Here is a 144179-nt window from a genome sequence, read left to right as displayed (position 1 = left end):
CCCGTGCTACTGTGCAATTTCTATGGTATATGCCTGTCAGGCTTCTCTGGTACCAAATTCTGCTATTGTCTGCAAGGTTTGCTAGGAATTCAGCATAGAAAGCTTGGAGAAAGGTTTTCTTGTGAACATATTTAAAGGAAGGTTTAATAAGAGTGCACCTCATATTCAAAGGAATGGATACTGAGATTAAAAGATTGGAACTGAGAACTGCATAGCAAAAAATATGCATCCATGTTTCTCCTCAGCAATGAGATGCTTTCCAGAACCACAGAATTCCATCCTCACATGCTCTTGGCGAGGCATTACATGAAGCTTTCATCTGAAATGTTGAAGACTCCAGCCCAATGCCTTATTGTATCTGATGGGGAAAGAGAAATTGATATCAAATAAAAATTATGTAGGTTCTATGAAAACCAACTGGGCCATGTCATGTGAGGTCTGAATGAATCCAGCCTGAAGATCAGTTCAGAAGCAGGAGGAGACCTAGCTCATGAAACACACTCAACAGCAACACATGGCTACGTTAAGATTTGAGATCAAATACATTCACACCTATGCCCGGATCTCGTTAGTGATGGGTGGGAGAGCAGAGAATACCTGCAACTCTGCTCTTAGCATCCCAGGAAGCAGCTGTGCCTTTTCAAGGCTCATTTTTCACCTTGGGCACTCCACGAAGATCTACCTACTGAAATAATGGCTATTCACCCTAAACGCTGTAATATGCAGCTCCTGTTGGAAGGCACACAAGTTCGGGTTGACTTTGCAGAAAATATACACATAATAGTAAACACAACAGCAATAAAAGACTAGAGATTGCATCGATGCTGGGCAGAATGGAAAAGTGTAAATGACACTGGCCTCTCACTTCAGGTATTGATCAAATAGTACAAATAATAAACTGTACAGTAAGAATTGCACAAGTAAGTAGTGTATTATTGTACATCATATTAATGATGTGCAAGGTCCCCAGTAATCTATGAACTAGGGTGTCAGTGAAGATGTGAGTTTTGTTTTTTTTCTGGATCAGTGAATTTCAGCAAGAATGCATTTACATGGATAGCCAAAAGGAGTCTTCTATGGGTATTACTTGTAATCCTTTGTCATGAATGACCACATACCAGAATTTAGCCCATTTGCCTCAATTCATCTGTCACTAATATTCAGAGAGTCCTGTTGACATGCATTGTATGGACGGTACATGCACAGGATGAATTTGGAGATGCTTTTATATGACTTACCATGCCTTCGGAGATGATGATTTTACAGGTGATGGAGAGTCAGTCTCATCTGGCGCACCCAGATTTCAAACTGCCTTCTGAACAAAGGGGAAAACCATCTCTAAAGTCTCTGAATGTGCATGCCAGCTAGATTAGATTTGTACCGATAGCTTTCGTTTTCGTTCTTTTCCCTCTCGCCTAGCTTAATATGCATGGCTATATATGGAGAAAATGTGTCTTTGTGCTGGCATAGCAAAGATAACCTTGAAGAGTATAAATGAAAGTACGTATTGATGGAGCAATTTGTGTTTTTATTGATTTCTTGCTGTGTCTCACTGAATTCCTAGTATGTAGAACAGGCTGTAACTATTTCATTATGAAGAATGCTACAGAATATATTTTCCCACACCAATTCTTAAGGGACAAGGGCAATTTATACACGAGAATACAAGAGAAAGCATATGGTATGTATTGATTATTATTATTTATCACTGGAAGAAAGATTTAGGGCTCTGGCAGGAGATACAAGACTTGAGATCAAGAAAGGGTGGCATGTTTTCTGTCTAGAAAGGTGGAGCTGCCAAGATGAAATATCTTGTTTTTAAAGTCTAATACATGGACACAGGAGTCCAATCTGTACATATCAAATCAGAGATTCCCTGCTTGTAACTTAAGAACCCAGTTTGAATCGGTGATACAATGACTTGTGATATTCAATTGAAGACATGCAGACAACTCTATGGGTAACTTGGCTGGACTTTCTTCTGCTAGTTTGCTGTCCTCCTTCTACACAGTAATCACAGAATCAGAATCACAGAATCACAGAAATAATCAGAAAAATACATTGAGTGCTGGACACTGTGCAGTCTTGCTCTGTTCCCAAGATTCCATTTAGAGACAAGGGCACAAAACTGCACCTTTCTTGCCTGGTTGCTCATGAACAAGGAGATGAGCAGGGTGTCCATCTTCCCACACAGACACTGGTAACATCAGGGACACCATGCTGGGCATAATGTACTTGCATTTAGCCCAATATTTGTTCTCCATAGATGCCTGGAAGAGGATGTCTAAGAAATCACATAAACTGTAGTGCACATGTAGCTTTTGGCATTTGTAACATTCTCTAGTAATAAACATCATAATCTAATGATTGTTGTGTAGATCTGAACCTCTTAATTGCAAATGAGCAGACATGTCAATTAATAACTTTTTTACAGTGGAGAAGGAGAGTCACAAAGCTGATCGTATAGATCTGGTGCATGAGGATGGACACTAAATTGTGGCAGTGGACAATGTCAAAAGGCTAAGCAATGAAACTGAATAGTAGAACTTTACAGATGTAGCTAGATTTACACTTCTCCAGAAAACAGAATAATTATGTGAAAACATAAGAATATGTCGGAACAATGATTGTGTGATGTGCATTACCAGTGCAGTGGTGAATCATCACACAGGTATTGGTGTCTGATGAATGCCTGTAAATGAAGACAGCTCTAGCATGTTTTTCCTCTCCATTCAGTGTCCTTGCCAACACTTGAACTGCACATTTTTCTGCATATACTATGAGTTTCTACCATCATACATTGGTATCATATTTTCCTCTTTGTTCTCATTCTTTTGTTATTGTTTCTTAAATACTACATTCTCAACAAAGAGATACAAGTCTTCATTATTGAAGAATGACAATCTAAACATCGGACAGACTACAGAAAGATGCAGATTTAACAACAGTGACTTAAAACTGCAATTTCTATGCACAAGCAAGAAACAAAGCTCCAGATACGTCAAAGCAGCTCATACCTGAAGGTAGCAGACAAACCCAGTGACCCTTACAGCAGCAAGGAGAGCAAAGTGTTGCAGCTCTCAAAATCTGTGTATCCTCACCTGCTTCTGACCATGCTGTGGAGCACATCTCTGTACTCTGAGTGCTTTAGAACCGTGAGTTTTTCCTCACAGTACTCTTGCAGACACAAATTGTAGCATTTATTCCACAGTAGTGGGACCAAGATGCACATAATGAATGATTTCTCTAAGGGTGAGCAGACCCAGGATAAAACTCACACCTCTCCCTTGTGAATCCAGCATCTTAATTTAGGATTTTGTGCAGGGACAGCCGTCTTCTACACATTAATGTTCACCTCCTTTCCTTTTAAATAAGACCCTAACCCAGACAACATCAATCTTCTTTTTCTCTGCATATGTGATAGATGACTTGTGCAGTAGCACCGCATTAGACAGGAGGAGACAAAGGGGCCCACAGCTCATTTGTTTGTCATGGAAAATTCTCAGCTTTAGTATTTTTGTTGTGGGAAAGAACTCCTGGCTCTCAGTCCAGAGGAGTTGCACCCCCCTGGCATAACATGAGAATGGGCTTTCTGGAAGCTGATGTCCAAAGATGTTTTACTTAATCAAACTCTGTGTGAAGTGCAGGAGCCATCCTACCCCTGGACTAATCTGATCCTGAAACTGTGAAACCCGGTACCCCAGAGTTAAACCATACTTTCACAAAATGGAGCATTAAGGCCTTTTTTTTTTTTTGCATTTAAGACACCATTTCTTTGTCAACCGTGCCACTGAAGAGAGATGATGCTAGTGAGGTGTCATCTGAGTGATGCCAGCTCCCTGTCCACCAGGAGCCCAACAGAGTGGGACCCATAGATGCCCTGTAGTCTTGTCCCCCACTGGAGCTCCTCTTAGAGGGAAATTTGGATCAGTGCTATTTGGGAAATATCACATCTCATGGACTGTTTGCACCATTTGCTTTTAAGAAGAAAGTTTCCTGGAGGAAAGTGGTTTGATGACAAAAGAGCACTCAAAATACATCCACAGAGCCAAGGCAGAATTATGAAGTGGTAATTTGTGGATCTTGAAGGCACTGTGCAGACTATTAAACTAATGGAACAGCTGTTCATGAAAGAGTTTCAAGCTTTGGGAAACTCTTTTAATTACTTGTTAGGTTTGGAGCATTGTTGCAGTTTTTGGAAATACAGACACTATCTGTTCAGCAACTAGATGCAATATAATCTTTTCCACAAAAGCAACTAAAGATTAGAAGGGAAAGTATTATCCAGCAGGATGGCACCAAAAGTCATTTAATGATCACTCTGAAAATGATGCCGCTTTCTCCCAGACTGCTAGAGAGCCATCTCAGTCATTGCTTTTGCTAAGAATATGCAACCATTGCTCAAGAAGGTGGAGACAGCTGCTTGTCTTTGGAGGTTTCATGGCCCTTAGATCACAAAAGCCAGTCAGGGGATCCTTAGAAATGGTCTCTGGTTGTAGCGACGACATAAGAAGTAGGAGATCTGGGCTGAGCCCTATTCAGTTTAAACACAGCTCTTGCCTAGCAAAAGTGATTTAATCCTGCAGCTGTTGCGTACAAACTCCTCTTTTCTACCATAATGTAAAAAAAGTTGCTCTGTGGCCAAATTTTCATGATGTCAACATCCAAGAGAGTTGCATTTCACTAGACTCTGAGACCACTGGGTGGGATTTGCTTAGTTTTTAGCAGACTTCTGGTACTTAAGTTCGCTTTTGGATGGAATAGCAGATCTGGAATGGCTTAGGAAAATGGTCACTCAGAGTATCCTACTTTCGATCATCGGTGTTTCAAGGCAATTGTCAAACTGGATAAAGAAAGCAAAAGGTTTATGCCTTTTGAGTTTGTAACCACTGTCATCACGTCTCTGAGAAAGGTTGGTCAGTCCTGTACATAAATTTCCTTCTGTTCTGAAATACTTGTTTTCTAGTACCTCTGGCCAGAATCCCATCAGTTTGGATCTTGTGTGAATCCACAGAATTCAGACAGAATGAAGCTCCAGAAACAAAATTCTGATCTTCACATCTAATACCTCACTTACCAAACTTATCAGAAATTTCCAGAAACAATTGGGCATCAATTTATTTTCCTTTTTATTTTAATGACAACAAAGAACTTCTTACAAAAATGCACGCATCAAAAGCAAATGCTCTAAGGAGTTTAGAAGCAGAAAATTAAGAACTGAAGGAGTACACTTATATTGATTCTGGATTTTTATTTTTATTTTTTGCTAATAATTATATGGTAACAAAATGCTAAACTAGTAGTACCAAATATAAAAGAAAAAAAAGTCAATACTTATTATATTCAGCCTCAGAATGGTTAGATAGATATGACCACTTTCGACACATTTGCCAATATTTCCTTCTATCCTCCTGTTAGTAACTGTCTGGTGAAACCTGATGAGTGGACATAAAGGGACAAATCTATCCAGAGTCTAACTTCAGAGGAATTACTCAGGGGACATGATCAGTCCATTACGGTGGGCAGGGAATGCATGCTGATTGGAAGCCCGCCAGCATTATAAGGTTGTATTTAAAGCTGGAAAAATTACACATAGCACACGTTATTTGCTCCCCCTGAATGTATGCACAGCAGCTCACACTGCATTCTCAGGAATCAGGTTGCCTTTGAAAGGTAAGCTGCTGGGATATATTTTTTACTCTTCTGATTTATTTATGGAGTGGTTTCCCTTTGCAGTGGGTGGAAGTTTTTTTTTTACTTTGTTTGGGTCTCTTGTAGGAAGTAGCCCATCTATTTCTAATAAGGACAGAATCTGTAGGGGTTCGATTAACCTAAAGTAACATCTCAAAGTTGGATCAGGAAGATATCTGGGCTGCACTTTTTTGCCTTAGAAACACCAGTAGGTCTGTTTTGATGACACTGCTGAGATCAAACCTAGAAGAAATCTTCTAATTTGGAATCAAACAAACTTATTTACACATGAACTTCCCAAGGATTATAAACTTTAATACTTCTAAACTGGCACTCTGGAAGGCCAAGGAGCCATCCCATTGCTCTGTGGATGTGCAGTGACTTGTCCAAAAGGCTTTGATTGTGACCAGGCCACCAAAGATTGCGGCAATAAAAAGGACTTCCCTGTGTCCTGCTGAAACCTGCGCTTTGCTTTCCTTCCTTTCTTGAAATTGGCTTCTCCAGATAACAGCTATAGGGGTTTGAAGGGACCTACACAGCAAACTTTGCCAAACACAAGGCAGAATTTGTAAAACAGGAAAGGCTGCCAGATCTAAGAGGGTGTATCTTCACGCCTTTCAAAAGCACAGTTGGAGTGAGCTTCAGCATGGAGGAGAACCAGGCCAGTGTTCTGCTGAGGGATGGCGGTTGTTCGTATCCCTGTTTTTCACAGGACACTTCCATGTGTTCTGCTCTTCAGAGGGACAAAGATATGTGAAAGTCACAAATGACCACAGTGTCAGAGCCTTCATGCTCACGCATAGTTTTTCTGAGGAGTTAAGTGGCAGATAATGCTAATGAAAATATAACCAGATGCTCAAAATTCAGTTTTACCAAGGCAATCTGTGTTGTATCATGTCTCTGAGAACTGAGGATATTGCAAGAAAATGTCTTTGGCAAGCTCAATAAGGTATTTTTAAAAGTCTTACTTCTAAGATAAGTGTTGCTGGATTACATCTGGATTTTGTTAGCACTCCATTTTAGGAGTGTGCTTTATCCCCTGTCTACACGCCAGGACCACCTGCAGGAGGCTGCTAGCAGCGTTACAGCCTTTCCTGCCATCACACTGCAGATGTGGAACTTCCTTGAAGCAAGAGGAGTTATCAACATTCACAGAATCATAGAACAGTGTGAATTGAAAGGGACTCTGTAAGGCCATCTAGTCCAATTCCCCTGCAATGAACAGGGACACCTATAGCTAGATCAGGGTACCCAGAGCCCTGTCCAACCTGACCTTGGATGTCTCCAGGGATGGGGCACCCACACCTCCGGGCAATCTGTCCCAGTGCTTCATTACTCTTATCATATAATACAATTTTCTTATATCCAATCAAAATCTCTCCTCTTTACCCTTCTTGTGGTATCTGAAGTTCACATGTTACTGTCCAGAAATACTTTGTATTATTCCTAAAGGCCATTGACTCCCACTGGCTGTCTCCCAGTGCCGGTCTGACAGCGCGTAGGCAACTCCCACATCGCTCCCAACTTCTCCAGCACTTCGCTTTGCAGGCACAACGAGGGTCAGCATTCTTTAGTTCACAGGGAGCTTTCGCAGGCCAGGCTGCTGAGCGCGGGGAGTTTCGATCCTGAGTTGCTGGATTTACAGGAAGGGCATTTCGGCCTGTCCGAACCCCAACGCACCCCTAGAGGGCACTGCCGGACTCTTTTTGGAGCGGGTCGACTCCGCCGAGCGACAAGAGATCGCGTCTCTTCCCAGCAAACTGGGAGGGCAGCCGGGGCCCGTGCTTAAAGACACTGACTTGAACAGCACTCACATGTGCCTACGCAACGTGCCGGCACCCAGCCCACACCTCCTATTGTGAAATCCACTTGAAAGCGCAAGTTTCTGAATTAATAAGTCAGATGAGATAAATTCAGTCTGGATTTTTTTCCATGCATCTGTATGCTAGGGAGTTTGGACAACGGGGATACAGGTAGTGTGACCTATATGTTCCAGTCTCAATATCTTCCCATGCATCAATATCATGAGGATAGATCTCACTGAGAAGTTCTCCTGTCCTTCAGCAGGCTGTTTGATTGGCCTCAGAAAAATACAGATGCTCTTGTCCTGATGTCAAATACAAAGCCTGCCAAAGTAATAATCAGGCTGTCTGAACACAAAGGCATACCAAGAAACAGTCCACGGCTTCAGTTTACTCAGACTGCAAACAATGCAGTGTAACGCTGTGGCCACGATGTGTCACAGTGCTGCAGCTGCCAGCCCAGGTTCTACAGGCACAGCCCACATCTGTGTGCACACAGTGGAAGCAAGCTCTGTCGAGGCACAGCAGCTTTAGCAGATTCCAGGGATTTGCTATTGCTATTTGTTCCAAAAATGAGCACATTTCCTCCTAATAAATGTCATATGCAAATACAGCTCAGTCATTTCTATGTGAGATTTTAATTCATTCGTTTAAAGATGCTCATTTTGTAGTGTATGCAAATTTGCATAAGTAATTCAGCAAAGGCAGGAGCAATCTTTTATTCTTATCACTTCTGACATTTTAATCAATGATTTACATCTTACGTTTATTAGCCCTCTCTCAGAATGCTAAGGCAGATTATTACACATGATATTTCCATACATATACAAAGCTCATTAAGACTCTATGATAGAGGGATGACCAAAGTGCAGGAATGGAGGCAGGTGTTTGAGGTGTGTGCCTTCCTTTCTCTATAGGCTGGTTGCACTTGTTTGACTAACAGCTTCACTGTGCCACGGCCATCCCAGCTGTATGATAGAGATAGCATTACCCTAATGCAGGGGTGAGGCTAACAGGAGTGTTTCAAGCTTTTTGAGCTCCCCAGATGGTAGCTCCTGTATAAACATTCCTCTGGTCACAAAGGGAATTAATGAGGTACAGTCCTTTGTAACAGATATTATCTGTTATTTCTAGTTTTTCTGGCTCTTAAAGGCAGCTGAGAAATGGCACCCTCTTATTCCAGAGATTACCCCTTGTAAGTATTCACCATCACACACAGGTTTTTGTTTTTAGTTCCCCCCCTCTCCCCCCCCCCCCCCAAAATAAGGCTTTCACCACTGTTTCTTTCCTCTAACTGCTAGCTTTGCAAATCTGAAAGACTAAACTAAATTTTATTACCTCTTGGGCACCATGAGCAGAATAATTTATCTAGTCTCAGTGCTGAGTGGTCAATGCTCTGTGATTCTTTGGAGAGCAGTTGATGATGATTCTTTGGAGAACAGGGATGAGTGGGAACAATTTGACTGTGACAAAGAATGAAAGAATGACTGAGGAATAATGTAAAGGCCTGGTTTAACCTCCAAGACCTTTACATCTGAGAGGAATTAGTGACTAAGAAATAAACAGCTCCCATTTTGTGCCTGAACAAGGTTTCAGTTACTTGCAGTGAGAGAAAACAATAAGAGATTTTAAAAAAAGTATAATTTCAACTTGAAGTGTGTAGTGGTAGGGTGAGAAGGTGGTGTTTAACAAAAAAAGAGGGGAGATTTAGGTTAGTTATGTAGAATTCTTTACTTGGACAGTGGCAAGACACTGTCCCAAACTGCCAGGGGAAGCTGTGGATGCCCTATAGAGTCATAGAAACCTTGGAAGGCTGGAAGGGTCCTCTGAGGGCCACCTAGTCCAATTCTCCTGTAGCGACCAGGGATACCTCAGCTAGATCAGGTTGCCCAGGGCCTTATCCAGTCTCACCTTGAAAGTCTCCAGGGACATGGCATCAACCACAACACTAGATAGTGTATTCCAGTGCCTCACTACCCCCCATATAAAATATTTTTTCCTTATATCTAATCTAAATCTATCCTCCACCCCCAGAGCTGTTCAAGGCCAGGTTGGAAGGGGCCCTAGGCAGCCTGATCTAGTGAGGGACAGCCCTGCCCACAGCAGGGGGGTGGAACTGGGTGGATTGTAAAATCCCTTCCAATCCAAACCACTCATACTATGAATCTATAAATCTGGCCCTGCAATTATTTCAGAGTTAGAGCTTTGCTCATGTGATTTTTGGAAGCACATTTGTTTTCATATGTGCAATAAAGGCAGCCCTAGTGGAATCCAGTTCCAACTTCCAGAAGTGTAAATCTGTTGATGATACTTGTGAAAAGCAATACTCCAAGCATGTTTATAATTAAAAATGAATACTGTAATCTTGTACTTTGGTCATTAATTTGTGCATCTGATAAATGTACCATCAGGTTCTCAAAGAATGCATACCTATTTGAGAAATGTTATTTGTTACAAATGCTGTCATGTCCATTGCACACTCTATAAAGAGTAAATTTCTGGAGCAACCTTTCATAGAACCATAGAATGACTTATGTTGGAAGGGACCTCAAGAATCATCAAGCTCCAACATGCAGGGCCACCAGCCTCCATATCTACTAATACTAGACCAGGCTGCTCAGGGACCCATCCAACCTGGCCTCGAACACCTACAGGGATGGGGCATCCACAACTTCTCCACCCAGCCTGTTCCAGCTTTGAAACCTCTGTTCAAACTCTTCAACAAAGTAATGTATGAATTGCCCATAGTCATACTCAATCCTACATCCCCTGTAGGAGTAAATCCATGTGAGTACAATTACCACCACAGCTAGCTAGCTGTCCCAAAGTAAGGATGATTGCCATAAAAGACCCAGAATATACACCTGGATATCTTCACTGCAAGAAAGTCCAGACTGATGAATAATTCACTCAACTCTTTTTGTGGGTCTGATGACTGTCAAATATACACAGCAATTGTTGATGCCATTCTGTCAAGCCCAGGTTAAGGGGATAAACAAGGATAAACAACTGGCATAGCAACTTTCTAAGAACAAGTAATTACAGTGATACTGCTGGCAAGCAGTGTAACGCTGCAAAAGGGCCACTGCTGAATGACTCTCCTGAGTATAGAGAGTGCTTGGTTTCTACTCTGCAATTTCTCTCATCTGAGATTTTTAGCCCTGAACCTAACATTATTCACAGCGCTCTCACTTCGGGATTTGTTTCTCAAGAGCCAGGAACATCCTACAGAGTGAACACCAAACTTTTCCTCAATGGGAAAAAGCAAAACAAAAGATTTGGACTATGAAAAATGAAGTGCAATACGATTTTGACTTCTGGGTCAGACACCAGCAGACATTTTCAGATAAGTATGCATGTTCTGAGCTTTTAATTTAACATGAAGTCTCTGAGCAACACACATGAGCAGCATGTTCTGTGCTGCTCCCTCAGCTGCTAATTCACAGAAACCACCAGTCACACTCCAGCATCTTATAAAAACTGGATTTTTCAGGTTAGATATGTTTGCCAGCACCCCCACGAGTCCAGGCAATTTCTTTTCTGGTCATAAGTGCTATTTACCCACTGAACTTCAGGGTTTTTTTTTTGTGGTTTCAGAAATAATTCCACTAGAGTCTGGGGCTGCAGACCCCATAAGACTGTAGCCAGCATTTGTTTCACTTAAGTCATAGCTTTAGGTTACATTTTCTTCAGAATGGACAGCTAATTAGTATAGTTATATTTGTCTGAGAGCATCAGATTTGGTCACATTGTCACTGGTAACAAAGGAAGCTCACAGGCTGTTCTAAACATCAGTAATCACACAAATAGCTTTCAGACATCTTGTTCTTTATATACTGACTTTGCCCCAAAACAGTTATAACAAATGAAGTGCCACTCTGTTGCAGTGTGTTTACATCTAGGGCATTACTCTATGCACAAGCAAACCTACATACTGGGTAGGAGAGACAATACAGGCTACAGTCTCAAATATAGTGGAAAGTCATAGATCAGACAAACCTTGACTGCAGTCACCCCCTCTGAGGTCTGGCAAGCTTGAAACAATCAAATTGCTTACAGTACTCTTGGTAGTTTGGCTTTGACACACATCAAGCCTTACTGTTTCATCACATTGAGTCGTGTTTTTTTTTTTTTCCCCCCCTACAGAATTTTCTAGTAGGTTTACTTTTGCTTTACAAGTTTCCTTTCAGCAGTTGAGATTTCTCAAAGTGTGAGAGTCCGCTGACTTTACAGCTACCACCTACTGTTGGAAGATCCAATGACCAACTGCTCTCTATTCACTTTCTCTGTGCTACTCATAGTTTGACTATATCCTCACTACGGTGTTCCTGTTCTATGCCGCAGAACTCTGGTCTGTCATTACTTCTTATAATGGAAGTACTCAATCTGTTTGCCCATTCTTAGTCGATGCTCTTTGCTCTTCTAGTTGTCCTGTTGTCTTTCTGAGCACCACTTCCAGCGCACTGCTATTTATGCGTCTACACATCATAGTTTGCTAAACTGCTTTGCATGCTTCACTCTGTAGAAATCTCTCTCCTAACAGCTATCTTAGTATTCAAGAAATATTACTTCTACACCATCTAATACCCAGATGTCAGAAATGGACAAACCAGCAAACATAGCAATAATACCCCAAGGAGATCTCAGTATGCAAGTCTCTCTCTCTATGTATTTTAAGTTCACTGGTCTGTATACAGAGAAATTAAACCTGTTTCTTCAAGAAAGTCTAGTACGTAAAGTATAATTTCAGCTACTACACAAGGATGTGAGCAGACAAGAGATGTGAGGTTTTATTGCCTTTTTCATTCAAAGCTGAGGTACAGACTACTAAAAAAAAAAAAAAAAAAAAGGGACAAAATATTAGACTTCTGGCCTGCTAAACTTTTCTGCCCTCTTACACATAAAAGAAAACAGGTATTATGACATCAGCGAATTACTCATCTGTGCTTAATAGCTCTATTTTTATTATTATTGATTAAAAATTAGTCTGAGGGCTGTTGAAATGCATTTGCATGACAAATTTTGCACTAGGAATGCCAATACTTTAGTTGTGCCTTCAGCTTATTTAGTACATCATCCATTAACAAAGAGGCTCCTTTGTGTTGCACTCCTGTGAAGCAAAGAAATGCACCTTGGCAGCAGGCATGTCTCAGTGTCACACGGATAAGTGAAATTAGAGGAAATGCTAACTTTAAATTAAGGACCAACGATCCAAGAAGGTACATGTTTACAGACTACTTGATAGGAATATTGTGCTTTGCACATCAGTGCTGTATCATGGTGTTTGTGTTGGTGCACATCATGAAAGACTTCAAGAACGATCTGATATGGAGGTCTTCAGAAAAGCCTGTAAAATTGATTGATCGCTTTTATCTCTAGAGTTGTTAGAGCTTTAGTATTGTGGGGGAAAAAAAAAAAAAAAAAAAAAAAGCAATAGTAACATAGAAATTCTTTGCTCATTGGGCAGATGAGTTGCATCTCATGACATCTTTTGGAAGCCAGATTCTAGCTAGTGAAAATAAGGTTCCTTTGCTCACCTAAGGCTATGAAGAGGTCTTTCACAGCCTTCCCATATCAGCAGCCTCCAATCTGCAGACTATCAGCCACACTTAAAAATCCAGCCTCCACTGCAGCTGGAGAAAAAGTGTGGCCACAGACCTGACAGAGAAGGAGTTGTTATGTAGATTAGGTGATGGAGTGATCAGAGAAGAGGCACAAGGAGGAAGGGACCCATGATCCTCAGGATTAGATCACTGTCAGGATGGCAATGTAGCAGCAGCTCCCAGCAAAGGTGAGGGTTGGTGCTATCTCCTTGGTAGCTAGCACAGGGACCACCACAATCCAACCTCTAACAAGCAGAAATAAGTCCACTAATGTGATGTTTCTTGGAATCACCGCTTCTTTATGCTTCATAGAACATTGGTAAGTGTCTGCCTTTTTACTTATGAATGCACCAGGGACAAGTAAGTTCTGGTTTCAGACCCGTATCCTCTGAAGTCACAGAACTGATTAGACTCTAAAGGCTTGCTGCAGTTTAAGACACTCAGGTATTTTTTTGTATTTTTTTTTTTTGTATTTTTTTGCAGTCAGCAAAAGATTAACCAAAAATAATCATGGGTATATACCACACATGCCCTGAAAAAGTTTCAGTCCCAAAAGGTATTCACTAAAAAATAAAGAACTAATTGGGGCTTTAGCAGTCTTGGCTACATGAAAATGTGCAGTCTTTAAGTACTGTTTCCATCATTAATAAAGATACCAGGACATGCTCTGTATTTGTGTAACAATTATCTCCCAGGTTCCATTTTGCTCCTCTAGATCAACTTGCTTCAAGTATTCTGCCTCCATGATTTATAGCTAGACCTGCTCTGTCACCATCTGCTCTGCTGTTGCTCGAGAAAGAACAAATTCCCAGAAGACATTACTGTCCAGACTAAGAGTCATAGAAGCATCCACTGCACATTCAGCCAAACATTGACTAATGGACAGCTAAGCTATAATAAAAAAAATCCCTTCTTTCCCATTCACTACAGTTCAAATCCATATAAAAAAAACTTGGTGGAATTCAACTATCCTCCTTGGGGATATAGGTTACCATCTGTCTGATTTCCAGTGGTACATTTAAAAAACATTTGTCCCATTTTCACAGAACATCCTGCTGCACAGCAACCTCTTTAATATCTAATTACACAGCATTATGTATCACATATGTCACAACCAGAATAATTTGGCCTAAGTTTCTACTATGTAGTCTAGTCTGCTTTGCTATTTTAAATTAAGTTATCCAAACACCTACAAATCCAAAATTATGCCTCTAGCTAATGTAATTAGAAGAAAAAAGTAAACACTGAACTTCCCAAGGAATGTTTTCAATTTAATTCGTATAGGATTTTCATTTCAAAGACAAGCCAAAATATAATTTAAAGTTTAATGTACTTACTGCATAAAAAAAGAATAAACTCAAGTTTGTAAAGGCAAGCAAGAGAGCAAAAATCTTCACACACAAAACCATGACACTACCCATAAAACAGCATGCAAATGCCAGAAACATACCATGAAATCTTCCCAGCTGGCCCCAGAGGGCAGGCAGTCAAAGAAGAACACCTTCCCAAAACACACCTGCTTGGGGTCCCCAGTGTGGAGCCCACCCAGCTCTGCAGGGACCTTCTCATTAAATTCACCAAACCCAGGCACTGCTGAGAGAACTCAAAGAAGGTCTGGAGAAGTAAACAGACTGTACTGCAGCTCTGACCAGCCTATTGGCCATGTCTCAGCACCTTTATAATGATGATCGGAGTACAGATTCAATGGAAGCATGATGACTGCAAGTGCACACAGAACAACCTGATAGCAAAATCCCAGACCAGTAGATTGCACCACTTTGCCCAGTTGTGCTGTACTTCTGCCCAGCTCATGCATGGACTACGCTCCAGCAGTGAAGCCTCTTCTACAAAGAGATGTCTGTGTTGCTGGAGAACAGTTTAGGTGGCTAAATTATATATTAACTTGAGAGACCAACTCTAATGCCTTGAGCATGAATGGCCTTTACATACAATGTATGACAGAGCAAAGAAAGCTTGCAAGCCCTGGTTGCACATTACAAGAATAATTTTCACATTAGAAACAACCATAACAATGTGGGCTTTGTCTATCCCAAGTCTCAGAGGAGAGTGCAGGGCTGGAGGTGCACAGGTAGTTGGAACTGCCCAATTTGAATCACTTTGTAAATGACTCTCTTTTAATGTTACTGATGTTAAACTGGGATTGGGTTGAGAAATTACAGCAGTAAGTGTCAGGTTTCACATAGAGAATGATGCTATTTACAAAATGGACACTAAATTCCCAAGAAGAACTACAACAAAAGGGAAGTTTATAAATCACTTAAATCTTAGATAACTTGTTTTGTTCTGCAGAAATCTCCATAGGGCAGCAAATGCTCTTTGTAGGAAAAAACTGCACAGCCATCACATAACATTTCATTGTACTGCTGAGCTAGTCAATGAGATTTAGGAAATATTCAGACATTGATACCAAAGCCTATCCCCAATGGTAATATTACAGTATCACGAGAAGTTAGCCAGGAGAAAAATCATCTGACACCCATGAAAGTTTATCTTCTGTTTGAGGACAGATTATCCGAACAAGATCAGTCTGACTCCAAAGTTGCCTTGGAGTATGGATCCTGAACTCTACAACATTCAAGTCAACATCTGAATGAGTAAAAGAAAAGCAAGTATCATGACTAAGGAGACTTTTCATTTTAAATCTATCATCAGTGGACATTCTACCTCTCCAATTGGAAATAATACAAAAGGAAAGTGATCTCTATGTCTTCCTTCCTGTAACTTTTCACTTTTTGCCAAGTCAGAACTTGCAACTTCATGATCTTCATGTAAACATCCACATTTGAGCACATTTGTTCATATTACATTTGTAATTTCCAGAGCAATCATGGTTGTATCCAACAGACAAAACAATCCTCTATTTATGGCTTGTCTACGCATGGGGGTGTAAGTACTTCAGTAAAGACAAGATTTAGCAGTTCATCCCCCTTCTCATCATGAAGTTAGCCAGGACAACTGGTGGCAATGCAGACTTCCCATATAATAACAAGATAATAGCCTTAAGTTTTACACACAAAGACTGTTTTTGGTGTCCCAGACCTATAGGGGGAGAGAGAATCATCTGCAAAAGAAAACTGAATGTACCTAATTTCATCCCTGAGCAATGGGAATACACTGCAACATTCTTGGCTTAAACCTGAAATGTTTACTAAGATATTAACTCTATTTTATGACTGCTGATCAATGTACAACAGCAAATCCACATATATAATCCCAGAAAAGAAATAATAATATCAACAATAATATCAATAATAACAAAAATAACAGCTGCAGTAAATTGAGTGTAGGAATCTGAGATACCATAAAAAACTGCAAAATCCGAAGGCTTTTAAAATTATTTTTAAGACAGATAATTGTTTAAATGTCTTAGTTTTAACAGAACTTTTAAAATGTCCCTGCTGATACCACTGATAAAATCTGCTTGGTTTGTTTATAAGAGGGCACTGGGCTGAGTCTGCAAAACTCAAATGCACTTTGATTACAAACTGGCAGGATAAAATGAGCTGCATTACTAAAAATGAAGCTGAGTATTTCCATTTTAACTATGCCAGACTGTGATCACCCAAAACACAACTGTAACCCCCAGAGCACATTTGTTGGAGGGTGTGGGAACAAGCTTATGAAGTCTGAACATGTGGCTCAGAGTGCACTGCTGAGAGCACCTGGTGACTGGCTGGTGACAAGAGAACTGCCCATATTTAGTGTAACAGACAGCTCTTCAGGGCAAAGACCTCACAATTCACTAGCAGAGAGTTTTGCAGAAAAGTTTCTTGATGCTTAGTCTGAACTCTTAAGCACTTGGTGTAACAGTGATTAACCATACTGCATATTAAAGAATGAAGCAGTTTCAGAGCAATTAGCTTTTCACAGAAACAGGACTTTATAACTCTTACCTAAGTTAACCTACATGTTGTACAGCTTTTTCACTCCTTGGTACCCTAACTAGTAGGATTTGCAATAGCTCTATTAATCAAAGTGATGGAAGAATGAAATCATTACACTATGCCAGGAAGACGTCAAGTCAGTATCAAAATCATAACATTTTTAGTTAAAGCAGTTTATCTGGACCTTGGAAATGTTTAGACTACACAGCTGAAAGTTAGAAACCAGACAATTGAATTAAGCCGATTACAAATGATCATTGAGACTGACATCAACAATCTTGTACTGAAGAAATTTCTAGGACACTGAGCCAAAAAGTCTAAAGATAGCCAAAGGAAGTTCCTCATAATTCATCATTAATCCCAACCAAGATAAGGTCACTGGAAGGAGCCAAAGGTGGGAAATACAAGGGACTGTAGGCTGCCTATGTGGTAACACTTACTTCACTTCTAAGAGAACGGTTAGCAGGACTCATTTAGGACATTCAGCTCATTTAGGACTGACTTCTGTGACCAGATGAACAATGCTTTAAGGCTGAGGCTACTATTTATCATTGGTGCTGTTAAATATTAGATACTAGTAAACTACCAAAACCTGCTGCTGGATTTGGCTGTGCTAGGCTGCATCTTAGCACATACTGATGCCAATCCTTGTTCCACCTAGCTTTTAGTCTAAAGCCCAACTTCTTAGTGCAGGAAAAGAACAATCAGTCTGAAAAGAAGTAAATAAGAAAATAAAGTACCAAACAGTGCAACGTGCTCAGTTCTTCACCATCCAGTAGCAAACACCTCAGCAGCTAAATCCTGAGAAGATGCTCTGCTGAGCACTGTGGATTGCCAAAGGACAACTCCAGTTCTAAAGGCACAAGCAGAAGCTGTAGTTGTCACCCTGTCTACTTTTGCTTTCTGCAACTGTTACCAGTTTATTTCATCACGGTGTCTCATGCAGTACTCTCAGCCCATACTGTGGATGGCAGAGCACAGTTCTTTTCTTGGCATCTTTCTTTGACATTTGCTGGAAAACTACTCAGTGAACAGCAAAGACAACATCCGAGACTATATTTGAACATTATTAGTTTTGTATCTGAAATAGGAGTATGTGTTAAGTGCTTGCTGTAAACTGCAAAGTATCATAAATCCTGTTGATTTTTGTAGGTCAGATCCCAGAAGAAATCTGAGCAAAGAGACTGAAATGCAGATAAGGAGAAAAAATTTCCTCAGGCTGTTATATGTAAGAATAACAAGTAATACTTAGAAGTAAAGCTAGTTATTCCCCAAACACGACTGCATTCAGCCTATGCAAATATTTCAAGTGAAATTCAAAAGCTAAATATTTTAAGTCAATATTACTGCTCTCCAAAATAAGTAATGTGCTCACTGAAATATTTCATGAATCTACGCACAGTTCTTCACAGATTTAGTCCTTTAGGCCTCCTATATGCAGTCTATACTCGTTCCACACACTCAAAGACATCCTCCTACTCAAGGTCAATAAGAAACAAAGAGACCTTAAATTAAGCAAGTGTGCAACAGAGGCAATGAAGTGCAGTGCCCATCAATACAGTGCAGTTTGGTTTAGAAAGGCAAACCTAGGCTTCAGCTTAGTCACTCTCCAGGACCTTTAGTTGACTGTATTATTTCAGGAAGAGGGCATTTCGACTGAGACATCTGCTCAGTGTTTGGCTGCTGTCAAAAAAAAAAAATCTACCAGCAAAGTATTTTGGATAGAGTATTAGTGTGCCTGCTCTCAGACTTGAGTTAAAGCTAGTCCTCAGTTATTACTGAGCCACAGCTTAGAACTCTGACATATCGGACTCCCTAAGACTCCTTTCCTGCACATCAATTTTGTTTGGGTAAAGCTCAGTGCTACACACGTCAGATCAGAAACCACAAATATTCCTTCTGCATGCCTCTCTTACAGCTAGAATAATGAATTTAGTTCTCAGCCTGTTAGCTCACCTCCATTCACTGCCTGGATTATCATAAACACAGATCTAACACATCACATCCTAGTATTTTCAGACACGGGCTATTTTATGTATTCAGGTAAAACCACTGTATATAAGAAGTGTTAAGAAGCCATACTAAAGACAGAACGAATACAATGAATGAACAAATCCTAACCATCTTGTACAGACATGCATTTATATAAATAGAAAACTGAAGAAGCAGCCTCCAGATGGTGAAATGTAGCCCGATGGAACAGATTTGGAGCCAGTGGGACCAAGGGAACACATCCACACTTTAAGCTGCAAGACTCATCCCTGCTTTCTAGCAGTGGGAAGTGGCTTTATAATGCTCAGAATACAATTTTTAACACCAATAAAAGATTCATTTTTAATTTTCTGTTATTACTATTAAAATACTTAATAAAATCACGTAATTGGTGTCTGACCAAATGGTCAGGGAGAAGTTTAATGCTACAGGAATTACTCTTTAAGGTAAAAAGAATTTGTCACAAGTGGGCTGTAAGTGAGCAGCTTGTGTAGAACTTCTACACGTTAAAAATAAACTACTGGAGAAAGGTGTTTGCATCTTACAGAATTGTTCTCCCATATTTCTGTGAAGGGTAAATCTTACTTTATGGCTTAGGGTACTCTTATTACATAAGAGTGATATATAACAATATTATTACACTACGTAATTTAAGTAGTAAGGCAGAAGAACTTCCTTCTGATATAAAATATATTTCATGAAGCTTAATTGTAAATTAGACAGTGATTTAACAAGATTTATAATGGTTGAATATACTTATTATCTACTGTATAGAAGGCAGAGTTGGACATATTCATTCAGCACCCTCCCATTTGATCATAAGTCTCAGAGAGGACACCCTTCTTTTCTCAACTTGAACCATAGAGGTAAGGAGCTTGAATATGGCTGGATCCACCCCAAGTCCCATATTTGCTCCATAGCTCATATCTAATCACATGCACACAATCAGTTCAAGACATAAACTTAACAAAACTAAGAAAGCTTAAAACGAACAATTAGTCACCTACCAAAGTTCTGTATCAGCAAGGTATCTTGATATCAAGGTGTAAGAGATCTCTGAATCTGTATAATCTTGACAGGTGCCCCCACTCGAGGGAGACTGTCACACAGACAGGTGCTATGCAGGAGCACACAGAGGGCTCCCAGGCCCCTGGACCACCACTAATTATGGGGTAAGAAGACTGACTCACAGCTGGTTTGTAGGCACATGCTCAGTTATAATCAGCTGTTGAACCAGGTGTTTGCTATCGGTTCTTCCAGCCACGCAGTCTGAGGAAGATGTGTGGTCATAAATCTCCCTTAACAAGGGATACAGTTAGCTGTACAGTTACTTCTCTACCTGAGTGAGGTCCTGTGAATGAGGCCTGGCCCAAGGAGAGATATGCTGGGAAGAAGCGTTCATGGAGGGAGTGTGATGTCACAACTCTTTACCCAATCCACTGGGAGATTTATTTACACTTATTATCTACTCTGATACTTTAGTTTTGTAATAATCATAACAATTTAAGATTAAAACTCTGCTCTCCTGTTTAACGCTATGTATTTTGGGAAAAAAAATTGCATTGGTAGTTTCTTGCTCTTGTCTTCTTGGATGTACAAATGTAATACTTAGCTGATGAAAATGAAGGAAGCGTTATTGCATCTCCTTTAAGATCACCATTCTTATCTCTTGTAGACATCTGTCCTTGCTGCTCTCCTCCCAGCAACTCTGTCTGCATATGGATGCTGAAGCAGAAAGCAGACGCTGCTCTTGCTTCCATGGGGAGAAAGAATAATGATTTCTGAGGTCTGAATCCAGCTCGTCTACCAGCTGTGCTGCCAACTTTACTGCTATGTGCTCATACGCATACCTGTACACCCCTAACCCAACAACCTGCTCCTGAAGTGAGCCATGTGGCATTGGTGTCATGGTTCATCTTATTTATTTGGTCTGCCATTGGGCTAAACTAGCTCAAGTTTCATTTTTTCTCCCTCAGATCTGTAACTACCTGATTCAAAAGGTTCATTCAGTACGATTGTAAGTGGCCACATCCTGCTCTAGAGTACTTACAGCCCAGTTATAAAGCATAAAAAATGCCAAGCGCCAGGGCCTGCAGCTGCAGCCAATGGCTGCATAATAGTGAAAACAGAAAAAAGACCAAACAACAAAACCAGAACCCCAAGAATGGTGAGATCATTGGTAGGAGCTGTGAATCTGTGTAAGGAGTTTTTTACAGCTTTTTACAAGCTGTTAGTTTGGTGGAAGCGGACTAATTACTGCAGATATGGCTGCAATGCTTGCAGAAGTAATTTAAGTTTGATCTCGCACTGAAATAGTGCTGTAATGAGCTCTCCCTGTGAGTTAGCTGTGGGGACAGTGAGAGAAGCTTGCTAGGTAATTTCAGGTAGTTTAAGATATTATTATCTTTTCTGCCTTTTATAGGCAGATCTCTCCTGATCTCTCCTTCATTAGTTTTAATACTAAGCCTTATAAACAACAACAGCAATGAGAGCGATAGTCACACGGGCTGTTAAAGTCAGCACTTTTCACCCAGAATTGGTGGCGGTACATTACCTGCGAGCTGCGAGGCTTCAGCTCGAAATAAACAGCACGCAAAGCACCGTGGGTACCTCGCAGGGACATCACCCAGCCCCACGCGTCTAAATGAGGCACTTGTAGCATCGCCATGACCCTGAACTGTAGCTGAGGATGCTCACCAGCCGCCTGGAAGACTTTGCTCCCAGTGCGGTCGGTCGTTGGTCCCGCCAGGGGGAGCAGGGAGCGGGGAACACCGGCTCCGCGTGTTAAACGGACAAGGAAAATTTTGCCTTACACGATTTTTAATCTGTATTTGTTCCTCCTACCCGGTAATATTTAGAGAAATCAAAATGAGAGGGAAAAAAAAAAAAAAAGTCAGAGGGAGAGGAACCCGAGAGAACGGCCCGGTTAAGGGAAAACAGGCTGAAATATTTTCCTTGAGGGCTGAGTCCGGGGTGGTCAGAAGGCACAGCCCCGAGGGACGCAAAACCGAACCCTGTGCTCCAGCGCTCCGATGTCGGAGGCGCATCTCTGTGGATGGCACACCGAGGATGCACCACTCGGAGAGATGTTTCCCTGCTCAAACCAAAAGCCCCAAATCTGCTCGGTCCATTTCGAAGATTATTTCCCCCAGAATAAACTGATAAGCAGCTCCTTCTGTGGTTTTCGTGATGCTGGCCGACTCGCTGTTATGCTGTCGGCGGAGAAAGGCTCAGACAGCCACGAAACGGCCGCGTCCTTCTGCCCAGCCCCACTCTCCCAGAGGTGCGGTACATCTCCTGCGGGTCCGTGTGCGCGTACCACGTATCCGGGAGAGGAAGCAAGTTAAAAAACAGATACCTAGCGCAAAATCTCACGCTCGCTCGTTCTCCGAGTCCCTCAAGGCGCTGCCGCCAAGCCTCCTGCCTTGGGAGGAGTGCCGCCGGTTCGCTCAGAGCCGAGCGAGCCTCGGCCGACACCTCAGAGCCCCCCCGAGAGCGCGGGGCCGTGCGGGGCCGTGCGGGACGGCAGGTGAGCGCGGGGCCGTGCGGCGGGGGCGGCTCCTCCCGCGGGGCGGCGGCGCGGCGGGGTCGGGCGGAGGGGGCAGCCCCCGAACGCGGCTCCGCACCCGGGGCCGCCCCCTGCGTGCCCCGCCGGGGCGGGCGGGCAGCGCGGGGCGATGGCGGGGCGGCGGCGGCTGCTGCTGCTGCGCTGCCTCCTGCTGGGGCTGCTGGGCGGCGGCGGCGGGCAGCGCAGCGGCGGAGAGTACTGCCACGGCTGGGTGGACGGGCAGGGCGGCTACCACGACGGCTTCCAGTGCCCAGAGGGCTTCGACACTGCGGCCGCCACCATCTGCTGCGGCTCCTGCGCGCTGCGTTACTGTTGCGCGGCCGCCGAGGCGCGGTTGGAGCAGGGCGGCTGCACCAACCACCGGGAGCCTCCGGAGCCGGCGGTCAGCGCCCGTGAGTGTCGCGGCACGCGGGGCGGCGCAGCCGCGGGCTCCGGAGGGGTGAGGGGGAAAGAGGAGAGCGAGACTGGGGGAGCCCGCACGAAGCGTGCGGTGGCGATGTGGTGATGCGGACGCGGTGTACGCTCCGTTCTGTCGTGCGTTGGTGAGAGAGCTGTCAGCAGTATGGAGCTTTGACCCATAACTGTGGGGAACAGACTTTCAATTTAGCTCCGATGAGAGAGGTCAGAGGTTCCATCTCCTGCGATACTCAGTGCCCACCAGGATGAAAACAGCGGCGTGGGGCTTTGGGAACTCTGTGGGGTTAATTTCTAAGCCAGAGAATGGGTATTTCCCCTGACTAACATAGCTTTTCCTTTTCTTTCCTTGCCAGAACCCATCTATGTGCCGTTCCTCATCGTCGGATCAATATTTATCGCCTTCATCATCGTGGGCTCCCTGGTGGCTGTTTACTGCTGCACATGCCTCAGGCCCAAGCAGCCATCCCAGCCCATCCGCTTCTCCCTCCGGAGCTACCAGACCGAGACTCTGCCCATGATCCTGCCCTCGTCCAGCTGCCGGGCCCCATCCCGACCATCTAGCACGGCCACCAGCTCCAGCTCAGTGAGCGGCTCTCTGCGCCGCTTTTCCCTGGCCCGCACAGAGCCGGGCTGCTTGGTGCCGTCGCCACCACCCCCATACTCGGCTGGCTGCTTTCCCGCAGCCCACAGCGCACACCTGGGGTCACCGCCGGGCTTCCTGCAGTCACCGCCGTACCTGGGTTACCCCGAGCCGGCCCTGGGTGGGAAGGGCTGTGCCGACCTTGCGCAGAGCTGAGCGGAGCGTCACGGTCTTTGGGAGCGTGAGGACTGACTGCGGTGCTTGGTGCTCTGCTCTGGTGGAGGCAGACCTGTGGGTGAGTTGCCATTGAGAAGCGCAAGGCCTCGGAACAGTCCTGAGTGCTTCCCCCAACCTGGATTACAGCTACAGATGTTTTGTGAAGTATTCCGATCTTAGCTGCCTTAATAACCAACTGCTCCGATGGTTTGATCTGATTTGTGCAGAGCACATTGAGATACAACTAGAAAACCATTTTTGGGACAAGGTTACCCAGCTCAAGGCGCTGTAAGTGATGTTTTAACCATAAATGATATTAACTTTGCTAACAAGCAGTGGCCACGCTCCAGGGCTCCAATAACCAGCATAGTTTTATCCAGCAGCAATAAGTAACAGAGAGGTAACAGTACTAAACTAGAGCTCTGTGGACCCTAACTCAGCTGCCTGCTCCCACGGGCAATGTGAGAAGGTATGTATTAAGATATTGAAGGCCCTAGTTTCTAAACATACAGAAAATGTACCTGAACTTACATTGCATATTTATACTGGTGAACTTAACTAAAATAAATAAAATAGCACGATTTAGGCTAGCTGAAAACATACTGGTCCCGAGCAGCCAAATAATCCTATGCTAGAAGAACAGAACGTGTTTGCTAATATTTCCACATAACTCCTTGGCATGCAATCCCAGAGCTGGTGCTGCACTGAGGCGTTTTTTAGAGGGAAATATTTATTGGTGGCCTTTTGCTCAGCGCCATGCATACATTGGATGAACTGATCCCGAAGTTCTATTTGTAAAATTAGCCATGTATAAATGTAAAGCTTGTAATTTAAGATGTATTTACAGCATTGACAGCACTAATTATTTAGTAGTCACACCAACAGTTTATCAATAAACAGTGGTGGAAATCTGGTGTCAACTGTGTCTCTGCGCATACACTACTCCATGAACGCATCTTCACTTTGGCAGTGAAACTATTCTGCTTATTTTCCTGTCAAAAACACTATTCTGCATTTGTAAATGCTTTACATCTTTAGCTGCGCACCTGTTGTGCAGACTTGATATGATGTAAGATTTTCTCCAGCTAATAGACTAATTGATATCTTGTATATGCACCTCAAAATGTAATGTGGTTGAAAACGACACTGATTAGTTGGGTATTTTAATCTGAAACAGCCACAGGAACATGTTTTGTTTGCCCCCTACATTCCTTCATCCAAGTAAATCAACAAACCAAATGGAAGAAGAACAAAAAGGCATCTAAATCAAACACACGCAGCAAGCCAAGAGAAGAGCATGAGAAAAATGGGCAGTTATTGAAGGGCCTCCTTTATAGTTCATTTTGTGACAAACGCAGTCATATCACACAGAAGATTCTGCAGTGTCAGAGGCTGAATTTCCCTTTTCATTAAGTCCCAAACTCAATGTGCGGGATCAGATTAGGGTGGTGCAGCTGGCCTGTACAACAGCCATCAGCATATCAGTGTTTATGAGATTCACAGCACCTCTGGTCTGAACTGTGGCAAATCTTTGTTTTTGAAGAGATACCAAGAGTTAATTGTTCTTTCTCAAGAACTGAATAGTAGGCTTTTTTCTTAGCAGAGATCTAACAATGTTTCTTTGCATTTATAAAGAAAAATAGTTCTGAAAATATCACCTTTAATAATGATTTTTGTTGCATAATCAACATTACAATCCATGAAATTTCTAAGGAAAAGACAACTCATGTTCCATAGAGCAATGCTTTACGTAGTAGGATTTGATTTGACTGTTGGAACCAAGACATAACAGTGTATGTGCTCTACAGCATATAGCAACATATAGCAGAAATAAATACTGAACTGTATCAACTTCAATGTGGTTTGCTAATATGTAATACATCTTCAGGTGGTAGAAATATTTCTCTTGCAGTAAATTCTAGCAAAAGAGATCTCGCAGGCAGAAACATTAATGTGATCCATTTTGGCTAGAAAAGAACAATTTTATTTCCTTCAAACATTGAGTAGGCATCATAACCACTGACAAAGGTGACAGCAAGCTGAAATTTGGCATTTCCCTCAAAGATGTGCCATGCGTGAGTGACTGGGAGTTTGGCGCAGTTATCGCCTATTAGCATTTATCAGTGTACATGAAAGGACAGGCTCCAGAACAGCTGCAGCAGGCTCTGAAGTAACATCTCCTCATGTATTAACACAGGGGCTGATTTTTGCTATGCTTGATGACAGTCTTTCAGATAGGGAGGTTTATTCAGCCTAGGTAGAGGCTGTAAGGTTTGACGTGTATGTGAAATTCAGACTCATCGGGAAATGCTGCCTGAGCTTATTCGCTTCCTCCTCTGATTCTGAGCTTGGCCTCATAAAATGCTGGAAAAGTAATACACAGGAACAGCTTCATTGAATCGGGCCTCAAAGCGTGTGGTGTGCCAAGCTCCTCAAGGAGTTTTGGGAACGATGACACCAGGTGTGGTGGGGATGGCATCGTGCAAACAGGCTGACCAAGAACGGTGAGTAACTGTTAAAGTAAGGATACTGATAGTGAGGCATATAGTGCAAAAGAGAGGAAGAGATGTTGACAGAACACAAACCCAAGGGTTGAAGCAGTCATTGCCTATGCTGGTCATTTCCGGCACAATTGGATTTGGGCTCTGAGTTAGAGTGCTGAATTTTCTTCTGATCAAGAAGGACCCAATGGCAGAGATACTGCTGTGATTTACAGAAAGTATCCATTCTTTTAAAACCTGCAGACAGAACACAAATGGCATTTTGGTCGACAATTTTAATGACTAATGAAGCAGTTTGAAGGGCAAGATGTTGGCCTGAACAAAATATTTAGGCAGTACTTGCTTACCATCACCACTTATTTTGAATGAATTAGACCAGCCCTTTGTTTTATTTTCCTGTATGAAGGGTTTCTTCCACACACGTCTCCAAAACATATCAGACCTCCAGTGTGCAAAGGAAAGCACTACGTGTGCTCGCAGGAATTTCCGAAGGATTTTATTTGTAGCGAGGTATGCAGTATAGCAAATGGCTAGGTATGCTGATGGGCTAATGCTCCTGGAGTATAATAAAATGATGTACAACAATTTCAAAATTATTTTGCTGCTACTATTAGCATAAGGGTTGACAGTAGCATTAAAGAATTAGAGCCAGCCCTTGGTGCAGCTTTTCTGCATGCAGCCATGTGGGCTGTGCAGGCTGCTCTGAACAGAACTGCTTCTGAACGGTCTGCTGTTCTGCAACATCCAGGCAAAGTTCTTCATTTGCAATTATGCTGAGGCTGCAATTCCATGATATGCTGTCTTTACTAGCAGAGCTGGGAAGAAATGCCTCTCTTCTTTCTCTTCACCTGACTTATGACGGATTCAGGTCTGTAATACGTCAGCTGAGTGAAATGATTTTGCTTATGACTAACATTTCCCATAAAAGAAGAGAGTTAGGACTTGAAAAGGAACCTGTATTGCTATGACCTAGATTGTAACCTGAGTAATTTCAATGCTGTTATAACTGTCAGCATAACAGAGGACATGGAATTGCTTTAAAGCAGCTTTACCATTTGGGAGGGCATCATGAAGAAGCATAGAAGGTGTATCCGCTATCGATCCTAACAGAATACAAAATCTACAAGACAAATCAATTGCCTAACATCAAAAAAGAATCAGTCACCTATTTTCACCCAAAACACAATCAGGTGTGGCTGTACTGATTTTTATTCAGTGGGTGGACACTGTTAGAGTGAAGAAGCATCTGCCACTATTGAGGTCAAAGGATGCGGTACTTACCACTGTTACCTGAAAAATGAAGCAAGATTCCCTTATTCCTGCTTTGCCATTTCTGTTCTGCATACTTCTCTTTCCAAATAGGGCAGCACCACCAGAACTACCTTAGGGCTCGGCTGCAAATCATTACATTGCTGACTCATATATTCTTTTTGTTTGTTCAAAACTCTTTCTGGACTTCACATGAGAGCCAAGTAAGACAGTTGAAAGTAACTCCTTAAAAAAGAAACTACGTTTTTATATTTTTTCAACTTCTTACAGTAACATAAGTGATCTCTGATGCTTGTGAAATGCCATTTCTGATATGTCCCATTTCAGAAGAATAAAAAAACGAGACTGATGGAGATAGTTTTTTTCTCTTTGAAAATAACCCCTTACATTTGCAACCATTCATTTCAATAAAACATCTTCATTAATGGCAAAGTTTATTATTTTTTAACAATTAAAAGACAAAACATTTAAAATTTGCAGTTCAAAACATGCACATTCACCAAATGCTAAATGACATGTAACACTGCATAGAACCAAATGTGTTACTAAAAGAGAATAACTATAAAACACAGTGCATTTAACATCCAGTTAAAACGAAACCTGAGAAACTACCATAAACACCGATTCAAGAAGTCTTCGTTCATGCAGCTTCATAGTTTCCACAACAGTTTCAGCAGTAATAGCTCAGTGGGGCTGTAAAACCTCACTTTGCCTCGAATGCAGATTTTGCTTGTACACAGCGACCGCTTTCTGCAGCAGTTCATACATATCAAACACTGAAAATCTTAATGGAAAATTAAGTTGAAGTATTAAAAATCAATATCAGTGCATTTATGGCTTCAGTTCTACAGTGAAGAAACACAATAAAACATAACTTAAAAAAAAACCCCAAAACTTATTCTGGTCACAGCTTTGCAATTACAAATCACTATTTAGGGAAATGCTTTCATTTAAGCAATCCTCCAAAAGTACCAACCCTCCTACGTGCCCAACTCTGCAAGCCGTTACTCAGCTGAGCAGCCCTCATACTTACGAGCAGCCCAATTGAAGCTTATGTGAGTAACGGCTTGCATAAGCAGGAACCAGGTTTGGAATGCTAAAATATTCCTTTGTTTAATGAAGATCTATTGGTTAACAGCGAACAAACTGGGGGAGCGAGGGTGGGGGGCAAAGGAGCCACTCATTTGTTGAGTTTGCTACCAGTGAAAACATTCAGTACCAAGAAAATGGAAACGACAAACTCATTTGCTTACACAGCGCTAGCTTCTGGCTATACTATGAGGAGACTTTTAACGAAGGCAGTAAAAATGAGGGCAGAGCAACCACCATGCATTGCCTCAGAACACTGAAAAAATATCACTTCATGCAGACAAAATGACAAATTCATCAGAACTACAAGTGCTTTTACACAACACAGAAGAAAACAGGAAAATAACTTCTCTCCTTAAATTTAACACATGTTCCAAATCACTACTCATTCAAGATGGGTTTAAATGTAATGAAAAGCCCTAAGACACTTTATACGCATCTCTGTGATACAGGGGATTTTATGAATGGATGTGGGCATATAGGAATTTTCATCTCTTATTGTTTCAAAATATTTTATCTTTTTTATACAAATAGAATGATGATCAAGTATAAATCTGTTGAAACTGCCTTGCAAAAATAAGTGTAAAATTAGGAACTGGCAAGAAAAGTTTCCAAATACAAGTTAGCAATAAGTTTGTTAAAATTGTTTCCAGTTACTCTTTTGAATCACTTATATATCTATATATATATATATTAAAAAATAATTAAGCAACAGTTTTTATATAAGATATCTGATTTTGAAGTGGCACTGCTCCAACTTTCCAATGTAAATGTATAATACTAACTTGTAATTACGCAGCACACATGAAGCAGATGGAAAATTCCACATGAATTCTGTATTTAATACAAATTTGAATTGTTAAACAGTGAGAACAAGTGCACTGTTACAACCATTTTTACCCACACTCTTTTTTCTTCAAACAAACATCTGCACAATCCCCTTACATTAACAAAGACAGGATGAACAAATCAGACGATAACAGACTACATTACTGTGTACTTAACAGGAAAATAAAGTGCATCTTGTATTCTTGATCTGATTTTAAAAGTGGGCACACATAGGTAGGTTGATCTCATATTTTAGAATGCAGTTGTACACAAATGTAAAAAAAAAAAAAAACATGGTTAGAATTGTCACATTTTCTTTTTACTGCCTCCATGAAGCAGAATCTTCCTACCACTAATTTCAGACAATACATAAGATGCAGCACGTGGGAAAAGTATAGAGAAAAAAAGAAAAACACTACAATAAAGTGAAAAACATACTTTGTGAAATTTGAATTCTGTAAAGATGTAAATATGAAACAGTGACGAGACTCTTAAAAAATTTAAATTACAGTCTAATTTAGAGCTGTTTCAGTTACTTTTTAAATACAGATAAATGGGGGATATGCTGTGTGTCATTTTCAACAAGCTTCTACACTGGGGCAACACTTTATTTTAACTATGAAGAATAACTATCACAATATATCACAACAAATTTATAGTGCTCATGTAATTTCTGCAAAACCCGTAAATAAACCACCCAGAGCAGAAAAATCATAAAAGTTAGAATGAAAGAATGGATGGATTGGGACATTTTATAAAAGAAAAACAGTATCATGGTTAATTTCAGAAATGTTTTCAAGTTGGCCATTGTCCATTTGGTGACAGAAAAGAGGGATCCCCGTTTCAGGAAAGGGCCATGCCCCCAAATTTTTTCTTCCTGCCTCAGGTCAAGTGATTTGCCCCTCCCATATTGATCCATCTATTTATCTCTGCCTGAAATGGCTTTTCTGAAGGCAGTTCTTGTCTGCATGACTGACTGGCAGTACTGTTTCTAGTAGGATACGTCCCCTTTGTCCCTGTGTCTTGTTTTCTCTTCTGTTTAGAGATCACTCTGAGAAAATGGGAGGAAGACACTGCATAACATGCATATGAAATGCAGACTGCCTTCCACTGATACGCCTTCTGAAATATGTACTTTCGTATCGTTTTTGTTATTGGGGTTCTCTTTTGTATTTGTAAGCTTCTTTTAGAACGGAGCACAAGGAAACTGAACAGTGCAATGAAGTTACATGTTAAGTGTCAGGTGAAAGGCAGGCAGATGAAATCACCTCCAGTAAGTGATATTATAAGATTTTCTAAAACTTACTGAAGACAGGAGAGAAGAGATGCAAATATATGGTCTGTTGCTTGTAAGTTGAAACTGGCTGAACTGGAGAGCAAGAGGAAATTCTTAATCTAGCAGATCATTAAGGATGTCATTGTTCTGCTTTTCCTTTCAGCTGATCTCCATTCAAGGGAAAAAAGTATCAGTTCTGTACAATGCACTGAAATTTAATTAAAAACAAAAGTGCCTGTCTCTACGGAAAAATGTATACTAGATGTAATTATGATGTCATTTAAAATCAGAAAAGCTACAAGATTTAACTAAACTCTGAAGTTAAAAAAGCTTTTTATTGTTTGAATCCTGATGGCCACTGAGAGGCAGGCTGAGAAATACCAACTACAACTACCTAAAAACACTATTATCACCATATTCTTACTACGAGACTTTTAATTTAGCTCCCCTTCCCTTCCATCTCTTTTAAAATTTTTTATTATCCTTTTTTTAAATAAAAACCATAAGTGTATCTTTCAGTCACTTCCTCTCTGCTTTTAATTAAAGGTGCACGTATAGGTATTTTGCATGATCAATGTTTTTGAAAGAGACTGCTGAAATGTTATTTCAGATCTTTATAGGAAGTAGCTTCAGCACAAATAAAACAGTACATGCCACACACTACTGCAGGGCATGCTTTGCTCTGTATTTCAATGTATGCATTATTTTAGTATAAAAAGATTGAAAATGTGACTAATTTTTAAAAATAAATTAACAAACTTGCCACTGAACCTACTGTATAAGCAGATACGACTATCAAATGAAATCGCAAAAATAATTAAGGTTTGATAGGGGAAGTAAGGCAGTGCAATTCTTTACAGTTTGAACAAAATGTGTACTCAATTTTACAAGGTGGCAGCCATTTTCAACATATGCACTACTAAATGAAAATAAGGGAAAAAATTCTATAAGGCCATGGGTGCAATACTTGCACTTTTGAAAGCAAATGCCATCAAGGCCACTCACATTAGATGCGCTGCACTGTAAATCCTTCTCTGCAAGTGCAAAGACTCAAGCATGCAGTTCTGAGATCAGGACTGGAGCTCATTTCCTTTCAAAGTATTTCTGACAACAGAAAAAAATTGTGGAACTTCTTTGGCAAGCGTTTTTAGGCTAGTTTGACACAAACAACTATAAACATCTTTGACTCAAAATCTTTCTTAAAGAAGGTGAGTGAACACCATTAAGATACTATTTTTTCAGCACTTGTTGAAATCGAAGGCTTGTTATCAACTGTATTTAAATACATTGCCACTTAAAAACCTTCACAGGTGCTAATGGTCTGTCAATGTAAAGTATGTTTAGCAATCTGACCATTACCTTCTAAGTATATAACCAGTATTGATTCAATTTCATTGTAAAATAAGCAAGCTGGCAAGATATAAGGTAAATTCCAATCTGTTTACAAAGGCTAAGCGAATACCCGGTAAAAAAATTTAGAGATGTCGTGTTTACAGTATAGTTGCACAGTGCTTATGTCTACTGAATACACAAATCCAAACTGTATGGAATAAGACCATCACAGATCTTAAAATTGCTGATAATTGGGCTATGGTCGCAGCTCCCAGCAAAAATCTAGTAGTCTGTCTCACAAAAGCAATTTATAAGGCCTGAATATTGAAGTGTGTTCTTTCACCACTCCTCAGGCCTTTGTTTTGTGGTATCATAAGCTCGTATTACTTCAGATTGGGAAACAATTCCATTTTCATCTTGAGAGAAAGCGTAGCCGTCTGCAGATACAAAACAAAACAGGAACCAATTAAGTTTTTAATCACATTTTGCATATTCCTCAGTATTTTAAAGCTTTAACGAAAGCAACTTATTAAAGGCCAATGAAGGTGCAGAGTGTAGGGAGAAAACCTACACCATCCTTAGATAATTTTGCAGTCATATGGAAGCGAAGAGCTCTGTGTAAAATCTTAGGAATGAATAGTATCCTAACCACAGGCAATGTATATGGTGTACTGAGTTTACATTTAAACATGAATATGGTCACATACGTTGTCAGTTCTTACAAACACAGTATCTGATAATTACATTCTGTATGTCTTCCTTTTTTTTAGACAGACTGAATTAAAGCAGTGTAAAGATGCTTAAAGTTAAAAAAATTAACATTTCCTTGTAATTCAAGAACACATATTAACTAATTCATTTATTAAAGATAATGATGAGATGTTAAAAATGAGTTTTATCCAGTCTGTAATACAAAATAGAGGCACAAATTTTAAAGATGCATGCTAGATGTAATAAAGGCAGCTGCAACAAGTATTAGGACACTGCATCTACATCTTTACTACATAAAAAAGCAACAAAAGGTGGAGTTCTACTTCTATGCTATAATGGATATTAGGTTCTTTTTTTTTTTTTTTTTTTTTTTTTGACACTTACGAAGCAAGTTTTGCTGCAGAGAATCAGAGCGATACAGGTTCACATGGTTCTTCTTAAAAACATTCTTCAGTAGTTGGGCTCTTTCAGTTAAGCTAGGAAGAAAGCAGAAAAAGTTTACTTCCTAGTTACTGTATCTCCTTCATCCTTTGAGTCTGTTAAAGAGGAATTAATTATTAAAAGAAAAATGTTCATTTTTTGTTTACTATTTGTGTCTGAATCAATCGTTAAACAGATGATTAAGAGCCTGTGCAAGGGCAGATTATGAAGTCTAGATCCTTGGTATTATTTCTTATTTCTTGCAGTACATGCAAAACATCTGTCTCGAAGCACTGACAATACAAATAAATGAACAACATTGTAAATATTTGAATGTGTGACTCCTTTAGAAACATGTGGTGTAAAGGGAAGGCACTGGCTTTCTAGAGGCAGCATGGGTTGGTTAGTGCCAGCCAACATTTCTTACAGAAAGAAGGGTTCAGTTTCTACTCAAACAGTATCCTAGAGGGGATATGATATGAAAGAAGATGGAGGGAGAGTTACACCAGTTACACGTTATTTTTGATAGCATATTGAAGATGCACAGACTATATTAAAAAAAAATCGTAATAAAAACACTAATTTCTTGCTCTAAATTTGATATTCACTGTGAATTAGATCTTACGTTTTACATTTCCAGTGCTTGAAAATCCAGAACCTCCCATTGTGAGCTGGTCTAAAAATGAATTATTTTGCTTAAATCTATTCCAAGTACATAGCAATACAATTTCGTTAATTCTGCTAGATTATCAAAGTTTTCTCTCTGCTAGAATGTAGTAAACATGAAGGATTTACACAGACCTAAATCTAGTGAGCTCTGACTAGTCAAATTACTCCTTACCACTACTTGTCAACAAGCTGAGCAGACTACTTTCTTAGACTACCTACCAGACTAAATGGTAGGAATGCAACTATATTCCTTCCCTTATTGGAGTAGCATTCAAACCTGTAAATTAGAAATGCTTATTTTTTCTTCATTAAGCACTCAATTTTTTTTGTATATGAAGCTGAATCACTGGCATAAACTGGAGAGACTTGAGGTCTGCCTCCCTCTTCTGTTTCCCTCCGATCTGGTGGTTAAAGCATATGCCAGGAGATCAGAGCTTGGCAAGAGGAAAAGAGAAATAAACCTACATCCCCACATCCACAGAGTAAAGCTAACCACAAAATCTACAGGGTAAGTGGATGGGTGGGCTAAACTGCTTCTGTGGCCATGCTTTGGATGGAATGAGTCTTCTTTATAAAAAAGGAATTAGGTACCAGCTACAGGAAAGCAGTCAGCATCTGCTGGCTGAGCTAAAATCCCAAGAAAGGAGAATTTGGAGCACTGAGATACACCTTTCCTTTCATGTTTTCTTGAGATAGCTCTTTTGGAAAAAAAAACAAAAAAAAACAAAAAAAAATTTCCTCGCTACTGCTCCACCAGGCAGAGTAGGTGCCTTGATTTTCAGTTCAGAGCTACAAAATATTGATAAAGTAATGGAATTCTGAAAAATTGGAGACTGAGGATTAAATCACAAGGTGATACGCAGGGTGAATAAATGAACACTTTCACATACAACGGGAAAGCAGAGAGGTGAAAGACCATACAAATATTCTGATAGGGGCATAACCTGCATCTCCTTTGCAGTACATCTGAGAAACCTTTCTTAATATTAGCTGAAAATAGAAAATTTCAATGATTTTTTGGATAGGTGTTATTTTCTAATACAAAACTATTTCATTAAAAGAACAGTAGGCCTATTCTAGTATTTTAGTACTGTCATTATCACTTGCTCATGTTCCAGAATGAAACATTCAAACTGCCTAAGTGCTAAGCACTGAAAATACTGCCTTAAGTTTTACATGAGGTACACACATCTGTTAGTTTACATATAATGAAGTTTCCACTGCATAGATCTGATTGCTGGTATAGAAAATACAAATAAAGTAGGAAGTAATTTTGGAGAACAAAAGTGCTTCCAGCTATTCAGGTATTAAATTCCGCTCTATTTTATACTTGATGAAAGAGCACAGGCTCTTTTTTATGAATCATCCTGCTGCCATCCAAACACATATATTTAAAAATCTACATGTAAAGTCAGTAAAACATAGTTTCATAATTAACCAGTCATAGCAAGTAAGTGACTATGCTTATCATGTACACCTGTATGGAAAAGTGAATATTAACTGCATTTGAACTTGCTATATACATATACACGAAAACTGTGAGTACTTCATATATTCCTAACCAATCATGTCTGGTTTAAAAATAAAAACTTTACAAGGTGCTTGAATGGAAAACAACTATTATATGAAGCAGCATTTGTGGCAAATATCTCTAAAGACATTTGCAAAAGTTAGGGCTGTTATTTATGCTACTGTTAGCCTATGCAATAGAAATATTTTTATGGTAAGTAATATTATTGCTGTTTCTGGTTACTTGGCATTTTATGAGAAAAAAAATCTCTTTTTCTACTGTAACATAGAAAGGTACTTCCAGAGTTTTTTTGCACACTAGGAAAGAATATTAGTTGGTGCTAAAGAATATACACTAAGTTTGTAAAAAATAACTTGATGCTCTCCTAAAAAAAGTACTATAAATCTAGAATATAGGAGTCAGGCATGCATATTTAGAACAGATGCTGAGGACATTCCTTGCCAATTTAACTATGTACTCTGCACTGGTATCTAGTCCAGGCTTCTGCGACTTAGAGACTCAAAAACCATCACAACTGTTCAGCCAAGCTGCTGAAGATCACAGAATCACTAAGATTGAAGAAGACCATTCAGATGATCTAGTCCAATCATTTACCCGTTCCCACCATGCCCATGGTCAGGATCACTGCACAGGTAGCCTTGGAAAAAGGCTGTTGATCCATTCTGGTGCCACAGCTCAGGTGCTGTGTCCCTAGTGTGTGCAGGCAGAAGGAGATGGAGCCCCATGTCCTGGGACACCACTGGGATGCTTTGGGATTAATGGGATGTGGTGAGAGATGCAATGCTTCATCAAAGCATTTCCTTAACAAAGAATACTTTATCCACGAAGGGTGAAGTTTTGTCTCTGTTACCTGAATTAAGAACACCCCCAAAAAAAATCACTGAGGAAATAAATCCTTAAAAAACACTAAGATGTCAAATATCCATGGATTTGTATGTGAGGCAGATGCTTTTCTACACTTCAAAGAATATAGGCCCAAAAATGACTTTGTGGAGAATAAAGAAAAATATTCTAGCCAGGTAACTGAACAATCTCAGTGAAGCCTTCCTATTTATTTAATTGTGACAAAAAGAGATGTCTGTAAAACCACTGGTGAAAACACCAAGTTCCTCTGATCTAAATAAGAATGGATGTGGGAAAAATTCTGGAGGTTGAAGGAAGAGCATACTGAAAGAGCTGAATTTCGGAATATGTGAGCAACCTTGGTTATGAAAGTGCAAAACTCTTACCAGATACATCACCTTACTTTCTTCTGCAGCTACAAGATGTACCTCTTTCAGCACTTCCTAGTACTAACACCTGCTTTCCTTTCTGTAATTTATTCTTCTACCACTCCTTGAGAAATAGCATTCAGCAAAAACTGCTCCTGGCTCACAGGTAAACACACTGATAAATGAGTTAACTTGGAGGAAGATCCTGCCCTGATGCTAAGATATGCAGCTAGAGAGAGGCATCCAAAGCAATCAGCATAGATATTCAACACATTAGAAATGTTGGTCATCATCTTGGTATCCAATACCATTTAGTCTCAACTAGGTAAATTCTAGTAAGTTGATTCCCACAGGATTGGAGGAAGGATACTATAGCATTAAAACAGACATGAAAACTAATTATCTTCATGAACAGAAGGTGCTTCCTGAAATTGGAACTATGATAAAAGAAATGTCTCCTTGCATTTTTATGGTCTCCTTACATGCATGCCTTTCTTCCTATAAAGCTTCTTAGTTTAGCCCTTTACCATGAAGATATCAGAGAAAACAGCAGTCTAAAGTTGAAAAAGAAGAGGAAAAATCAAATATCAACAGCTTCAGCTTTTGTAAAACTTCACAGAAGTCATGAAAATGAAGACAAGGAAAGAAAGTCCCAGTTCAGCCAAATGGCACTAATGAAATAGAATTGGGTAGTGGGAGGAGCATACTTTGCCATCTCTCAGTCCTTTTCAAGGTTACAAGTTATTCATGAGTTAAAAAGATGCAAGTATTTCACTAAGCACTAAGTTTACATATGAAAATTGTTCAGTTTCTCAATTTTACCTCCTCCCTTTTCAAATTACCTGCCTGACACATAATGGAGGATGTAATAAGAGAATTGTGGAGTGTCAAGTTCAAGTTATTTCTTACCTCACAAAATCTGGTCAAATTTGTTTGCTCTTGACTAGCATTAGATACAGTCCCAGTTTGCTCTATTTAATTTCAACAGGTCCCTGACAGATTTTGCTGTTTTTTCCTATGTTATCAAGGATGCTTTTATTTATTTTTTACATGCTTAAGCCCAATTTGTAACCGTACTACTGAACAATGCAGATTTAAACTGCCTTTGCTTTGACTGTTAACAGAAAGTGACAGGATTAAAGTTTCATCATCATCAGGCTGAGTAGACCCCAAACCTTTCTAGAGACACCTACACAAAATGTTTTTCACTCTATTTAGTTTCATGGTTTTGGAAAGTAATATTTTGCCTTTGATACACGTATGAAGCTGAAGCATCATTATTATTACTAATTTTATTATCATATAGAAGACATTGATATGTAGATTTTTTACAGTACCTCTTGCCATGTACAACTGCCCCAGGATCCTCAGACTTTGCTTCTAATTCCTGAACTTCATCTACCAGTGTCTTAAAAGTAGCTCTTTTTACTCTGAAAGTAATACAAAATACTGTCAGATTTATGATTTTTGAAAGCAAAAGATCAGGTTATTTTAACACTTACATATGCACATTCAATGTACAAATCCATTTTACCCGCTAACTTAAAATCTAGTCTTAAATGAATAAATATGGTAAAGCAAGTCTGAATAATATATTTCATCATCTGTTCTTGCAAAATAGAAACAAAAAACAGGCATTAAATTATTGAAGCGTTTAAAATACTAATAAAACTTATAACCAGGGGTCTGAGACTGAACAAGACACCAGGTTTGTCAAAAACAAGCTGAAAAATAATTTCATAAAATTAGAGCTGATCTCTATTTGCTTTTCTTACTGTTGTAATTAGAACATGCTATTGATGTAATTAAGAACATGCATGAAATTCAGTACTTTTCCCATGAACATCAGTGTTTTTGTACTCACACTTTGTATACTACATCAAAAAGCAAAGCTGTCATGGGAATACATAAAAGTCCCATCCAAAACACTCCAGAGCTGAACATCATAGCTGCCTGGAAGAAGAAAGCACAACATATAATTATGTTACAAAGAGAACTAGAAAAAAAACAACACAAAAAACAATGTAGAAACATCAATGACTTGGTTGAGACAATGAAAATCAAGTTTAAATGAACTGTTCTAGAACATCTAATGTAAGCACTAATTCACGTTAAGATGCTGGTAAAAAGATGCTGCTTAGCTCTTTTAGAGAAGGGGAATCTACCCCTCCACATCCCTGCTCTATATTACTACACTGACTAATTTCCATTAAAATCAGATTTAGTGACCCCCCTCAAGCCCATCTCCCAAACTTTGTCAATACATCTCTCATTTGCAATCAACCCTAGCAGCTGCAATGATTACTGACACTTGCTATGGATACTGGATGCTGCTACATTTTGCACTGTAACTCAGACTGAAGTTGAGCTGTCTCCAATAGAACTCCCTCTACCACTACTCCCACACTGCTACAGACTCCTGTGCACAAACTGTTAAAAGATGAGAACTAACAACTAATTACATAATTATGTAAGTATGTAACATAGCCTTAAATGAACATGCTAATACATAGTGGAATACTTGCAAAATATGTTAATGCTCTCTGCTGCGTTTCCATTCTTATCCACCTTCCTCTATTAATACACAGGATTTTCTTTTTGTAACTTATTAGCATACTAAAATTAAATTCAAAACAAGTACCAAAACATAGGGACTTCACAAGAAAATCTTTATTCTACTCTTGCAAGTACATGATCAAGTATTTAGATTAGCAATATTATGAATGCAGAGAATTAAAAAAGCATAATACTGGAAGATTATTTTGCAGCCAGTATTAAGATACCTCTGAAATGAAATTAGATTATTTCATAAATTACACAGAGATTGGAAATAACATTGTTACACAAGGATACTCTTTGAAATCCTTGTATCACTATTTGGAGACTAATTCCTCTGAAAAGCTAAACTTTAGTGCCCAACATAAAAATGTTAAAACTCTACTAGTATCAATAAGCAGAACAATGTAAGTATCTTGCAGTAGCTGAAGCCCAACTTTTGAATGCACATCTCTGAATATTTTAGAGTTATACTTGGTATGTTATGTGTAAAGCCTAAAATGAATTATTTTTCAGAAAAAAATCTCATTTTCATACAGGCAAAAACTCCTATTCACCACATTTTTGTATCCAAATTCCAACCGACTCTCTTAAAAGTGTAAGACTGTATTTGAACTGAAAGCCTGGTAAACTTTTGACAGCTATGTTGAAAGGACATAGATACTGCCCTGAGATTTTAGTAATAATTTTTGCCAGTGGTTGTTGGCAAACATGTAAGTACTGAGCAATGACAGGTTCAAAAAACCCAAACCAATTCACAGCTTCAATGGGAAGAAAAAAAAAACAACACTGATTTTCTTTTCTATCAGAATGTGAAGAAAAATGTATTTGTGCAGTCCATTTATAAGCAAAACATGACTTTTAACATAGGTGATTAAATACTAATTTCCTAAGAAAACAGCCAGCAGGAAATGTCTATCATAACTACATTTTACAAGATCTTTAATAATTAAATATAAATTAGACAGAATAATGGTTTCCTAAACAAAAACAAAAAGCAGAAAAACTTGAAGTAATTACAACTGTTACTTCCTATTTATTAATAATATTTTTTAATTTATAGGACACAACTAAGAGCTACCCTTGCATTAGCCGTCCTGTATTAAATGTTTGCTGGTGAAACAGCAAAAGTGATAATGTAGGTCTTAGGATGTTAATTCTGACCATTGTAATGCTAACTATGAATGAAGGAACAACTGGCGCCTACTATTCAGTCCATCCAGCCTTTGGCTTTACAAATGAACAACATGAATTGAGGCAAAAAAAAAAAAGTTTTTCTGCGTCATATTTGAAAGCCTGTCAGATTTTTTTTCTTTTACAGAGTTAATCCAAACCTAAAAGATTTAAAGCCGACATTCGTGTTAAAGACAGAGGGCCTCTTTGTATTTTTTGGATGAAGAGGGGAAAAATAAAATCCCACAGAGGTATTTCCTTCCTTTCTGTACAAGAAAGCTCCCCCCTCACTCTGTAGAAAACATTTTTGTCTCTAACTTTTCACATCTCTCTACACATAGGCAGGTCATCTGGGAAATGGCAAACCAATCCTTTCCAGACAATGGCACTAACAGGAGCAGCCTGTTCTGGGGCCGGACTCTGGCTGCCTCTGTTCGTGGTTTACAAATTGTTCCTAATGTGAGAGATTTGTGGTCTATGCCAAGTTTTCCCCCTTTAGGCCTTGTGAAACCAAATGGAATCTGCCACAAAAGTGGCTCCCAGGGGAATTCAGAAGTAATCCAAAACGAGAGCTGGAAAGCCTAGTTTATTGTAGAACTAACAAATCCTGCAGAGAAGATAAATAATTTGTCATCTGCACAGCTCACGCTCAATATTAGGACTTTCTAAAATGAATTAACATTGCTTACTAAGTGCTACACACAGACATATTTTTAAAGAAAAAGATGGACTGAAAATCATTCCTGGATTAGAAATCCTGGAGGCAAAGTGTTTGAAAGGATGTGTAATATTAGGAAATTACGTGCCAAAATGAACAAAAATATTTCCTTTTTCTTCACTATGAAATGTTCTTCTGAAACAGCTATTAAAGATTTTAAAAAACAATAGCCTTCTAAAAGTAAAAAGAGAAAGACGAAGATTCTTGCTTTAGTTTACTTCATCTGCCATCTATGTACATATCCTCTCCCCATAAACCACCGAATTATTAAAATAACATCTTTTCAACACCAACAACAGTTGGTTAAAGCAGTTCAATTCAACAACAGTTTTTCTTCTCAGTTACCTTCAGAGACAACTTCATTAGTTTTAGTTACGTATTTCTCTTCATACATGTCTAAGTACTTAGCATTGTAACACTAAAACAGATCTGCAATTAATTCCCAGTGCAGCAGTCTCCACAAGGAGCTGTAGTCATGCCTGCAGTGCTTCTTTGCTCTTTGCAGTTAAAAAAGAAATAAAAATCCCATAGATCCTATTAAGTAGGAACTTTGCTTATTAGGTGAATTAAAAAGGCCGTCCCCCCACTTTTTGAAAATCCACTCAAAGTAAAAACAGGAAGTAGTAATTAAGAAGCAGATAAAGGGATATTTGCAGACAGAATTCAGAAGTTCTTACTTGAATGAATCCCCTGTGAGACAAGAAAAATGGCTACGAGACCCGCTGTCACTTTTTCCCCCAGTTTCTCTGATTTTCTTCAGCTAAGAATACTACTAGGTCATTGCAGGGCCATGAATTTTCCTCACAGCAGATAGGTACAAAAGAGAAAAGGTATCCCTCAGGGGGATGAAATATGGCTCCAGTAACATCAACACAAATAATAAATAACATTTTAAGTAATAAATACACACAGCTCACTATAAATCCTAAAGCTCCAAGAAGCATTACCGTGATGACAGAATATAAACCTTAATGAAGTCAATAGAGCAATACAGGTTTGTAATCATCAGATTAGCATTTATCTCTGACCACAGTAAGACACTTGAGTCCAGAAAAGGATGAAATGCAAGGATGAACCTTACTACATATTCGCTGGACTGGCTTAGGAGTGTTTGTTCATTCTTCCTTTCTGAACTACATTTATAGATACTCAATTCTCTCCTTGCATTTTATAAAAATCCAGATTATTTCAAAAGTTATGTAAAAAAAAAAAAAAAAAAAAAAAAAAAAAAGCATCAACAACAAGCAGCCACCAAAGAAGTCCACAGTGGTAAGACAAAATAAATATAGGAACAGCAAGAACTGACTAAAAAATATCTAGTACTAGAGACCAAGTACAACTAAATTGTATGGTATTAACACTCAAAACAGAGACCAACCAAACGGAATTAAATGGAGACATTATTGATAAATTGGAAAAGAAAAATCGCTTATGAAAATTCCTTGCTTTTGGATTTCAACAGTGAGAAATTAAAAGCAAACCTCTTGTTTAAAGAACTTAATAAGATAAAATGTGTAAAGTATTAGGACTGTGAGATAATATTAAAAAGGAAATATGAGATTAATTTTGATTCACTTAAAAAAAATCCTCAATAAATCGTCAAATTCTTTTATGAAGCAATATTGTTCTCCATAAAAATATACACGCAAAACAAATTTTATTTCCTCCCTATACGTATAGGTATAGGAAGACAGACACAGATCAATGATTACTGTTTCGGGGTTCTGGAGAACTTTACAGTGCACATTTAGAGCACAAAAATAAATTAAACAGTTCTGCAGATACTGAGCTTTTAATCTTAATACCATATTTCTTATTTCCAGTAAATTTTATAATTTTTAGCTACTTCATTAATCAGGTGTATAAAAAAACAACACCCCCCTAGAAACTCAAAGCATAAAATAGTATCATGAGAGTCAGGATTTGTATGAGTGTAAAATAGACATTAAGTTGTTCATGCTTCCCTCCCAGTTATATCCCTTCAACTTGACCCACACTCGTACTTGTTTCAGAAAAATAATTAATACTAGCATAGAAATTCAGCATTTTTATCGATTTAATGGAAAGGTTCTACGAGCATTAGATTCTACTGACACCCATTCGAATAGTTACTCTGATCAGATGATGTAAGTTACAGAAACTTCATTAGTTAACAATAGTTACTGCAAGAAGATTACACAGACAAAAAGGCAGAACTAATTGCAGCATCATTTCTTTCATTCAGGTGCTATATTGCACTGTATGGCAAAATAGGAGAACAAAATTTCTCCTGCTAATCTGTTCGATGACAGATTGGAGATGTGTTATGTTCAGCATCACACAACAGCTTTCTGCATATGGAAGAGTTTGTACAAAGTAAATATTGAATAAGAAGAGATTCGTAATTTACTTTTAGTTACTTATGCAAACTACATGTGGCTTTAAAATGAGAAAATACTGTAGGTGTGCTTGAAAACATATTAAGAGTATACTCCACTTATTCTCTTTGTGAATGTTGTATGTAAAAGAAAAGTCAGTTAGTGTAGAAGAGATTCACACAGTTGGCTTTCTTCAGATCTACAATGAAAATATTCTTTTTGTAGTCTGCAGTGGCATCTTTTTCCAAATGAAATGGCTTTCCAGTTTCTGACCAAAGTCACAGCACTGTGAAATTAAAGAATGAATTTGGACACAGGTTGCTGTCAGCAGTTTTGGCCACTGAGTTAGTACTGGAAAAAATAAGCAGTTCCCAAATCTAACCCCCTAACATTTGTACAAAACCTGTTTATAAAAAAACCAAAAAACAAAAGAGCAACAACAACAAAAAAAATTCAGACAGTCCCTTCTGCACATTTTGTCTGACCAGGCTAAGGCAAAACAGACAAAAAGCTACTGAAACACAGGTCAGCTTGTTTCTTTAAGTTCTGACAAACATACCTGGATAGTGCAAATCTTCAAGTGTGACTTATACATTTGAAGGAATCAGACAAGCATCATTTGCATAGAAAAGTAGAGATGTCCATATGCATTTCTTTCTACCATACCACAGTATGTTTCACAGCTGTGAATCTTTTAGTTTGAATACTTAGGAGACAGGACTTATTTCAGCAAAACCCAGCAAATCTGCCCTGGAGGCTTCCAGGATAGCATACAAAAACCCCAGCTCCCACCTGAGGCACTGTATTTATCAACAGGACTGTCTTTGTCCAAAAAGAATGTACCTCAAAAAGCTAGATGAGCTTTTAAAATGAGCACTTAAGGTCTATAAGAAGTTTAAGAGAGATCATTCCAATGTTAGAGGCCTCTGGCTCTATTCTTAGGAAAAAAAAAAAAAAACAGAAGAAAAAAGCAACTTCTCCAACAACTGTGTGCATCTAGTGCTACTATATATACATAAGCAAACCACAAATTCCTAATGACAAAATAACTAGATACATTTCAATTACAGATACATTTTTCCCAAATTCATTTATTTAACTTAGTAAGTCGTATTACTTTGGTGTCACGTGAAATCCAAATTGCAAGAGGATTTACTTTTAATTGGCAGAAACCTCACTTTACAAGCAAATATTTTGCAAAGTTTGTAGGAAATGCATTCCTTTCAGTGACATCTTTTGTTTACAACTTCAGACTGAACATACATTCAATATTCAGCTACTTCCACTATAAAGTAGCCAACTCCATGCCTTACCAAGTGCAACACATCCTGCTGCCCACATTATTCTTACTGCTATAGCCATTCTTCTGTCTTGAGCAACAAGACAGTGTAAAAACACAAAAAAACCCAAGCAAATCAAAACCACACATGACCGATTTCAGATATATTCTGAAATTTCTTCTAAAAATATAGTGAATATGAAGGAAAACGCTTTAATCAATTTAGAATAATGTACTTTTTTTTTTATTTTTATTTTATGAGTAATGGAGGCAACAAGTTAACATAAAATCTACCTACATATAGGAAAGTTAGAGGTCATAGTACAGAGGAAAAACAGCAGGAAATTATATAAATTTCATCCTCTTTCTTTGGTGCCCAAGTACTTAAGTCAACTCCTTGTGTTTTCCATTGCAATTTAGTACTTACATAAACGGCTATATATTTGAGAATATATATAATATATGAGAAAACATACTATTGTTTTCTCATAACAGCTTATATGAGAGGTGAGATTTGTGGGTCTGACTTAACTCCAAGCAAAGGAGGGATATTCACTACATTTCCCCCACTGTGCAGGTGTTTTTAAATTGTTGAATTACATGACAGAAGCAAAGTTAAAAGTACCTACTCTCCTATTTGTGTGTGGCTTGGTCTTGTTGATGTGATTTGAGAACAATCAGAGGAGCATCTTTTTGAAACAAACAGGTATTCTCACCTGCTTATTCCCAACAGCCATGCCCAGAAACAGATATTAGTGTCTGTAGAATAAATACTAAGCTTCAGATGTTTTTAGAAGTGAATAGTTTTGAGAATTTGGGACTGAAGTTCCATTAAATAAGGACAAGCAGCAATTGTGTATCTTTTGTAGATTTAGTACTATTTGCAATACTTACAATAGGTTAACACAAATAGGATAATAATAAAAGAAAAACCAAAATTTAAACACTGAAAGATAAAAGAAATGGTACAATAAAACATTCCAAGCACAACACTAATTGAAAAGTAAATGCGCGATGGTGATCAGCTGCTCACACAACGTTGCGGCAACTCAAATTTCTGACCTATACTGGAGTTTCGAAGACAGCTTTACTCAATGTGCTACGTGTGCTATTTAGGTATAAAAAAATCTCCAGTCAAGTCAGTGCTGTAAATTTGAGTGCTGAATTTGGTTAAGACATCTCTTTAGAAAATGTCTTAATCAAATTCAGCACTCTGTGATGTGATGCAGCTTATTTGTCAGCTCTTCCTTGGTAGACCATATAATCACAGCACGTTAGGCGAGCTTCTTTTTTCAGAAGAGTAAAATTTCATCCTGTTTTCAATAAACATGACTTCCACATTGAAGACATAATAAGAAGCAAACATCTTATGTACCTCTAGCTAAGAGAAGGATCCAATACAGATTAGGTCTGAACTAAAACCTGAAGTATTCTTTGTGCCCACGCGGAGATCGGTTAAAATATACTTTACCTCTCCTGACATATCGGGTGCCATAGGAATGACTGGCCACAAAGAAGAGTAGATTCCAAAAAACACTATCCAGAGTGCTATGCTGCCCCAGATAGCTATATGGCTGAACTGTTAAAACAAAGAAAAACAAAACAATCATCGTAGATGTATTATGACATAAAAAAGACCTTTGCTACTTACTGTTTATGATGCATTTCTGATAAACATTCCAATGCCTGGTATTAACTGCTATAGTTTCTTAAAGCAAGCTTATATTTTCAGCAGCAATGTCATTTACATTTTAAACCAATTTAAGCTTAATTACAAACAATTCAGTCATTTGATTTTTCTAGGATGATTTTAAGCCTTACTCCAAATTCCTCCTTTTTACTATTCACCATTTTTTTAATGTATGTATTTTCTGTCTTATGAGTTACCACAATTTAATTTGATATCATAGCAAAAGCCAAACATAATAAGAAAAACAAAATATTAATCTACCATACTTTATAGTGCACTTGAGAATGTGATAAAGACATTTGCTTACCAAAGTCCAATACGAGGTCTCTAATCCAGCCTTCAAACATACAGTTAGAACCACAAACTTTAAAAAAAGAGAAAGAGAGAGAGGGGGATTCTTATTTAAGATAAAAAACTTACTGAACACATTCAGAGTTAATTATTTGATTGATCTTCCAGGAGAACATAGAATAAGAGGTTAAACTATTTCTGTAATTTACATCACGTTTACTTGCACAAATAAGAGAAACGATAATCAATCTCTTCAATTTAAATGAGATTTCTTTAATAATATTCAACAAAGTACTGTCTGTGTGTCAATGCACACGCAGGTCAATGCAACAGGTTCCAATGTACCAATGCAATAGAACTTAGTAAAACAAAATGCAGTCATTTCTATAGAGCTACAGGGAGTGGACCATCTGATTTAAAATAACGCGTTCCAAAAATGTGGAATTCTCAGCAACTCCAAAATAATACTATTTTAGACTGTGCTAGCTGCATTTTACCTGTTTCTCTGTAAGTATGCGAGTTTAGATCTGAAGTTTAAGTTTCCATTTGAAATGACCAAGTAAAATGAGACTACAAGCTTTAAAAGTAAATGCGATTAATGAGCAAGTAATAAAGTATTAAGGATTATTAGTTTGAAGTAATAATCTTAATTTGTTCTGTCTGGAATACTCTTGTTTTACATTAGGAATCTATTTTACATTAGGAACCATTTCCCTTGCCTCCTAGAATACTGGAAGCTTGCCTGTAACCAAGTAGCGAGTTTCTCTTTCTACGTCATTTTGGTTAACAGAGAGGTGTGTGAAAAGTATTCCAACTGTAGTTCACTGCAGTCAGTAAAAGATCATTCATGGTCTTTAGCCATCCTCTTTAGAGAGGATGACTTCCGCTTTCTACATAAAGAGAGATTCTGAAGATACAGATGCTTGGCTGAAAACCTGCAATTGTTAAAAGTTAAGTTTAGTCTAAATTTAAGCAGTTGCTTCAATTCAGCAATATTTCGTTCAAGAGTCACCTTCACCAAACTCAGAAAAGCCAGAGCCAATACTGACAGTCCAAAACCTATGTTCTGTGTACAAAACACATACAATCTGTTCTATGTTATTTTCCTTCTTCTCAGTTTTTATCTTTTCTTATTTTGACTCTTTTTTATGGAGCAATCCCTGAACACATCATGTTATTCTCAAATATGACATGTTCTATTTTAATTTAGAGATGAGTAGTAACTGAAAATCTACAATCCAACAGAAATGAGTAGTCAATAAAACTGTTTATCTCTTTCCTTCGAAATTTACAAAAATGAGTTTTATATTCACTAAAGAAATGCTGGATATAAATTTAGTACATGTGCAAACAGGCATTACAAGTTTTGCTTTATCTACACTTCGAAATACATGAGGCCAAAAGCTGAGCCACAAAGACCAAACTCTAACAGCTACACTTTAGTTTCAAACATGTATGATTAAAACTCTGGTTTATCGGCCACGTTGGCAGCAATCATTTAAGTGGTGACTTCATCAGTAGCTGAACTTCAACGAGGCTCAAAAACTCAGAAGTAATTTCGTTTTATCAGAAGCTGAAAATCACTAGTTAAATATATTTGACAAGTCTTGCATTGTGTGTGGAGCACAGAAGGATACAAAATCTGACTAGAAAGCTTTCACCCTACCTACAAGTTTATGCTTTTAATCTGGAGTCTGGAGTATCTTGTTTCAACTACTGCATTAATAAGGATTAAAAAAAAGCAAAACAAAACAAAAACAAAACCCAAACCACTGCCACAATTTCATTATTTAAAAATGGTGTGAAATCTCATTAGAAGAAAATTAAGGACCATGATGAGTGTTATAATTTACTTAATCTATCCAGTCATGGTGCTATATTTGGATGCATGATAAAATGAATTATAGAGAAAAATACTTCTCACTGTTACGTGTGCTTGTTATTTTTGAATCTGACATGAGAGAAGAAATTATCCTTTAGGATCAGTTTAAGAAGTCGTGTTGCATAGACCATGCACACAAAACAAAAACAGTGAAGGCTGCTGTCAAAGAAGATATTGACTGTGTGAATAAATTCCCTCTTCACATTACACTGTTCCACACCCCCAAACTGAAAGCCTCTCATAACTTCAAGAATACTCAAGAACTCCTTGAATTCCTGTACAAGGATAGAAATACAGCAATTGCAACACTCAGCCCTCCCAAGATTTTCAATGTGAAGGGAAGGGAAGCAAAAGGAAGAGCAGGTTGTCTGGACTTAAAATGGTGAAGTAATAGTTTATTTGGAATTCTTGACTATTTTGTAAGGTAGTAACAATCAATTAAGACTCTCAAGACAGTGAGGTTTCAGCTCTCTAAGTAGAAAACCAGTTGCAGAAAGTGACAGAAGAATTGCACTGTCTATTGTGGCCTCTAAACATTTATGGATGCAGCCTGACAAACAGTAGCAACCAGCTCCACATTACAACACTGAAAGTATGAGAAACGAAATAATTTCCCAAGGCAGTGGAAAATTCTACTGCAGATTTATAAAAGCAGGCTTTGATGTTTGTGAGCCACCTGATATAACAGATGACACTCAGATGTGCTAAGATTTCAAGACTGCCATCAGTTGATGGATGACAGTCCAAATAATGTAAGTAAACCCTAACCCACTAGCCTCTCAGTATAGCATATGTAACTTGTTTTCATCTGCTGTCAAGCTTGGCTTTCAAAAGGAGATATAGAGCAGAACCTCTACCAGGATGAAGTTCTGAGACCATTTCAGGACAGAACTTCAGCTGTGATTACAGCAGTATGTTGAATAATTGGGTTTAACAATGTGTACAGTGCTAACCTGCTCAGTTGAATGATGGCCACTGTAAAGGATGCTTTAAGATACCCACCTAATAGTATGATAGCCATTATTAAGGATGCTTTAAGAGCAGAAGTGGATGCTGGCTGTCAGAAAACCTGACTCAGATCTTGGGATAAGCGAAGTTACACGAGTCATGTATACATTTTATAAAATTCACAGCAACAGCTGAACTGAGCCAGGTTGCAACTTACAAGTAAACAGTAGAGTCTGAACCTGATGCAGAGAACCTCCTTCCCTCAGAAGAATCTGTTTCACCTCAAATGTCAGGTGGTTCTGGTAGACACATTTAACTTTGAAGAGAAGAGTGAGCAGGTCTAATTCTGCTTCTAAGAGTTCTTAGAAGAACTCTTCTACGGGGGAAAACCCATACCTGGTCGATATTCTCAGTAAGTGAGAAACAGGTATTTAGCTTTGTTTTATGAGATATAAAGATTAAAAGAAAAAGCAAGAATGATTAGTAAGTACAAGAGTAACATAAGATTACCATTAGTTGTGGTCATATTTAACCAAGAAGTCTTAGTTGCATGTGGCTATGCCTTTATTTCAAGTTCCTATTACTAATTAAGAGAGGGAGTAGAGACTTATACTTTCTCAAGTCAACAAACCAGTTTCACACACAATAACTCATGATGTCTCCAATGTAGAAACTTACCTTAAATTATGGTAATTGTTAATTAGGGAATTACAGTTCCCACTACTTTAAAAATAGACTGTTTCCAGTAAAGGACAGATGAATCTTCTGCATCATTACTTTATTAAACTATTTGGTTTTAAAAAACAGAGTTAAATACAAAACAAACTTTAAGGTTTCTCAGAGTCATCCAAGTACCATTTCACACCAAGTCTTCAATACAGAGAATTATAAATAAGAATAAAAACCATCTCTGTAGGAGTTAAAAATAGAGGCAGTACACACAACAGTTGATAAAGCATTAGATAGCTGTAGCAAGACTTACAGTATAAACGGTGTTTCCCAAGAGCAGATAATCTGAAGTTTTACCATTACCAAATACAGTGCCTGTGGAAGGAAGCAAACACTTAAATATACTCAATAGTACCATACTCTATTTACACTTTATTTTTGGATAGAACAGGACACCACAAGGAACAGCAAGAGCTCTGGAAGCCTGAGAACAAAGCTGAGAACACTGCTTATTTTGAAGTTTATACAAGAGAGGTGGCAGTTGTTAGGCTTACTTGTACATACAAATTTGATTTCTGCCATTTACTGCTGTATTGATGAACTTCCAGAAAAATTTTCTGTCAAGATCTATGTCCAAAAAAGACAAGGATCTCTTGGAAAGAGTCCAGCGGAGGGCCACGAAGATGGTGAAGGGCCTGGAGCATCTCTCCTATGAGGAAAGGCTGAGTGAACTGGGTCTGCTCAGCCTTGAGAAAAGAAGACTGAGAGGGGACCTGATCCAGGTCTATAAATATCTAAGGTGTGTGGGGCAGAATGGTGAGGCCAGACTGTTTTCAGTGGTGAGTGGAGACAGGACAAGGGGAAACGGCTGGAAACTGCAGCATAGGAAGTTCCGCACAAACATGCGCAAGAACTTCTTTACAGTGAGGTGACGGAGCACTGGAACAGGCTGCCCAGGGAGGTGGTGGAGTCTCCTTCTCTGGAGATGTTCAAGACCTGCCTGGATGCCTACCTGTGCGACCTGGTGTAGGAAACCTGCTTTGGCAGGGGGGTTGGACTCGATGATCTCTGGAGGCCCCTTCCAACCCCTACAATTCTGTGATTCTGTGATTACTTCTTATATCCAGATAACAAATAGAGTGTAGACTAGTTTTGCGTACTGCCCAGCGCCTAGGTTCTATGAAACAAATCCTGAAAATTCTTAAAAATTCATAGGTATTCTCAGCTATTTCTTGTAGATGCTACTACAATGCAGGCAGTTTGAAATTTTCCACTTAACCTTATTTGTCCACACATTTATTGTCTCTAAAGAGTAAATACAAAAAAGCACTCAAAGAAAAGGCTGTGAGCTCTCAGTGACTTCCATAATCTTCAAAATTTTCAACGTACTAATAAATATCTGTTCAAATTTGCATTCTGTTGCTTAACAATATATATATCTAGCAATAAAGAACTCAATGAAATAAAACACAGGAATAAGCACACAGCTATGACAGTTCCCAACTGTTGGACTAAGACTCAGCCCTTTTAAAGTTGCGCTATTTATCATTCTTGCTCCATTACTCCATTCATTTCTCTCAGAATTCTCTTGCACTGTCTCTTTCATAAGAAATAGGTGGAGACAGAGACCAGTTCACAGTAGTTCTCTCTGACTTAAGCATCTCTCCTGGGAAAAAAACAGCATTATTTCTTCTTCTTTATACACACTTAGCGGCTTCTACCCTGCATTCTTCTCCCCTTGCAGAAGCTCTGCACCAGCTGGACCTACAGGAAGCTGTTGTACTACACACCAAGCACACAAACCCCTGGTCTTATTTCTGCTCCCCTTACTCACCCAGCCCTTCGTTAGGAAGGGAGAGAATGACAGAAAGCATTTTTTTTTTCAGACTTGATGGCAGTAAACAGGTCAGCTCTAGCTCCTCTACTGTGAGCTGGAGAGATCCACTCTGGAATGCTCTTGCAGGAACCCAGTAGTCTTACCCAGATATCACAGATTTACTGTTCACATGACCTCTATTCTGTGCTATGCAATGCATCAGTCTCTTACACAGATTGACTACAACTTCGAATTTGGATTTTATTATGAATTTGAAGCTGCAGTGTTAGCATATGAAATAACATTTTGGGATCTCCTTCCTCCTGGGCTGTCTACAACCTTTTTCAAGGCAGTAAGCTGCCACTGAACTTGCATCCAGTGGCTTTTCAGAGAAAACAGGCTGCTTCCTACTTTCCAGTATCCATTCAGAAGTCACTCAGCATGGAATATTGCAAGTTTTTCCCTTAACCTTCCCACAAGCAGCTGTGACTGTCTCACTCTGTTATGTCAAGTACCAGAATATTCCTACAGTCCCATGTAAATGACTGATTTACATGGGTAGATAGTGATAGAACAAGGAGGAATAGTTTTAAACTAAGACAGGAAAGATTTAGGTTAGATATTAGGAGGAAGTTTTTCACACAGAGAGTGGTGACACACTGGTACAGGTTGCCCAAGGAGGTTGTGGATCCCCATCCCTGGAGGCACTCAAGGACAGGCTGCATGTGGCTCTGGGCAGCCTGGTCTAGTGGCTGGCGTCCCTGCACACGGCAAACTAGATGATCATTGTGGTTCTTTTCAACCCAGGCCATTTTACGATTCTACAATTCAGCTCTTTGAAAGGGTAGATAACAGCAGAACACGGGAAAATGGTTTTAAGTTGAGGGAGGGGAGATTTAGGTTGGATGTCAGGGGAAGTTCTTTACTATGAGAGCGATGAGGTGCTGGAACAGGCTGCCCAGAGAGGTTGTGGATGTCCTGCCCCTGGAGGTATTCAAGGCCAGGTTGGATGGGGCCCTAGGCAGCCTGGTCTAGTATTAAACAGGGAGGTTGGTGGCTACCAATTGTGCTAGAGCGAATTGTTTGGCTGCTATCAAGAAAGCTGAGATGACTACTAATTTAACAGAGAAAGTATAAGGCACAAACTATTACATTTATATTTTCACAATGTGAAGGCAAAACATCCCAGGCCTATTAGAGCTGCCATAAACACAAATATTCCCACAGCCTGGAAATAACGCTTTCCGTCTTTGACAATTAATACGGTGTGCCTCCCAACCACCCTGTTTCCTTCTACATCTCAGGTGCACATATGACAGCTAAGCTAGAACAGTGACAGGACTGAGCTGTCCAGGATGACCTGCTTTGATCTGTCACAAATCTGCTGATACAGATGTAAGCTACTGGGTTGATATACCCCTGATGCAACAGGAAAGACTATATCCAAAGCCAATAGAGACTTACAAAATAAGAGTCAATGCAAAGGACTCTAGTGATTTATGATCTTTTAAGTATTTTACACAGTAGATTATTATACAAAGATAACAATTAAATTGTAATTTTCTCCACAGTTTAAATTTACTTCAAGCATATTTGTAGTTTTATGTGGACAGTATTGCTTCTGCTTTTAAACACATTTTAAACAAAACATTTTAAATAGACCGCATCTGTTTCAGTTCTAGAAGTGACACTACCTCATAGAGCTAGCAGTATTAATAAAGCATCACTACATTAAAAAGTTACTTCAAAATTCAGTACCTTTTGACATTTATTTTTTTATTTTTCATAACACTTACCATGCTGGAGGGCTTTTAGTGGAAACCAAAACAGAATGAATGAGTGGAAGAGGCCATTTAAACAATGTACCCAGAAAACCTAAAGGAAAAGAGAAATCCATGAGAACCATTTGCAACAAACTAGCCCTGTGAACCCTGACCTTTCTTTTCATCTGTGTGTTAGATTCACAAAATGTGTTTCTGTCAGGCCACCACTGTGAAGTAACATAACTGACAGGCACTTTCTGCCTCTTAGCTCTTCATGGGTCATTTGTTTATTTTTATGTTTTGAAAAAAAAGTATGTATTATCTCCTCCTTTTAATTTCAAACCAGAGGGGCAATTAAAACTTATACATATGGGAGTATCATCAGAAGAAAATAAACTAAACCAGACAAGTGGAACAATTGCTACATTCTAAGGAAGGGAACTAAAAAAGGACTTCAGTTTTTATAATTTACTTTTTGCATAATGATTTTTAAGGCAGAACAACAAATCACGAGTTTACATAGACTTACCTACACATTTCCACACACAAATAAATTAAAAAAGGACAAATAATATCTTCCAAAGACTTTTCCTTACACGCACACCTTCATCACACAGACCTCTCTTTAATGTACTTTCAAAACAATTTGAATTAACTTCAAACTTATTTCCATTTATAAAAAAAAACTTCTAAAAACAAATGTATTATGTTTATCCAGACACAACCTTCTGATGCTTTCCGTAATAGATATCATACATATTCTTAAGTTTTTTGTTTGTTTGTTTTTTAAAATATCCGTAACCTGTACCTTCAGGATAGCAATTTTTTTTTTTCCCATTAGCAAAGTATTTGACAATTACAGCCTTTATTAAAACTAACTATTGTGTATTATCAGAGCTCAGATGTTCAAACAATTGAAATTAAGTTGCTTCACATTTTTCACAATGTCTCAGAATCTTTTGTTAGATTATACAACTACCCTAGGATGTATGATCCAATTTACACTCCAACACTTTGCACATTTGAACTTGTGCTACTCATTAACCTTTGTCTCTCCCTCTTGCTATGTCATTACCAGAAGTTTTTATTTGACAGAAAGCACAGGTGGATGCAAGAAAAATTAGTTCTACTTTTACATTTTCCTGGCCAATTCTTATTGTCACATGCTAATCCTTTAACCTCTGTCATGACCTCATAACCTTTGATCCCTTTTACCATAACAAACATCTGCATCAACATTCAAGACAGTCATGTTTCCAAATCTTTAACAACACCTATTCAACGTACATAGCTGGGAATTTTGTAGACTTTTACTTCTAATAAGTATCATATGCCACAGAATTTCCAAGGAAGTGAACAATACAACTGTGCAATAAATACATATGTATTGGAGTTATCATTTAAAAATAGAACTGTAACTCATGATGTACACTACTGTATTAAAAGTGTCACAACACAGAAGTGCCTGAATTAACAGACCATTGTAAGTCTTGCATTGTTAAAGCATTCGCAGTGACATAATGATAGTTTCCTTATCATTTTCAGGTTTGTGGATGAAGAGAAGAAGTGAGGCTGAAGGAGAAAAATCTCACACATAGAAGATTCAAGGACATTTTAGACAAGCAATTCTCTTTAAAAGTACTTCAGTTTCATAAGAAAATGGCACAAGAGTAAGAGGTATCAATCATCACTTAACAGGTATTCATTGGCAAATTAAAAATGTCTTCAACTTCATTTTGCAATGACATTACTTCAAAGTCCTAATTATATGCAGAAAAATAAAATAAAATCAAAAGGAACCCTTAAAATGTTACAATGCTTGCACAGATTTGGGAAATAGTTCAATTATCTCTTAATACAGATTATTTATGGACAAATCTGTAGAAATTGCATGTTTTAAATATAAGCCCTGTGGGTTTTTTTTCTACTATTTAATCTCCAAGATCATACAGAGATATTAAGATATAATAAGATATTTTCTACTAGAAGTAGCTGCGAATTTCTTTTGATCTGATGCATTTTTAACTGTATTCAAGTATCTTTTTCCAAAACTCAAAATTAAATTGTAAAATCACAACCCCAAATGGACAAACAATTGAACCACGTCCCTCCCTCTACAAATCTAATGACAGATTTAATTGTCCTTCTCCACACTTCTCCACAGGCTTCTGTAATCCATTCCCATATAACAGTACAAACACATACAAACCAATGACAGAGGAGTTTAATCACTTGTGCCTGTAGAAGACAGCTTTATTGCCAGCAGAGAAAAAGAATCAAGGCTGAAAATAAAAGAATACTTGCTGTCTATTTTCACATTTCAGTATAAAAAGACAAATACGATTTGTATCATTTATGGATAAGTGGACAACTGGAAACAGTAGCAATAAACATCCTCTCCTAAAGATAATTACGTTTTAATTACATTTGATTTTTATCTACCTTGGTATTGAAGTCCAGTGCATTTTGGGAAGTCTTGTATAGCTCAGGATATTTCAGCATGTTTTCTTTTCGGCAGGATCTCTCAAATATTCCAAGAGTCAGTGGAGGCATTGCTGTAAACATCTAGTATGTGGATTAAAAGAGCACATTGCAAGAGTTGAGAAGTGAAGCCTTGCTTAAGGATTATTCAAAGTTGTTACCCAAGAAGTCTTTATGATTATGATTGAAAATGAAAACACAAAAACAACCTTACCACATTGTAAAGGCCTATACACCATCTTTCAAAGAGAATTTGTCCAGAAAAGCCATTGACAAAAGCAAACCAGATCTGAAAAAGAGGAAAATCATACTACTCAAGTGTCTTGCAAAGTGTGATAAACAGATTTTTCTTCAACTTCATAAAACAGCGTATTCCTCAAATACATTTTCAATACAGTTGAGAGTGTTCTGATCTAAACCTCTATGACAAAAATTATTACAGAAACAACTTGCTTTCAGAACAGATGGGCAATCTGGTCTAATATGTGAGCAATTCCAACTAAATACGAAAATATTTCAGGGAGGTAGCTATTTTCAAAATCAATTTCATGTTTTTTAATATTCAAGAGTAATGTAGCTCAATGCATTTGTATTGTGTTTTTTTTTGTTTTTGTTTTTTTTTTTTTAATGAAACAGGATTACTTTCCTAAAAACATGGAAACATGGAAAAAAGAAATACATTTTCTCGCATTCTTTAGCAAAGCATAACCACTTTCTTGTTTTTCTTACCTCATATTATTTGAATGACAGGAAAATTATGTCATGACAGGAGAAGATGTTTTACTAGTAAGCTACGCCAAAATTATTTTGTCTTTGACAAATACTCATTGTAAGGTATCAGAAGTCAGGATTACCTAAATAATATTCTAGTTAATTTAAGGTTCATGTCTTTCAAGTGAACTTTCAAATGTCACTTTGCAGAGACTCTGCTACAGTTTGCATTTTGTTTGTCTTCATAATGGAAGCATGAATTGCTATAAATTCCATGTTTATCAATATATATACAGGCTGATGTGCAGATAATCAAATTCTATGAGCAAACTTATTCTTTTATTACATGGAGGAATGTTTGAACATTTTTGCAAATACTTCGAGGTAGAAAAAAATTGAAATTAGCAACTATTAATACGAAAAACAGGAGTTGAAATCCAGTTAAAACTGCTGTTTATTCAAGCAATAAGTAAAAAGTAAAAATATCTAAGTCCAATTATTGGACCAAGATTGTACACAAGAAGCACAAAAGTTAGATTTGCAATACAAAGTCATAGGACCCAACAAAGTTTCAGAAATCTAAGTTTCTTCTGTTATAACAAATATCCTATTTTCTAATGTTTTATTCTATTCACTTGAAAAGCAGAGTTAGTTAAGGGAATTACTCCATAGCTGTTCATTAATCAGACTTTTATTAAATGTTATATATTTTACTTTCGTATTATTGGAGTGGGTATTATTTTAAACAGTTTTAAACAAATTTTAGATTAAACAGTGATGAAATTAGATCTTTACAAGCAGTATTTTCTCAGTAATTGAGCATGAGAGTTGTATGAGCATTCGTTACTAAACATCAGCATGATTTTTTTGATATTTTACAACTAAGCTTAAACCATGAATCTAGTCTAGACTCATCACTACTGTTCAAGACAAGTTGTGCTCGACTGCCTTTTTTCATTTCAACTTCTTCATAGCTCCTGCATTATCGAACCCCCAAACTAGGAAGATGGCTCTAGGTAGGGGACTGATGGACAGGTAACATTACATGATTTGCCCCTTTTAAAAACACTTAATTTGAAACGGTTTAGGGTGATGTAAAAGCAAATTATCATAAAGGAATAAGCGACTCAGTAGCCAGGCTTAAGTGCATATGTCTCTTTGCTGGTAATGTTAGACAGTTTAACAAAAAATACAACTCTAGTAAGAAAATTATACCCTTTACCTTGCAGGAAAACCAAACTCTATAGAGCTGAATACAGTATTAATATCGACAGCGACAAGAAACACACACTTTCTTCACAATGGGAAATTTAATTACAGACAACTGTGTTTCATTCTGATTTTGGGGGACAATGGATGAAGGCAACTGCATGAGCAAAACATGAGTATTTATGACTTATTTTACATCATGGTAATTTTGGTTGTGCGCCCCAGTCAAACTGTTCAAATTACTGAGCAAACATCCCTGTAACGAGAGGAAAGGAGAGAGGGGCCTGAGAAGTAATTTGGACTGTAAGAAGGAGAAGTGAAAATTCAGACTATTTTGTGGTTCAGTGATCATGGAATTTCTCTCAAAATAGAAGACTTTAGTTCATAAAATGAGATATATATCGATGCAGATCCTTACATTGCTGTTTTCAAATCATATAACGCAAAAAAAAGTGGGCACAAACTGCTTTCCACTGTCCGTTTTTTAAACTGAAGTCAGTACACTTTACATGCACTATAATCATACTTCACTATATAACCTTTAATGTTACGGGGACTAGTTCCATATAAAAGATGAGGTGTATATTGAAATATATATTGAGTCATAACATAGAGTGGAGAAAAAAGTTATTACTGATCACTTCTGGTTTCTTTGCAACAGTTTAGATGTTGATAAACACTATTCAGAGAGCATGAAGTATTACTATAAACCTTCAGCATTCCTAAACCAAGAAACTCGTGGCACCCATTTCACCTCACCTCACAGCTGTCTATGAACAAGGCTGCATTTTAGATTACATGGAATCCATTAAAGCACTTGTTTCTACTGAGCAGACATTTAAAATATAACACGCACTTGTGAAGTAAAGGCAGGCATCATTAATTATTTTCAGCTAATAAATGTATTTTTTTTTTTTTTAAATCAACCTTCCAGACATGTCTTTCATAGCATTACTTTCTAAATTCCAAGACAGAAGAGGCGTGGTCACAAAGGCCTCACAGACGTTTTCCTGATGTAGCATTTCTGCATATTAAGCAGCAGCTTACAAATACTCATTGAGCTCTCTGCTCCCACGCCTGATCTGTAAAAAAAACTGAAAAGAGAGATTCAAGACTGGCAGTTGTCCTTTCCAGAGACATTCAATGATGAATTTCTGCCCATTCACTCGCAGCATTGACATGAGCCATTAACGTCTGTGAAAGATTTTGAGCTGACAAGTGTTGGGTATATAGTAATTGAAGTAGAAGTCCCCTAATCTTCCAGAGAGGGTGTATATGACAAAATGCTTGTATGTGCGATACGTAAAGGGTCAAAATCCACATTAAAACGATCTCTTTGCCCTCTGTCTGCTCAGCAGGTTGAGGCTTCAACTACTTCTGGTACTTTGTATTTTTTCACTCTAGGATCTTTGCACCTAGCATTTAAGTTTCTCAGAAAGAATGCAACTAGTGGAATATTTACATCTGATTCAAGTTATACATTTACAACGTGTTTGGAGGTGACAAAAACAGAAAATTAAAGAAAACAAGTATGTTCTAAAGCCCGACTTCGTAAATTTCTCTTTAAGCACCTAATACTGTTTTTCAGTAAATGTTGAAAAAAGAAATTGAAAAAATTTGAACATTTGAAAAAACATTGATATAAGAACTACTTATCAGGAATTATGGAAGTAAGATCGTTTGATTAGATAATCTGATTTTTAAAATGCTAGATCTAAAAAACATCTATAAAACACAAAGGATGTTCAATGTCTTTTTTTCCCCCCAGTGGCTTTCTATTTTATAAGTTTTTCTAAAGAGTCTGTATACTTACTGCTACTTATAAAATAAAAAGTTTAAATATTTTCAGATATTGCAACAGTAAAAGATCACTAATATAAACAACAAAACCAGAAATATTGTTCTAATGTTTACATCAAGTTTAACAGGAATAAGGCGTTTTCCTTCAGTCAAAATTAAACACATACTTTGCAAAAGTTCAAGATATTAATTTGACAATGTATTAAAATTTGAAGTGTTTTTAAGAATAACTGTTCACCACAAGGCTGCAATATGATCACAAAGGTTGAAAGCTACATCTGCATTAATCATACTGCAGTACAAATATGAAAGATTTACTTGTAAAAATTACTGTTTAATCAAAGCTTGAAACGTTTTTTTCCATATTTCTAACTCACAACATCACTGTTAATTTCAAGCTTGAATTATACAAATAGTGCAACTAGATATATATTATGAAAATTCATTAAAAATACACTCAAAGTTGTAAGGCTGCAATGGTCCCAAAGGTCTTGAGAACTACACCTACATGTTGTCTTAACAATACAAATGAACAGTCCTCTCGTGCTACTGTATTTTTCACAAGATACCATTCCGATTAAAATTACAAGTGAGAAAAAAAGTCAGTTACCTTTAGGAAGGTAATCCTGTTTCAAAATAGAGCTTAAAGAGGCATGGCTACCACCTCAACAAGGAAAAAGCATGCAACAGCGTAATTAAGCATGTAAAAAACCATAAGGATTGTTCCAAACAGCACAACACAGTTCAGTAGAGACCTGAAAAAGGACTTCAGTTTACAGATTGGACAATTAATGACACCAGCTCAACAAAGAGCTTAAACACATACATCTCATGGTAAATTTAAGGCTACTTACTTACTTATTAGTAAGATTGTTGTGGGAGGTCTTTTAAGTTAAAAAATAAAAATAAAAAAAATCACTAATATTCTAATTAATATTAATATATCACTAATATTCACTAATATGAGTTCAATAAAGATTTATCACTACTGTTTATTGGAAGTTAAATGCTTCTTAAAAATAATATAGAATAATCAAAAGCTCAAAATAATAAAGTTTTAATTTTATAAAGTAACATTTACTGTAAAATTACCTCAATGATATAAAGGACTATATTCTTGTAGAAGCAATATAAGATGCATTTAGCTACTCTGTTATAATTCCAGGCACCATGAACCAATAACAAATTCTTCAAATACTTGAACTGCAAAAAATGAGAAACAAACATATAATGAAAATGTCCATAGATTGATATTAATTTGATATTAAATTAATTTATTCTTGTCTTTTACAGTATAATGGCTTACCTGAGCTATAGAGTAGTCTGAAGAATTAGCAGCCTGTAGACCTTCATTTCCACTAATACCAACACCAACATGTGCTGTCTGTATCATACTAACATCATTTGCTCCATCACCAATTGCTAGAGTTACTACTTTAACTTGCTTTTTGACCATATCTACAACTTCAGATTTTTGAAGTGGAGATACCCTAAGGTGTAACAGAAAAGAAAATAAAAACAACAGAACTTTCAAATAAATGACCTTGAAAAACATGCTTTATTCCTTGAAAAGGCACCAAAACTAGAGTAACATCCTAGAAAATGATATCAGCTTGTTGTTGGCCTTTACACTATTTGCCAAAAGAAAATTCCCAGAAAAATTCACAGAAACCTGGGATTTGTTGAAACAAGGTATTAATAAGACTAGAGACACACAAGTCAAGCAGTAATGGGCCCCTAAAATGGAGTAATGGAAGAAAATCCAACATCGCCACTACTAATAGTAACTTAGAACAACTGTAGGCTGCTTTTCATTTTGCTTTTATACGTTTTTATTTTCCTCTCTGCTAAAATACTTATTTTATAAATTTAAGAGGCAGATGTCAAAGCAAACAGGCAGAAGTAACAAGCATGGAGCACCAGTACATTAACATAACCTACAGTGCTAAGTTAGAAGATGCAACTTTGAACGCTTTATCCTTCACTCTATGTAACTGATAGTAATTTCTCCTTCATTTGTTTGCACCAACCACCAAGAAATGTGGACGGGCAAGGAACAAACTATTTCTCAAACTACTGAGATGATTCTCAAGATCAAACTCTATCAGTTTTGGTTCCATCTTTCGTTATGTCACATGTGTATGTTCCATTTCAAGTTCACAATGTTCTATTTTGAAGTTGAAATTGAGTCCATATATTTGAGATATGATAACTGCAAATAATTTACAAAAATTATGTGTCAGCACAGGCATGTTTCACAAGGTAAGGAAGGTAGGAACAAACTCTAAGAAGTGTGTATATCCAGTCTTGTGCTTCCTGGCACTGGAACTGCCAACCAGACGCTTCCTGAATGAGTCATTTAGGGATACTAGAAGAACAGAAGATATGCAAAAACCCAAACCTTACTCTTCTCTATCTCCTGCAGAGAAAGCAACTCATATTTCAAAACATGAACTCTGCTGCATCTAGCTGAATTTTCTGTGGAGTTGGGAATGTGCATCCAGTAAAGAGAAGATGAAATGATCCTTTCCTCACATATCTCTGTAGATAACTAATTCTGATTGCCTCCACACAAAAACCAAACAAGGTTAAGAAGGAAAACTTGCCCTTGGATACAAAAAAAGTCAAAACTGAGGAAAAAATGTGCATTTGTAATTTATTTTCTCCAAGTCTTTTTTATGCACTCACAGCAATAATCACCATGGCACCACAAGCTTGTGGTATTTTGTAGTTGAGGCTGCGAAAGAATCCCCCTTGAAGTGCCAGAATTTTGGGGTTGTGTTATATAGGGATGTTCATATCTTAATTCTTCCAGGTCAAAAAGAATAAAAATAGAACAATATAAAATAAGAATAATATAAAAAAAGTTTTTGGGAACAAATTCAGAAATGAAAGCCACAAAAGCGCAGTTATTTCTGAATAATGTCTCTTCCTGAACACACTCTGTATATTGCTACTCACTGGGATACCGCCAAGCAGCAGAGCCTTTACAGTTTACTAGTACATTTCTCAACTGAACTAATGCACTTGTAAGCTCAGTAAGAGGAAGAAATATTACAAACAAAAAATTCAGCACTATTCTATAGATCCTCGTCAAAGATTCTGTAACTTCGGGGTCCCAAAGACAGCAAAGGCCTCAGGATACTTGAGAAAATTACACACATATATTATTGATGAGACTTGTGATAGCTAGCTGTATAATTTAGTCAAACTATTTTTCAGAACATGGCATAGTATGGCGTTTCTGTCTGTGCAATGATCTTTACGGTAACAGCCAGGCTGAATAATCTGCCTTGTCTTGACTTTGCTCTTTTGTAATTCAGTTTGAGAGGAAAAGTTCTTTTCTCTAACTGAACGTACATTTCCTCCCATTTCTTCTCCTTGCCTCTTCCAAAAAACCTCCAAAATAGAACAAATACCTCATGTCTTTTAAGATTAAGAATGAAATTAAGCTCTCCACATTCAACAGCCTTCTTTTTAAATAGCCTTGAGTCTGAAGGTAAGCACTATGTAAGCGCATGCTATGAGATTTTTGAGAAAGGCAATTGGGATGAGTACAACTTTGTGGTGAACTTGGGATGAAAGCTTATGGGTAACAATCCTCTAGAAGAATCCCTGGTCCAAGTATTTTAAGAAGTATTTCTAAGATTTTTTAAAAATCGTTTTTAAAATTTGAATACTGCTGATGAGTATAATATCAAGATCAGCATTAGTCAGCTTCTACAGAAGATTCCTGACCTGATAACTTCAAAAAAAATCTTTCCAACTTTCCAGGAACAGCGACTTACTACCCTTTTAGAAAACATTATAGAGGCAGCTGGAAGACGGCATTTACTTTCTTTGCCAAGTGAAAGCAACGTGTTCGGTGGATACATGAAAATTCAAGACACCAAAAAAAACCAAAACCAAACCACCAAACCACCTCCTGTTCAATTTGTTTACTCCAAGTGGTGCATTTTTACTACAAAATAATCAATTTGACATTCTTACTGCACACGTTATTTAGAAACCAATACAGAGCTGGAATTCAGTTTATTTAAGTCTTTAAGTCAAACATCTGCTTGGGATTAATAACGTATGAAGATTTTTTGAAGTAAAATATCTACTAAATATTTGTCAGCTTCTTGAGTTATGGCTACTCTTATTAAGAATTCATTGGTAAAAAACAACTCCAAAGAAGTGAATATAGTATGTACACTTCAAAGAAAACAAAGTAATTTGTAGTTTTAAAACAAAGTAGTGTTTAAAATGTTTAGTGCTTTTATATGGATGGAAAAGAGGTTGAAATTTTAATATACTGAGAACAATATATTTAAGTGATTTGTATTAATTAAAATGATAATTTTTGTCTTCAAAATCAGAAACAAGTAGAGGCAATTTTATATGCTGGAGCATTAACAGCAAAAAGTATTTTGATAGAATTTCTATTTTAGAGAAGTATGTGGGATTGAAGATGTGCATATTAGAACAGTGAATGCTACAAGCAAATATTTTAGTTCTAAACCTGCAGCCAATTTTAAACAACCACAAAATATGTCAGAGCATATACCTAGATATGCATTGAAACCAGATGACCTGAGAATATTATGGAAATACAGAAATAGCTCGGAAAACGCTGCTAGAATGGAAACCTTCATTTTGTACTTTTTGTTGTTTTGCCACAGAAGGGTTAGCAATACATGACAACTCTATGTACAGAATACCTTGCAATGGCTCAACAGTTCAACAGAAACAGCAATCACATCTTTTCAAACAGTTCAACAGAAACAGCAATAACGTTTTTTTCAGAAAATATAGTTGTATAGAAATATGTAACTATATACATATATATAGTTACATATTTCTATACAACTAAACTATATATATAGTTATATATTTCTATACAACTATATATAACTATAGAAATATAGTTCAAGGAAAGAAAAGAAAGGAACAGTTTTGAAATAAACATTCTATATTCAACCCATCTATGACCTGTTATCTGTTATAACGAGCAAAACTGGAAAGACTACTGCTGTGAATTTTCTAAAGCAATTATAATCAGACACAGTACCCAATGTAAAACAAAATGGAATTGGATGTAACAAACATATGGAAACCTCTAAAAATATGAGATCTCATGCTTACAACACTTCTATACTGAGAAACAGCAGGACACCTGGACTACAGAAGACTCTAAATATCTGTTTTTGAATTCACCATGCCTACACCCAATAGCTTTTTCCATACTATTACAAAGATCAAAACAGCAAAAAATATTTTGAAAACATTAAATGGCTATACTTCTAATTGTTACCTTGGACACTGATAAAAATAACACCTATTTCCACAGCTCTGGGATTTTTGATTGCATTTCTAATAGATGCTCTGTGGTGTCAACAAACTTGTAATGAAAAGTCCTTGCTTCTGTTTTTTTCCACACATAAATCACTTGGGCTAAGGCAAGCCCTTTGAAAGTTTATAGGAGCAATTCTTATTTATCTAGCTACTAATGACTTGACTTCCCTTTTAGTTCAATCCTTCAAATGTAGAAGAGGGGATGTACTACTAAGGAGATATTTGTGGGTTTTGTGCTTAAAGCTGTAAAAACGCAGTGAAGTACCAAAACACAGAAGCTATCAGTTATAATGCACTTTTTAGTATAAATACAAAAACATTAAAAAGCAAGGCAAACTGTTTTCATATTGTGTATGCTTGAAAAAATGCACATCATATTTTGTTTAATCTCAAAAAAGTTCCCCTGTTAAGGTAAGCCTAGAGCTCTAATAAAGTTTACATGAAAGGATTAAATGCTTGGTTGTGTAAGATAACACCAAAATAAATCAGGAATAATAACAACAATAACATAAAGGTGTTTCTGTCAACTTCAGGAAATAAAGATCACTTAGTGTAGTAGCTTTCGCATTTCTGTGCACTTATGCAGCATCCTGATGGCTTACAGGAAAGGCAGAGATGTTAAGTTTTGCCTGCAGAGGAAGTTCTATAAAAGAAGCCAGACACATTGAAACCTGTTGTTAACTAGAGTATCAATTTAAAGTTAAAATCAGTCTTTTAATCTTGCTGAGACTATTCTTGATGGATAACACAATTTTCTTGGGTATATGCAATCTCAATTACTTTGGGAGGTATGCTGCTGTATCAGGCTTTGCTACAGAAATACTTTGCTTGAATGACTGCATTTCAGAGCATTACTTACTGCTTTTCTTTATTTAGATTTTATGGGTGGAAGATACGGATACATATAATTTCTCTGTGAGGGAAACAGCTTTTTAATTTTTACATGTCAACAAAAATACTGTAGAGAAAGAGTAATGTAAACCTTACCTGCAACAAATAACAGCTTTACATGACAAAGCCAAATCCAGGAAATATTGCCTCACTCCAAAAGTCAAAGCATACTTCAGAGATTTACCATCAATAATGAGAGCAAAATCATTTTCCTTCCTTAAAGCATCACCAAGAGTACTGCAATGATGGCTAAGTGTCTCCCTTGTTCCCTGTTGCACAAAGAAAGTGTTATTTTTATTTCCTTCTGTTTTTTAGTCTAAATATTCTTTCAGTAAAAAGAAATTTTCCTTTTGATTAAGTTAACAAGTAAATAGTACGTTTGTTTGTATTTAGGAGGCAGTATTATGTATTTAGCCTGCTTTGGGGAGGCCAGCACAACTATACAATCGAGTGTCATGAATAAAAAAAGTAATTTCTTGTATTTCTTTCTATGAAAGGCCTTCGTAGGGCTACAACATACTGTCCTTCACAGCTCAGAAGAAAGAAGGGCTTTAAAGAAAGGAAGATTAAAGTTTTTGCTTATAAAGATTTGAATTTGACAAACTGTTGCATCCTATGAAAACAGCAATATAAGGCTTAACAACCAAAAAATTGTGCTACTCCAGTGATGTCAGGCATATGTATACAGAATTTCGTGTAACCACCTAAAAAGAAAACTTCAAGAAATAATTATGAATTTCAAATACTCTGAAACAAATCTCAACTTCACCTGTCTCCATGTGCTGACTCTGCTGTCTGCCTACTTATCTTCTACTGGTCTTTTAAAGGCTAATTGGTTTATCTAAAAGAAGATTAGGCTGTTGGGGAATTCAGTACTCCAGGTTTCTTGTCTCTCCCTCTGTGGAAACTCCAAGAGTAAGATGACACAACAAAAATTCTTAAAAATGACAATAACTTCTGTAACTATTTTTCAGAGTGCCTTTGTCCATTATGCAACACTACAGCGTGCAAGAAAGTACCAACTTTTCTTCATCTCCACAGACTACTCAGCTTCTGACAAAGCTTAAACAACACAAGAGCCTGTATCTTCATATTATCCTCATCTATTGTTTCTCCTCATACATGCAGTTATCAACTCTTGTTTAAATTGCCCTCAATTTTTTTTTAACCACAAACATTCCGCCAGGTAGCTCCAGGCATGCTACAAATAACAGACAAACAAAAAGAAACCCCAGGACAATACACATTACTTACCACAACTGTAAAATCGCCATATTTAAAATTCCTTTGTGGGCTTACACGTAGCTGCATGCTGAAATCCAGTGCACTCGATCATAAGCAGTGAAACATCCCTCATTTATTTCTACATCATTTCCATGTGGAATTTCTCAGTGAAACTCGCTAGTAATCAAACTGCTTTCCACTTTTGGTTTTAAGTATTCTTAAGATCATAATCAAAAGAATAAAGCTGCATTTTGTTTTCTGCCCATAATTAGCAGCACTATGCTAACATTAAGCAGTCCATTAAGCTAATGTGGAGGCAAAAATAAAATAAAATTATTTTATGTAAGAAATTTCAGGCAAAAACACATTTTGTTTGTGAAACTAAGCAGATGTTCCTGGGAGTATAGCCATAAAACAAATAATGCTGCAAAAAGAGATACTGAAATGTTTCCTGGAAGTGATTTCAGTTCTACCCCACCTAAGGGATGCTAAAGCTAAACTGGACATAGTGGAGTTATTTTTAATTCCATTAAAGAAGGATATTTGTTCATACAAAAATCTCTTACTACAGTATATTTTTTGTAAACTTAGTTCCCTAGGATGGAATAAAAGTCTGAAGAAGTTTTTTTTTTTGTCTCTAGCTTCCTGTGTTTTGAATGCTAAGGCTGTATTAATGACCAAACTGAGGAGACATTTGCTTTTCAAAATGTTTTACATTTCTTAGGGACATGGGACTCTGCCTGTCCCTAAAGGATCAGTGTTGAGCTGCTTGCATTTCAGAAGCCATTGGTATGCAACAGCTATTGTGGTGTCACCTTAACAGCTCAAAAATCAATCTACCACCACCATTCTTTTTTCTGTAATGTCAGGAATGAGCAAACCAAAAGAAGTTCAAACTTCCTAACTCCTATGAGTCTATATCAGTCCTTACAAAGCCATGAGACTATATCCATACTTTGCAGAACCAAGGAGGAGAGAAACATCACAGCAATTGTTCTCTAAACACACAGGTCCCACTACACAGTGGGGCAAGGAAGTTCTGCGCTCTCCAAGATTCCTGTACCATGATTCTACTTCAAGATTTCATAGTCCTCCTGTACTGTGAGAACTGGCTGCTCAGCACCCTTCATGGGAGCACAGTTTCATTGCAAGATGGATCACAGAATCCCAGTATGAGTGGTGGACCTAAGCTGCTGAGAAGCCAAACTTTTGGCCATATTAATTAACAGATAATATTCCAGCCAATTATTATCACCTTATTGTCAACTGCCCTTGGCATGCAGAAGAGAAACTGCATCCACTCTTCCAGCTGCACAGACTTAAGGTTCTTTGATCGCAGCAATCCGCTTCTCTCAACATCTCCTAAAGCCTGCTCTGCTACCCAGTCAGAGTTTTCAAGGCTAGTTTTGATTCAAGCAATCGCTCGAATTGTTCTAGTAGAGCAGAATCTACTAGTAGTGTAGACTGACTCCCAAACCTGACCATAAAAGCAAGGAAAAAGCACAGCAAGGAGACAAGGGATGTATTAACCAAACAGTGAAATAGACCATTAAATGAGCCAGAAAACTTTTAATGTAGTCACTTGTTAAAATATCAGCACAAAGTTCATTTACTATATTAAAATAAAGTGTCTCTTGCCCTAAAGTTGATTGCCATATTTAACTGTTCCTGAAAAAGCAACTTAAGTTATTAGCACACACAGACATGAAAGTGGCCAGTTTGCAAACGCAACTTTAATTGTCATGAAATCTGTTACTTGGTACATGTTCAGTTTGAATACCATTTTTCTTAAACTTTATTAACATATGTGTTTAAAAATACTGCTTAAAATATATTTGACGTTTTAGTCAAAATGGTTAATGTGCAATACTTGCTGTTTTCTGCTTTTTTTTTTAATTGGACTCCCTTAAGTAGTTAAGTAAAACTATCTCATTATTTCATCACATACGAAGAAGTACACAAAAATTGTCAAACTTGTGCATTTCAAATCCATTGATTTAGTACTGCAGTAGTTCTGCAATCCATCAATCTGTGTAAACAATCTAAACGCAGTAAAGAAGCTCTCATGTTATAGAGTAATTGAGGAATGAAAAAATTAAAAGTACAGGGCTTAAACCAAAAACTTTTCTCTCTCTTCCCTCTCTAAAAACAATAATCACAAACTTTCATAAGCTATTCAAATACATAAACTGAGAACAGAAGAAAATTACCTTACTTCATTAATATCCCAATCTACTTGTGAAAGAAGTTACTGTATCAGTAGACTATTTTCAAATATTAATCAAGAGCTGCTGCCTGTTCTGTTTTCAATTCTGATTTTACTTTTATCAATTTTATCAGGAAGAATATGTCAGATAAAATAGTTCATATTTAAAACGAAATCACTGTGATGTTCATGCCTCAACATTGAAAGCGTGCTATTCCAAATGACTCAAAACATTTAAAAAAGTACTTAGTATTTTAAAAAAGTATTCTTGTTGCCCTGGGCAACCTGGTCTAGTATTAAATGGGGAGGTTGGAGATTCATGATCCGTGAGGTCCCTTCCAATCCAAGCCATTCTGTGAGCTCATGTTATAGCCTACTTTACACACTACCACTGAATCCTTCAGTTAAGGCAATCCCTTCTTGCTGATTCTCATACTTCCCATTCACTTATCCTTCCCTTCCTTTCCCTAAGTCCTAATGTAAGCTTAGTTTCAGAATTTTCTCCTGAAGCCTCTTTGTCAGCGGAAACTCTTCTGCTATAAAGCTCATTTAAGATTCCCTGAGAGGACGGCACCAGGATATTTTATCTGGATATTTTACGTAGAAAATACTGGCGTTTTATTAACTTACAAATTTGCATGTTTTACTTACATCAAGAGAGCCTTCATTTATAACAATCAGTCCCATGTTCTTTCTCAGAAGTTTACAGGAGTGACCTGTAAGAACATTTTTTTCCAACAGTTAGTTCCAGCAAATCCAGTGTAACACAACATAGTACTTTTTTCTGTAAGTGAGAGAATTAAAATTAGAGCTTCCCAGTTGAAAGCACTGGGGAAAAAAAAAAAAAAACCAAAACAGTAATTTGCATTCCATAGAAATTAGAGGTAGTAAGTCAGAATAGACAGAATTTTCATCATTGCAACTTGTGACAGGTGTTTTTTGTTCTTCTTCTGAGCAACTCTGAATAAGGCACACATTTTCTGTAAATCCCATTTGGGTAGTTGAAAACAGCAAATAGATCTTCCTTAGCACTGGAAATTTATTGAATGCATGTTGCATTTCATGTAACATTTGCATATGTAAATGTAACCATTCTTTTCTGGTGTTTGATGCTTTAATTTGTGCAATGAGCTAATTATGCCAGGACAAATAAATAAATAATATTACACATAATTAAAATGAAAATATTGGTATGACACTTATTTCCTCAAACCTCAAGGTTTGAAGAAATGATGAAAATAACCTCAGACCAATGTTGCATCTCGTGGGCAAATATAGAGATTTTTAACATTAAATACAGTAATTGTAACAGAGTACATTTATCAAAATTATTTTTAGGACACATTTAGACTTAGTACTGTAAGGAGTACTAAGTCTTCAATACAGTTTTCATGTATTACTATTTAAAAATATAGGTTTATTACTGCTTAGTTTAGTTAACACATTATTTCCTTCCTCCCGCCCATAAAATACAAGGGGACAATCAAAGGAAATTTCTGACTAATGGTAAAGATTAATGGTAAAGATACTTCACAAACTATGTGCTTTACTTTATTTAAGATCATGGTTCCTATCAGCATTTCTTGAAAGAATGAATAATAAAGAAAGGAAATACTTATATTTTGTTAACATTACACCTTCTCATTCTTTCCTCCTCTCCAGGATAATAGCAGATTTTTTTGCTGTTAGTTTTGCAATGGAGGAAAAAAACGACTTACCCACCCTCCTCCTACCAGAGACTGAAAAATAAATTATTATTTAAATTTGTGAATGCCACATAGTAGTATTATTCTACAAAATACCTTTCCATTCTGAAAACAATTTTACTCTATCAACAAAGCCATCAAGTAAGTGCAATTGTAATACCGATGTTAATGGCAGTTTCTTGTTTGTCCCCAGTAAGTATCCAAATTTTTATGTCAGCTTTCATGAGTGTTTCTATGGTCTCAGGCACTTTGTCTTGTAGTTTATCTTCAATTGCTGTTGCTCCAAGCAGCTGAAGATTCTGTGAACATAAAATATCGAGATCATGAAGATTTTCCAGGTTAAATTCAGTTTTAATCTTTTAGTTTCTTTTTGTTTAATATTGCATATTTATGATGAAATTAATGTTTTTAAAATTCATGAACCTGGTATATTGAATCTGGTATATTTTTAAGACTCTTCCACACATCTGTTTAAATTGCTCACATATATAAACTCAAGTCCTACAACTGACTGAAACTGCATGTTCACATCTTTCTTTTTGATTGATTAAACACTCAATTTATTTTTCAAGGTTTTAAATTTTAAGCAGTTTCATCAATGGGATCTGACACTTTTTAAAAACAACAACAACAAAAAAACCCCACCATCACAAAAAAACCCCCACAAAAAAACAAACTCAAAAAATGACCCCTTAACCTTATTCGGTTCTGCGATCAGTATACAAGTTAGCAGCTTTTTATCACCTACTTTATTCCACAAAACAGCAACCCTGAAAAACAATAAAACCTTTACAGTAGCTCAACTAAAAAATCAGTACTTTCCAGGAAAGAAGTTATTTTCTGTCAAAACTTTGACAAAATAATCTTTCATTTCAGTCACCTCAGTTGCAAGGGCTATACAACTATATATATGGCTATATCCATCAGTATAATGGTAGAGCTTTTTCTATCAAAGCATTATTTGTCAGTCACTCAGATTTTATATCACATAAAGAAATCCCCAGAAAACTGCACATACTTTCTCAATTAGTTCATAGCTCTCCTCAAGTTTGAGTGCTCTGTTTTGTATAGCTGTAGAAGCACGGTGATAGACATCTAGCCATTCTTGATAATCACTTTCTGAAATCTCAGCCACAGCAAAACACAAGGTTCTTAAGCCTAAAGAGAAAGCAGATAGCAAACGATTATCTGTTTCCTTCATATAGATACAATGAGTAACTACTACAAGCATTTTTTCATTATATTTGCTTCTGTTTGATTTTCAGCATACTGCTGCACATCTCGAAGAAATTTGTTCCACATATCTAAAGCAAAAAGTATAATAACCTTAATTAAATGCTGCTATGATGAGAAGCAATAAATATATAATCAAGGTTAAAATATATCATTGTGTTATAATTTCTCCTCTTTCACACTTCCCCAAAAAGTCCTCAGAAAGTTCTGAGCCGAAATTTAAAATTCACCACATAGAAGCCAAAGATGAATCTCATCAAATTTTATTTCCTCACCTCACAGATTTTCTCAATGTTCCAAATTCTTAAAATAAACCCTCTGAATAAAGGCAGCATTTTGGGATTTTATTTAATCTTTGCAGTAGTTACAGATAAATAATATAATTTTTCCTTCAGTAGAAACCTAGACTGAGCACTACAGTGAGAATTTGAGGCTGCAAAATTACGGAAAAAACAACACCGTATATTTTCTGTCCACACAGATTTAATTTCAGTTTAAATAGACAGCTACATCCTCACAGTTTGCTTTCATGTATCCTGAGATTTTTACGGTTCTAGGGCATGAAACTGGATTAACTCTTTATATACGGAGAAGGGCACTGCTCTAGCCAAATGAAATCGTCTGAAACCAGAATTTGCTGGCATGGATGTTTAGAAGAGGTATAGGTAGGACTACTACATCACCCTTGAGCTTTTACCCACTGTTCTGTAGGAGGTGGGAAGCATCTTAACCAGGGATGGACAAACACAACATATTTGAACATTGTTCCGTTGTGCACATATCAGCATCAACAGCAAGCTTCAAATGCTGAAAGAGGCTTGACACAGCATAAAACAATTTTCTTTCATTTAAGATAAACAAGTAATTTTGTCAGAATGTAAACCATTTGTATTCCTAATACACTGACAACTGAGTACTGTTACGATCACAGCTTCTTACCACCTAGCTCCAAAAATTTAACAAATCAAATGAATTACTATTAACATTTTGCTTAAAAAGGATATGTTAGCAAGATTCAAATTAATGAATATGAGGTAAGAAGGAGGAGGAAAAGAATTCATGACTAACTAATAGTATTTCCACAATTCCTTCAAAATATTTTATGCAGATGATGAAATAAAGAGAAAAAATTACCAAATACAAGCAAACTTATCTTTAAGGCATTTTTTTTTTTAATCAGAGTGTAATTATTTTTCTATTTTTAATTTGAAAGGTTTATTTTAATTTTATTTTAAAAGAGTCTTCCAAGTAAAAAATAGCAAAGAGTATCATTAAGTCAGCTTTGTAACAGACTGGAACAACAACACAGAAAAATCATACACTTTCTCTATTTATCCTAGCAGGCATTAACACTCAAGCTTAGTAAATGCTTAGATATAAATGCCAGCCATGCTAACCACTTCATTTTTGAACACACCAAGAACACGCAGCAAATGCCAAGGACATACTGTACTGCCACATGAAAGGCTACACATGAGAAACTTTGCAACATCATTGGCTGCAATTTAGATCTGGTGCAAAAATAAATACCAATGTCATTAATCGATTCCAGAGAGAAGTACTTTTACTACTTCTTTTTCTCCAGATTGAGAATTTAGTGTTTTTAAAAGGTTAGCAATTCAGTTCTGAACAGTACATCTTTTCATCTGGTGAAAAGCACTTGAACAAACTTCTTAACATCAATACATATCTTCCCTGGTTTTCAAGACGGGCAAAATCCTTCGCTTTTTATTTGTATTTCCAACAGTCCAACCTGAGTGCTAAAGAAACACAGTATCATTTGTACCACTGATCTAATGAGAATATTGTTAAGAACTGGATTTAAATTCTCCTATTAGTTCACACAAGGTAACAGATATGGATTCTACGTTTATCTTTTCTGCAACCCAATGTATAGACTCACATCCCAAACCAACTTCATATCTAATTATCTTTTCCTTGACTGGTCCTGATTAGGTCATGAAAATACTTCCCCAAACAGGCCAGTCAGCTCAGAGATGGATTCTTATAGTGAAAGGATGCACCTGAGGCTTCTTGTTGTACTATCTATACAGTTGCAGTTCTGCTTTCAAGTTTCTTGTAGAAATTTACTCTAATTTCTAATATCTGTAAGACTTCTTTTCTGTTCATTTTTTTAAGGCTAACAAAATGTTTCCTGCAGTGATCTTAATATGGAGAACGATCTGTGGCTTTCTTCTGCTGTCACACATAAAATCAAGAGACCAAAGTTGCCAACTAATACACTAACCAAAATGCTTAATGACATGATAAACCAAAAGCGAAAAAAAAATATTTAGAGAAGTCATACACCTAACAAGCAGAAAAAGTATCTTTCCTGATACAATAGCATTTGACCAGACATCCAGCATTATGAAAAGAAAATGTTTTAATAAAGTTTGCCTTCAACTGTAGGCTTATTTCTTAAAAACAAGTTGAAGTTACTTTCAATGTCCTAGTAAGATAGTATTAGAATAAATGAAGAGGTAAAAAGTTGCACTTCATATTCTCATAACTATTATAATTCTGCTTCCAGCCACTCTCTTCGAAGAATAAACTAAAACACAACAATACTTCACAGCATACCTCCATAATGCTTGACACATCCCCATTTTTGTTATCTGTAATAAAGGAAGAGCTAGGAGAAGTGCTGGGTGAACTTACATCAAAGCCCAGAGCTTTCTACAGTCTGCCTTACTGCTCATGCGTACACTGTGGAAACCACTTTTATTTAATAACTGGCTGTTTGTATCAATCATCTTAATTTCATAGCCTTAAATTTTACTTACTGCTCTTATTTAATAAGCCTTAATGGAATAACTGCTTTGAAACAGCAGTTGTTAAAAAGTAGCACATGGAAAACCAGTGATTATAATTCTCCTTATTGTGACTGGTAACAGAAATATTGTAAAGCTGCCTTAAAATCACTATGCTAGTCATAGCCAAGCATCTTTGCCTTTTCCTGTGCATCATCCCTACAACATTTGTTGTGTGAGGGGAGATGAAAGTAATCATGAAAGATGAAACCTACAAAGAAACAAAGAACCATGCAATATGTTTGTTCATTGGAAAAACGTATTCTGTTTTAAGAACCTAAAACCACAAATTTACTACCAAATATTCTTAGGAAGATTATTATATTTGACGGATGCAAAACTAAAACAATTTTCTATATTAGATATACATACAATACAGCAACATAAGATTGGAAAACTGAATTGAACAGTGAAGAAATTCTGCGTTCGCACTCTATTACTCACCTTCTGTAGCAAACTGCTCTAAATGTTTTAAGGTGATTTCTTTGTATTTTGAACTTTCAGCAAGGCGGTCATAAATGACAGTATCCTACAACACAAATAAAATGAATGCAAGCCAATTCAATAGAAAAAAAAAAGTGTTTTGTTGTGTACACAATAAAAATAACACAAGAAAAATGGCAGGAAAAATATGCAGCACTGTATTTATATCAGTATAAAAACTGAATCTCTAAATTTGCAAATTCTGCTATGATGTGATTCATCTACTACATGTTTTGCTGTTTTTTCCTTCATTTTGAAAAGTATAGCATCTTTCTTGTGGAGTCTTTTGATCTCTCTAACATTAAGCCAAAGACAGCATTTTAAGCCCCAAAGTTAAAATTAGTTTTTCTTAAATGCCATTTTAAGCCTTTTGTAACCACCCTGATACACAGAACATTAATGATAGCATCTTGTCTAAATGCGAAGATACTGAATGTACATTTATATTCAATCACCTTTATCTCTTTGAACCATTCAGGAAATAGATTTGCATCATCCTCTGATCAAATTTCAATCTAGATAATGGACAAAGAACAAACAAGCAACTCTGTCATACCCTAACAATAGTGCATACGGGAATTTCCTTTCCACAGAGCCTGTATTCAGGAAGACGTAGAATTAGCCTAACACTGACGACAGGTTAAAACTACCACGTAGTCTTTCCTGGAAGACTACTGTTTCCACCTACTGACTCATGCTCAGCTACTCCAGCAAGAAAATTATACATTTAGCAATACCTTCAACCATTTTCTTGGAATACAGAAGGAAATTAATTGACAGTACAAAAGTATTTAGCTAAATTACAAAGAATAAGATGGATGAGTCTCCCTTACCTTCACAGACAGTAAAACAAGGAATACATTAGTCCACCACATTAAACAACTACATAATGAAAACATGTACACTGAAAAAGTTATCAGTGCTCCTTCCCATATCTCTCACCACTTTCCATATTCTCATTGCAGTTATTCTAACTTTCTGCAGGCATATTTGCATTGTTAGCATATGTTCTTTGATACAGTGAAAATATTGTAAAACTCACAGCTCCTTTGCAGTAGAGTCTTAACTTCCCCGTTGGCGTGCGAACTATCACTGACATTCTCTTCCTAGAACTGAAAGAGAATTAAGTGCCCAGTAAGTAGGTGGTTCATAAACATAAATATTTACCAATGTTTTCCCTACAGTTATCAATATTTAAGTTACAAAATACAGAGGAAAACAAATAAGGCCCATGTTTTCCAAATGTTCTTCTCAGGAAAATGAAATTATTTGAAAATATAAATTTCACTGTCTAATCACTGAAGTTAATGCAGTCTGCCTGTGCTCTTCTTTGTAGATCTTTTCCTGTAAAAAGAATTTAAGAACCTTTACTGTCATCTTAATGCTCTCTTACTGATCACAAAGAAAGCATCTTATGGCATAAAGCATTTGTGGCCAGGATCATAAAGTCCTTCTTCACCAGCAAAACAGAAAGAGTCTCTAGGCCTCTGCACTGTGTTACTATTGACAAATACTTCAGTTTAATTTAGCATGCTAAAAACACTGCATAATAAGACTTACAAGGTGCCTTGCTTAATATTACCTACCCTCTAGCTCTTAATTGTTAATGGCTTAGAAGTACTTTTTCTTTCAGTTTTAGTGATTGAGATCATAGTAGGAATGAGAAGAAAGCATGGACAAGACAGTCATCTTTGTTTTCTCTTTTCTCTTTGAAGTTCTCCAACAAGCCCTACTTTAGATTCAAGTTCATGTCCAGCCAAAATGTGTATTTATACCACACTTCTATCAAACTTCAATTTTTAAAAATAAATCCACAGAAACTATTTAGGGAATGAAAATAATTTATCATGCATGTACTTCACAGTAAAATGCACAAAACAGATGGAAGTAAATGGTCCATTTATAAGTTCAGTTCCTGTTAGGAACTGGATCTCATTTATAGATCATCAAATAGCATTATTATACAAAAGTTCAGATTGCCAAGGAAAACATCCTGTAAGTGGAATATGCGAAGATAGGTTGAGGAAAGAATTTTTAAAATTACTGGTGAAGCAACTGACTGAATATTATCTTCAAAAAAGTATTTTTTGTGTGCACTTTACTTCAACTACAGATTTGAACAGCAATATATAATTACGTTTCTCCTCTGATTACTGCATAAGAAAGCATAAGAGAAATAGTTGCAGCAGTGAATATCTATTTCATTTTTAACCTAAAAAAATCTTAGATAATCAAGATTTCCTAACTCCTTAGACTCTATCCAGTTGGGCATCTGCTAAGATAATAATTGAGAAATTCAAATAACCTAAACTGCACTTATGTTGCCTATAATAAAGGCAACTTCTGAGATTCACTTTGCTTCCTGGCATGATTGTTCAGCCCATAGCTATCTTAATTTATTATATCTGTCTGAATGTGAAGACTGTGGAGGAACCTGTTATTTAGGGTTTGTCTTTCTAAAATATATATATTTATAAAAGTGTTTATATACATATATATACACAAACACACAAGTTTATACACACATATCCTCCCTTACAGCTACTAACAAAGTTGTCTTGTAATACCAGAATCTGAAGTTAGATTGCACAGTAATCAATCTTTCAAAGATATATTAGAGAATAACCAAGGTTTTCCTGCAGCTTTCTGAAAGTTGAGCTATGAAGACAGCTATTGAACCTTGGCTGAAATACATTTCTCTTAAAAGTGCAAGAAAGGCAGGACTTACTGTCAAAGACTTCTTTTTATGTGCGTTTTCACTGTAGTGACAGTTATTATTTATTTTTCGTGGTGAAATACAGAAACCACAAAAAGTGCACTACTGCACATAACTGTCAGTGTGATACCAACTTTTTTTTTTTTTTTTTTTTTTTTTTTTTTCTCTTTTTTTCTCATAGGAGGTAGAATAGCTGGTAAGTCCCATGGAATTGCCATGAGATTACAGATTGCCAGAAACATCATAAGGAGACAGAAACACTCTTGATGAGCCCCTTATTAATACATAATGTCCATCTCAAGTTTAAGATAAAAAAAATCAGAGTTTAACCATGCAAACACAGAAAACAAGCACTGCTACCTACCCAAGCTAGATAACTACTCTGTCAGCCATTTGTTCTTTTTCTACATTTAGAAGTATTCCTCTCCAGATAGAAAACAAAACAGAAATCCAGGCTCCTATTTGGAGAAGGGGTAAAATCTCAAATGCTCTAGAAGGCCTTATGTTTGCTCAGAACAACAGCCAAGGCAATGTGCATTATTCATAAAACTGGTTTGAGGTGCGGGACTAGTCAACCTCTTGATGCATTCTGGACAAGTTACAGTCTCTACATCAGAAGCCTTACCCTGTAACTAACATGGAAGACATCTGCTAGAATGTGGAGACATGCTCCAGGGATGCAAGTGAAAATTAGTAAATTAAATCCATAGATGCTGAGTATTCCAGATACTGAAATATAATTATCAGTGGAATTAATTTTAATAGACTTTACTACTAATCTAACAAGCAGGTATCACCAAAACCTCCATCAGGAACACTGCTGATGTAATGTCATGTTGCACTGATGAGCAATTTGTGCACTGGTAATAGAGATAGCTTATGCTTACTCAAATGAGGAATCACATGCTCAAATTTGTACTTGTTTTCCTACTCTCTACCTAGTTAGGTGAAAAGACAGTGCATGTACTCAGCACATGGCAGCAGAGGGTCTGACAAAATAGTGTCTGATATGGAAGTGCGTATGAAACAAAGGCATGGAATTGAATGCCAAAAAAATGGTACTCATTGACATTCATTGACACTTGCTGAACATTTACGGAGACCAAACAGAGGATGTGAGCACAGTAAGGTGGTGGGTGGTCCATTTCAGCAGTGGTGATGGTCACTTCTGCTGGTACAGATTTTTACAAGCACAGCCTACCGGCTTTTTTCATCACTAGCAAAAAAAACACAGCTAATGGTGGTGACTGTGTTGAAAGATAGCGTTTTGTAGCTGAGAATTTGCCCCATCAAATAGTGTTAGTCCTAGTATCTTCTGCAGCTTCCACGGAAATAAATAGGAGGCATTATTTCTGGAGAGATCGATGCAGGATATTGTATATTACTACTATTTTCACAAGCACATATACAATCACTGTAAAAAGAGGATACCATAAAACAACTCCATCAAGCATTTCTACAAGTTCTACTTCTGTAATTTCTCTTCAGAAGTACTTTATCAAATGTCGACACTGTTACATTCTATTTGCTGAACAGCTGTATCTGGCTTGTGTAGGAAGATATTAAGAAATCTGTATGCATTTCTTCTGGGGCAAAAACACCTTCAGAACACCTGGAAACTCTTTACTCAGGAGTGTTGACTGTTACAAACTACTCATCTGATGATACATGTTCCTACCCACACAGTTTGTGTCGGGTTTTGGAGCAAAAATTTCTTCTGTTGTGGAACAAGGGTGACCTCTAGTGCTTCCAGTAAGTCAGTTCCAAGTAAAGCTAAACAGAACAAGAACAAAAACAGCTACAGAAACTGAGTGCTTGGTAAACTTGGGTTATTGGTATCCACTGAAAACCTAAATCCTCCGAAGGCTCGCTACATTTTCAGAACACAAAATGAGAAAAAGTGCCTACAGGAAAATGAAATCATGGCCTAAGCCTGAAAATTTTCAGTTATATCTTCCACAATACATATGAAAATATTAATTAAAGTTAATTGCAAGCATTCATTAATATACGTTCAAAACACTAAGAAATGTACTTGAAGCATTATTGTTTTATTCTATTCCACAGACTTTTTTCCTATGTTTCACATTATTTCTTTTATCATAAATCACAGGCAACTGTCCATCTTCAACCCCATCACTTCTACAGCTTTGGAATTTACTTATTGAATCTTCAAAGTAAGATCAAGTGAACCAAAACAGGACAGGGAAAGGTAAATAATGGTCACTTTACACATGCACAATTGTAAGAAACCATTCTAAAAAAAAAAAAAAGAAGAGATTCAGCACAGAAATTTCTTCCCCATCCCGTGACAAAGTAAGCAACAGGACTACATGAATGCTTAAAAAATAAATTGCAATCATGTATAAAATTTAAATTAGTTTACATAACAAATGAAAAAACCCTGCATACTATGAGGATCTTTACAATTCCAATTTCTTGGACAGGCATTTTTAATCAAAAGCAAAGTAAGTGAAAAGTCACTTTTCAAGAAAACGAATCGATGCTCTAGGGTTCCAGCTCAGTAAAGAATAGACTCCAATCTGGATTATCTAAATAAGTCAAAAACATGTATATGCAAAGACATCAGTCAAAGCAAACATAAATTATCTGTAGCACTTGAGGCTTCCCCTTGCTTCCAAATATAAATTTCAAAACATCAGATTACTCTAGCACTTTCAAGAATATATTTACCTTCAAGTATTTTACTTTACTATTTCACTTCACATCATTTTTTGAGTTTTTTGAGAGTAAAAGTTTTGGGAAATGAGCAAAAGCAAATGTGAAAAATATTAGCAAAAAAGATAACACAGAATGTGTCTCCATAAACATTTCGTCAGAAAAACAGGAGTTTGGTCTTAATCATGTGCATTACATTGCCTCATCACATATTATAGAAACAAAAGCCAAGTCTGTACAGCTTGCCTGTAAGAATATAAAAAAACATTATTTTTTATCCATGATAAATTCAATGTACTTTCACAAACAGACATTAAGTGCTTACCTTGTAAATTCTAGCACATTTAGCAATTCATATCTTTCTTCATGTCCCAACTGAAAAACAAAAGTGAGAATTAATGCAAAAAAATCCAAAGCAGAAGAATCAAAAAAACATTTGGATATGTACCATGATGCAGTTATTCAATAATTACTTAATATGGTAACAGTAAATACACCACACTGTAACGTTTCCCCAAAGCACTTACAGATTCTATAATTACTGAGTCAGGTGTCCTTCCAGTGAATACAAAACGAAGATGTCTTGCTGCTCTGACCAATGCTCCCTCATCTGCAACAAATCAATTAGTAGTACTTTTTTTTACAAGATGTACGAAGAAACTGTTAGTTTGCTCCATGATTTAATGGATGCTTTTGATTTTGCCTTGCTTTGTTCTCTCCTGAATTCAAAAACATCCTATGAATGAGAGTTGGCTTGAACTAGACCTTTTGTGCTATACTTTTTCCTCACTCTCCAAGGATCTTATCATTACTTTCATCCCATTGAAAACATATTTTGTTCATTTTTGATTACAAACTCTTTGTTCTAAATTCCATGGTTACCAAGTACAGATAAGTTCACAAGCAAGGACATACATTCACGTTCCAGTTAGATTTTCATTTGCATTTGAGTACTTCCATCAGACATTCGCAGCTATCTAATGACAGCTTAGGAACAGAACATGGTTAATCACTCTTTGCCCTTACATAACCTGTACATATTTTCTAAAGCAAATCAGAAAAGTCCGAGTTCCTATTTTTTAGACAAAACAGGCTAGCTGATATCTACTCTTTTTTGAGAGATGCTTTCTTCTTTAATTTCAGAAGATAGTTCAAAATAATTAATTTTAAACAAAATTTGCATGTTGAGTATGCATGTTTATGTTCTCTGAATTACTCGACTCTCACCTGGAGATGCTGCTTGATATATAATCTTATCACCTTCTCTTTCTGGAACAGCTGTATGACACACTGCCATCATTGTCAAAAACTCACATATTATAGGTGCAGTTGGCTAAAAAAATGGCAGAAAATGTTTAACAATTTAATCGATAAGTTACTAAAGTGTAATAATAGATACGGACAAACAATAACCAATAAAATGTTAATGGAAGATTGCTCTTTTGAACATCAACAGATAAGCCCACCGGACATTATCTGTCTGTGTATCAACTTCAGCGAGTGGAATAACTTCTCATCTGTGCACTTCAATATAAGCTATGCAGATAGAGTTTATATCATTTACAATCATAGAATCAAAAATGAAAAACCATAAACACAGAGAAATTCAAACAAGTATTTTATAGGGAAGGCAAGTCCAAATGATGAAAATGCAAAATGATTTCACAGCTAATTCTTATTATTCATGAAAGTCTATTTCGATTTGAGCTGTTTTATTAAAACTATTCCTTCCTGCATTGCTTTTGTCTAACACCTTATTTATTAACATTGTTTTTAAGAACCTTTGGAAAGACTTCGCAACCAAACTTGAAAGTCATGTACAAAATAACATAAGGTCAGGCAGCTAGTTCTTAAAGGAAGATACTAAGATAAGCGTCTCAAACACTTCAAAATCTGCAAAGCTGAAAGAACTTCAGATAGTTTAACCAAAGGAGGGAAAAATAATGTATCTAAGCAGAAATAACTGACTGTTTTTGACTAATAAGAACTAAAAAATATATTAGTACAGATTAAGTTTGCAAAATGAATGAAATTATTCCAAAGGAAACTATTATATTTCCCTTAAATAAGCTCAAAGTAGTCACCTCAATCAAGGTTTTTTGTAGCATATACACAGTATCTGTGATCAGTGTTAGAATGTCAACCATGAAGATGAAATTAATTATCTTATAAAATAATATCTGAAAACAATTCCACACTGAAACACTAATGAGTAACTTACAGAACTCAAACAAATTCAAAGCTCTTCATGGCCAAATGCGAGCAGGTTTGTCCCTCTTACATCGAAAACCCCTGGATTCTTTAGGGCATCTTTAAAAGTCTATGTTAGAGATTCTTTTCCAAATCGCTTACAAATGCATTTAACATACATTGTTGAAATTAGATTGAAATTTTAAAGGATCTTGCCCATATTATATACACTTAATACTATATATCTACCAGAAAACAGATTTATTTCCAGGTGGATCTAATCAATATGCATCAGCAATGAATAATGTAAAGATATTCATGAGGGCATGCTGATTCTGTATGAGAACATATTTTCCCTCACAGGAAAACACTTTGACTTGCTAAAAGCAACACTGAAAATTCAGAAAACAATGGTAATTGTTTCTGTATTACTTACATGATTATTTTGAAGATTCTCCAGTAGTGATGAGTCACTAAACATTTTTTCATCTCCATTTTGTGAGCCCTGCCTAGAAATAATTTGGTAAAAGAGAGATCACCATTAGCATATACTTAATAGTTCATATGCAAATAATGCACATTACCGTGCTCAGGTCAAACATAAATTTTGGTTTAAGACGTTACAAGAATGGCTGTAGTCACACACAGTGCAAAAATGAAGGAAATAGGAATTTGTTAGAGGTCAAAGTTTACCTAATTTTAATAAACCTTATACAAATACACTTGAATTCTGGTATGTTTTTCTGCTCACTTCAGATAACACAGGATAAAGTTTTCAAAGCAAGACTGGCTTCTTGTTATCTGATTTCCACAGAAGGATATTATTGGAAGGACTTAGAACAACACATACCTGGAAGAACTTAAATTTCTTAAGAAATTAACAGCTTTGGCATAGGTTTGCTATGTGTTTGCAGAAAAGAAAGTCATACCTGAAGGAGTAAGCAAACTGAGTTCAGACACTATGGGACAAACATTCTGTTTGTTTCCCATTACTCATGACTAAAATAACCTAAACTGATATATAAAGGACGCAGAAGTAAGGATGAAGTAGCAAAGGACTGAAGAGACACTAGATGGAGATAGTCCTTGAGAAACAGTCTTACACTAAGGTTCACACTGCAGAGGTCTTCTGGCTGAAGTAGCTACTTCTAGAAAGACTTCTTATCAACTGATTGCCGAGCATCAAGACAATCCAGTTGAGTTTGAATCTCAGTGACATAGCACAGTTCTGAAAAATGAACCCTCTCAGAGGAAAATATTATTTTCATTTATTTTGGATTTTGCCCTGTAGTGATTTTCGTTGAAGGATAAGCCATGTTTGTCTCAAAGGCAGTCTAAAGATCTTTTATGAAAACCAAAAAAGTGAGCTGTTATAGTCTTGAATTACCATGAAGGAATGCAAAACGACAGCATTCTGCACAACTACTCAAGGACAGATTTTTCCAAAAGCCTGTTATGAAGTGAGAAATTCAAAGCATCCTCAATCACCAAGATTTATATTTATTTACTTTAAATGCAGAGCAGCTGGGCAAAATGTTAGCAGTTTCATACTCATTCAACTTATTTATAAATTTCAAGCTTTGATTGCTTAAAATTTTTAGACAAAGACTTTAGGATATTTTTCAGATTCTCAGTACTAAATCTGAAAAATACTTGTAGGTATAACTGTTCTCCAGGTAGACAGAAAATATCTATAATTTAAAAAATATTTAAAAGCTTTGGAATTTGGTACATTATTTAAGTCTAGAAATATTAGTCAAGCAGATGTTTTTAATTACAGTGGACCTCCACACAAAAAAATAATTTTCCTGAGTATTTTAATCTGTGAATGTTTACATGTCATTGATAGCTTATAAAGTACAGCTTTTTTTTTTTTTTTTTTTTAAACACAGTTTTGTGCGATGTATCTTGCCATGACTTTCAAGAAATACAATAAGAATAGCTTAAAGATTGTAAGTGACTTTTGACCCCAGTTTACCACAGTTTATTTTGAAAAAGACTGTAAATATTTAGTTTAAGAAAGAACAATGAAGGAAATGTAAGGCATCATGCAGTAGGCAACAGCAAGGAAGTCATGACTCAGTCTTTCCTGAGGGCCCCTGTTAAGAGATTGTCTCCTCAAAGGAATCTGTTATCTCAGTTTCAATACAGAATTAAGTAACGGTAATTCTCTAAAACCATTTGCAGGAAGCAAAATACTAACACTAACTTACGTATTTTTTACTCTCAAACATTATTTTTCAAACACCTTAGGGATTATTACTAAACTGTTACAGGATAACAGGAGAAAAGTGTGACCAAAGTTACCACAGTACCATGTACCTTTATAAAAAACAAAGTTTTCTTCAATATACAATTTGGATTTGTACATGATTACCAGTAGGATACCTCAGTGACCCTATCATCAATTCTATCCCAGAGTACAGATCTGAATGCCAGAGAATTCTGATTCATAAATTTGTGTAAGACTTGGTTGGGCTGCATCAACTCGAAGATAAAAGGACTTTTGAGTAAAATATTCTGCAATAAACCATCTTTCTGAAAAAATCTCACTGTTTTTAAGCTTCAGTTTTAAACAAATACCACATACTGCTTGATTCTGAGAGCTTACCAATCATCTGAAGGAACACTATAGTCCTCAAGTTCAGGGCAATCGCTGCACATGAAGCAAGAGAGGAAGAGAAATAGGGATAGGAAAAAGAATCACAAAGGCTAAAAAAAAATTGGATTATGTATAAAAGAGAAGGCAGTTAATGAAATTAAATGACTAAAAAAAAAGTAAAGCTATCTCAACTGAGTATTTTGCTAGTGCCTAGAAAATAACACTGCAAAAAATATGATATTTCTCTTGAGGCTTTATAAAGCAAAAGCTATCATTTTCATTCAGCTGGGAGCATGCCTGCTTACTAACTTCTACCAGTCGAACAAATTACAATTCTTACTTTATATTTCAATATACACTTGAACAATGTTTTGATTGTAAACAAAAGGTAAGTTTTAATTTTTGTTATGATAACAAAACTTATCTGAGTTCAAATATTCAAAAGCATAGCTAGCCATTGCACATCAGGATTCAACCCGGTGATGACAATTAGCTGACTTAGCTGATGTAGAGTTGTGTGTGTGTGCACAAGTAGATATATGAAATATCAGGTTTAGAATGGCACTTTATTACAGGTCTTAAATAAAAAAAACCAACACAGTATGGTTAAGGATCAAAGTTTCTCAAAACAGAAAGTTGCCATTAGAATCCTCAAAACTATCCAAATGATAAGGCCACACTGCTGGCTTAAGCTATAAACTTAATCTCACAGACTTGCTTGGTCTGTGCCCACTTTCAGAGGTATCTAATTACCAGCTTACTGATCAGACTAGGTCCAGCATCTCTCATACTGGGCAGCCATGCTGTCACTTAAAATATAAATGCTTCTGCTCTATTCACTGCTCTAAAGAATTTATTTTAAGTGAACCACCTTGGAGGTTTGAAGCCTTTGCAAACTCAGTTGAAGAATTTGTCTGCAACTACTGACAAATAAGTAATAAAATTCTTTGCTTGCATTTATCTGGAGACGTCTCGTAATAGCAACACCAATACCATGAGTTATGTAATTTAAACAATCCTCATAAAAGCTATCTAGATTATGTGGTAAAGCATGGCAGTTCAAGTTCTTGTTCATCCTCTATTATCTAATGAAAAAGCATGCAAAATATGAAGCGTGAACCAACAAGGAAGTCCATGCACTTTCGCAAATTTGAAGGCAGACTTTGCTTTTTAAAAAAATAAAAGAAACAAACACTGAACAGACACAGTAACAGAAAAAAAACAAGTATACTGAAGTTGTGTTACAGCAGTAAGGATAGCTATACTTTTGCTTGCAGAAAGAAGCATTCATGCTTCCTATTAATAGCATATCATAGTCACAAACAAATTGATCCCTAGTTGCATCTACTGCTTCTACTACTAAGTTTATTATGGTGTTAATTTAACTGTGTTCAAATATGCACAGGCAGAGGAAAGGCATACAAGCAAACAAATAAATATATAATAAAATACCTACCCATAAGCAACTCCTGCCACAGTACATTTTTTAAATTGCATGACGTTACATGTCAGAGTACCCGTTTTGTCAGAAAATATGTATTTGACCTAAATGAACGATGAAATCATTATGTATTAATTTTGGCAGTTACTTACATATCTAGTACAATTTTGGCTATAAACACAATAAAGTAAATACATTTTTACCACTTCCACAATCTTCAAAGCATCACAGAACAATCTAAATTGGAACGGACTTTAAGATCCTTCCAAGCTCCTGCTGTAGGCAGGGCTGTCACCCACCAGATCAGATTGCCCACAGCCCTATCCAACCTGGCTTGAAAGCCTCCAGGGACGGGGCATCCACAGCTTCTTTGGTCAGCCTATTAAAGTGCATCACCACTCTGAGTGAAGAATGTCTTCTGCGTATCTAATCTAAATCTATCCTCTTTTAGTTTAAAGTCATTACCCCATGTCTATCACTATACTCCCTGACAAAGAATCCTCCCCACCCTCTATGTACTGGAAGAATGCTACAGGGCCCAGATACAGTTCTACAAAGTCAGAATTTCAGAAAACAAAGAACACACAACTGAGCTCCTGTGAAAAGTGACTGCTTTTACAATATTAAGAGGGAACTCCAAAGCAAAATGCAGAATTTATCTGTCAAAATTAAGAAAATGTAAAATAAAGAAAAACATGTAAAATAAAAAGACTAAGGCACATATGTTTTTAAAAATAAGCTCTCACTTATTTAAGAATTCAAATTTTAAAACACTGACTTAGAGCCAGTAATCTTCTCTACCTGCCCAAGTTCTTCATTGAGATTGGAAGTCCGAGCCATTGCAGCAGTGTCAGTAGGTTCATAATGCATGTCTATGTCCTATAAGAAAAATGAAAGCATATGTTTCAAAATTATCTTTCCAGAACTTGTTATGAAAAAAAAAATCTGGCACCTAATCAGCACAGAAAAACACAGAAGAACAGATTGAACACAAAGACAAGGGATCTACTTCTATTTATTTCAACATGGGAGCCACAGACACAATCAGATCACTTCCAAATATCTCCAAAAGAAATTAGATTTTCCGTTTGAACATCAGAATCTGTAAAGACTAAGATTTCACAGAATACTGGAAGTAATCTGAGTACTAGCGAAACTGTCAAACCCCTGCACCTAAAACAGATTTGTCAACAGACAGAAACATTGTGACATTTAGCGTGAAGCAAGTCTTAACTATCCACATTGTTCTCACTTCTAAATACTACCATAAATATTCTTTAAGCTGAAGACAGAGATTAATTTAAGAGTACACAATAACTTCAGGATACATTGTTAGTTGTTTTCTTTCTTCTCTCTCATCTTTAGTCCTTCCCCCCCGCCCCCCCAAGAACAAATCCAAACAAAAACAGTTCCATTTAAAATACCATAAAAATAAGAAAACACTGCTAAAGTATGGCAGTATAGTGCTACAAATTGCAAATAGCCAAATTCTCTATACTGATACCTCATGTACACACAGAAGGATTATCCTTAAGATAGAAAACATCCAGAGTTCCCCATTAACATAAATGTATTTAAGGACAACAAATCCCTCATTATGTGAAATAAAGGGAACAGAAGTTACAACTGTCTCCTTTAGGATTCGCTCCATAGATACTAGTTGCCAATCTGCACATTCAATGTAGGTTAGCCTTTACTGAATAGGGAACACAAAGGAACAAATTCCTCCCATTCTTTTATAATTTGCATGATAATTTCGCCATAGCACAAAAGAAATAAAAAATAGCTGACTACTCACAAAAACATTTAACTTTTACAATGAAGTATGATTTTGCTAATGAGTATTTTATCTCTATCTACCTGACCTCACACAAATCTACTTCATGCACTTGACCAAGGAATCAGATTAAAGAGTTGACAATGGCATGAGTAACTCACATTTAGATAAAACTGAAAAACTGAAGGCATGATAAAAAAAAAATCCTTTATGTGGCTTTAAGAAAAAAGAAAAACACAAAAAAAACCCAAACCAATATTTGTCCCACCAGCAACCCAACTGATAACCCTTTTTCCAATGGCAGAAAAAGAAACGACTCAAATGTTCTTTATACACTCTGCAAAAGATAATACTAATAGACAATGGTTTTGTTCCAAAACCTTTAAAGTGAAGTGGCAGAAAAAGCAAAAAGGCTATATATAGGGAAAAAACAAAGAAATATGGGCTAAGCTCAGAAAAAAAAACAAAAAATGAAACAATACAAAACTCCACTAGGATGCAAGATACTTTCTTCTGATCATTCTGGCTGAAGATCTGATGCCTCAGAATTAATGAGAAAAAACAAAGCACTGTAAAAAGTGCTACAAATAGCTTGTATGAGTATAAAATGGTAAATAAAGCCATATATAATTACCTTCTTGGGTCTCAGTAATAATAAACAGCACTCTTAAGTATTAACCATAAGAAAATAAATCTATGTATAAACAAGTGTTTAACTTAATTGCAAGCCACTCAGTTTTAGACATTAATATTTATTATAGAAATATTTACCCAATTTATGAAGTATGCTTGGATAAATTTAACAACTTCAAGTGTAACCAACAAACTGATCGGAATTAGATTATTGAAGAGAATGATAAAAGTCAAGAAGTTCAAACCAAAGTTGCTTGCTCCACCATCTGCCAAAAAAACAAAGCAAAACAGAAAACATTTAAGACCATATTCCAAAGCAAGCGTATGTAGTGTATTCAGAACATTGCTGATTTTATAATTCTGTCTAAAAAGACACCTAAGAATTTATAAATTACTGCCTTAAAAACTGTATGCAGCAGGAAAGGTTCCTTAAACAACATGAACCATAAGCAGTTTAAGAGTACTGAGACTACATTCCACAACAATGAATAACAAGATCAACGTGTTAGCCCATGTTAAGAAGTACTCTTGTGTTAGCCTATATAGGCTTATGACCATCGCTTGGAAATTATCTGGTTTTAGCAGTGCCTACAGCCTGATATTAAGGGAGAAGAAAAGAGAAATAGAGCAAGGATCAGACACTGAGTTTCACGGTGGCTAAGATTTTTCAAAATTGTGGCCTGTTGCAGAAGGCTGCCTTCCAGAAAATCAGCAGCTCTCCCAGTTGAAAATCCCGGTGATCCTGTTCCAGTCTTTTTATTGTACACACTGCCCCCTTGCAATTCTACTGCATGCGATTCAGAATTGCTTCAAAAACACATGCTGTTTTATTTTTTTCTGTTGTGGCAAAAAAAAAAAAAAAAAATCCATCAGCGTGCTCAGGGTCATCAATTGGTGTCCTCTACAAACATCCTTCTGACAGATACAGGGCTGTGGCTGTGGGCCTATGGCATGTGGACCTGCTTGTTACAGTAAAATCCAAGTTTTGGATACTTTCATTAATACCAATTCTAGCATCAAACGAAGTACAAATTTGGAAGATCGTGGAGGTAACACTTATTCTAACTAATGGCAATCTAGATTAAATTAAGTTTGATACATACTGCTGGTTAAAAAATAAAAACTGTGCCAACAAAATTCCAAATAGCATTCCTCAGAACAGAAAAGACGGAACTCTAATGAGAATGTAATTAAATAAACAACAGAATTCAATAAAGGTAAAGAGGAATAAATTGCTTCTTACGTATTAGCAGTACCTTGATCAAGAACAATTCTAAGGGGCATAACTTAAAGAAACATCAGAAGTCCATTTAATCATGTAAGGTATAAGGAAGTGGACTGATAAGGACAATCACTTGAAAATCCCATCAAATCTCAATGGCCACTATTTCAAGTTTTCTTATTTTCAGGAATAAAAAAATAAAAGCTTCAGAACTGCTTCCACAGACTTCCATAATTATTTATTTGACTACTATATTAGGCAGCTTTGTATTCAAGACTCGGTGTCAGAAGAAGAAAATTTAGTTCTAGCCTGACTATCTAAGTAAAGAAGTCTCTAGACCCTCTGTAAGAAATTCTGAAATCATCTCTAACTGATCGTAAAGTATATTTATGAAGACTTCCTTTAGATCTAGTTCCCTCATTGAGAACTGAATTCTGTCAATTCATTGTATCCTGCTGGAAGACCTGCATAACATTCCATTGCCTTTGTCAACTGAGAGTAGAGCTGTCCACATATTAAGTAAGAGGAGATCTTTCTGCCTGTTAATTTCAGGAGCAGCCTGCTTGGATCTGACACTGGCAGTCAGTGTTTACTTAGATTCTTGAACCGTGTAACTATAAAGCTGCAGCATCATTTTCTGGTACAGTTTAAAAGTTTGGGGAAGAAACCGCACCTTTACATGTAACTCATCAGCAATAACTGACAATTGCTTCAATTTCAATGAATTTGACTATGTCAGCAGAATACAGCAAGTGTTGGTATTTTTTTCATTTTCATTCCAATAATGTAGTGATGTCAATTTTCTGAATAGCCTATTCAGCAAATGAAAGTTACTGCTAGAAGGATACATTTTTCAGCATTCAGGTGGCATTTGCTGAACAACATGTTAACAAATATTCTTCTGTATGAATTATTCCCTCTGCACTCTGTAAACTACATCCCTTCTATGTGAAAAGAAAAAAGGATAACACTGGCAGAGCACTTGGCAAGGCAAAGTCTGCTGTGCTCCTTCCCTCAGTTGCAGAGATGCAGAAGCTTCAACAACAAAACTTCCCTTTCTGAATTTAGCAACAACTCACATTGCACAGAAAGGCAAAACTTACACTAGCTGTGATAAACCTAGACTAACAACTTCAATAAACAACCTATAAAGGACTGATTGAAGGATGGCAATCATCCCCCTTTCCAAAAATGAAACGCTTCAGGACAAGTGAACAGTAAAATAGTAATACATTACTTTACAGCTTACAATTTAGATCAAGATACCAGTCTCTTTCAGTATGCCTCCGATTCCATACAGCTGAACCAATAGAGCAGATCAAAGACATGGCAATAAGGATGCAGAAAAGAATCAAAATCTGAATGTTCGTAATACGTTCCACATTAGACATTTTAAGAGGTGGACTTGTTGAATTCTGCAAAAGACAAAAAACACAGCGGTTATTAAAAGATGTCCAGAGTTCTAATTTCCAAATTACAGGCTATTGAATTCTTTTCTAAATATTGTCCCAGGTATCATCATGATAAATGGCATAAATGTTTCACTCAAAGAAAAAGAAAGCAAAACCAAAAAAACCTTAAACACCAACAGCTAACCATAAACATTTAAAACATGATTTAAATATATGTGCATACATCTTATCAGAGCTATAGAAAGTTACTGGTAATTAATACAATCAAATTTATTTTAAAACAACTTCTTTACAGATCAGAAAAGCAATAAATGAGACATGCACATCAGAATGGAAGGCATTCTTTTTGTTGAACACACACAATTCAATTTTGATATTTCAAACACCACCAAGAAAATAACTTCATAGCTTAAGAATGGTTCTCCTCCCTCCTTATTTTGTAAAGCAAGTTTCACTTCATTTTCTGACAACAATGCTTACCTTTGTGTTTGAAAGAAAGCTCCACAAGAGGACAGTTTTAGGAGCAGTCAAAAATGAAAAAAGATGAACAGGCAAACTATAACGACCCAACTTACTAATAAAACAGTTTTCAAAAACACAAGTCAAAAACAGAATCAAAAAACACGCTCACTAGGGAAAAACTACTCTTTCTAAGGAATCGATAACTGTCTATCAGCTCTAAAAGCAATTATTTCCTTCAACCCAAACCAATAAATACGCACTATTACTGACATTTGAACTATTATACTTAATCTAGTCATGTTTTCTTAAACTTCCTTTTTTTGTGTGTGTCCTATTACAAAGGCATATTAAAAGGTAACAAAGTAATTATAAGAAAATTAAAAAAAAAAAAAAAGTCCAAGCGACAAACCTGCATAAGTTTTGTGTCATGTCCTGTATAGACAACGATCCCATGAACCCACTGAGTATTTCTCAACTGAGCTCCTCGTAGAAGAATCTGGTCAGATCCCAATGGAACAGTACTAGAAGAAAGCATTTTTGTATTTTAGCAACAGAACAGTTAATGCCAATGCAATAAGGATAATGCAAAATTCATAATTCATTGTTAAGACTTATTAGCTCATATCTCCAAATTTAGATGATTATAGGAAATACACCGGAACCTCATTTTCAGAGTTAAAGTATTTGGTGTGCTGACTTAGAGAAAATCTGACAGTTTAAAGCAAGTCAAATATGGAGCCCAAATATTTAAATATTTTACAACAGTACTACTTATCACTTAATTTTGATTATTAACATTAAAGATACGGTACTGCATAGTAAACATGCTGAAACCAAGAAATGTTAATTTTCCTTTCAGATTACAAAGTTTTGTCTAATTGTACACTGAAACATGACAGCTCTTACAAAATTGATTTTTCCACAGCACTTCTCAAATCAAATAGTCTTCTCTGAACTCTCAGCTTAATCCTTAATTCCAGCTGTATGAGGAATGCATAAAATGCTGGAAACGTTCAACTGTCTAATTTAGACAACTGACTTAGTCAACATACCGTACCTTAGTATCCTTTTTTATAAAATAAAATTTAGATAATTATCTGTGCTCCTCATACAGTTAATTTTCTGGTTTTGCACTTATGTCTATTTAAATAAGATATCAGATTTGCCAATAGTGCCTTAGTGCTTGCCATTCTCACTTAAATCTATCATCTCCACAGCTGTTGAAAATCAACATGTTAGGATAACATAGAAGTTGCTTGTCCATAGCAGTTATACCCTCTGATACGTAAGCTATAAATAGCTCGAGCAAGCCATCATATTTAGTAATATTTCTGGCAGTTTCAGAAAGTTTCATGTATTAATTTCTTCTAAACCCTCATTTCCCCTTCTATCCTCTCATGAACAAGCTTTTGAAGTGAAAAGACTGCAAGTAAAAAAGAAACAACACATTCTTCCTCCCCTAAAAGTAACAGTAGCAATTTTTTTGTAGTAGAGTTTTTTTGGAATAAGTTCACGCAGAAACTAGGAAAAAAAAAAAAATCTGTTCTGAAAAAAAATGTTTAAATATTTTTCCACACAAAACAGGCAAATAACAAACACTACATCGCCATGACTTACAGCCTAGGATACTACCAAAAAACAAAAAAGAACCTAAAAATATACAACATACTGAAATTGACATGAATTGTAACATTTTCATTTTGTGGTAAAATAAGAAGAAAATTATTTTCCTTTCAAGTATGAAAGGAACTGAAGGGCTCTGAAGTAGCCAATAATCATTAAGAAGGACTCATTTGATCTTCAAATATTATTTCCTTTTTTTAAAATGCATTCCTTTCTCTAAAGCATATAAAAGTTATGAAATGAATTGTCATTTCAAGAGTATTTTTTTTAGATTTTTATTTCAGATTTTTCAAGAATTTCACCTATAAAAGATGAAAGTAATAGCCTTTTTGATAATATGCCCACGTTATCCCAGATAAACTGGAAACTTTTAAAATTGTAGACCTTCTCTGGAATGCCAAAACTTTCTGTCCCTTCTAATATGAAGAGGAAATGAAACTCTAGTACGGCAATAGTAAAAACTTTGTACTCCTACTTGTACTCCTTAAAGTGTCAGGTTGAGTTCTAAGACTCCTGCAACTTCTTAGCCCTCCTGCTTATTTCCCCTCTTAAAAACTCTGATGAGTATGCAGTGAAGTCCCTTTTACAGCAGTAGCCATTTCCATCCCCCCCCCCCAGTCCATCAAACAGCTCTCAAAAGTCTACGGATACCCCTCCAATCTGGAACAGGATTTTATCCTCAAGGGCCTGTTACTGGGAAGACTATTAAAACAGAATGGTGTTTGCAGCCTGTGGGAGTGTTCTCCAGCAGTACTGCTGCACAGATGAAGACAAACAACAGAACAACAGGGGACAGACAGAAAAGTCCCCATCCGCCAGGTGTCATGCTACTTTCAACACTGTGACCGTACCCCATTCTGTAACAGTGCTATCACTGGACAGAGAACTCAAGTCTCTTGGCCTCAACCTTCTCAAAATTGCCCCAGCTCTTGATTCCTATTGTATACTGCACGACTAATGGTTTCTAGCAATATATGTTGCTTATACTCAGTGAAGAACATTCTTAATGAGGAAATATCCCTTCAGCATACTACCCAGCTAAGGCTGTCACTGGCATATTAATTTCAAGGACATGTTTGAAACCTTACATAGCAAGGTGATTTTCTTTTTATCAAGCGTTTATTCACAATTTCCTCAAGATGGTCTTCAGGAAAATGTTTACTTCAGGTCTGGACAGTAAATGTCCACCACTGTAACTTGCCAGTCTATTTTCCTCTGAGGTATTTATCATAACTTCAAATTTATCCAGGCTAAAGAACTTTTCTCCTTTCTCCAGCTAATAGTCTTCAACTTCTAAAAATCATACACATTTATGTGCATCAAAAAAGAGCTGCACCTTTCACATACAGAGTTAACACTCAAAAACTGAGGATACAATGAAAATATTTTTGACTTTAAAAGAATCTACAGATCTAGCAAAAAGATTAGTTGTAATGGAGTTCTACTTTCTTGAATATTAAAAATCCAAAAAAGAACCACTGCCTTTTTTACAGCTGCTCTCCCAGGAAATGAAGAGGAAAAGACTGAAAAGACCACCCAGATACAACATTTACAGACCACAGCATTCTTGTACTCCAGTGAGTTTATAAAAGGAAAGAAGAAATAAAAGGGAGAAGTGTCCATTACTCCTTTTCCTTTGCTTTTCCAAAAACATCGAGATAGTGGATACAGTGAAAAATCTAATTGTGGGATCTTAAACAACTAGATGAATGCTAGTTAGATTAATCTGTGTTACAGATAATATGGGCAGAAAGAGAACTCATCTTTGATTTTTTCTGGTTGGAAATTAGGTCAGGATCCAAAAAAAGTTACTTACCTGCAATTCTTTTTCACTGAAGGTAAATATTATATTAGAACCACACTTTTGGAACTATCCTACTGAACACCAAATATATGTAAATGTTCCCAGACTGAATTTCTCAAATGACAATTTGCTTGACCAGCAGATGGCATGCTCCTACACATTCTTGAGGCACACCAGCCATCACCACATTTAATATTTCTTTTTTACTCAAATTTTAAAGTTAAATAATTCAGTTAAGCAGAAAAGTGTTTTCTCCCTAGCCAGGGAGGAAGGAAGGATGTGTGGATCTAGTATAACTATTACCTTCAGAGAAGAATTACAGGTAAATGTTTTTCTCTTCTTAACGACAAGTACAGTGGAATTATAATAGATCCACACTCTTGCGACTGAAAACTCCCGGAATGCATCTGTAAGAAATCAGTAAATAAAAATGGAATATAAAAAAGGTATTTAAGAATTAATCAGTAGTATATATTATCAGTCTAGAAACACAAACATGGATAACAATGCATACGGAGAAATAAAATCCTAACAACAACAACAAAAAAAATACAATCTAAATCTTCAGGAATGAAGCACTAAACAATTCCCAATCTAATAATAAATTTTAAACTCCTAATATATCAATTTAGCTTTGAAACTACGAAGACTCCAAAACCTATTGTGTAAACACTTAAAATTACTAAGAATTTAAGTAGCTTTATAAGCACATATGCTGTAATTGCACTGAGGCTGTCCATTTTTAAAGAAACACTTTCAGTAAGCTAAAGTATTAAATGTCTTTAGGCTACTTAATTAAGAGAATTTGAAGTACATAGTAATGGATTCAGTTCCTCTAACAATAACAAACAACAGGATAATAAAAGAAGAAACAAAAAATCCTGCAAAAACAACAACAAAATCATATAAGAAATTTCTTACGTACAGATTCTATAATACATAATTAATAGACAAGGAATGAGATCCTTACAAAGTGAGTTATGTAATAGCTACAAATCCCCAAAATTTTAGAATTTGGTTCATACACCCTTCTATTATTAATAGCTATTGACTTCTGAAGATCAGCTAGTATTAAAACTCAATCTGCAGACATCAGAAGATTTTACAACTGCAATTTTCTGAAGAATAAAGAGTAATAAAGAATATATCAGAAATTTTATTTTATTATTATTATTATTATTTTTTACCTCTCTGGACTATAGAATGAAGACCTTACTGATTGTATTTGGAGTAGTTTAACAATATGTACTTATTTACTACTGTACTTATGTACTTATTGAAACTACCAAGATCTTTCTCCTTGGATTTACATACCCATGCCCATCCAGTCTGATGTTTCCAACAAAGTCATACAGATGTCGGTTTGGGCTCTCACATTCAATTCTGCCTGAAAGTCTCATCAAGCTTTCTATGTCTTTTATATCTGATGTTAGGGGCAAACCCTGTAAAAAAAAGTTTGTTACCACATTTAAAATTACTTTCCAATTTACCATTCTGCGTATTTCAAATCTGACAGTGCAAGACATGAAAAGCCAGTATTCCTGTGGGAATAAAACAGGACCACTACATTTTACAGTGAGTAAAAGTACCCTGGTATTGTAAAATATCATGATGAAGACAGGCTCATAGATAATCATGTAATTCAGCAATAATGTCCGTGCAAAATACTGCACACTCAGTTAAAAACTGCCATTCCCTATCTGCCCTGCAAGGACAATACAGCACTAGCAGCATCTTTCTGCAGTGCTTTTGTCTCCATTATCCTCTAAAAATAAACATACCTGAACAACAAATCCATCCACTTGTTCACTCACTCACAGGAAACCCCCTGAAGTGCAAGAAATAGCTTAAGGTTTAAACATTTATTCCCTCCATTTAATGAAGGGAACAAAAACATTAATGAGATAGCAATAACCCATGGCTTTTTATTCAAAATATTAAAATTTCACAGCCTTCTAAAAGGAGCACCTAAAATGTTTTATAAGCAATAATAGACTAAAAATAACATTCGAAATATTCTCAAAAATGAAATTCCTACCTGTCGAATTTTTAAGTTTGTCTCACCATCTAAGTTAGATGTTTCAATGTAGCACATAGCTTGTGGTTCACTATTGAGAAAAGAAAAATCCTTAATTTTATAATTGCAATGTCAAAATCCATGAATTTCCTTTAATTTTCTAATATCTGCTTAGCCAATCAGCTTTTTTTCTTTTTTTCCTTTCCTCATCAAATTTTGAGAACTAAAATAATACGCAGTTAAATCTGTGAAATTACCAACAGTACTTCACATTGTCAGAAAAGTTTGCCAGAAGTTACCTTCTCAGATGAAACTCTGCTAAAAATGCAGTATAATTTTATTATTAAGTTTTTACAAGAAATTATACGTAGGCACAAACACAGTATAATTGTAGTGCTTTCTGACACAGGCAGTGGTAATTTAAAGATGAAAGATTTTTCCAAAGTGTTCGCTTCCATTTACGTCCATATTATAGACTCTTAATGCAATTTTAAAACATTTTTTAAAAATGCCAATTTTTTTTTAAGGTCTATCCAGAAAAATCACAGCTTTCATATTTTATCTCTTTGAGATACACTGATACATGGCTTATGTTTTACACTTTTTTCAATACAATTTTTTATGTTTAAAACATAAGCAGTGATTTTGTATCTTGTACAACACCTCTAGATTTGAATAATACACAACAATTATGGAGGTGTTAATAAGGCAAACAGAAAGAAGGATAAAATGACTTTTCTGCAAACAGAACAAGAGGTAAAACAGGTCAAGATTTCTGAATAACTCCACTCAGCTTCCACCTTCTGCATATGAGGACAGAGCACTTACTATTTATATCTGTGATAAATTAAGATCCTGTAAAGGACCAGTAGAGCCATAAGACAAACAACAACAAAACAAACAAACAAAAAAAAACCCCTTACAACTTAGAAGAATTAACACTTACTCTCTATACCACTTTGAAGCTAACGTTTCTCCTTCTTTCTAGCACGGAATTCAAGAGTCAAGAGCTTTTTGTGATTTTTTGAATTATACAATTATAGCTACTGGTAAGTCACAACTTTATTCTGCTATCATTCTAAAACTACAGAGGTCACTGTAGCATATCTTTGTGAACCAAAAACATTAAAATGTACTAAATTATTGTCATAAAGTCTTGTCAGGAGAGTATTTTCTTCTTAGCAAACTTTTCTAAAAATGTAAATAACTTCTGTCTAGATTGTTTGGCTCAAATCACCTGTGTAAAACACTACTACAATCCTAGCATTCTAATTAGTTAATATTTTAAAAAAAACAACACCCAAACATTATTTTTGTGAAGCACTTTTAAGAAAGGCTGGGGCAGCAAAGACATTTCCAGTAAAACACATGCTTAATTGTAATTACTTTAGCAGATAAGCAGTGACCTCCAAAGTAAATGAATTACAGCTGGATCAAGGCAGGCCCATTGATTTAGTGAAAAAAAAAAAAAAAAAAAAAAAAAGTTCAGTAACAGTGCAGACAATAGCATAAAGCTGACATGTCTAGGAAACATGCATTTTGTCACAGTACACAAGAACAGTGCTGCTTTTGCCACTGCATGCAGCAGAGAATGCGCGACATTCAAATTTGTGCAGAGGGTCCTCTACCAGTCCTACCAATAATAATCCATATTCTTCACTGAAAGTATGACTTGGTGTTTTATTCTGTGTTTATTTAATGACAACTTTTCTAATAAGATTTCACGAGGATAGTGCAAAATCTTAAAAAGAAGGTCTGGAACAAGTTCTTGCTTGTTGGAGTATTATCATCTATTTACACTTTAAAGGATCTGCACTTACATCAACTGTACCTTTTCTAATTTTATAAATGCATGGGTTTTTGCTTAAGAAAGATGAATGGCAAAGCAAACACTATCAACACATAAAGCATTCTTTATACTTGGTATATGAGGACCCACATACACATATCCTGTGCAACTGGTTTATTCTAACCTTGACGACAGACTGATGAGATCAGCTGGGAGATGTTCCCCATTGGTCACTTTCACTACTTCCCCTACTGCCACCTACACATCCCAGTTTGAAAATGATTAGAACAGAAATATAAGTAATAGGGGAAAAAAACAAAACAAAAAAGAAAACAAATGGACAAAGACAAAAAGACAGAGTTTGAAATTATTATACAAACAATATATGTTAATTAAAATGTCTGATGACATTTTTTTCAAAATCTATTTTCATCAGGTCAGAAATAAAAGAATTAAAATATTTCCATCTCTATTCAAGTGGATCATTTTACTTTAAGGCACCAATTTTAGGCTCCAGAGAACACTGGCACTAAACAGAAAGCATAGAATCTCAACTGACAAAAGATTCTAACCACTCCATTAACTGTTTAAAAGCAAATCTAAACCAAACCACAACAAAAGATTATCCAGCAACATATCTGAGAAGCTGAGCGAAAAGAACATGCTAAAAATGACTTTGTGTTTTCTGTTTTTGTTTTATAATCTTCAATTTCCAAATAACTTGCAAGAACAAAACAGATTTTAAGTCTCATAGGGCTGTTATTTCCACTGTAAGAGACAGCATGATATTAATTATTTTAGGAAACTGTAATTCTCCAGAAACCACCAGTGCTTGTAAAAAAAAGAAAAAAAAAAGAAATAACATTTGTTTGAAATAAAATCAGGACTGTAGACTTGCATCACTTTTGAAGCCATCAACTGTAATTGGCCATCAGTAAACGTCTGGAAAGCAAAACTATTAAAACAGTCTTCCTGGGAAATTGTCACCATGTGAAGACAAGAACAGGAGGAGACTACATGCTGGTGTGCAAGCAGAATTAGAGGTAATGTAGTGGCATAAGGCTCTCTACAGGAGGGCTGCAACAGGCCCCTAGTGACTCAAGAAAGTTGTTTTAGCTGTAAAAAATACCAGAACTGGATCCAGAATACCAATCAGGATTCACCTCAGGATTCACTTTTGCATGTTTGATCCTAGAAGAAAACCCAATAGGAAAATTCAAGGTGAATAACAGTCATAGAACAGATAACGTATTCTGACGGGGGGGCAAAGTGATGCGAAGCTGAGGTAAGTTCTGACAAGTCCAGTGGCAGCTAACTATTATTTCAACATATTAACACATGATGTAAGATTGCTGTTGAGGAACAAGGCTTGGAAAGAAGCATTTGCGGTCAGATGGCAGTCTTCTATGAGTAAAACAACAGCTGTAGAACACTGCAATATGAATGTCCTCCAGATTAAAAAGGGCAAAACAGTGAAGAAATCTAGAAAAAGAGACAAATTCAGGAGCTTAGTCAGGAGGACTACAAATAAGGTGCTTTGAGATGATGTAATGTATTTTGCAAGACACTGGAGTTTGCATGAAAGAAGCTATTAGCAGGCCAAAACGTTGTTGCTGCATGGTATGCCGTATGTAAAGATCTTGGTGGTGTGGCACCAACAAAACTTACAAATGCTTCCCAAAGTGCAGAAGTAATACGTTATTAAATCAGAAGATACTGAATAGAAAAGCATCTGAAGTTGCAATAAACATTCAGATTGAACAAAGGCAGAATTTACAGAAGAGAATTTACAGAATTATCCGGCAACTGTTAGATACTTGGTAATTTATCAGAAATGTTTTCAAAACTACTACACTTAATTTTGAGATATAATGGAAAATGGCATAAACACATGCAAGTAGGCATCACAATCTGTCACTGAAATGCATAGCATCCTAACCCTATTAATTGTATGCATGAGTACATTTGTTCACTTCAGTGGACTTGTAAAGGGCTTATGCCTAACCTGTAATCATATGTGTTACAGTAATACTTTCACTTGTACCAGAAAAAAGATGGCTGTAATTGCATAGTAATCACAGAGCAATTAATCAAACTGCAATTGAACATGTTTAAATAATCTTAATTTAAAGCTCACAAACAAAAAACCAGCAAAACAAATTCTTAGAATATATCCTCTATTGACCTGATCAAATAGATGTTGAAAAATGTTCATCTTCCACATAGTAAGATGTGGATTTCTTAAATAAGACTGTCCAAGGAAATGATGATAAACAATCTCTGACTGTCCATACAAAAAAAATTACAGCATTAAATGCTATGAAGTCTTGCCTTCAGGGCTGAAATTATTAAAAATACATTTTATAGAATTAAGTGAATGCTCAGCTCAAAGACAATGCCAGTTTGACAGACTACATACTATGCTCACGGTTTTTCCCCCAATTTAGCTATCAAATATCAATTAAACCACATTTCTGTTGTCTGCAATATACCAATTTTAATTTATTTATAGGGTGCAATTTGTTATGTACATACCCAAAAATCAACCAGGTAAAATACAGCAGTTGATGTCCAGAGGCAGAGAATCAGCCTCTTTTAAATTAGTATGTGATTTTTTCACAGTTTATTTCCTCAGGGGTAAAATGAAATGCCAGTATTGTTTGAGAACAGTTATTGACAAAATTTAATGAAACACTGTCTGAAATGACAAAATCCCAAATGAACAAAAGATTACATTTAAGAGCGGTGGCATTTTTGTTTATTCCTTATTTCCTTGGAGCAATCACAAATAAATAAATAAATAAATAAATGCAGGGTAGAGAAACCAGCCTCTACACTATAAGCATCAGTGGGCATCTCTACCTTGATGAGAGCAGTACAGTGTCAGCAGGTATATACTCTTTGCCTTTTATTATAACTATATCTCCAACATCTACCTGAAAGAAAACTGGGAATTGGTTAATGGTCTCAAACAAAATATGTTATCCCTTTGTTTTAAGCACAGTAAATATTTACCTTGCTGAATTTCCTAGAAACACTGGTAGGAACTCAAAACACTTTAGGCATTAGGTACTTAAAGCCCTCGAATTCCTTGGAGATCTCTTTAATAGGCCTAATCCTGATGTTGGATATGCATTCTTTACTTTTGTTACTTATTGTAATAAATATTTTATTAGAACACTGGAGTTGAATTGAGGATAAATTAATCTCCCTGGGGTCATATTTCTGTTGCATCATGCTAAAGCCCTTTACCTGGTTTCTGCAAAGATTTCATCAGAATTATAATCTGAATCTTGCCTCCAAATTATTGATGATGAATTTTTACTCAAGTTTAGAGGTGTGGAAACCAACACACGTAAGAGATAAGATGGACAGCACAACATTTACTCCTTGAAAGTTACCTCTAGTAGTCCCCTCCTCTAATTAAGGTTCTTATGCTTTAAGCCCAAGTAATTCTGCAGACATAACAAGTAATTAGTTTCCAGAAGGAATCTTCTTCCTTGGCACTCCAAATAATACTAAGGAACTGCACAGCTTTGCCATATGTGAAATTTCCCTAGTTAACCATATGAATTAGGTGATTTTTAACTGAACTTAAGGGCTGTCATCTAATAGTAGTTTTGGCTGACTCACACCATCAAAACTGACTTGACTGAAAAGTACATTTTAAGAGACAAATGCAACAAGCATTTAAAATAAAATATAGTAGATGATACATTTCCCAACATACTGGTTAATTCTTATCAATGATACAGATTTGCAGAAATAAAGCAAGTATTAGATGCTCTACAAGTCACCACGAAAACATAAATACACACCTTTTCCCAGTGGACAATCTCCCATGCACCATTTCGTAGCACTGAAAAAAAGAAAAAAAGAAGAATTCTCCATTTGCACACTCTAACTGCAGTATACAAGTTTGTGTTAGTTTCCTTATGAAAAGCCATTCAGATGGAGCACATTTACAGAACATTTTAAAGCATACCTTGTTCCTTGTTTTTAGTCAAGCATCTAAATTATACAGTGCATAGAAACTTACTATAAAATGAGTAAGAAAACTCTACAGGGTTTGCTCAATCACATACAGATTGCACAATAATGCGTGGTTTTCTAAATAAGTTAGTAGTTGGAATGAGAAATTTCAAAGTAAAAAACACGATGGGGAAAATATCAATTCAGTAACATATTTTTTCTCATTTTAAATAATGACATTCTTACAAAAAAAAAGTCACTAGCAGGCTTCTCAGGATCCAGCTGTCCAGACTATTGGCATGTCACGAAACAAATTGACATTGCAAGCACATTCTTCTACTCTAGTTTTAGTACTTTAAAGTTGAGTAATATTTGTTACTGTGATACAAAAACAAACAAACAAACAAAAGAGCTAATTTGCCATTTAATCAACAAACTTCTGTTTTCAGGGAATAATAAAGGTGTCTTTTTTTTTTTAATTGGCATTAATTACAAAGCTACTGAAGACTGACTTGCAAGAAGTAAATTAAAATAAAGTTTATAAACAGGTATTAATACTAAGATAGCTACAGGAGACTGCTCTCTTTCAATGTGCCTCCCAGCTTTCAAACTGCCAGGATGCTTATTTAAGTACCTGATTAAAAAATCCAATTCTTATGAAATTACGTCTTAAGAAAATTTATCAAAATCTAGGAATGCATATTGTTTATATGTCTAAGTCTTCTTTGTGGTTCTGTTCAGATTGACCCCTCCTGAATACCTCACTTTCTGTAAGCCATTAGCTAACATGCTTAATAACTCCTTATTAAGAGATTAGCCCTTTTACTCCTCCCCCTAGATTTATTAATCCTGATACATTCAGGCCAATGGTAAATGGAGCAGTCTCCATTACAGATATTAAGCATGCTGTTTTCATGACTGTCTCACCATTGGCTGGTCATTACACCAAATCTTATCCAACAAACCATTTCCCTTCAACAGAAAAACTACAGATCCACAGTGAGGACCGACTGTAATAACGTAGTAAGGAATTTAACACAGTTCAGCTACCTAAATATATCCCCTTGTGTCAGCAGCATTGTTTGTGGGGCCATGGCATAAAACGGATGAGAGAACTGATAAGGGATGGAAAAAAAAAGAAGCACACACACCTTGCAGCAATCTAAATGACTAAGTTTCAGTAGTAGCATAACTAACAGTGAAGTTCTGCTCACTTGAAATGTAAATAAGCTGCCAGACATAGCTAAGAGCTTCTTAAAAACTAGCTACTGAAACACTTTGACTGCTGAAATAGATCCCAAGGCTGTTTCGCATGCAGTCAAGCTGAACTAACAGGGTACTGCTATTGCAAAGGGAAGGTCCTGTTCTGCATTCACCTCATGCAAAGTGCATAGCTTTATGTGCCCCTAATGTATGCTGCCTTCCCAGACCCCTTGATTAGACATTTTAAGCTACCAAGTGGAAGGAAATCATCAGCTTTTCTTGTTAGGTTTATTTTCTGCTCTAGCTAGTTAAAATCAGCTCACAAATGGATGAAACAGAATCATAACACAGTGAGAGACCTGAATCTCAAGAGTACTCTACCCAACCTTGCTCCAATAAGGTTTTAAGCGCAATTAACATGCACTGACATTCATTTAAATACCTTTTCTTACAAAGGAGGGTAAAAATGGTACTGCTATGAGTTTTTCACGTGATAGATTACTTGCCCCGTAAAGCCTTCTGCAGCCTAAATTTCACATTCATACCTCCCATTTTTCAAATGTCTCTAACAAACAGCTTTCAAAAGCATGCTCCATCTGCCCTACAGAAGACCACTTTAACACAGCGCAGAAATGCATGCTTCACCACACCTGTGTGCATGACTGTGTCCCAGTATTTATGCATACATTTTGGGGAAATAAAGTCATCCCTAATGTAGCATAATAAATCAAAATCATCTGTAAAAGGCTTTTTTTTTTTTTTAAATAGTAATTACAATTTAGAAAGTTAATTTCTTAAGGCTGAGATAAACATAGTCTTTTATGAGCAGATAGATGAAGGAAAATCCATATATGCACAGGTAATATGTTGACAATTTTCTTTGTTTGAAGGACAACTGAAGGTGGAGCTGGATATATAGCATATTATACACATAATCACTTTTCAAGTTTACAGAATTGTCAAATAAATGAAAACAAAACTGCAGATTAAATTAACTTCTTCATTATTCTTCTGACAATACATCACATTTGACAATACACTTACATATTGTTTTAACAGTACACTAAGATCAGTATTAGGCTTACATGAGCTCTGCATTAGCTTAACTTGTTCCTAAGCACTAGTAATATTTTGTGTATCCTTACTACATTTTCAAATTCTAAGATGCTCTTTTGTATACATGGAATATTGAGAAATCTTAGGAACAGTCACCAAGAGCCTAACGATAGCTAACCAAGCAAAAGAGGTGAGAAAGGCAATAAAAATTAGTCTTCTATTCATTTAAATCTCTCTACACTTGGGAGAAAAATTTGAAAAGCACTTGAAGATTCATTATTTGTTGGTTTGTAATCTCAAAAATCTCTTGATTGTTGATTGTAATCTTGAAAGCTATGAATGTCTGTAGATATCCAGATTTTTTTTCATCATCAAGCTTTCCTTTGTTTCTGTCTCTCTCACTTTTTCTTTAAATTATAGGCAAAAGTTATACTCCCAGCACTGTCAGCCAATCAATTTGTGCTCCTGTCCAGTTTCTTGACACGTCCTGTTGAGCTATAAACTCAGTGGTTTCATACATTTTCCATACATTTTCACAGAATCACAGAATAGTTTGCATTGGAAGGGACTTTAAAGAACATCCAGCTCCAATGCCCCTGCCATGGGCAGGTAACCTCCCCACTAGATTAGACTGCCCCAAGTTCCAACCAACTTGGCCCTGATTACTTCCAGAGTTGGGGCATCCATAACTTCTCATCTTATTCCAGCGTCTTAACATCCTAATATTGAAAGACTTCTTACTTTTGTCTAATCTAAATCTATCCTCTTTCACTTCAAAATCATGACTCCTGGTCTTATCATTACATGCCGTTTTAAAAAGTCTCTCTACATCTTTCCTATAAGCCCCCATTGATGTACTGAAAAGTCTCCCTGGAGTCTTCTCCAGGCTGAACAACCCCAGCTTCCTCAGTTCGTCTTTACAGGAGAGGTGCTGCACCCTCTGATACCCTCACAGCCCTCCAGTAGACCTGATTTAACAGGCCCATTATTCATGCTGGGGGTCCCAGAGCTGGGTGTAAGGCTAATCTGGCTGCAAGTTGTTATTTCAACAGTTCAAATTTGAAGTTTAAAAAAAAACAACTGCACAAGCAATTTCCAACTCATTTCCCTGTGTATTCAGCAGTTAGGATTATCAACATTTGCAAAAAACTTCAAAACAACCAACACACAACCACAATCAATAAGCTTTAAAAAGTTTCCTACCTTGAGTTTGTTTCTTGTTCACCGCATTATCAGCTTTATGCCTTTTCTGAATCAAAAAAGCATACTGATTAAAGACTTCTGTTGACACGATAAAACTTTCACACATAAGGTGTAACACTCATTTTTTACAGCTTGCACTCAACCATTAAATGAACAGACTTAAAAACATTTTTAACAGAACTGTGGATTACTTGCATAGTCTTGATCATCAGTAAAGTCACTCCCAGCTCTAGGCTAATACTATTCTATTAAGATGTCTCTCATCTGAGCAATCAGTACTTGAACAAATTTCTTGTACAAAGATATGATGTATTTACACTCCACAACTTTGTCCTTCCCTGCAACTCGAAAAGTGACAGTTTAATTTCAATTGCTTTCTGAGCTATGCTGGGTGAAAAATTATTAGAAACAGACAATAATCTTGCATTGCCTGTCACAAATTTTGATAGTACTTCTGAAGCATATATGTAAAACCCATGCTGTTTGTGAATAATGCCTCCTGCTAACATCATCTACTTCTTGTGATTACACTCCAGAAAGGAAGCTTTTGGTTATTCAGTTGAAAGTATTATTTTAATAAACTGAAAAGCCAATTAAACCTGCTCTAATATCAGGTAAAGATAACTATTTCACTGAGTAAAGAAATTAAAATATAACTGAAGCTAAAGAAAAATGGAAAAAATGCGAAATATTTTACCATGGATCTTTCCAAGGAAAAAAGTGCTATTGTCACTGTCAGTCAGATATTCCTGCAACAATATAGGAAGTACCTACATGCTGAGGCAATATAAAATTAATAGAAGGAAAAATAAGTTTTGACTTGCCTTTGAGCAATTCTGTAGCAATTAGGAACAATACCTTTTATTTTAAAAACTGATATGTGTAAAAACAAACAACCCTGGACCCGTACCCTGGCTTTTGCTTCATGCCAAATTAAACACATCAAATTGTAAAGAGCAAATGACACAAAGAAACAAATGACATAAAAGAGGAGGGAGATAATTTTAAAAAGGACACTCTGTACAGTAGCAGCAGCCTCAGTTTTATATTTGCCTAGACACTGACAGATGGTGCAAGTCTGTAAGCATTAACTGCAGAACAGTTAAAAATATCTGAAAGAGCGTGAATTGATTTTACGGCTTTTTAAAAGTGGTTTTGTTTATATAAAAGGAAAGCAACAAAGACGCGTAAGGAGAAGCTGCTTAGTGGGCAGCAAATAGTATAAATGCAAAACACAAATCCAGCCACTTTCTGTTCTGGGGAAGGGAGGTAGTGAAAAAAAACCCAAAAACCTTTGCTGTTATCTCCAGTTTTATAGAAAACGTTATTGTCTAGTACCTCATTTAGAGACAAAATTTAAACCCAGCTCAAATGTGTAAGTAGTGAGAATAAAGGATTAATGCGGAAGAAAAGACATTTTTTCCTGCCCAAATAATTATTTCAAGCTTGTTTTATTCTAAAATAAGTTCCACTTTCTATGAATTCAGTAGCTTCCAACATTCCATTTGCTGAATTTTTGACAAAACTGCAATAATCTGAATGCTCTGAGCCTGAGTGGTTTCTGTGGAGTCCGTAAAACTTAGTAGTTCTACTCTAAAGCTCATACTTTACCTAATTATGCTTGTACTGTATTAATGAGAATTTCTTGACTATAATCAATCTATATAATAAACAGTCACTGATTTCCCATGTTATTGTCACTCTTGCACATATTAAACACACAAATTGTAACACCACATTCTACAAGATTCCATCTTCTGACAAAAGCAGCTTTATAAGATTTCAAGAGCATTCAGAAGCCAAGAATGGCTCAACAGAAAATTACTCAGAAAGGTTCTTTGCAATAAAATCTACAAGATATTTGATCGCTATTTACAAAATACGATTATTAAATACTTACAATATCCTCTATTATCTCCTTCACTGCTGCTACGGCTAAAATAAATAAGAGAGGGACCAATGTTGTGTAACGGCCTGTTGGTGATACATCTGGAATTTGCTATTAAAAAGAGAGAAAAAAAACTGGGCTTGAATTCCTGATGAAAAACATTTTTTAACACAGTAAGCAGAACTTTCAAATTTTCTTGAAAACATAGAGGTGACAACTAAGTTCGTTACTCAGACAAGGTACTGATTATTTCCAAGTGAGGGGTACTGTCTTAGAATTGAACAAAGCTGATACAACAAAACATTTTAAATTGAACAGTATTCAGTAGTTACTGTCAGAGGTATTAGTGTCTCCAGAAGGTTCACCATCATCTTTTGTGTTTCAAACTAAATTTAAATACGTATTCATAAAATATGATTAATTTTTATAGGTTAGTCTAACAGAGTGGACACAGCTCCAATCTATTTTAAATTTGAAGAAGCTATTTGGTATTTTACTACTAAACTAACGAACAAATATTGAAAAGCTACACAACTCTAAGAAATCTGTTTCTGCTAAGCAAATAAGGGTACAGACGATGCAAGTGAATGTGTATGTAAAATAAATGCTGAGAGGATGCAGGCTACTTATGTGATACATATTCATAACTATCTGTAATTATCTTTATATTGACTAGAGTTGTTAGTGGCAGCAATGATTTACCACGAGAGTATTCCTGCCTTAATACATTTAGAACAGGCAATGTCGCCCATATGACTACAATGAGATTTTGCAAAAAAAGTGGAGTAGTAAGTAGTGCCTCAGTGTAGTTAGAATACATCCTCAATTTATCATAAGAGGTTTACAAAAACCGTCAATGTTATTTATTAGACATTTATTTTTTCTTTCACTACATGGTGTATCTAAAAACACAATATTATTATATATAGACTGTGTTTCTTGGAATAAGATGAATACACATCTATTTTCAATGTTACTCTGGATCACATTTTAAAGCAACTGTGGAAATCCGGCAGAAAGTTAATGGACAACTTTCTGTCAGCTACAGGGCAACAGTACCCACCACTTCTCCAGTTATTTTTTCCCTTTCATTTCTAGTCACATGTGACTACACCCCCCCATACTAATGGCACATTATTTTTCAGGCAAAATATGAAATCAAAGGGGCACCACATTGTACCCTGCTTCTATTGCCCTGTACCTGTTACTCCTGCTAGCTTACTGATGCTCTTACCTGAAGTAATGCAATAAAAAGAAAAAAAGCATTGGCAGCTCTTCTGAACTGGGAATAAAGGAACCTTGGCAGGAATGTGATAATGTTGTACTTTGCAGTGCTAAGAAGAAAAAAAAATATATACTATTATTACACTATGAAAAAAATTCAAATATATTCCTTCTCTCTCAGTTATACAAGCTTTCAAATATAACAGAACCTTCTGTGATTTCTGTGATAGCAAACAGATTAGTTTTTGCTTAAAAGAGAAGCCTGAAGATTTCTACAAACCAGCCACCCAAGGAAAGTGCCCATCATCCACAGAAGCCATTGTGTGCTTCAGTTTTGAGGCAAAAGTTTCCTTGTCACATCTGCTGTGACTTGGTTACAGGACACCAGGGGAAAAAAAAAAAAAAAGAGGAGCAGGAAGCAGGGAAGTGATTGCCCTGAGGAATTAGGACAGGACCTAGGCTTACAGATCTTATATTCCAGAACAACACCTTATCCAGCAAGCTATGGCACACTTGGTGATCAATTCTGCAGCAGGACTCATGTGCAGAAAAATTCTTGGGGAAAGCATTATCGGTTGAGCTAACATAATGAGAAGGGTGCTACATCAAAACTGAAGAGGAATTTTTGTGATTCAGTGCATACAGAAGACTAATAAAACCTTACTTAATAATATTTAACTAAAACTAAAATATTCAATAATGTACAATTTTCCTATAGTTTCAATAATATACAATTTTCGAATGTGGTCTTTCAATATCTAAACTAAAGGTGTACTGCAGGAAAGAAGGCAACAGACTCTTTAGCAGAGTCTGTGGTGAGAGGACAAGGGGAAATGTTTTCAAGCTTAAGAAGGGTAGATTTAGGCTGGATACAAGGAAAACACCTTTTAAAATGAGGGTGGTGAGGCACTGGAACAGATTGATCAAAGATATAATTGATTCCCCATCCCTGGATACTTCCAAGGCAAGGCCAGATCAGTCCCTTGGCAACCTGATCTAGCTGTAGTGTTTCTGACCATTGCAAGGCAGTTGCACTAGACGATCTTTAAAGGTCCCTTCCAACTCAAAGCATTCTATGATTCTATATTCATTAAAAGAAAAACAATATCCTTCATCAAGTGGAAAGGTTACCTTTAAAAGAAAACAAAACAAACAACTCCTGATCAGTATTAAGTGAAATTCTGAGGGTTGGAATAACAAAATATATTTAATCCTAGCGCAATTATCTTAGTGAAGCTTTCACTACATCTACCTCTGTCCAGCTATCCAGTGATATGCTCAAAAGCAAAAGATTAACTGAACTAACCAGAAGAATAAATCCATACTCTAGAGATACGTAAAAGCTGCAGAAGTTCCATCAAGAACCTTCCTACTCAGAACTTAAAAATTCTGAAGGTCAGCTTTGTATATGAAACTGTCTTACTATTCTAGTCATTTCTCTTCATTCCTCCCTTTGGAGTCAGACTAGTGATCTAAAGGAAATAGAATAAACAGAATATTTTCTCTGATTTTGCTCAACAGTATGCATCCTTACGAAGCTCATATGTATTAACAGAAATATAATTTGATACCTGACATGATTATTACAGAACTTGGTTAACTGGGGCTGATTAATGAATATAGTTCTCAATTCTTCTTGATCAGCCAGAGAAGTTTTCTCTGAAACATCATCTGTCTTCTCATAGCCTGTCAAAAAAAAGAAAAAAAACATTTTAATGTAAGTAAATGTACACATACAAACACATGCAAGATTTAGAGCACTGCGTGACAAAAAGATCCACATATATTCTGACTGTGAACTCAATTTACTTGTATTTCTTACAATAACAGGTAATGTTCATTTTAAAGCACATTGGTGATTAGATATGAAAACAACATAGTCAAGAAGCCCCGTAAAGCTACAACTGAATTATTGAGTGCACTCAAATAGCTTATACTGCTTCATGGAAAAGTGAAATGAACTATGGTCTGTAACTGACAACCTCTTTCACTTCTCCTGAAGTGCCCCAAGTACTGTGGCAAACGAATGTTTTAAAGGGAAGACACTAAAACAAATAAATGAGCACTAACATGAAAAGAACAAGAAGTTCAGTACTATACTATAATATCAGTGATGAAAAAGTAGTTATCTGTTAATGATGAGTATCATTAACTCAGATGATCTCCACATTGCATACAGATTATTCAACAGATCAGTTTCCAGTTTTGCATGTAAAATGTTAACACTGCTTGTTGCAGTGAGCATTCATACAACTCATTCAATTCTTCTTGATACATTTTCCTGCTTTCCGCCCAATAAACATATAGCACCATTTCCCCTATGTGCCTCTCTTAAACTGAACTGTTTCACAACTATGGTAGTGCAACAATTAGAGTTCCTGTAAGGGTACAGAAGTAAACTTCCTACCAGAAGCTTGGAAAAGTTTTACTATTAATCTCAATGGCAGTAAAACAGTTCACTAAGAGTATGTCTGAAAAATGAAATTAAATACAAAAAGCAGATGTCTATTACAGCTATCTTAAATCAAAGTGGCTTACCTGTTCTACTTATTTGCACAAATCATCTGTTTTGAGAAATACTCAGAGAAAATTCTCATCATAGCCTATACAAAGGCAAAAAACCAACACGGCTTATCCTACAGTTAAAGGAATTATATTCTTCCAGTCCTCAGGAACCACCTCAGATCAGCACAATGTCTCATAGATAATGGGGAGGCATATTGGTGTGATCAGCCAGCTCCCTCAGCGCCCATGGATACATCTGAACATCTGAGCAGAGCCTGGGCACTGCTGCATTTCCTGTTAAGTGTTCCCGAAGCTGATTCTCCTCCACCCAGGTAAATCCTTGCTCCAGACTTTCCCACCAGTATCAGGGACCTGAAGTTCCTGATATTATTACACAGGAAATCCCCGCTACTGTGTTCACTCATTGGAATTAACTTCCTTCCTTTCAGCTCTCCAGTGAAAGGCACACATCCAACAATTGCAGTCAAGCTTCAGTAAACATTTCGAGAACACCCTTCTGGCCAAGCCTAACAGATTTGGCCCACACAAGAGGCCTGTACACCACTCTTTGCCTGGAGGAACCTCACAATTGCATACATCAGATTAAGCAAGTCATTTCCTTCTCCCATCATTAACGACCCTTAGAAAGGCAACCCCTACCCCTGTCACACAACCAACCAGCTGTGCAGGACTCCAGCACACAGCTCCATAAACACGTACAGCTGTAACACAATTTGACACAGGCACAACTCTAAGAACATGAACTTTTCAGTCATCACATTGAGTCACAGGTTATACTCCCATCTTGGTCCAGCACACTGCAAGCACACCTTCGTCCCAGGCACACAACACTTCCCAGTTGCTCCACGAAGGAATGTATGTGGAAAAACAGCTACTGAGAGAGAACACTGGAGAAAAAGTTGGAAACTACTCTCTTAGAAGTAGCACTCCAGCTTGACTAAGCCCAGAAAACAAGGAAAGAGTTCACACATTTGCAGAACGCACTACTCTATTTTTACAGTGCTAGTTTTAAAGTTTTTGCAAGTGTAAACCTGCAGTCCTGACAGTGATAGAGGTAAGACAAATGTTAGCAGGCATTAAAGGTAATATCTGTTTGTTTAAAACACCAAGGAACTACAGACATTTAAACACCAGTATTAAGGCATTTATTTGTTCTTCAAATAAAAAGCCAGAAAAAGATGCTTAGGAGCATCATAAACATTCACTACCTTCCTTTATATTACTTTGAATTCACATTTCTCAATCTGAACTTAAAAAGGAACCTCTGGAAGTAGGTGCTGAGCCTCATAGGTAGCTCTCTGCAGCCTGCAGCTTCAGTAAAAGCATATTAGACTGCACTGAAAGCTTAATGGTTACTCATCTCCTTCGTGCCTCTGCCTGATCTCTGAAATACACTCACCAGAATACAGATTCTGCACTGCCACACAAAACTAAGTATCAAGAAAGTATAGTTTGTCTTCCTCATTTGTGTCTACAAATGTGTGTGTATATATATATATAAATATCTAAGAAATGTATATGTATATATATAAATATCTAAGAGTTCTTAACTACATTACTGAAGTTATTATAGAATCATAGAATCACCAAGGTTGGAGAAGACCTAAAAGATCATCCAGTCCAACCTTTCACCTATTCCCAATAGCACCCACTAAACCATGTCCCTCAACATAACATCCAGCCTTTCCTTGAACACCCCCAGGCTCGGTGACTCCACCACCTCCCTGGGCAGTCAATGTTGACTAAATGTCATCATTGCTATGCTGACTAAAATGGTAACTATGCTTAATTTAAATGTTTTCCAAGCAATGAGAAACACAATTCCCTTTGAAATAGTCTACTTTCATATATGATTATCAGAAAGAATGTAAAGAGAAAATAAAAGTGTTGAAATTCTAATTCAGCATTTGACAAAGGTCCGCTTCATCCTACTCTTCCACACTGCCATCTTTTTACAACGTATCACCTCTTGGAATGCTATCATCACCTCTTGCTCTCACTGTCTGCCCAAGAACTTGAATGAAGTGTTAGCAGATGCAGGTTCCAGCCCCTATGCAGCTGCTGTTTGCCTGACTTAGCAAGCGATGCCTTGTAGCAGATCAAAAATGCAGCAAGCTTTTCTTGCCAGGAAGCTGCTCCTTTTCAGAGCTGCCTGAAGTCAAAGACTTGCTGCACATCTGTACAGCAAACAACACCACAGGCACCATTTCTGTGCTCTTTGCACACCAAATGTCTTCAGGGACACTCAGTCTGCATGCTATGCAGGCCAAGCCTAGGACTCCACGTTCCCCCTCCCCCCGCCACCCCCCAAGTCTATACATTATGCTTTGTAGGTGAAATTTTTCACTAATTTCTCAAGATATTGAATCTCTGTGACTATAACTTTGAGAGTAAATGGGCATTTCTCTACATGATGCAGCCTTTTTAACTGCAACCACGTATCTGTTGCATTCCCACAGTTAGTTTGTATTCTGCATCTTCAGAAAATGATAAGCATTTTCAATTTCTTCCACATCTCAGTCACACTCATGTAGTACAAACATATTAAGTCATAAAAAGCTCTACTTAATCACGGCCATTCTTTCAAATACGAACTGCATATCTTCAGTATGTTTTATTTATATTAGGTAAATACAGAACCTGGCAACAAGTTGTTGGCATTCAATTGGCCCCAGATAATGTCAAGCACTAAAATACAAAGTAGGACATCGATCAAACTACACTCACAAACCTGAGTCTAACTGCAATAAATCACATCAGACTTTTAAGAGCTACACTTCTATGAAATTTTAAAACAAAATTTATGGGTTAGAGCTCAGCTGCTGCCTAAGCCTCAATGCAGCAGTTTCATAAAAGCTGACTGCTTTGTCAAAAGGAAGCCACTAAGTGCTTTATTTCTTCCTCAAAGAGAACAAAAACCCACTGGCACCAAACCAGTTTGCATGATGAACTCAGCCTACTAATCAAATACGCAGATGCCCATCTCAAAATGTTGTCTGAAAGTAACCACAAGAACAAAGGGAAGTACATCCACCAGATCAATTCTTGGTGAAAGCAGCTACGATTTTAGCAAAAGTGGTTTTCAAAGATGCAGTTAACAAACCAGCAAAAATTAAAGATGGCTGCTCTTCTGTAATTCATTAAAAGGTTCTGAGACAGCATAACAACACTGATCCAAATATTCAGAAAGTTGATAGTGAAAAAGGTATAGAAAAAACCAGACAGGAATCCAGACAGGAAAGATAAAGATTATAAAACACACAGTCAGTATCAAAGCATCAAAGTATCAAAGCTGTGACAAATATCTGATACTGAAAAAAATACTGTGAAGAATATGAGTAAGAACCTAAGATGAAGCAATTGCTCCAATCTCCTTTCAAAAACACACACAATTATTGCTGCATTACAGATGTCAAAACTGATACCGACTGACTTGTTCATTGTTTGTTCATCGTGCTAAGGGCTCAGAGAAGTACTGTCCCGGGGTTAAAATTAAAGGCACCATCACTCTACATAGGCTCTTATCTAAGGACACAACAAATACTAAGGTAATAATACAGTAATAATTTTGAAGACTTACAGTGATAAAAAACAAAGTAGCAATTGTTGCATTGCCTCCTACGGTACTGACCTAAAACCAGGCCAGGACCAAATGACTGCACGCACACACCAATATGATGAACAGCAAAATGGCGTTTATTACACGTGAACTCTAGCTTATATAACCTATGTGCTTCGTCTACGCCCCTAAGGGCACGTGCCACACATCAATCATAGAGCAGGGAGAGGGCCTATCGCGTCACATCCCTTGTGGGGGTCTCGCAGTTGCTGACAACAAGCAATTATCACACTTCAAACAGGAAACACGATGCTGCTTTGTGTAAAACCTGGCACTGAGAAAGAGCAAACAGCACCGCAAGGTTCCTCATCCTCTTTGTCAATAGTTAGCTTGTAACACTACTGTTATTTAACTACAGAATTATCAGACAGATTCTATGACACAAGTTCTCATGTGCCCCCACTGACAGAAAAGCATCTGACTTGAAAAAATTTGCAAGTCAGCCCTATTAAAAGAATAACTGGAAATACCAACAAGTCATAGAATCATATAGAATCATAGAATGGTCTGCGTTGAAAAGGACCACAATGATCATCTAGTTTCAACCCCCTTGCTATGTGCAGGGTCACCAATCGCCAGACCAGGCTGCCCAGAGCCACATCCAGCCTGGCCTTGAATGCCTCCAGGGATGGGGCATCCACAACCTCCTTGGGCAACCTGTTCCAGTGTGTCACCACTTTGATTTATTATGCAGGAATGGCATGTTTTAAAACTTCTATTTCATATTCAGAACACATTTTCTGATAATATATTGTGATTTTTTAAAATTTAAATTTAAGACCCAACAGCGTCAAAACCAATAAAAATGTGCTTCAATATCAAAGGAAAGTAATTATTACTTCAATAAAAAAGTTTGTTTGCAAAACTACTGCATAAACTAAAATTATTATCTTGTTCTGCACACCAAAGTTTTTTTGCTAGCAAAACGCAGAATGTGGAAGCTATTGATGAATAAACACGAAACTATAAATTTCATTCAGAGTTGCTTAAGTAACAGATTTTGATTGAGGATTTTCTTTCAAGGAACTGAAGTAAAATACACATGACAGTGGGAAAAGGCAAGAAAAAACTGGAGAGAGTTGCTGGGAATTCTGAGAATACGGAGCCATGGCTGTCCTTTGTCAGGGTATAGGCAACACCTCAAATAAGTTCATAGTAAAAAGTGTACTTTGTAAGGAATAAATATTTTAAGTTCTTCCAGTAAAAGACAACAACTTCAACAACAACAAAATCCAAATAAATAACCATTGAAACAACAACAAAAAAGCCCAACAATCAACTTGAGCTTTCTCCAATAAGAGAACCCACTAAGGACCATGTTTTGTTTCCAACAAAACTTCAGAATAGGCAACTACGTTCTGTTACATCATATTTGCAGGGCCTCTTTCTAAACCAGATTTGGTAGTAAAGTCTCTAAATTAGCAGTTAAAACAACAATAAATTCTAAACTCTGTACAAAAAGTTTGTTCTTCCAATTTTTCCTTCACACAAATGAAGAAATAGATGGAAGGTAAACACAGACAGATTCTGCCATGGAAAGAAAGGGAAGGAAAAATAAATGACCAACTCACTGAAATCAAAGGAACTATTTTAATACACTTTACTTAATGATTGATAACATTATTTTATTCTCAAAGTACAGCATTCTGAAGCTTTGAAAGCTTGATTCTGTAGCCAAGTACATTTCCAGCTCACATTTCCAAAGAACACAGCACAGTTCAAAGACAGACAGTGAGACTGAAAAAGTGTGTCACAGTGCCACAATAAAACTTTGATAAGAGAACTAGCACTGAGAACCTGGCCTCTGCACCTCTGGGGAGTCAAAGAACAGAAGGGAACTGCAATTGCAATCAATTGCTCTGACCTATTGCTGCTGAGGCTGCCAAGCCTGCACTGCAACTGGACCCAAATTTTCCACTATGACCCATTGGGAATCTCAACATAGACTGCAAAACACACTTTTCAGGAAAAAGTACCAATAATGAGCATCAGGTCTGTTTTAAATGCTACACAATCACATAGTACAGAAGTAGAAACACCTGAAGATATATTAGGTATCACAAGAATGGACAGAATACTGAAAACAACCTGATGACTACCACATAAATTCAAAATAATTGTCCTTTTCATACATATATCATCACATCTTACACAAGTTCAGCTTCACCTAGATCTCATGTGGGGAATTGGCTGTTAATGTTATTGGCAGACAGCATAACAGCACCTCAAAAATTTCTGCACTTTGTCATCTGAGAGAGTTCACTGAAATCCACAGTTGGCCCACTGAAGTGCACTGGGTCCACTGAAATGCACAAAGGAAAGCATTAATGCTTCTATGTAGATTGCTCTGTAAGTAATGCCTCCTTCTTATTTCCATGGAAACTACAACAGATACAAAGAGCACAATAATACTATTTGACAGAGCAAATTCTTAGCTACAAAACATTATTTTTCAACACAGTCACCACCCTTAGCTATGCATTCTCATCATTAATGAGCAAGAACCTGCACACTGTGCTTTGCACCAGTGGAGGAGATGCACTGTTTCCACCATTGCTATGATAGCATAATTGCTACAAAAATGTTACCCACAACATAAGATGTTTCACTGGCCCCAAAAGATAGAAGTCAGAAGGCATCAAACTGGACAGTATGGCAGTGTGGTAGGACAGTCCAGCCAAAACTTGCAACATGCTCCACGGTCTTCAAACTGGCATAGGGCCTGGCATTTTTTTGTTTTGCAAAGGAAAGGCTGTCTTCTTCTCTGGCCTGACTCTGCAAGTTCAATCCTTCAGCTCAGTCAGCAGCATGATGTAGCAATCAGATGTTTTGTCTGGGTTCCAAGAAATCCAAATCCTTTCCTATCCTAAAAGCACAACTAACTTTATCCAATAAGGGTTGTGTTTTGAACATTTTCTTTGATGGAGAATTCACGCCACCTCTCCACAGAGTGCCATTTTGACTTTGGCTCCTAGAGGTGACATCGCGTCTCGTCACCAGTAATGATGAGTTCCAGGAAACTGTCACCTTTAGCCTTATATCGATTCAACAGATACTAACAAATTTACATACAATGTTCTCTCTGTTCCTGTGTGAATACTCACAGGACTCACCTCATGCAAACTTGCAGTATTTCAACACTACCATCATAATTTCCAACCAGCTGATACTCAGCTCCATACACAGCTCCCTGGTGGTAACCTGCTGATTCAAGCAGATAAGCTAATTGAGATGCTCTTCATTTTGTGGTGTGACAGCTGTGCATGGACGTCCAGGACGTCTTTCATGTCACCGTCACCATTGCTGAAACGCACCACCCTTCACCGCACTGGGCTCACGTTCAATGTCTGGTCTCCATAAGCATTCAGCAAGTGCCAATGAATGTCAGTGGGCACCATCTTCTCCATGTGAGGAATGCAGTGACACATCTTTGCTTCATATGCACTTCCATGTATGATGCTATTTTTTTCAGACTGCTCCTTTGCTGCCATCTGTCACACGTGAACAAAATGTAACGAAATATTAGCAGAAAGGTTCAACCTGTACTGCCACACCACCACCATTTGCCTCTGACACCGTGGGCCAACATAATAAAATAGGAGGCATTACTTTTGGAGCAACACTCATATTTTCAGAAGCTTAGAGACACCTAATAAAAACTGTCAATACCAACCTCACTCTCCCAGAGCGTACATATACATTAATATATGTATATGCATTAATATATGCTCTGTATTATTCCATTTCATATTATTTAACAGATGCATATATTAACTGCATGACTGTCAGATGTTATTTCTGTAGTACCAAACACCCGAAGCCCAGCTAAGATTCTGAGTTAAGGTTATTGGTAGTGAAAAGCAATTTAGGAAATCTCTACAACGTGTTTAGGAGGACCCGATCTAGGTCTTCAGCAAGACTTCATTGGTACACAAACCAAATTCTGCACAACTGCAGCACTGCCTAATGTGAATCCAGGTTTTCTTTACAAGAGGGGACACTAGAAACAAAATTTATTACAGAAAAGACTGTAAACATGCCTGTTTATTAGTCACAAAGAGCACAAGATACTGCAGAGGTCTGGAAGAATACCATCAAAATATTAGCTGTGTTTTAACCAAATTCTGCTCTCTATGCAAATTACATGTTGTCTTACAGATGTTACAATGCCTGTAATTTTTATTTTGTAGTAATGTACAGACTGGAGCATTACATCTTCCGTGACTGTGAATGACACACGTGCATTATTCTGACAGGCCTGAGTTCTTTTCATCTAAGCACAGCAGCCAATTTTTTCTAATAGCAGTATTACTATCTCTTTATGCCAGAGTGAGCTCAGTTCTGAGAAGATGTCAAGGCAGTCCAGACTGATAAGGTAACTCATGATCCACGGAAAAAGTCTCTGAGGCAGAAATTACTTGCTGCAGCAACAGGAGAGGAAAATGAGGTTTTAACCCAAAACATACAACAAAGAAATTCTAGAACAAAGGGAGCAATATTAGCTTGTCTATCACATCCCCTCGAGTCTGTGGCTATTCTAAGGAATGGCCTGTGCTGTAACAGCACTTATGAAAACTGCTCTTTGTGATTGCAGTATTAGCAGAACGCGCAGAATTCTGTCATTAACCAAGCACTTCCTACTTGCTGCAGGTAAGGCTTTGGGGTAAATCTCAGAAGACAGTCTTACCAATACTCTGCACAATGCTTATCTAAAAGACTCCTGCCACGGCCACAGCTAGGACTGTACGGCTACTTTATGTCACTTTCAAGAGCCAAGGATGACACTCACACTGTAGAACTCTGGATACTCTTAAGAAATAGTAACATTTCCCTATGCAGCACTGTTTACAAACACCAGCAACACAGTCCAAGTTCACCAAGTCTGGAAAAGGAGGAAAAAAGAAACAAAAAGATCCACTGACACGGTGAATGAACTTAATAGAAACAAAATGAACTAGTAAAGTTCACATTAATCTCAGATCAGAAGCACAGATTTTAAATGTCAATCATCATTTTTACATGATCTTTCCTTGAATAATAGAACATACATTAATGCACAGAACAACATAGTAATGCTATGACGAAAAGCCAACACACCTTCTTCTAGAAGTTATGTTTCTTAAAAGAAATGCCATACATATTTACAGACCAAACAAAGGTATTTTGGAGAAAGCTATCCCTGTATTCAGCTGTCTTGCAGTCACCCAACCATGAACAATATTCCAATAAGCAGCATTTTTTTTTCCCTTTCACTGCACCCGTACTTCTTAGTAAAACACTTGCTTTTAGGGACCACAATTGGTCACTCAATAATCCTTAAACTGCTGTAGTTTTGCCACCTTAAAGCAAACACAAATAAACTGGGAATGCTGATTCTAAGCTCTCAGTGGAAAAACAATTGACTGAAATTCAGCGCTGAGTGGATGCTTTGCCAGTCTCACTGTACGCATCTTCTAATTACTGTGGGTACAGCACCATGGCTACTCTGTAAGCACATTTCTAAAGTGCCCCCGGAGGCATACATCTTCACTGCTTCTCAGAAGGCTACATTGTTCTGCTCTCTTGGTCAGCTCACACTGCTTAGGAAGTAAGAGGTAAGCTTCTACAGACAAAAGCAGGTTCTCCCTGAGAAGCATACATGAGAAAGGCACACAGGATGGTTGAAACAGAAAAGATGGAGAAGGGAACAGCCTATTTCCAATATTTATTCTTCACACTCTTTCTGGGGCGCACAAACACAAAATCAAACAAAAAGAAGTAATCTGCTTAGAAGAAGGAAGGAAGATGCAGGGAGAAAGATGCTACTTCCCCTTCCCCTCACGGCCTGCACCAGGTGCAGTGGCCTGATTTATCTTCAATTGACTCGAACACAGTCCCAGGACTAAGGGCAGCACACCTGCCTCAGGAGGTACGGATCACTGCGGTGACTCTGTTGTCATTACTCGCAGCCACAGCAAACCATCAGCTGCCCCAACGCGCTGCTGCTTCGGCGCTGTTATTTCACACTCGCACTGGAAGCGGTTATCTCCCACAATCGGCGCACACACAGATACTGCCCATAAGGAAGGCGTCCCCACTGAACCCCAGGACAGAAGCGCGGCGCCCGGCAGCGCAGCGAGGCACGGAGCACGCCGCGCTCCCCGCGGTCACGCAGGCAGCTCCGCCGGAGGCAGATAATGACAGGCACACAACGCGACACCGCCCGGAAAGCACAGCGGCAGCACCGCGCCCTAGCGCTCGTTGCTCGGCCGCGGCCCGCGACCACCGCCACAGCTGGGCGGCCCCGGGCACGCCGCGGTTGTAGCAGCGGCTGCTGCCGCCCGCCTCCGCCGCCCAATCCCGGCTCCAGGCGGCCGCAACCCCGGCGAGCCGAGCGCACTCCCTCCCTGCGGCCGGCGGAATGCGGGCGCCGGGTGGCACTTACCCTCCGCGCGGGAGCGGATCTCCGACACCGTTTTCTGCACCGCCGGCATCGCCGCGGAGCGTTGGGCGGCGGCACGGCAGCGCTGCACCTGCCCCCGTCCTCGCCGCCCGTCGCAGCGCCGCGGCGAGAGCCGGGCCCCGGGCTGCGCTCAGCGGCGGGACTGCGGCGCCGGAGGCACAGGGCTCGCGCCTCCCTCTGCTCGCGCCGCCGCTCCTTTCCGACAGCCGCGACGCTGGCGCGGCTCACCCGCCGGCCCCTCCGGAACCTACTAACTCCGCCCCGCTTCCCCCCTCCTTCTCTCCCTTCTGTCCCCCACCGCCGTCTGCCGCCCCCCCGGGGTCGACCGTCGCACGGCTCGCTGCGCCCAAGCAAGCAGCGGCGCAACGAGCCGCTTCGCGTCCCTTTCTCCGACGAGTGCAGGGGTTACGGAGCGCACCCCCCCGCGCTGCCAGGGGAATGGAACGTGCCGAGCCTTGGGCCGCTGCCCGCGCTCGGGGGTGGCCCCGTCCTGCCCGCGGGGCTCGGCCTTGGAGAGGAGGGGAAGGCGGTGGGGCTGCGGATCGGCTCCTGAGGTTGTGTGTCCTGACAGCTACGTGGGGCACGGTGCCGGGCCGGCCCTCTGACAGATCACCGGGGCTTCTCGCCCAGCTCTGTGTTTTTATCACAGCTCGTCATGCCGCAGTTTGACAGCCCCGAATCTGTGCGAACTGAAGCTCTCTGCCTGCGTGGGTTGGTGAAAAGAAGCTCCCAGTTGCAGGCGTCTCGGGCTGAAGCCGCATCTTCGCTGTCAGGCTGTTAACGTGACACTCGTTTTGTGCGACTGCAACAGACAGAGGAACGTGGCTGTGGCATGTCGTGCCTGTGCCTCAGCGCAAACTGCCACCCGCGCTGTGTGAGCATGGAGAAAATAGGAACGGTGGTAGGATTTGGAACCGTGGGTCTTGGCACGCTTATGTTTTGCATCCATCACAGTCGGGCATAATAGATAGCTCAGACACTAGGAAAAGGAGATGCTTTCTTTCATGGGAGACTACATTTGGAAATAAATGCTGTTTTTCAAAAGGCCATCAAGTCTGGTCGAGGCTCTTCTTAAAAAACAGTGCTCTTCTGCATTCCTGTTCCAGCACCTCACCACCCTCTCAATGAAAAATTTCCCTCAACATTTAGATGTCCAAATCTCCCTTCATTTAGTTTAAAATTGCCCTTTTCCTACCATTATCTATCTGCATAAGAAGTTGATTTTCCTCCTACTTATGATCTCCCTTTAAATACTGAAAGGCAAAGCGGTCTTCCCGAGCCTTCTCTTTCCCAGGCTGAACAACCCCGATTCCTTCAGTCTGTCTTCATAAGGGTGGCTGTCTTCCAGACCCTCCCCAGAAGCCTTACATCCTCATGCTGGGGGACCCAGAGCTGATCACAATACTCCAGTTGGGGCCTCATGAGGGCAGAGTAGGGAGGGACAACCATCCCCCTTGCCCTGCTGGCCACTTCTCTCTGATGCAGCCCACCATACTGTTGGCCTTCACACTTTTCCCCTCCCTTCCCCCCCTCCACACCCTCCCCCCCCCCCCCCCAAAAAAAAAAAAAAAAAAAAAAAAAAAAATCACTATAGCGATGGTGACAAACAGGCTTGTCATTAAAATCCACTTTTAAATTCAATTGTCTAAACTTTTTTTCCCCATTATTCTTCCTGTAAACTCCTTGTCAAGCAATGCTTATTACTCATACCTTTGGGCAACTGGAAATTTACACAGTCAAGTACATAAGGTACTGAAACAATGCTGCTAAGTGCTCATCTGCATTTGTAAATAGTTATTTCACAAATAAGGCCACTATCCACATTGTGAAGAAAACAGCGCAATATTATATGGAGAATAAAGCTACCAATATTTGTTTATGCTGACTTGTAAATGCTCAATGTCCACTTCATTTTAAAATAGACTTTAAAATTTTTTAATATCAGTAATATTTGCAAAAAAAGCTGAGGAACAAGGCTCTAAGATTTTCTACCACTTGAAGAAACTTTCCATTTCTTTTGTAACAGTCCCCATCACCTGACAGCTTTAATCCAGGAGAAGCCTAGCACCCCCTGCACTTTCTTTCTCCTCCACAAGATCTGCAGACAAAACAAGCCAGCCCTTGTACTTCTTTCTTTCCTTTGGGAAATGAATATATGAGCTCATCTAGGGTAAATATAGTGTCACTAAAGAAGTTTCTATCAAAACAAGAATGGTGACATGCAGAGATAGAAACAGGTCAAAATTTGCTTTGCATCTTTTTAAGCAGAGGGCATGCTCTGTATTTAAGGAATCCAGTATTTGTTTCTGGATCATCACTCATATGTAACATACATAGCAGGGATGCAAGAAGGAAGCAAGTCGGTCATCATAACAGTTAAGGTTATTAATTATACGCATATCATACTTGGAAAATTAGATTGTACCCTGCATCACAGAATTATAAAATCATTAAGGTTGGAAAAGGTCTTTAAGATTGTCTGTTCTCATTGTCAACCCATCCCCACCATGCTCACAAACCATGTCCCTCAGTGCCACATTACACATTTCTTCAACACCTCCAAATATGGTGACTCCACCACTTCCCTGGACAGCCAGTTCCTATGCGTCACCACTGTTTCTGAAACAAAATTTTCCTAATATCTAACTTGAACCTCCAGTAGCAAAATTCACAGTTATTATCTTTCATCATATTGCTGTTACCTGGGAGAAGAGGCCAACCCCCATGTCACCACATCCCCCTTTCAGGCAGCTGTAGAGAGCCGGAAGCTGTAGATTTTCTGAGCCTCCTCTTCTCCAGACTGAACAATCCCAGTTCCCTCAGCTGCTTCCCCATAAGACTTGTGCTCCTTTTGTGCTTCCTCTTTGAAGAGAATCTGTATTTTCAAGTATGCTAGAGCTCTGGTGGAACCAATTATTACTTTCATACCAGACTACATTTTAGCACAAAAGACGACAAGCATATCCACAAAGAATGAGTTGTTTCAGATAGAGAAAAAGGCATTGCAGTGACAGCTGAAATGCTGAGCTAGTAGTATTTTTACAATTTTATTTTACAAGTCTACTCATAGGACAGAAATTTATACTACTTCATAGCTTAAGGGATTAAACTAAGTTGTGAGGAAGTGTGAGGAAGTATTCTCTTCTGATCACTTCATGTTTTGTGTTATAGACTACTAAACACAACTGAAATCTGTTCCTGAAAGTGGTATAAACACTTATTTTTTGAACTTTAAAGATACATGCTTCCATTATTTAAGATAAACCAACTCTCCTCTGTAGTACCACCACAGAAGAACCATTGCCTTTAAAATGAATGGACATACTGGGAAAATGAGGTCTATAGGCTTGACGAATTTTTAATAAAGGAAAAAATTTTTAATAAAGGAAAAAAATGAGGTCTGTACATTTGAAGTTGTAGCAGATTTGACATGTATAAAACATTTAATCCAGTATTTTCCTGTGATGCTATTAGTGTTTATGAATTGGTGCACTTTTCCTTTGTGACATACTGTCAAAAATAGATGTCTAGTTTTCATACAATAGTGGAAAATTAATACTGTAACTACTGCTTCTTTTCCAGCACAGCCTGGAAAGAAGTTACATTTCTTTGCTGGCTTCAGTCATACGTCTCATGCTTCGTAAGGTACTGCAGCAACTAGAGACTGTGCAGCTAATATGAAACTCTTACAGATATTTGAAGCAATACTTTGTTAGTTTAATATATAAAATGCTCTGATGGCATGGGGAGTTCTAGGTGAAATTTTATGAATAGACATATCTGAAATTTAAGGAGTTACAGAGAAGCGACCCAGGATTTTACTTTGTTGATCTTTGAGGTACTCTCAGTGAAATTGCTAGCAGTTTACTATGTATTTTAACAACAACAACAAAAAAATGTATCTTTTATCTGTTTAAGATAAAATATCAGATTTAAGATACAAGTTCTAAAAGACAGAATGTTACATTTCTATAAACTCCTACATAAACAAAGGTGTAATTATGGCAACTAGATTTATACTCTCAGCTGAGCTGTAGCAAATGTTTAATCAATTGCTGTAGCAGTGCCTGCAGTTCCAAGTGTATAAACAGTACTGGAGAGCAAAATAGAACCAGGTAAAAAGAAACAAACCAGACTGAAAGGCAGCATAAATGTTTCTTACCTAAGTTTCCCGCATGCACTGTTGGATTCACAGCCAGTGCGCTGAAGGAAAAAGCATGGATCCAGATTCAAATTTGGTTGCTGTAGAAATCTGCAAGAGTGTTTCCTCTGATGTGCATCATGTATTACCTTGTGGTACAACTGAATGGCCACTAGACCTGCTAGCCTCTGAAAAGATATGATCTCACATGCAAGAGAAAACCTTGGTAGTCAGAAGCAGCCAAACTATGGATGCCCATGATAATGCAATGCACATATGGTCAGCTCTTAACCTGTTTCATAGCTTGGCTTCGAAAGTCAGTTAGATATATGAAGCGAGCCATCAGGAACATTCATTCTGGTAAAAGAAACTGAACATGTCAGTACTTCTTAAAATCCTCATCATTGTTTTTGAGAAGTGTGTGGGCATCATATTTTTTATTATTTTAAATGTGAAGGAAATTGAAGCTTTTTCTTTTCCAAAAAGAAAAAAAAACTTTGTCATAATTAAGTTTGGATAAAATAGTAATGAAACGGGTGCAAGCAGAGAGGGGCTATGTGAGAAGAAATCCTTGGGGGACCTCTGCTGCTGGCAATTGTGCCATATGGAAGTGTCACATAGACTTCCAAACTTCGTGCTATACATCTTCAGGGCTTTGAAAAGGTGAGACAACTGCATTCCCTTCCTGAACCTACCAGGGGTCTGTTTTATGATCTTGACTCACTGGCTATTAAGTGCCATTTCTTCACCATTGGAAATGTTTGCAGTGAACTTTCTCCTCCTAATACTCATTTCCAGTCCCATTAGAGTGAGCTCCTAATATCAGTGCTTAGCCTTTTACAGATGTTCAACAGCATGCAAGGCTGGGCCAAAATGACTGTCATCTCAGAGACTGTTTATTACAGGGTTGCCAGTACCACAAGACCTTGTATAGTAGTACAACAGGATAAACAACAGAAAAGTAATACAGAACCGAACAGCTCAAGGAGGGTGTAAAAATACAGGTCTGTGTGTACCTTCCCCCTCCCCCCCCCACCCCCAACCAAGAGACTCAGAGCAGTAAGATCTGCGAGGAAGAACATCATGCTTGAAATAAAAGCCACCAGAAAGCAAGGCAAAGGTCTTCTTTCTTACCAAGCCACTCGGCATTCATCCCAGGTTCACTACTGCTATAGAATTCTGCAGATGTCCTTTGTTTGTGAAGCTGCAACAATTGCTTGGCAGGCAGATAGTGAAAGCCCTTCTGGGCCTTTCAGTTTAGCATTTTGGCAAACAGATTTGTCACATAAGGAAGAAGCATGGGAGAAAACCATTGTTGGCATGTAAATAAAATGAATCGGGAACAGTGTGGCCAACCAGCTGTCCTCTGTGGACAAACATTTACGCAAATACTTGACTAAAACCAGAATAATAATAAGCAGGTGTTTGTATTACCTTGGTTTCTGTGAGGAAAAGAGTCTAAGAAAATATTAAAAGGGAAATGACAGATGGATTTCATGAGTTCATAAAGTATAAAGCACAACCATTTAATCCTGCTAGGAAGTGATTACTTTCACTTATGAGAAACAGGTGCAAATATAAGCTATATGGTTTACACTGATGGCAGTAATACACTTCACTGCTACATTCCTCCATTTTATACTGGCTTTAGTACTTCTGATTTTAAAGATGTTATAAAACAGTAAACATGGAATAAGTGGATGATGAACTGGGCCCTGAAGTTTAGATCTAAAGCAGCTGCAGATACTTTCCTGATAATATCAGTCAGAAGTTGATATCCAACTAGGTAAAATTCTAAGAGAATGTGAAGGGAAAAGAGGGAGAGACTCCATCACAAAAAATGCTTTCAGTTTTCTAGGCAGGCAGCTACCAGAAGCACTGGTAAGAGGTTTAAATATCCACACAGATACCTCCAGGATACCTTCTTTCCTAAAAGGAAGACACATCATCAATCCAAAATCCACCCAAGCCAGGATAAATTCTGTTAAACAAAGCAACACCCATTATGAGCTGGCTCTGTATGCTACAGCAGCAAGCAGTTGCCACTCGCTCTGTACTATCAGAGCAGTACAGTGTGCACTGCCTGTTATCTTAAGGTGCTGTAGCCTGACAACTGCAAGCAGTCTTATCTCTCCCTGATTTACTGCACCTGAATAAAAAAACAGAAGACCTTGTAAGAGGTCAGAAGACCTTGTAATAATGCACTGTATATAAAGTCCTACATTAAAAACACTAAATAATCACTTAATTTAGAAACTGCTGAGCCTTGCCAGAGATACAGGTGGTCAACCCAATCGCTAGTTTAAATGTTTTATGATATTTCTCAGAAGAAAACAACAAAAATATTGTCAGCTAAAATTGGGCAAGTCACGCCTTGGAAATTCTAATCTTGTGTATTCTCAATGCAGTCAGATTTCAATGGCTCAGTGTCTGAAGATCGCATATTTTGATGGATACAGCCTGATCCAGGAATACAGGAAGAAAGTGGAATTCATTTCTGTAATAGCTCTTTACCATGTCTCCCCTCCTGTCAGGAGGGCAGTTACTGGGTTAACACTCAGGAAAGAAAAATTAGATTTCCCTTGCTCTTTAAAATAATTCTTTGAGACAACCGTACACAAGGCAGGAGTGAAGGAACACTACACAAATCAAAAGAAAAGGCTCTGGTTGCATAGTTAAAAACAATGGAAAAAGTGTCAGTGCTAGAGTACACTATTTGTAGAATAATAGGAAGCTCATGCTCTCAGGAGGCTTGTGGAAAGCCTTCTGGTATTTGGACTTAGGGTAACAAACAAAACTCTAAAGTTTCAACTGCTAAGTGTTGAAACTCATGACTAACCTAATGGTTTTAATGAAAGTGAAAATTGTACTTTGGATTTTTGTTTATTTTGGTCTCGGTTCTTGAACAGCTTTAAAGCTGTAGCCAGTTTCACTGTAAGAGTTATAGAGATAGTGTACTGTAAGTGAGAAGTCACAGAGTGGCTGCTTGGTGAGTTGTATGGGCAGGGGTTTTGGGAGTAGATGATTTTAAAGAAGTACCTTCCAAACTAAGCTATTCTATGACTCTAGTTTTCACATCACTATTGTGAAAACTTCCTTCTAACACCTTCCACATCTCAGTAAAATAAAAGTTCAAAAAGAAATCCTAAGTACACTGAAAATGACAGGAATTTTTGCTACTGAACATAAGAGTAGCAGAGTACTACCCAGTGTTTTTAAGCCTCTAGTATTAGTCAGTAAAATAAAAACAAGGAACTCATTTACTCATTTCTAACAGCAACTACAACAAAGTAGTTCCAAGTAACGAGATGCTATAAATTAGCATTATTTTGTGATGATATAGCCTATTGGTTTATATGTTTTCTTTTCGTCTGCTGTAGAGGAAGGTAGCATAGGACAAACAAGGAAGAAAAAAAAAAAAAAAAAAAAAAAAAAAAAAAAAAAAAAGAGGAGAGCAGAGAGGCATTCTCATACAATTTTTAAAACAACATAATATAATTCAAAGGAAAGCTCAACAGAGCAGCAAGGTCATATGCTGCAGCAAGTGAGGATTAGCACAAATTCAGCAGCCATAGAAATAAAGGAAAGACACTACATACCTTCAGAAGAGCCCCAGTATACAGGGATCACCAGCAACATAGCTTGTGCTCCACTGCCAGCCCTTAAATGAGGTCAAAGAAGGGTTGGATCTTGGCTTCACCATGTCTGGTCATTCAGGTACATTGCATGCACCTGAGCTCTCCTGGTTGGCCCTGCCTTCCCACTGAGTGTCAATCAGTGTTTCAAGCCATGACTCAGCATTTCTGCTACACGTAGTTACTGAATTAGTCATTTGGTTGTGTGTAGCCTATGTTGGATGTATATCACCTTGTATTTTACTTTCTAATGCAGCGAAAGTCTGTCTACATCATTCATTTAGCTTTGCAGTATCACAGGAAAGAGAATTACAAGACTACTTAGATGGGAAAGGCAGCCATTATGCATTTAATAAAGAACTTTCAGAACTATTTCATTTCAGGGGCTTATGAGCAACTGATACAATGAACAAAAACATCCCACTTTCTGTGTAACAGTACCCATTTGTATGTACACACTGGATCCAGCATATACCTAGGTGCCCACAGATAATATTTACTATTATAAAACAGCATTATTTTAATGGATTGATCCATTATGCTGATATAATTGTAAGCATTTGCAACACGTATGTGCTTTTACAGAGGTAATAAATATAGACAAATCTGAGGAATTAGGTCATTGGCTCTGCATCAGAGCCTTGCAACATTGGGCCCTTTTGAAATATTCGAACCATGTGCTTTTATGAAATTGTTTTCTTGATGGGTGTACTCAGCTAATGTTCTGCGTGACCTTTAAACTAAATAATGTCCTTGTATTGGGCTCCTTACAGAATGAAAACATATCCCATGGTAGGAGCCTCTGAAAAACCTTGAAAATTTCTAATACGAATAGAGGGAATTTAACATGACAGATGCCCATTCTTCTTTGTTAGGGAGGTGAGAATTCATGTTTTATTTTTTATAAGTTTGACATGCCAAAAAATCTCTATCAGTCTGGGTAGTCAACACTGTAACAAATGATTTGACTCATTCTCCTCTGTTCCCTTTTTATTTATTTTTGAACTATAATAATTACATTTCTGTTTTTCAGAAAAATAATTTGTTACATGATTAGCCTGTTACAGCTCTGTACGTCCTTTAATGTGTTTACATTGTAATAGGCCAGATTCATTTTAGATATAGATTCTGATAAAACCAGTGGAATGAATGAAATCAAATGAAAAGAGCATTGGCTGGCAAGTTGAGTTTTAGAAAAGTGTGTACGGTGCCAGCTATAGATCTTCAATTAGTCCCAAACAATGCCTTCTATCCAACTGGATGACTTGGCAGAAACAAGATGATCACAGCTCATGCTTACCAAGCACTTTGAACAAAGTGTCTGTGCTTTATGGATCTGTTCCCGGGGCAGCCGATATCTCCTCTAAATCTGAATTTAGCTGAGTGTTTTAGTTTAACATGTAGGATCTTAGGGGTAAAGATGGGCAGAATATTTCTGTAGAAATGGCATCACTCAATGCTCAAAGCTTGGCTGAGTTCTTGGTGTGGCAATTCAAAGGTTTATCTGTGTGTATGCATGTGGTAACTCTTCCCCAGGAGTCAGAAACTATCACTTTTAAATAGTGTTGGGAATGTAAGATGCACCCTGATCCTCAGCAGTCATCCAGCTAAACTCCTGACAAATCCTTTTGTATCATATTGGGCCTATTTTTGGGCTGATTTTTTCTGTAGTGTGAGTGCATGGCTTTTCAGTGGGACCTCTAAAATTTGTTTTGGATTTTAATGATCCTGAGTGAGTCTGCAAGTTAATTTCTTACTATGAGTGAGCAGTTTCAGACTTCTGAAAGTAGGATTTCCTCATCTTCTTCAGTGCTTTTCCATGTGAATGCTGAAAAGGTAAAAAAAACTTGTGAAGTGCATTATGTGTTCAGGATATGCTCAGCACCAAAATTGCAGTGATCCTTTCCTGTCATCTACATTGAGTGGCTTCCCTGATGTAGACATCACTAAGTCTACAGCCACAGTGCTCCAGTACAACGTCTCTCTGTGAGTCACAGCCTAATGGCATTACAAGGTCTGCAACAGCTGCTACAGAGACATATTTGTGAGTCATCTGAAATCCTACTATGAATAAAGCTCTAATCCAGCATCATGGCCTATTCTGCTAAGAAGAAATGCTAAATATAAATAGATTTGTAACAGAATGCAAATAGAGTGGAAGGTTGGTAAGATTTGGGAGGAGTGAAAACACTTCATTACCCTAGAAAAGGAAAAATGAAGGGGAAATGAAAATGTATTTTTCTCTAAGTGTTGCTTTTCCATTTCTCTTTTAGATCTCTATAGCTACCAACATCCTTTTAGACACCATGAAATGGATTTAATATTTATCTGTGAGAAAGGAATCAGAAAATGTAGATTACTGAGTGAAACAACTTGCTATTACACCAGATGTCTGGAAATTAAAGCAGATTATTCAGGGTTTGAAGTACAGGTATGAAATACTGTATATACAGTTCAGTGCATATATATATATATATAGAAATACAGTATACATGGGTGACTAGCTCATTGACTGCGAGCTGCAAAAGTACCACCAGCTTCAGTAATGCCAGTTTTTCATTTTGGGTCTCTTACCAAGATGATTTGATGCATACTTATATGGATATATTCATGGATATAATGATTAACTTCCACTAAACCAAAAAATACTGCCATATATATATATATCTATATCTACATATTATTTCTCAAGCATTAGTCTGCTGAAAAAAACCTCTATTTTCATAGGAACACACTGTGAACTGAAGTCCAGAGAGGTGAGTTTCACTTTCTTTTCCCTGCAGTGATCTACACTCAGCTGAATCCTGTGTTAGTGAACACAAAGATCAGAATTAAGAGACTGAATGTGGTTTGCGCAATGTCTTGATTTTAATAAGCTTATTTCTTACTTTAAAACCTGCTGAGATGGTAATCCATTTATATTTCAGCAATACCAGGCACAGCTGTAGAGTGCTTAGGACCCAAAGAGCAGAGTAGTCCTAAAGGAAATGGAACTGTGCAGAGCTGATTAAAGGGTAAAGTATACATTTATCAAGACAAATACTGGAAAAATGGGAAAAAAAATTGTCTGCATTGAATGCTTTCCTAGGAAGTGGGAGGGGAAAAGGAAAAACTTTGTACCCTCCAGTGTAGAAGAACAGCATGCCCCACTCCAATGACAGTGTCCCCTTTCTATTTATTTGTTTTCTTCATTAAGCTGGAAAGCAGACACAAATTTAGCTCCAGATAATTCCTCTCATTTCCTGTAGTGATTTCCACAATTGTCTCTTTACCAGTAAAATATAGCTGTTAATAGCTTTTGGTGACATTTATAAAATTCTCAGTTTAGAACAGAAAAAGAGTACTACTAATTTTTCATTACTCTCTATTGTAAAGGCAAATATAGAAACCTAAGTAGAACAAGTATTTAAAATAACAATTTATAAATATGTGTGTTATTTTTATGGTTATTCTAAGCACTTCATGCATGTTTATGGAGAACCAAGTTAGAGTGGATATCAGTTTAATGACTGGTAACATTGCATCGTTACCACATGTGCAGTGATGAAACAGCAACAGCCTCATAAATCAAAGCAATGACTCAGCATTCAGCACATGATCCCTGCCTTACTTTCCCTTCCTAAATAAAATGTGGCAGTGAAAAGAGACAAATTCCTTTTTCTTGTAGAGGAGGAACAAGGAGGAATAGAAACCTGTTCATGCATGCTGCTGATTGCCCTGGTCTCAGTTCTCTGTTGGAGTGTGGCCAGCTTTGTTTACATCCCTTTAATCTGTCTTCTTCCTCCTGATAGGAGCTGTGCTGCCACCTGGGAGAAAGCTATGGCTCCTGCTACAAGTGACATGTTGGGGTATCAAATGTATTTGAGCAATATGATCACAGGCCACCTATCAACAGCAGATTCTAAAAATGGAAGCTGTGGAGTCATGCAAATGCATAGCATGGTACAAGTGTGTTAGATGTGTCAGTCGATGCTTCATGAAATTTTTTCTTGCACAGAAGCTGAAAGAGGCTGCAAAAGCTGGAGCTTTTTTTTTTCATGCATCAATTGTCAAGATAAAACCAAGGAGATACGTACAGTAGTTGGATTACTGCTGGTTGCATGAGAACATTATCTTTACTTGGCTTTGTGATTAAATCATTCATGGGGGTATGATGCCATCACCAATAAAGGGCATGTTATGAATGATATTTGACAGGTAATAAAATTCATATTATTGGTTGAAGTCCCTGCCTTTGCACATGTAGCTGTGAATAAAAAATGTTTATGAGTTTGTCCTTAAAATTTCTGACCCAGACAGCAATTCTAGTGAGTTTTTTTTGTTGTTGTTGTTTTTGTTGTTGTTTTTTGCAACAATCTATACATTATGATAAATAATAATGGAGAAGAAAGAAAAAAGCAACCATGACTGGTCATCTACAGAACTCAAGTGGGACATTCATTTATAGTATAATAGAGAATAGTGATAACCCCCATGAGATGCTGGTAATCTCTTCTACAAGAATTAGTATAGGAGACCCATTCATTCCCTATTCTGCAGCATTTATGAATTATTCAGTTAATCCTGTCTCAGGAGATAAACGTTGCATGTTATAGGAGTTCATACTATGCTATTTATTAGTTTAGCTCAGTATCAAAGTCTTCAAATTTGCTTTTCCAAATGCCAACTATTATTTAGTTCTCATATTTTGTTTCTTATCACTGAGATTACAAGAACCACCCCCATCTGTCTTTCTGCTTGACAAGTTTTCTGAAATGAATCAATTAAAAATATTCAATGTTGTTAAAATGTATAGTAGACATTTTGTCTCAGATATTAACAGTATCTGTCAGTGACTAAATAAATACAGCTTGTCTGGTTCTTCTTACGCCTTTGAAGACTTTTATAATGTTTTAAACTTTATTTTTGATTCAGGTCTTATGTTGACCATGTAGTAAAATTCAAAGTGTTCTACACATTTGGTTGAAAAAGGTTTGTCAGATTTCAAGTTGCTTGCTGGAGTGCACTGGATGCCTCCTGGCACATGTTGCTGCTACCCTCTGCTTTTCTCAGGGCTGCAGTCTTTGCAACTGTGATTCTGCAGAACTTCAGGTGAGTTTGGCATTCATTTTTAAAATGACTGTATATTTCTTATATTACACTGCGAAATGGGACATGATCTTTACCTGATGCAGCTTTCATTTTGCACCCCCTTATCCTTGCAGCAGAGTGCAGAGTGGCCAAAAAATAACTTTGCTTCATGGGGAACTCCTCCATGTGACTGCAGCCTCGCAACTATGCAACCCAGACAAAGCAGCAGCAGGAAGGCCTCATGCCCTGCTCAGCATACTGTCAATATCCTGGTGGTTTTCCTAGGCTGTTGATTTCTAGGAAGTAGCTGACCTTTTCTACCCCTGCTAGAAGTCTCTTTCATTCTCTGCATGTGCTTAATCTGCCATTACCCTTGTGCTGACAATCTGAGGCTTGCTCGATCTGACAGGAGCCCTGTCTCTAGGAAAACAGGTCGAGCTGCCTGAAAGTCCTTGTCAGAAATATTTTCCTGATGGCGTCACAATGTGAATGTGACTGTTTATTCTGAAAATACATGGACAAACACATATACGTGGGCACTGGCTGATAATTCAGCTTTAGATATAACCAAGTATAAGTATGTGGCATCTGATAATTCACCTGAAAACTGGCCAGTATGAGTGAAGCAATACACAAGAACCAGTTTTAGTGATCAGAGATGACTTTGTGTTGACAGAAGATTGACAGAAGATTAACACAGTTTATGCACAGGCCCTGTGCTTAGGGCACCTGCACAGCAAGGATGGCTGTCATCCTCAGTGAGCATCTCACGTTTACAGCACAGACCTGTCAGGCCTTTGCAGCCCTATTTCCAGGCTGACATTTTCTGAAAGCTTTTTCTGTCTTGCTATGATAAAAAAAGCAAACACTGAACCCTCAAAATACTGCATAAAATGGCTTTTGTGTGTATGCATGCATGCATAAGGAGGGACTGAGACATAGGTCTTTATTTCTTGATGAAAGCAAAGGAGTTTCAGGTGTTGATCATTACTGGGGAAAGAAAAAAAGCCCTTCAAATAAAATAGGGTTTATCAGGGTATACCTTGTAACAAGCCATTTTCTGAACTGTATAAGCAGCTGTGATACTGGAATTGTACATTATTTGCTGTGAATTCTCATTTTGATGGAGAACTGGAGGGAAGTGATGGATACTTTAATACAGGGATAGTTTTCCCTTCAAGTTTATGAGTAGGCCTTGAATTCTCCTTCTGGGTTTTACATCATTATGTTTCCACTTGACCTGAATTTCCCTCCACACTTTGTGTCATAAAATTTATTTGGCAATGCGGTTATGGAGTTATTTTCAACCTGATTACTTTTCTTGTCTGTATTTGTTTTTTTCGTAATATGAGATAGAGATTGGGAAGAAAAGAGAATGAAATGAGCCACAGAAGTCTCAATACTTGACTAATGTTTTACTTTGGTTAGCCTAGAAATTTCTACAGTAAGATATGCTGGTGGTCAGTGCTGGACATGCTTGGAAAAATCTGGGTTAACAGGCAACAAAACTGTTGGAAGATGGAGGATTGGATGGAAGAATGCAAGACTGCATAGTATTGGGCTTCACTAAACTTAAAATTTAGGAATTTTTGATCAAACTTTATTTGCTGTGGAAGGACTGAACAATTATTAGGCTTTTCTCTGATTGATCATTTTTTCCCCACCAGCACACAAATGCTGTGCTGAATGTGCTCTTTCTACTGAATTGCATTGCTTCAATACCATTCTTGGGTTTTTCCTCCCATCCTTGAAGGATATTGACTGCACTCCCTGTACGAACAATTTTTAAGAGGAAGTTAAGCATGCATTTTCTGACCTTGCCAGATCCTTATTTCTCTGTCTTTTCTCCTTTTATCTGCTGTTGTTTGGTGGTTAAATTTAATTAACTCACCTTATGGAGTAGTTCTCAAATGATTTCTACTGACAGGCATAATAATTCATCTGGATAAGCTTTCTCTTGTTGATTAGAAGAGCTTATAGACTTCACCCTGAGCAGTAGAAGATACTTTTGTTTCTTCCTTTGTCATTCCAAGTCACCTGTTCCAACACAATAAAAACTATTATCTTCTATTTTTAAGATTTTTTCTTCCCCAAACACTTCACATTTGAATGACTCAGAACACCAGAAGAAAAGCTAGTCAAGAGTGTCAGACTTTTTGCTTTGAATGTTGATACTTTGACTTCTAAAGGACACATTTAAAATGATAACTCTGTATCTTTCTTTTCTGATTTCCTGTTGCTGTTTTATTTTGGAACTTTTTTTTCCTCTGATTTTTTTTCCTACTTTTTGTGTGACCCTTCTTTCCAGAAGATCTCTGTATTACATTGTATGTATATAACATTCACTGTACCAAAGAGGAAACAAACAAACAAAGATAAGCAAAGAATAAAAGTCTCAGCCTAGAAATTTAAGATCTATCTACAGGAGAAGTGATTTTGCCTTGTCTCAGACTTTGCCTGTGTTGCATTTTTGTGCCCTCAGAAGCTAAGGTAATAGGATAACATTAGCCTGTGTCTCAAACAAAATGTTAAGCAGCCATAACACTGAAGTTTTTTCTACTTTGTTGTTTTTGTTTTGGTTTTGTATTTAATTTAAACTAACTGCTGAGTGACCCTAGAAAAACGATGTCCAGGAAGGAGTAGAGATCTGACTGAATGAAGATTGGCTGAGCTAGCTCTGCACTTGTCACTTCCAGTTTGAAACATTTGCTGCTTCTCTTCTCCCTCCTTAACTGCCTCTTTTCCCCTTCTTGCTCTTCTCTTAGCATTTCAAAATCTGGTACATCTTTTAACATCCGGTGTGAAGCATTTTAGGTAGAGACAATAAAACCTAAATCTGGGATTTTCTTCTCTCATTTTTAAAAATAAATTCTCTTTTCCACTCCTGTTTTGTAAAATGTTTTGCAGACAATTATTTCACTGCCTCATATTTTGAAATGGAATAGCATATAATTTAAATGCTATTGTAAATTGCTCTATCAAAAGATATCCCAATTTATAACTTATTTTGGCAATTCTCAGTATGAAATATGAAAAAAATCCACTTTCAGACAGTTTTAAAATCTAATTAAACTATTTTTCAACAATAGCTTATGTGTCATGAGAAGAAATTACTATTCGACCTGCTCTTCTATTTTGGGCTGTCAAGTTCCTAAATATATGGCAAAGTCTCCTGACAAAATGACAAAAAAATTGCAGTCATATTTTAATGCCAACCTTGAAAATATCTGGGGATTTCTTTTGTATGAAGAAAGCTAAAGTCTCCCCAGTAGGTTATGGGTCATTTTAATGGCCAATTTAATTGGTTGTTAAAATTGACAATATTTATCCTGTTGCAATTATATCCATGGTGTTACTCACTGGCAGAATACTTGCTTCGTTACAACCTGCTTTCTCTGGTGACTTACTCTCCTGGTTCAGTGTATAGTCAATGCATAGTGACCACCACAATTCATCCTAATTTTGCACTCACTATGCAGCCCAAAATCCTGCTATGTGAATCAACTGAAAACAAATTATGAATATACAAGTCGGGGCTATAGTAATGCTGCCCTTATCTTCTGAGCCAGTGCTAAGATCTATCACATTCAATTGAACAGCTAACAACAGTAGTTGTCTGTGCAATTTATTTCTAGTTTAATCAATAAGCACAGTTACTTGAAGTTCAGTTTTATGTATTGCTTTAACTTCCTAGATTAGCTGTTTCATTTTAACTGTCTAATTATCCATTCTTGGTGTTACATTCACACTTCCACCTCCTTCTCCGTTTCCCTAAAGAGAGCTATATTTAAATATTAAATTAGTGTTAAGTGAGGAATAATTTGAAATGTCTAGGAAACTAAATTTTAAGCACTGATCTAAGCTGTTCCCCCTGTCAGGCATTACACAAATTATCTGAAGCAGTTCTGTGCCATCTCATGTCGCATACTGTCAGGGATTACTGGGTTGAATGTATGTCATAAAAGACAAGATAATGGGAGAGAGAACAGTGCCTCTTAATGGTTTTTCGTCTGTCACTTCTGTGACCAACCTGATGTAGGAACGGCACTCTACTCTGCACAGACTGCTGTGAGTCTGTTGTCAGCCTTGTGCAATTGTCTAGGTATTCTACTACCTGTTTCTCACTATCCACCATCACTGTGCAACTTTAAGCCTAACACTGTTGGTTTTAGTGCACTTATTTTCCTTGAAGAATTATGAAAACAACTCCTATAGACATGGTTTCTGGAGAAAAGATCAAATATGAAACATGGCTTCCCAGAACAGGTTTTGTTGGATACTGTACTAGGGACAGACTGCAGCAAGCCTTATTTATACCTCTGCAAGGACTGGAAAAGTTTGTGTGGTAAAAGTGTTACAACCATATTACACATGATATCCTGAGTTCTTCTTAGAGTATTAATGGTGAATGTGAACCATTTGCTGTAAATATGGATGTCTTTTTACAGAGAAGCTACTTTTAAAACCTCAAGTTGTTTTACACTGCTCGCTGGCTATCAGCCAGATAACAATAAAGTGAAGATCTGTGGTATATTTATTGTTTTCTTCCTGTCATTTACTTGAGAGGAGAATATATGATTGCAGCATGATGGCCATAGGTAGGTTATAGAGAGAAGATGTAAGCCAGCCAAAAGGCAGTGAAGGGCGCTACCAGCAACCTGAACCAGATTTGGATTATTTTGCAGAGCTTGGCAGGAAGATCTGAGCAAAATAGGTGGTATGTTTTCCTTCAGTTTAAACTAGTTTTCTATTCCAGCTATTTAGAATAGAAACAGGTGTTTTTCACGTGTATTTAGCAGCACAATGCTACTTCTTTACCGGAGAAAGAGAGCCTTGAATAGCAGGTGCTGAAAGGCTGTATGAGTTAATGAGAGCCATTGAGAAGAAGCATGCCACCTTGCTAAGATGAAAGTTATATCCCCTCCTCTGGTCTGAAAAGATTTTTATTTCCAGGTTATTTTTCTGGTTTCAAGTTGGAGGCCATCCTTCAACTGTTGAAAAATGATTTCAGACCTTTCATCAGACCTGTGTGTGTTCTGCTGATCAGTTTCTAATTAAGAGTACAGCTTTTGCATCAGGTTGCTTCTGTACCTCTACTGTGATCACACAGACAACCCATGATTCAAGGATGCACAGTGAGACCAGGATCTGGAGAATGTTTTATCTGTAGAGAGAAAAAGTTTTGATCAAACATTCTATTTTTTTTTTCTTTTTTTTTTCTTTTTTTCCCAGAAGATTAAAAAGCTGCATTGCTGTGAACTGATTTAGTTTCTCGATGATTCCCATTTTGCAATTTCTGTCTATGTTTGTTTAAAAAAGAATCTCTGGGGAAGGCTTGTTTTGCTCTGTTGGTGGTCAGAAGTGTGCACTGTGTGATAGCTTAGAGCAAACTTTACTGTTTTACTCTCAGTTACAAGGTAAGGACACCTCCCAAACAAACTCTGCACAAGACTGAGAGCAGCTTACTTTCAAAGTGCTGTGAGGAGCAGAACTTCTATTCAGGCTGCATCCTAAAGAAGTGGCTTTCACCCTAGGCAGAAGCTTCCTGGGACAACTTGGAAGCAAAAGGTCAGGCTAAGAATTGTGTGAAACTGCATCCCTTGTTTCTGGATTTCTTCAAAATTCACAATGCATTTTGTAACCTTCCTGATGGGGAACGTATAAGAGTACTGACAAAGGTTATCCGTTGCATTGTATAATAAAAAGTTTTGAGTTTGTGGAATGTGGATCACATTGAGAGAATTGTTTCTCTTTGCAGGCTCCAGTGAGCGGTTTTACTCTTATGTACAATTCAGAGTATGCCCTTGATAAGCACACACACACACAAATTAGATGTAACAAAATTTCTGAACTTTTATTGAGAAAAACCTAATGTTTACTTCCACACACATACATGTTAGTTTAATCTCTTTCTGTTTTTTCCTCTGCTTTTCTTCTTGTTAACAGCAAAAAGAAGGAATGAATGTGTAACTAACCTGCTCTCTTCAGCTTGGAAATATCTTTTGGAAGGATCTTCACAAAGAAAATAATATTTTAACTTTGCTTGGTAATCACTGTACTGAATGTGCTAAAGAAAAAAATTGATGGATGATTTTTATTGTTGGAATTGACGATCTTGAAAGTCTTTTCCAAACTAAATGATTCTGTGGTTCTCTGTTTCTATGAAAGGCTAGTAAAGCTAGTTTCATTGCTGATTTAAGTCATTATGATATTCTGCTCACTTAAATTTCATCAGGTTCATTTGGGCCCCTAACTAGGTTTGTGATTTGTATGGCTAACAAACACAGTCTTTGTTCTCCGTTGCACAGTAAACTGATTTGCCATTTTGGCTAGGCACACAGTAACGCACTTAAGATCAGTGTCTTGCTACTGCCATTTCTTGCTTCAGAGAAGACTGTCTTTCACTGTGGGTTTTGAGAGTGCACATCACAACAACTAAATTTTACTTAGTTTTTCAAAAAATGTCCTTCCCAGCTCTCCATTCTTTTGCATTTATATTTAAATCTGTCTGTCACCTGGGGCTCATGCAACTGAGGCCTTTGCAGAGAATCTCTGGATATTGCAGTGGAAGAATTAATATTCCTGTAAAACAACAAAACAACTGCAGTCCCAGAATAGCAACAAGATCCAGGAAGCCCTTTCACAGTGCCAGAATTACTTGCCTTCCTATCTGAGTCTACAGCCATGTGTCACCTCATATTCCAATGATGCTTCCTATATAGTCAAAAAAGGTCCTTCCTTGATTGAGGATGGATGGCTAAGCTTCACACCCAAATTATGAAGTAAGGGAGGAGTTTTTTAAAAAGCTGCATTCTGATCATTAACTATCCCTCACAACGAAAGATCTGCAAAATCCTATCAGCAGCTTATCATGACTCTGTGGTTTTGGTTGGAAAAATAAATACATCACTTAAAGGGAATAAAGTGCTTTTCTCCAGTAATCATTCTAGTCCAGGCTTTTGTGTCATAGATTGCCTGGCAGACTCTCACTATTGTTTTCTCCCGTAGCTTCTGGAAATGATCTCTTCTCTTCATTAAAGAGAAATATGCCCAAAGCAGAGAGAGGTTTTATTTGTGGCATTCCTTTGTATTTTTCCATTTACTGTTAGCTGACTTTTAGCTCTCATTCTATTTCATGTATATTGAATATCATTTATGTCACAGAATCACAGAATTGTAGGGGTTGGAAGGGACCTCCAGAGATCATCGAGTCCAACCCCCCTGCCAAAGCAGGTTTCCTACAGCAGGTCGCACAGGTAGGCATCCAGGCAGGTCTTGAACATCTCCAGAGAAGGAGACTCCACCACCTCCCTGGGCAGCCTGTTCCAGTGCTCCGTCACCTCACTGTAAAGAAGTTCTTGCGCATGTTTGTGCGGAACTTCCTATGCTGCAGTTTCCAGCCGTTTCCCCTTGTCCTGTCTCCACTCACCACTGAAAACAGTCTGTCCTCGCCATTCTGCCCCCCACACCTTAGATATTTATAGACCTGGATCAGGTCCCCTCTCAGTCTTCTTTTCTCAAGGCTGAACAGACCCAGTTCACTCAGCCTTTCCTCATAGGAGAGATGCTCCAGGCCCTTCACCATCTTCGTGGCCCTCCGCTGGACTCTTTCCAAGAGATCCTTGTCTTTTTTGTACTGGGGAGCCCAGAACTGGACACAGTACTCCAGATGAGGCCTCACCAGGGCAGAGTAGAGGGGGAGGATCACCTCCCTCGACCTGCTGGACACGCTCTTTTTAATGCACCCCAGTAAGCCATTGGCCTTTTTGGCTGCAAGGGCACACTGCTGGCTCATGGCCAACCTGTCATCCACCAGGACACCCAGGTCCCTTTCCGCAGAGCTCCCCTCCAGCAGGTCATCCCCCAACCTGTACCGGTGCATGGAATTATTCCTCCCCAGATGCAAGACTCTACACTTGCTTTTGTTAAACCTCATCCGGTTTTTTTCTGCCCAGCTCTCCAGCCTATCCAGGTCTTGCTGAATGG

General features: G+C 37.3%; 2 protein-coding genes across 2 annotated transcripts; one reads left to right on the top strand and one right to left on the bottom strand.

Moving 5' to 3' along the window:
• Positions 1-22670: 22670 nt before the first annotated feature.
• Positions 22671-23774, top strand: SHISA3 (shisa family member 3; the record flags this gene model as incomplete). Its single annotated transcript, XM_079534356.1, has 2 exons — positions 22671-22953; positions 23332-23774. The coding sequence occupies 2 exons, from the start codon at positions 22671-22673 to the stop codon at positions 23772-23774; spliced, it is 726 nt and encodes a 241-aa protein (XP_079390482.1).
• Positions 23775-32408: 8634 nt separating this feature from the next.
• Positions 32409-98503, bottom strand: ATP8A1 (ATPase phospholipid transporting 8A1; the record flags this gene model as incomplete). Its single annotated transcript, XM_079534139.1, has 19 exons — positions 32409-32506; positions 33165-33256; positions 37949-38041; positions 38476-38564; positions 61047-61157; positions 61261-61444; positions 66279-66451; positions 70264-70328; positions 71479-71617; positions 72337-72476; positions 75809-75893; positions 81770-81852; positions 82470-82575; positions 88277-88354; positions 90024-90151; positions 92357-92522; positions 93391-93502; positions 97723-97850; positions 98447-98503. 19 exons carry the CDS (start codon positions 98501-98503, stop codon positions 32409-32411), a joined length of 2127 nt encoding a protein of 708 aa, XP_079390265.1.
• Positions 98504-144179: the final 45676 nt, after the last annotated feature.

The sequence above is a fragment of the Tetrao urogallus genome (assembly GCF_951394365.1).
Source record: "Tetrao urogallus genome assembly, chromosome: 4".
Classification (NCBI taxonomy): domain Eukaryota; kingdom Metazoa; phylum Chordata; class Aves; order Galliformes; family Phasianidae; genus Tetrao; species Tetrao urogallus.
This window is presented reverse-complemented; position numbering and strand designations above follow the sequence as displayed.